General features: G+C 35.3%; 10 protein-coding genes, 2 long non-coding RNA genes, 1 other non-coding gene and 1 pseudogene across 19 annotated transcripts in view; 4 read left to right on the top strand and 10 right to left on the bottom strand.

Moving 5' to 3' along the window:
• The first annotated feature begins 13757 nt into the window (after positions 1-13757).
• On the top strand, positions 13758-16463 carry LOC132269093 (xyloglucan galactosyltransferase MUR3-like). The gene has a single exon (XM_059770120.1). The coding sequence runs from the start codon at positions 14319-14321 to the stop codon at positions 16104-16106; it is 1788 nt and encodes a 595-aa protein (XP_059626103.1). The 5' UTR covers positions 13758-14318; the 3' UTR covers positions 16107-16463.
• A 2369-nt stretch (positions 16464-18832) lies between these two features.
• Positions 18833-21419, bottom strand: LOC132269091 (photosystem II reaction center PSB28 protein, chloroplastic). The gene is made up of 2 exons (XM_059770119.1): positions 21255-21419; positions 18833-19545 (listed from the first exon to the last, which is right to left on the bottom strand). The coding sequence occupies exons 1-2, from the start codon at positions 21325-21327 to the stop codon at positions 19076-19078; spliced, it is 543 nt and encodes a 180-aa protein (XP_059626102.1). The 5' UTR covers positions 21328-21419; the 3' UTR covers positions 18833-19075.
• Positions 21420-26831: 5412 nt separating this feature from the next.
• On the bottom strand, positions 26832-27667 carry LOC132268360 (uncharacterized). Its single transcript, XR_009469286.1, has 2 exons — positions 27074-27667; positions 26832-27000 (listed from the first exon to the last, which is right to left on the bottom strand). It is a non-coding gene; the product is annotated as an uncharacterized LOC132268360 (long non-coding RNA).
• Positions 27668-30819: 3152 nt separating this feature from the next.
• LOC132272300 (U2 spliceosomal RNA) lies at positions 30820-31018 on the top strand. The gene has a single exon (XR_009470039.1). It is a non-coding gene; the product is annotated as a U2 spliceosomal RNA (small nuclear RNA).
• A 1723-nt stretch (positions 31019-32741) lies between these two features.
• Positions 32742-36384, top strand: LOC132268359 (MDIS1-interacting receptor like kinase 1-like). The gene is made up of 2 exons (XM_059769216.1): positions 32742-35541; positions 35778-36384. The coding sequence occupies exons 1-2, from the start codon at positions 32874-32876 to the stop codon at positions 36182-36184; spliced, it is 3075 nt and encodes a 1024-aa protein (XP_059625199.1). The 5' UTR covers positions 32742-32873; the 3' UTR covers positions 36185-36384.
• A 1515-nt stretch (positions 36385-37899) lies between these two features.
• Positions 37900-41785, bottom strand: LOC132269090 (auxin-responsive protein IAA13-like). 2 transcript variants are annotated; one of them, XM_059770117.1, is made up of 5 exons: positions 41309-41785; positions 39966-40297; positions 39263-39392; positions 38437-38498; positions 37900-38329 (listed from the first exon to the last, which is right to left on the bottom strand). In XM_059770117.1, exons 1-5 carry the CDS (start codon positions 41755-41757, stop codon positions 38295-38297), a joined length of 1008 nt encoding a protein of 335 aa, XP_059626100.1. In that variant the 5' UTR covers positions 41758-41785; the 3' UTR covers positions 37900-38294. The 2 variants fall into 2 exon arrangements, with proteins under 2 accessions (XP_059626100.1, XP_059626101.1); XM_059770118.1 differs by having other exon boundaries at positions 39966-40294.
• Positions 41786-42878: 1093 nt separating this feature from the next.
• Positions 42879-48573, bottom strand: LOC132269089 (hypothetical protein At1g04090-like). 2 transcript variants are annotated; one of them, XM_059770116.1, is made up of 3 exons: positions 48283-48573; positions 44822-46428; positions 42879-42897 (listed from the first exon to the last, which is right to left on the bottom strand). In XM_059770116.1, exons 1-2 carry the CDS (start codon positions 48383-48385, stop codon positions 44822-44824), a joined length of 1710 nt encoding a protein of 569 aa, XP_059626099.1. In that variant the 5' UTR covers positions 48386-48573; the 3' UTR covers positions 42879-42897. The 2 variants fall into 2 exon arrangements, with proteins under 2 accessions (XP_059626099.1, XP_059626098.1); XM_059770115.1 differs by lacking the exon at positions 42879-42897 and having other exon boundaries at positions 44298-46428; positions 48283-48571.
• Positions 48574-52161: 3588 nt separating this feature from the next.
• Positions 52162-54304, top strand: LOC132269087 (uncharacterized). 2 transcript variants are annotated; one of them, XM_059770114.1, is made up of 4 exons: positions 52162-52307; positions 52429-53329; positions 53681-53853; positions 53964-54304. In XM_059770114.1, the coding sequence occupies exons 2-4, from the start codon at positions 52493-52495 to the stop codon at positions 54097-54099; spliced, it is 1146 nt and encodes a 381-aa protein (XP_059626097.1). In that variant the 5' UTR covers positions 52162-52307; positions 52429-52492; the 3' UTR covers positions 54100-54304. The 2 variants fall into 2 exon arrangements, with proteins under 2 accessions (XP_059626097.1, XP_059626096.1); XM_059770113.1 differs by having other exon boundaries at positions 52162-53329.
• Positions 54305-54618: 314 nt separating this feature from the next.
• LOC132269088 (uncharacterized) lies at positions 54619-55643 on the bottom strand. Its single transcript, XR_009469415.1, has 3 exons — positions 55421-55643; positions 55227-55317; positions 54619-54841 (listed from the first exon to the last, which is right to left on the bottom strand). It is a non-coding gene; the product is annotated as an uncharacterized LOC132269088 (long non-coding RNA).
• Positions 55644-56880: 1237 nt separating this feature from the next.
• On the bottom strand, positions 56881-76387 carry LOC132269086 (pre-mRNA-processing factor 39-1). 2 transcript variants are annotated; one of them, XM_059770109.1, is made up of 14 exons: positions 76138-76387; positions 72615-73181; positions 70729-70832; positions 68332-68561; positions 67565-67732; positions 65449-65812; positions 64802-64945; positions 63014-63166; positions 62808-62924; positions 61501-61581; positions 61257-61406; positions 60534-60836; positions 57756-57872; positions 56881-57505 (listed from the first exon to the last, which is right to left on the bottom strand). In XM_059770109.1, exons 2-14 carry the CDS (start codon positions 73144-73146, stop codon positions 57395-57397), a joined length of 2574 nt encoding a protein of 857 aa, XP_059626092.1. In that variant the 5' UTR covers positions 73147-73181; positions 76138-76387; the 3' UTR covers positions 56881-57394. The 2 variants fall into 2 exon arrangements, with proteins under 2 accessions (XP_059626092.1, XP_059626093.1); XM_059770110.1 differs by having other exon boundaries at positions 72615-73147.
• A 6234-nt stretch (positions 76388-82621) lies between these two features.
• LOC132268358 (uncharacterized) lies at positions 82622-84729 on the bottom strand. Its single transcript, XM_059769214.1, has 4 exons — positions 84504-84729; positions 83741-83839; positions 83539-83643; positions 82622-83112 (listed from the first exon to the last, which is right to left on the bottom strand). The coding sequence occupies exons 1-4, from the start codon at positions 84646-84648 to the stop codon at positions 82835-82837; spliced, it is 627 nt and encodes a 208-aa protein (XP_059625197.1). The 5' UTR covers positions 84649-84729; the 3' UTR covers positions 82622-82834.
• Positions 84730-113636: 28907 nt separating this feature from the next.
• Positions 113637-118489, bottom strand: LOC132269085 (plasmodesmata-located protein 2-like). 3 transcript variants are annotated; one of them, XR_009469413.1, is made up of 4 exons: positions 117522-118482; positions 116791-116949; positions 116591-116679; positions 113652-113872 (listed from the first exon to the last, which is right to left on the bottom strand). XR_009469413.1 is itself a non-coding variant. In XM_059770108.1 (3 exons), exons 1-2 carry the CDS (start codon positions 118261-118263, stop codon positions 116801-116803), a joined length of 891 nt encoding a protein of 296 aa, XP_059626091.1. In that variant the 5' UTR covers positions 118264-118482; the 3' UTR covers positions 116465-116679; positions 116791-116800. The 3 variants fall into 3 exon arrangements, 1 of the variants encoding a protein (XP_059626091.1); XR_009469414.1 differs by lacking the exon at positions 116791-116949 and having other exon boundaries at positions 113637-113872; positions 117522-118489; XM_059770108.1 differs by lacking the exon at positions 113652-113872 and having other exon boundaries at positions 116465-116679.
• Positions 118490-139079: 20590 nt separating this feature from the next.
• On the bottom strand, positions 139080-141236 carry LOC132269628 (probable serine/threonine-protein kinase At1g01540; annotated as a pseudogene).
• LOC132269083 (eukaryotic peptide chain release factor subunit 1-3-like) overlaps positions 141236-144179 on the bottom strand; it is a 27374-nt gene continuing 24430 nt past the window's right edge. The window contains exon 2 of the mRNA XM_059770107.1: positions 141236-142444. Within this exon, the coding sequence (XP_059626090.1) occupies positions 141239-142429 (1191 nt within the window). The 5' untranslated portion in view covers positions 142430-142444 and the 3' untranslated portion in view covers positions 141236-141238. The remainder of the gene's footprint in view (positions 142445-144179) is intronic.

Genomic DNA, 144179 nt, shown 5'->3' with positions numbered 1-144179 from the left:
AGGCGGCTCCAACTTGTTTGGAGCAGCCTCTCTTCAGTTCTTCAGTTTTCTGAGTTTTTGGGCAACTGTTTGGGCTATGGAACTCGGATTTTGGGATTTTCAGATTCTGTAGGAAGTTATACTTGGGTGTTTTGAGATGTTCTAAGTCTAGTTAACACTCGAGAGAGTGGATTAATGCTTAATAAACCAGTAGGAGTTTATATCTTGAACACTGGTAAGTTTCGACGGAAATTGTTTTACTTCAGTGCCGAGGAATTTTAAATTATTAAACCTTAATTTATTTATTCTCTGTGAGTAGAAGTTTTAATTAATATGATATTATTGATAGTGGACAAGCATGGTAATTAATATAATTAATATTATACTTGTCAGGGAATAAGGAACGGGGGAAACGGATTTTGTGTAATCTTAGGTGTTGGAGAATTCTGTATTGGTAATTAGATATAAGCATGACAGCTTATCTATTTGTTAGTTGTTCAATATGGAATTGATTGATATATCTCATGATAAGAGTTATCAGTTACTGGAGTAAGCATGTTAGTCTATATTTCTATTTATGCTTATTGTGGGTTACAGAATGGTTGTATTTATATCTCTGCGTTTTAAATTTGTAGAGAATTATATACTGGTAGTATTGAACAAGCATGTTGTTTATACATTCTTGTTATACTTATTTTGGATATGTTGGTATTAAAATGTTACTGTCGTTTTTATTATCAATACTGGATGGATGGTTTGTATGCACCAGTATGGGACGGTGACATACTAGGGGGATTAGCTCAAAAAGAACGCTAAATCCTACCTATTCTGGATTAAAGAATGGATTAACTAAAAGTTAAATCCTACGGATTTGTAGTGTCATGGCAACAACTAGTTGAACGGCACTACTATGGATTTTGATGGAATTTAAATATATTTTTATGGTGCCACGATATGAGCCTGAGTCTCAGAGTCGTTGGCTAGGGAGCGTATATGCATTAGGATACATAGCTGGCTATGATGGTTAGATGTGTACCCTGCTAGGTCTAGGTAGTCATGCCCACCTCAGGTGCATTTTGCATAGTGCCTACTAGTCAGGTTGAGACGGGCCTGTAGTCTAGTGAGAGTCCTGTAGTATGATTATATATATATATATATATATATATATATATATATATATCTACGGACTATTAGATATTGTTGAATTGGTTAGGATGTACATGCGTATCGAGTCTCTGTTTGGATTGTAGTAGGATAGAACTTGTTCATGGGCCTGACCCACTTTTATTTTTCAGGTGTTCGACTGTTCCAGTCGTAGACTTGATCGTGCTGAGCAGAGACTGTTACTCACTCTTCCGACTACATAGGATGTTCTTTCTTATTTTAGTTTTGGTTTTAATTCTATAAATTTATTTATCGTCTGGGATTATTAGGGGTTCACTAGATGAATTCCCGAGTTGTACGGATTTGAAGGATTTAAATGATATAAATTTATTATTTAAAGTTTAAGGATTTTTATTTTAGATTTCTTTCAGCATATTATTAATTTATTCTTAATTCAGTTTTTTTTTTTTTTATTCCTGCTTGTTTATATATTGATTATCTGATATCCCTCGGATCTGTGCTCGGACTTGATCACCCGTGGCTCTAGAATCGAGGGGTATCACACTGGGACATAGAACTCTGACCTGGACCAGAAAGAAGGATTGAAGGCCCATCCCAACTCTGGTACAAAGTGGTCGGCACGGGGGACAGAGCACAGTCAGTCAAATATGCGTGAGAAGCACCGGTGGTTGAAGTGGGCACAACCTGTCCTCGAGCGATGGGCCAAGACTTTTGAGGCTCAGTTGTCGGATTAAGGGGCGCAGGACTAGCATCCTGCAGGGGAGGACAACAAGGAGGAATACTTGCATCAAGACTGGCGCGGGTACCACTATGGACGTTGCTGGGGGATTGTACCGGCATCGGAGGATGGACGGCCTAATAAAGTGTATTGGTAGAATGAGAGGAACTCTTAGAAGACGAATGAGGCTTGTCATTGCGAAGACGACCAGCTTTACCCGTTGCCTTCAACCACGAACTAAACTGATGTTCGTCAATGAGGTCGTCCAACTTCCACGGACATGATTGAAGTTCATGACCCACTCGACCACAATTATAACAAAGGGACGGCAGACGTTCATAGTGAAATTTAGTCCACTAACAAATCCCACCATGAAGAATTTTTAAACCGCGGCGAAAGGATTGAGAGACATCGACACCCACGCGAATCCGAAGGTAGCGTCCACCACCGTTGAGACCCAAATCACGAACTTCCACATGATCATAGAATGGAAAGGAGGAGCCAATATCACGAGCAACTTCGTCAGTAGTTAATTAGACGGGAACATTGGTAATCCGAATCCAAAAAGGCACGATTAAAAAAGAGGAGATCTTAAAAGCGAACAACGGCGACTATGCTTGGATCGAAAGTAGATCCCCATCAAAACTCCACGGACGGTTGCGCATAATCCGCTCACTATCCTCTGCACTAGGAATTAGAAACTGAAACATCATATCACGAATATGATACATTTGAAGACCATCACAATCCCAGGCTTCACTTAGGGCTTTTCGCATCCCAAATAGCTTTACTGGTTTTGCAATAAAAATATTCCCAACCAAACTATTAGCACACCATATCCAGGCTTCCCAAACTCCATGAAACACTCCAAATCACTATAAAACCTTCATGACATGCAATCCCAAACATGGCACGCAACTCGAGGTAATGAAATAATCACTTATGCCAAAACGAGAAATGCCCGGAAAAAATTAAAAAAGAGTAAAAACTGAATCTTTGAATGAAAATACCTCAATAAAGGTACCTGTTATGTCACTAGACCTTTTTAATGTATAAAGTTTGAATCTTTGAAAGAAAATGAGAGTTTTTAATTACACCCATTTCTCTCATCAACCTCTCCGTTTGAAAGGTACCTAATTCTATTTGTATATATGATCTCTCTCACGCAATCACAGAGAGATTTTTTTATTTTATTTTATTATTATTTTAAATTTCTCTAGGGTGTTAAGTGATCATTAATTAAATTTTACATGCTTGTTATATGCTAAATTAATTATCTGTATGCGTTGAATTACACTGTTACAGTTCTTGCATCCTAATAGGCATATTATTCTCACCATAAAGAATTGCATCAGCCTGGCAAATGTGGTAGCTGATGCTTTAAGCCAGAAATCTCATGGGACTTTGGCTAGTTTAGCCATTTGGAAGTGGAAGATGCTTAAAGATTTGGCTGAAATGGGATTATATTGCTTTAATGATGATGATGACTATGATGCCATGGGACCATAATGCTTATAGCAATGGAAATACAAACAAAACAATTGCAGTGACGATTCTACCTTTCACTTTTAGCCGTTGAATTACACACAAAGCTCATATCATAAGGTGATTGAAATTTCCTAGGGAGTTTTTGAACATGAGGGGGTATACCGAAACGTCTTCATGGCCGGCCACAAGGAGATAAAAGACGCAGTGTGTCATGTGGGTGCTAAGTTTAACGTCTCTAGTAAGACGGAATGCTACTTTGAAATTTTTTTTTTTTTTTTTTAGCATTACTCTTCATTAAATCACGTAATTTCTTATGTGATCTAATTTCTAGCTTGGAGGGCCAAGCTGGAATGTCAAGCTCGAAAGAAGAGATGCTCAAACCCTTCCCAAGGTGGTTTTCAAGGAAAGTATGTTCTGCCACCAATGCAAAGCCAAGGTTCCCAAGGTTTTAGATCATTTCAATCCCATGGTAATCAATTCTATAATTCTCATTTTCCAAATCAATATATACTCAAGACCATTTTTTATATAGGAATAAGTTCCAAATAATAATAATAATAATAAAGCAATCAAAAAGCAATACTGATATGTAGTACATATCCATTCAAATACATGTTGCCACAAACTTGGTCCATTTAAATTATTTAATTAGCCCGGCACAGATGATTAAATGGAAAGATAATTATTCTTAATAAAATATATTTGGAATAATTATTCTTCGAACGCTTCTTTCCAAGGGCTATGAGGCGGGAGATAAGGATACAGTTCACAGGTCTTTATTAGGGCACTATGAGTGTCATAACTAGGGATGATCCGTTTAGGTATATGGTTGGAATTCTTTGCCGTTTAGAATACAATTTCAGGTTTGATGACTCTGCGCATTTCTTATTGAAAGAAATTACCTCAATCAAGGTTCCTATAATGTCACTAGACCTTTTTAATGTAAAAAAATTAAATCTTTGAACACACAGTACTTCACCCACTTCTGAAGAGTCCATGTAATATAGAATAGGACTAGTTGGAGATAATATGAGAGAAAATCGGTGAGGTGTCTTTGTCTTTGTTGCATTCTACTTCAAATTGAGCTTTAAATGCATGTTTAAGATTATAAATCCATGTTAGCTATGATTTTGATCTTTTGAGGACTATCTATAATCATCCTTTTCGCTGCTCTCTGCTGCTGCCTCCATATATGTATATATATACATGACCGTATGTATGTATATGAAAATTAGGGCTTGTGATTTATAAAAAAAAGAAACACCTAATGCCCTAAAGCCGTCCAGTTTGGGAGTCATTGACCTAACGCTCAACCTCATGGATCACTAGAAAGCTTAATAGATTAACACATTGCACTAGAGAACAAGCCTCTTAAATCAACAAGTCATGCCCCACCTACAGCTCAAACAGGTAGGACTAGATCACGAGCAACAGAGGTGGAACAGCGGTCGGGGATTTCGTCGAAAAATTCAGAGACGGACTCAACCTGAATAGAAGGCAACATGCAAAACGTACATATAGTGGGCATGAGTACCTCAACCTACCAGGGTTCTCAACACTCTTATAACTAACTAGACTTCCCAAGGTAGTATACGCTCCTTAACCACCGGCACTAGCAGGGCCATTAAGTGCTGTGGCCATAGCTGTATAAGGTGGCCGCCGAAGGACTGGATAATCAAAGCTAGAAGGGCAGACATGTGGGCACTGCGAAGTTGTCGCAACTAGACTTTTATCTCTTTCCCCTAAAATATCTCAGATCTGATGTGGAAACGTAACAATTTGTTTATTGTCTTTATAATATGGGTCTTTATCATATTTGGTTTTAGATGAATTTTAAATATATATTTATGGTACCGCGACATGAGCTTGAGTCAACGGGGAAGAAAAACTTATCAATCTTAATCAAGAATGGGAGAGTGCTTGGATATGGTTGAAAAATTGCATATTTGAGGTTGTTTTCTCCCAATGCTTGTTTGCAATATTGGTGCCTCTTTTGTGAGAATCCTAAGCCTTTCTTTTTCCTCCTGTCCTTTCTCAACTTGGTTATTAACCACTCTACACTCCTCAATGCAGTGATAGCCTGAACTTGATCATGATGAATACCTGCAACTTCAAAAAGATTTTTAACTTTTTTTTCTCCTACCACAGGTATCCTTCCCGAGCTAGTGGATGAGGCATGATGCATGAAATTCTGCTGATCATTGTTCCCTTCGAGCACCAAATGGGTCCGAAGAGTAAGAAATACTGACTCTGTGGGGATATTCATAATAAGTATCATTTGCCCAGGATTGATGACTTGTTTGATCAGTTAAAGGGAGCTACCTATTTTTCTAAGATTGATCTGCGGTTTGGATATCATCAACTTTGGGTTCAAACAGGATGTTTCGAGGACCGCGTTTCCTGTGTTGGCTATGATGCTTAGAATTTGGAGTTTTTAGATTCTGTTAGAAGCTGTATACAGCTAGACAACTTATTGAAAGGTTTGACGAAGTAGAGCTCCTGCAAGCATTCATCGCTGAGGCCAATGACGTCCCTTTGACTTGTGAATTACCAATTTACCCATTCTAAAATTTTAAATGTCCAAAATACCTTCCTAGCGCCTTATATAGTCTTCTTTCACTGTTATACTCATGTTCATAGCTTTGTATAATCAAACACAACATGAGTTTGTTACAAGTTCAATTAAAGTCCTTGGTTCAGCATACCTTTTTAATGTAGAAAGATTGAATCTTTGAAAGAAAATGAGAGTTTTAAGTTTAACTTATTCGAGTTACCTACGAAGTCAAGAGAGTGAGGTGAACTTGTTCTCGTATTCCGTCATCGACATATTGCCTAGGATAAAGCCAATAAACTGATCCTTTAACTCCCACCTTTTGGGAGTAGGAAAATACTTCTCATAGAATTGCTCTGGTTGCTAAGATTTCATTTGTTCGTGTTTTGATTTCTCTTGCTGCTAATCTTAATTCGTCTCTATTCAATAATAAAGATTAAATATTTGAAAGAAAATGAGAGTTTTGGGTTATGAATTGTTACATCATTTATTGGATTTTGTGAATTATATGCACTGGTATGGGACGGTGGCATATTAGGGATGAATTAGACAAAAAGTAATAAAAGTTTCTATATTTGAATACTCTACTTTGAGCGATAGTGATTCTCCTCATGATGATACTAATGATTTTTCTTATGTCGCTTTTCTTGATAGGGGTCCTCATGTTGTTCATTTATATGATTCTGACCTTCATTGGAGTTGATGGGGTCATTCTTCTTCAGCTGGTACAGGAAACTACTTACTATACCTAGGAGTTATGATATTTACAATACTCTCGACCTTTGATCTCGTCAGCTGAAGGTATTTTATGCATCCCAGTGACTTTGATAATTTTATCAGACAACAGGTGGTAAAAAAAAAGGGACACACGTGAGGGGGTGTATTGAAGGATTTAAATATTTAAGTTACACCATCTTTAAAAGCTTAAGCTTTTAGAGTAGATGGTGGTCAAAATAACCCACTTTGAAGCACCTTCAAGGCGGTCTTCTTTGCACTAAAATGCCTCATTTTGCCACGTCCAGTGGTAAAATTCGTGTGAGTACATGCACACGCCCATACTGGATCACTTTCTTGTTGACCAGACCACTTTTATGGTCCCAAGAGGATGCACTAACTGCATCACTTCATTTTATATCCATGAGGAATATTTGACTATAAGAATGTTTTCGTAAGTTCGTCATGAGTCAAAAAGGATCAATTTTGTGATATCTATTATGTCACTAGACCATTTTAATGTATAAAGATTAAATCTTTGAAAGAAAATAAGAGTTGGCTTTATTTATCTGATAACTAATTATGCATAGATGGGTCAAAGTGCAACATTGACTTAGAGTAATTTGGAACTGATTTTGGAAGATTTTGGAGTGATTTTTCTTCAGTTGAAAACCAGGAAGCTCGAGCCTTCAAAAGCTTTCATTTTTCCTTCATCAATCTGTTTCTTTAGATCTTCATTATATTCTTTTGCTTGGATAAGCTCCTTTGCTAGCTTACTGATTACCTGTTTGACTTCAAGAAAGATTACTTTCTACGATGGTCTTCACCCCTTGTTGAAAGGGTTTTTTAGGCATTATTAATTATGTTCTTACCAAGCACAAACTGAACTAGAGTAGGAGCTTTAATTACTTTAGGAAAAAAAATTCATCATCCTTGAATTTAAGCTCAAGATTAAAAAGCCAAGAATATTTGTGTGGTTTGTTTTAAAAAAATAAAAGATTATAGGAAAGAACTACAAATTCAAATGTCTTAAACTCTACTTTCGTAGGGTTCAAACATTTTGAGACTTAAATGATATATGTAGTTTATATACCATTTCGTTCTGGATTTCTGGACTTCTGAATTCTGACTTTGTGTCCCTGACTTCTGAGTCTCTAGATTTCTGGACTTCTACATTCTGAATTTGTGTCCCCCTCTTTCTTCCTTCAGACCTCTATTTATAGGCTTCTTGCTAAGCGCTCCCGAACTCCATCAACTTTTGTAGCTGTGGGATTAGACCAATGAAATGCCTATTTTCTGACTTGTTGCATTCTCAAAGAGGCTTGTATTTAAATAAAATTATAGTTCATTGCTAGGGACTAGCAATATTTAAGTTTAAGGGTGTGATGAGCGCTGAAAAATATACATTTAAACCCTCTAAGCGAGGGTATTTTAGGAGTAAACACACTTTATTCAAGACATTTAATTATGTCTACTTTTCTTTCCTACTACTGCACAATTAGTGGTAAGCACTCTAGTTTAGGAGAATATTCACAAAAGAAGGTGCAGAATCAATCTGTGCCCCTAGAAGGATGTCTGATCAATTTTCTTTCCTCATGCTTATGATTCAATTTTTTTGTAAAACAAACTAGAATGACATACTTTTTCTCATTGCATCACTTTCGTTGTATGCCTGTCATATAAAATGCTGATCAAAAGATTGGTTGGTGATTGAATTATACTAAGATACAATTTAGACTAAAGTAAACAATTAAATGCAATGGAGAGAAAATAAGAGAGAGAGAGATCTTGGAGTTTAGAGATCACCACTAAGCATAGCTTAGCAAGAAGCATAATTGGATATCTATATCACACTTTACCATTTAATTTTCTTCTTATTTTTATTTAAAAAAAAAAAAAAAAAAACTGATTTTGCATTTAGTTTGTCTCAAGACCCACTTTGGATACTTATGTCCCGCCCATTCATCGCCATAGCTACTCTTTCCTCTTTCTTTTGTTCTCAATTCACATTGAGGACATTGTGCCATTTAAGTTTAGGGGTAATGTGTGTTCTTTGCATTCAATTTAAGAAATCTTATTCCTATAATGATTTGGGTTGCGCATATTGAGTTGTGTTTGAGTTTAACTTTTGATCTTTGTTGGTTTATGACATCTTGAATGTATTAGGATACCATGTATTTCTTGTTAGGTTGTAATGGAATTGTTATATCGCCAGGGGATTATGGCTCAGGATTCTGATAGTTGGATTTGGGCTTCTAACAGCAAGGCTGCGCCACTGCAAACCTTGGCATATGGCGTCCGGACGCCCAAGCCCAGATCCTTAGATTATCCCAACCTTAATTCGTTAAAAATGACAAACACTTCACCTTCACAACAAATCAACAATCAACAAACTTCCTCCACATACATTGTTCCCATACTCTCATGCTTGAACAACATGCAAAGAAAAATAAAATTGCCTCCACGCGGGCTCACGATTTATCTAAGAATTGAAGTGAAGTCAACGTTCGGAGGCTTGTGCAATCTTCCAAATTAAGTTTTTTCAGACATTTGAGTTGAATGAAGCTTGTTGGTATGCTAGAGAAATTGCTTCCACTTAAATTTAAATAAGGTAAAGTGCTCAATTAGTTCATTCCTTTTTATCATTTTTGTATTGTGCTGGGGGTTGTATGACCTTGGTTGTCGGGATTGTGTGTGTGAGCTTGATCCGATGTCTTGATTCATGGGCTACTACTAAGCATAGCTTTTCTACACCTTTAATGAATGATTAATGAGGGGTGTTGACCTTAATGATTTCATCCAAGGACAATTTAGAGGTTTTGATGATAACAAACCATTAATAAAGATTAAATCTTTGAAAGAAAATAAGAGTTTTGAGTTAAACTTTTTCGAGTTCCCTTTGACGTCACAAAAAGTGTTAATGAGTAAAGATTGAATCTCTGAATGAAATTCTCTCAATCAAGGTACCTATTATGGCAGCATATGCCACATGTTAGAAAAAATTTGCATGAATGGTAATTCATTATAGTAGTGTAGAAATTAATTTTTAATGGATATCTTAGGTAAAATAAGTTTGTAACGACCTAAACCTGGGGGTCTGGAGGAGTCCTTACCCGAACTTGAGGTCATCTAAGGGCAATACGATCATTTCCAATGTTCTAATATAATTAATACATTATTCTAAGGTTTGTAGTACTCCATAGCTATCCCCAGCGCGTGCCAGCGCGTGGGGATGAGTTGCAGCTCCTCCAAGCGCGTGCCAGCGCATGCGGGGTCCTTCGGGCGCGTTCCAAGCGTCGTTTTGCTTCTCCTAACCCAAAATTCAGGGGGTGGATCCATATATATAGTCTCAAGTAAATCTCCATTAAGAAATGCATTATTAACATCTAACTAATGCAGATGCCAAGAATGGGCAGCAGCTAAGAGCTGATAGTGGACTGTGAGGCTATAACGCGGGCTATAGGCTGCCACCACAAATGCCCTGCTGCTCTTCAGGGGTAGTTTCCTCAGATTTCCCCATTAGCCCCTTCTTGAGCCGCAGCGTCCGTAATAACAATCTCTTTCTCTTCTTCAGCAGAGAGCTTACAGAAATCAAGAAGGGAGGCAAGATCGTCCTCCATAACACCAAAGAAAACCAGAGCTTGACGTAGCAAGAAATAGGAGCAAACCAGAGCCACTTGACTAAAAACTGTTTGGAAACTCCTCTCACTCACCCACCGGAGAATGAAGAAGAAAGCCCTCTAGTCGCAGCTAAGGGAGTTATGTTGTGTTTCATTCAAGTAGTTGAAATACAAAGGGAAGACTTAGATAATTTTTTTAAAAAAAAATGTATTTGTTGTGTAGTGGATCTTTTACATTATCAATTCAGATTGTCTTTGGTTTAAATTTTATTTTTTATTTTTTATTTAAAAAGAAAAAAAGAAAAAGAAAAAGAAAAGTAAACTCCAGTAACAGTTACAATACTACTTTTCACACGGCATGCTATTATACTAACTTGAACCGCTAGACACGGCTGAAGGGTTTTTCAGGTAGTCTTGCAGTTCATTAGTTCTGCAAGGACTATTTACTGTGGACCCTTTAACTTGGTGGCATATTTGACCAGAACCTAATTCATTGTTTAGTTAGGTGTTTGAGATGTTTTGATAATTGTGGTGGGTGGTCTGATTGCATAATAAAGATGATCCATGCAACAGTGTTAGTGAGAAGGAGTGTTGATTAAGTCATTCCCAGGGAACATGAACTTTCCTTGTAGTTAAAGGAAAGAATTCACTAGTTCTATAAGTAAAAAGCATCAAAGTATGAAATTGGGATAATCCACCATGAAGAACTTGTCACACAATAGACAAGAAGAAGAAACTACAAGTATCAGTCTGTCGGCATTAATTGATCATCTTATGTCAACACAAGTTAGTGATCATGGTTCTTTCGAATCCATGAACCTGGAAGGAAGGAATGTTGGGGCAGCAATGATTATGCGGCGTGGCACTTCCGGTGAGTCGCATGGCTGTTGTGGCATAAACTTTTACATAAACAACAATATTCAAGGTGTGAACAATTCGGTTTTGATTGGTAGTGAGGTGCATATGGGTGACCCTGGAGTTTGCTTGTCATCGAGGGATGTGAAGTTTGGTAATGGAGCTCTGGAAACAAACAAGAAAAAGAGAAGCAATTCAAATCTGGGGTTTTGTTGGATGTTAGTGTTTGTTTTCATTGTTCTTTTCTTGCTAATATCATTGTTCTAGCATTCATTATATATATCCAGATTCTAGATTCCCATCATTTGACTGTTTGTCTGTTGTGGTGTTTGGTACTCTTTATGAATGCTAATATCTCTTTTAGAAATTAGGTTCTTTGAAAACCATAGTAACACGCACACACACATATATATTCTTGGATCAATTCTAACAAGAGTACCTCATTAGGAATATAAATGTATATAATAATGGACATTGTGTATACTGAATTAGAATATGGAAGGCCTGATGTCTGGTTTGTATTAAAGAAACACCTTTCCCGGTTTAATCCAATGTTATAAATGAAAGAGAATTTGGGAACAAGATATGAGGACGATTTGAAGATAAACTTGGTCTGATGCAATAATGCAACTGTGTTGTCGGCATTCATTTTAATTCGAGCATTGTTAATTTTGGGGTCCAATGTCGTTTGGTCACCAACAAGTTAGTGGTTAACCACTCTTTTACGATATGATGCTGAATCCTTGGAAAGAAGATCCCGACATGGCCGGCCACAATCAATTGAGAAACACACAAGGTTGAAAATGTCCTGTTTATGTGTGTGTGTGTTTAATTTAATTTGGTGAAGTGTATATATATGAACTTATTTCTCTCACACTTTGTAATTGTTAAATAAAAGCAACTAATCCAAAATAATTGTTAAATGAGAACTCAATTTATATTTGAACTTGTAGTTGTCAAAGGAAAGGAGAGCATCTGGTGGTGTGTGTGTGTTTGTTGTGTATATATATGTGTGTGTAACTTTCAGTTTCTGTCCCACCTAATTGTAAAATAAAAGCATCCAGCGAAGTGTAGGACACAAACCTTCAATCTCTCTTTAACTTGTACTTGTTAAATGAGGACAGGAGAGCATCTAGGTTGGAACAGAACAGCCATGATAGAACAAAAGCATAACAAAGAAGAAGATATAAAAGAGAGATGAAAGTTGTAAGGTTTGTTAATACACTGGTAAATTATCCTCCTCTTGATTGCTCTGTTTTGTCCAATGTTGAAAAATGGTAATCCATCCATGCTACCCTTCTCTCCCACTCTCTCTTTCCCTTGTTCTAAACAATGGAAATGTGGTTTCTGTCCTGTTTCTTGTTCCTACCAAACAAACGCTTCTTTTTCATAACCCACATTATTGTATGAGGTTGAGTCCCACCTGAATAGTGAATACTCTCCACTCATCTCAAGGGCCCCTCACATGGGTTGTGTTTGAGGGCATTGGTTACCGCAGCCACACTTACAATTCTTAATGACAAAGCCTAAATTTCGCTGTCTTATTTACTGCTACCATCTCTTTTAGGAAGGAAAAAAAAGAAAAAAGGAAAGCTCCAATGTGACCACAGATACCCTCTAAGAATGCATCTTTTGTGATCTAACCAGTTGAAGATGCCAAGAACCATTCAACATGGAATATAAAAAGTTCTTCTATTCTATATAATAAATACAGTAGACTTGTTCTTTCTTGTCTGTACTGGAAATAAAGAATGAAAATGACAATTTCACAACCAAATTCACTGTCAATGTGTCATTAAATTTAATGTATTAAAAATATATTTAATTATGTTAGTAAATTTACAGTAAGATAGACAATCCACTACAGTTGATTCAGGCCATGGGCTGACCCATATGGCCCTAACAACCAAAAAAAACTTACCCACAAAAAATTCTCCCCCTTTTCTATAATAAAAGATATTTTCTTGGAAACCGTGACCTAATTATGGAACCGAAAGAGTAAAAAATAAAAACTTACCCAAAACAAAAAAAATAAAATCATTCACTGTATGAAAAATGCTTGGATCAATGTGTCATCATATATATATATTTCATGTTAACGTAAATTTAATGTATTAAAAGTAAATTTAATTGTGCTAGAAAATTTACAGTTAACAAGACAACCCACTACAGCTATTCAGGTCATGGGCTGACCAAATGGCCCTATTAAATCAACAACAACAACAACAACAAAAAAAAAAAAAAAAAAAACTTACCCAAAAAAAATGCTCCCTCGTTTTCTTAATAAGTATCATATTTTAAGACGGTAACTTATTATGGTACGGGAAGTAAAAAATAAAAACTTACTCAAAAAAGAAAAAGAAAAAGAAAAACATGCTAGTAATTGAAAATTCACTGTATCGACGGCTGTGATTCGGTCATCCAGATCTCGAAACGTAGGACCCAGAAACATCTCAACCAATATATGTGCTCCACGTTTACTGTTGTTTCTCTTTCATTGGACTATCATCACCGCAAACAAACCCTCATGGTCACATCCCTCTTTTTCTCTCTTCCCTAAAAAGCCCTTCTTTTAACTCTACGTGATTTAAGGTCCACGTGTCAACAATCCATCAGCTACCGACACGAAAGGACGCCATAGCGCACGTCTCTAACCTACGCCACCTCGTCTCCTCTCGCTTAAATACGCCTCCTTCCGCTGTATAAACTTTATACTACCCCCTCTTTCGCAGTTTCTCTCTCTTCCCACTCAAGTAATATAAGTTTCTGGACTTTCCTCGGTCGTCTCTCTACAACTATACGCGTGAGTAATCATTTATTCATTCAATCTCTCTCTGTTAACGAATCTATGTAAAAGTTTGATCTGTTAATTTTGAATTCTGAAAATCTATGACAGATCGAACCTAATTCAGTTGATTTCTCCTGATTCGTCATAGTCCTTTATCTCTTTTATATAGATTTCAGTTTCATTTTCGTTCTGTTTCACTTCCATTATTAAGCTCCAATCCATGCGTTCGTGATTTGATAATTATGATTTGAGCTTCTTTGTTCTATTTGAAACTATTTTTGTTGAATTTCAGAATCATTATTGCAATTAGTGTTGGTGTTTGTGAGATTTGTTCGATGGTTGATTTTCTGTCGGATTAGGGTTTTGGTGGTGGTGATATAAGTGTTGGGGGTGTTGAATTGAATTCATAATTTGGCTTTTATTTGTTATTTTGATGAGGGTAGTTGGTGTATTATCTGTTAATTTATTCTTCGGAGTGTTATGAGACGCCGTTCTCCATCGAGTCCTAAGTCTGAACTTATGGAAAAGGGGACTGGAAAGAGTCAACAGTCCCGGCTTTGTTTACTAGCGTCCTTATCTGCATTTTTCTGGTTCTTGTTATTGTACTTCCATTTCGTTGTCTTAGGAAGTAGTAATATTGTTGATGATTCGGCACAGTTGAAACCCATTTCTGTTTTTGTCGAATCTAACAATGCTCATCCAACCATTGACAAACCCAGCAATGTCCAACCTCTGCCTATTAGTCGTCCCATGACTTCTAGTCATCCAACATCCGAGAATCGCCCAATACCTACTGGTCCTCTGACATCTAATGTTGTGGGTAAATCAGATATTTACCCCTTTATGAGGGCCTTGAGAACCATAGAGAACAAGAGTGATCCATGTGGTGGGAGGTATATTTATGTTCATGACCTTCCTCCGAGGTTCAATGAGGATATGCTTAAGGAGTGTAAGAGTCTTAGCGTCTGGACCAACATGTGTAAGTTCACTACTAATGCCGGGCTTGGCCCCCCACTGGAGAATGTTGAAGGTGTGTTCTCGAATACTGGATGGTATGCTACAAATCAGTTTGCTGTTGATGTGATTTTTAGTAACCGAATGAAGCAATATGACTGTTTGACGCGTGATCCTTCTCTTGCTGCTGCCTTTTTCGTGCCTTTTTATGCGGGTTTTGATATTGCTCGTTATCTTTGGGGGCACAAAATATCGGTGAGGGATGCTGCATCTCTTGATTTGGTCAATTGGCTTATGAAGAGGCCAGAGTGGAGCATTATGGGTGGGAAAGATCATTTTCTTGTTGCTGGTAGGATAACATGGGATTTTAGACGACTTAGTGATGAAGAATCAGACTGGGGTAACAAGCTTCTTTTCTTGCCGGCTGCGAAAAATATGTCCATGCTTGTGGTTGAATCAAGTCCATGGAATGCAAATGATTTTGGTATTCCCTACCCCACCTACTTCCATCCGGCAAATGATGATGATGTGTTCACTTGGCAGGAGCGGATGAGGAAACTGGAGCGCAAATGGCTCTTCTCTTTTGCTGGTGCTCCACGTCCTGACAACCCCAAATCAATTAGAGGGCAGATCATTGATCAGTGCAAGAACTCCAAGGTAGGAAAGCTCTTGGAATGTGATTTTGGGGAGAGCAAGTGTCATTCCCCTAGCAGTATAATGCAGATGTTTCAGAGCTCTCTCTTTTGCCTGCAACCTCAAGGTGATTCGTACACACGAAGATCTGCCTTCGACTCGATGTTGGCTGGTTGCATACCCGTCTTCTTCCATCCAGGGTCGGCATACACACAATATACTTGGCATCTTCCGAAGAATTATTCGAAGTACTCAGTATTCATTCCAGAGGATGATATTCGGAAGAGGAATGTTAGCATAGAGCAAAGGCTGAGCCAAATTTCTCCTGAGGAGGTTAAAATAATGAGGGAAGAGGTTATTAGTCTCATCCCGAGGCTGATATATGCTGATCCTCGCTCTAAACTGGAAACCCTTAAAGATGCTTTTGATGTAGCTGTACAGGCAGTTGTTGATAAAGTTACCACGTTGAGGAGAGACATCATCAAAGGTCACACAGATGAGAATTTTATCGAAGAGAATAGTTGGAAATATGCATTATTAGAGGAAGGCCAACATGAGGTGGGAGCTCATGAATGGGATCCTTTCTTCTCGAAACCAAAGGATGGTACTGGGGATTCTGATAATGCAGCATCAGAAGCGGCTAAAAATTCTTGGAAGAATGAACAAAGACAGCATTCTTGACAAAGAGACGATAATGCTATCGACAGAGGTTGCAGTATTGCCTAATGCATAGACTGGGTATAGAACAAGGAATGCTGCGGTGACCTAAAGGTGGAATGCAGGTACCAACACTTGCCGGCCCTCGTTTGAAAGTCATTTCAGTAGTTTCCATCTAGTTTGTCAATCTCCATAACATAGAGAGAAATATTTCCTGTTTCTAATAGGTTTTTTCACGTAAATTTTTGTAATGTAATGGATATACACATGCTGCTGGATTGCCGATATTACATCTCTTCATATATTGAATGTTCTTTCTTTTCTTTTTTTTATAAAAAAAAAAATCAAGGAAATAATAATGAGTAATCTTCCAACTTTCAAGATTTTGGGTAGAAAGTTAGTGTAGAACATGATTTCGTTCACTTAATTTTTGGTTTATTTTTTATGATGGTAGATGTATGGAATTTGGGACAAGTCTGGATGAAGACTATTGAGAGTTGGAAGATGATGAATGAGTCCCTTGTGTAGAGCCAATTTTATTATTGTCTGTAATTATTGACTATGAAAAACATCGATAAAAAAAAGTGAGATCTTTCAAATTGTTGAACTTTGGATCAGTGTACACCCTTAGCAAGCCATTATAATTGTTTACAAGATCAAATTCCTTTGTATAAACTTGATCTCTACGCCTTTCTTTTTCTTTTTGCTTCCTTCTCATGCAAGTGGTGTCTTATAAGTTGCAAGTTTGGTTTGAGTAATTTTCCACATCAAACTCTCAAGTAGTACAAAAGCTAGTGGATAATGATTCGTGCTTTGTCAGCAATGGCTGTTGTGGATTCTATGATTCAATAGAAGTTAGGTGATTGACAGCAGTCGGTGCTAATGGGGACTCATATATACAGATATTATTGACAAAGGAAAAAAGAAAGAAAGAATAGGAATCAATCAGAACTCAAGCACACAGTTGGACTGCATATTGAGTGTTTAAATTACCACTTGATCCATTTACTACTTGAATTTAATCTCGGTTAGAGTACTAGGTTTGGTTCAATTTTTTGTTTTGAAATTTTTAGTGCCTTACTGTTACTGTATATTACCGGATTACATTAGGTTTTTTAGGAAATATAATGCACTATTTAACATTTTATACTTGATATGGAAGTGTCTGCTAAGAGCTGAGAAATGTCTTATCCATAGCAAAAAGATGAACATTAGGAACATACATATATTTGCATTTCTGGACTGTAAAAATCTTTGGATCCCTAACTGCTTCGTTCTGGCGTCTGAGAAATGTGTTTTCCATAGCAAAAAGCTGAGAAATGTATTACTTTTGCTATTCAGTATCTGGTGCTAATATAGATTAGCTTGAAAGTCGCAAGAGTCTGTGGGGACAACAGGTTGTGTGGTAGGCCTGGGATTGCGGTGAGAGAATATATATCAGCTGGACAGCCTGGGATTGCGGTGAGAGAATCTAGTTGGGGGCTCATGGAAATTCATTTTTGTCAACTGAGTGGTGCTACGTGCAACCGATATATGAGCTGGCCCTTGGATATATATATATATATATATATATATATCAGGATCAATCCAAGGGCCAAAATTCATTCTTGCCTCGCTCGGTGCACTAATCAAGTGATCTATGTCAAATTTTTTTGATTTATACACGAAATCTCTCAAATAGGTTGATAGCCAATGCACTTTGTAATAAACTGAGTTTTAAGCAAAGGAAAGGGTTTTAATAGAGTGTTTTTATTGGTTGGTTGTACTAATGTTGTAAGTTGTAACTAATAATTTTAGCATGTCTTGTAACTCTTGGGTACTACTGCTCTAGAAGCATAACAAGGCTAGAAGTATCAAATGGAGCAGACCCGGTGCGGATTCACATGAATTCAAATTCCGATTCATATTTGAATTTTAAGATCCGGATCCATATCCGGATTCGAGCCTGTGTAACTCATGTTGGTACTCACAAATCTATTGAAATGAATTTTAAATCATATTAGATATTAAACCCATTGAAATGAACTTTAAATCATATTAGATCTCGGGTCAAACATACTACATTTCAAAGCCCTTGTCACACGGGTATTTAAGATGAAAGAAAAATAATATCTATAGTAAGATTACATTTTCAGCTATAATCCCTTTCTGTACGAAGTTTGATGTTCGTGGAGATCAGATAATCAATATGTATTTTTGAGTTCTGAAAGAATAAACTTCCACACAAGTTGTCAAGTAAGAATTCATCATATGTCTCTTACAAAATTTGCAATTTCCTGTACAAGCCGATCACATAAATGATTTCGGGACATAAAATTTGCAATTTTTGGTATACAATTCATTTTTCTCTCTGGTAATTATTGTTCTTGATAATTAATTCCATGTATCCTTAGCATTGTTTTCACCAATTACCGCAACACATTAAAAGAAAGAACAAAGTATGAAAGCACAGCTGAAGCATCAATGAGCCAATGGTGTATATCGGCATGTGGATATTTAATTACTTTTAACAGCAAAGACGGCATGAAAAAAAAAAAAAAAAAAAAAAATTCAGAATACTTAAACTTTTTTCTGGAATAAAAGAAAAAAAAAATAGACAGATAAAAAGAAGAGCATTTGTCTGTACATAGACGGCCTCAGGTGAGTAGTTTAATGTGAATTATGTTGTACAAGTGATCTTCTTCTTCTTCTTTCTTTTCTTCTTCTTCTTCTTCTTCTTTTTTTTTTTTTTTAATATAGAGAAAAAAAAAGGAGGAAAAAACCATTAATATACTCAAGTGACAAGTACAAGAAGCAGAGGCCAATTCGTTATTGACACACAAAACTTTGGAGGAAATGAAATAAATATTACCAAAATTAACAAATTTTGTTAGATGAGATCATGAGAGGGAACATACAATGCAAGGTAAGGGCATCACCACAGTTTCCACTCAATCTAGTTACAAAAAGAAGGAAATGTGGAAGAGTGTAGAGATGAAAGGACAAACGTAGCCTTATTTTTTGATGAACTGCAAGCCATTCTCGTTCGAGTATCGCTCCATGAATCTCATGAACCTGTCCCACTCCCGTGGAGTCCGCATTATATACTTTGCTTCAATCCCTGCAGGCTTTCCATTGACAAACCTGGCATTTACATCAACTGACTGAAGAACCCCTTCCTCATCAATCATGTAGAAGCCAGTGATATCACCAACTTCACCGGAAGAGTCAAAAACAGAGGGCTGATCAAATCTGAATATAGCCATACCATTAGTACCGTCTCTTGATTTGGTAAGCCTTACGTCTGGTACCGTCTGTTCGTCAGTTCCTTGAATAAACTGAATTTTTGGTTTAACCATCATTACCGTAAGTTTAGGCATTTGGAAATTTTGTCTTTGAGGGGTACAACGAGAGTGAGGTAGGTGCAGAGGTTGCCCACTGAACGTGGAGCGTGCACTTTGATGAACTGCTCCAGATGCAATGCCTGCACAACAAAAAACAAACAAGCTTTACTTGTCTTGAATCCAACATCATTTATAACTTATATTCCATCCCTGCGAATCTTTTATTTATGTTTCAAATTCTATATATTATCAAGTTTTTCCTTTACCAGATCAAAAGGAACTGAAGGGCCTTTGTAGCCAACTACAACAAATGGGAGAAGGAAGTGTGTGAAAGACTCAAAGTGCACCTGAATTCAATTGTGATGCATTCTTAACTGGTAAAAATTGCTTGGTATCTTATTCTGTGTAGAATTATATTGATTTAGTAAACGAGTTTGACATTGGGTGTTATTGTTAGTGCTTTCGGTCTATATAGCAAAAAATTTTCTTATGATGGTTTTGCCCGTGGAGGCAGAGAGCAACATTGCAAACTAAATAAATTGTTATATCATTACCACTCCATATCTTGTACAGCTCCAGGAACATATATTTCCATATAATAATTAAAGTCAGGAGAATTTGATTACGAGGAATGGTTCTAAAATAATCCTTGAAGTTTCCAGATACATTTTATGACATTGGTATTCCAAAAAAATGAAATTATGTACCTTTATTAGCAATATGATGTTACATAGCCTACAATGTCTGAAATATGCTGGACAAACACATTTTTTTTTTTAATCTCAAATTATGAAATGATTTCAACAACAGCAACAAGTTGTGAGAAACATAAAAGTCTCACAAAAGAATCACGTTACTCTAATGATAAAACGTATGTCAAAGCAGCACCTGTTTCTTTATGCAAATGAAAACAAATTATCCCCAAAAATGAGTAACTTTATTCCGTTTGAAGATACGTCACAAAGACATGATAGCCCTATGAAATAAGGGAGAGTTAGAAGAGTCCTTTAAAATAATGCAGGTATTTCCACTGCAACTTTTTGGGAAAATGCAACAATTCACACCATAATTAAATTATCATCTATAACCCTTCACTAGTGAAAGACTCATAAACAAACAATCTCAGATTCTGAATATACTTGTGTAAGACAACCAAGGTAAAAATATATATATACATATATAGGACCAGAGGGGGCAAGTGCCCCCTTGGATTTTTTCCTTCCCTTATTATATATATATATATATATATATATATATTCTTATAATATGTATATATTTTTTGAAAATGTGTAAAAATGTCCCCCCTGAAATTTCTCCTACCCTTGTAGACTATATATGTTTGATGTTTCCCTAAATGTTTTTTCTTAAATTGCTTCATGATATTCTATATATGTAATTTATTAATTTACCTCATCCCAAAAAAATCAATCTCTATATATATTCACCTAATTTATATGTATTTAGTATACAAATGGCTCCGTCCCTGTACATATATATACACACACGTGTAAGCATGGTTGTGTGTGTAATGCGTATGACAACTGATATTCATCAAACATAGGCCATACTTCTCTAGCTGATTCTACTCAAAATTACAAGAAAATGTAAACAACTCATAACATTTTCTCATACTAATATATTTTCCATGAAATTCCCCTTTGTAGTAAACAAATAATTTTCCCCATATATATATTCTCATCAAGAATGTAAATAAATAATTCTTCCAGAATTTTAAGAAAATTCAAAAGCCCATTTCACCCTAGCTACGCACTCTTTCATGTATATTAATTAAAGTCTATATTCCCATCATTAATTGTTGAATAATTGAATTGCGAAATTAGAAGAGTACCTGAAAGAAATCGAGTCTGGCGTGAACAGTGAGAGACTGGAGAGGAAAATGCGAGAGAGTGCAGAGTTGCCATTCAAGTGAGAGAGAGAGAGAAAGCAGGAGGAAAGTTTTAGAGAGAGAAAGAGATAAATGAGGAGTTGAAGTGGTGTGGACTGGACAGTGTGGGTGTGTAATAACGACAGCCATTCGCTTGCAGGTTTTCAGGGATTGGCGGATGAGAGTAATCTGGTACCATGAAACGTGGCAAAGACAATTTGGGCCGACCACTAAATGGGCCTAAAGGTTGCCTGTTCTAATTTCCGATCGATGTGACTGGGCCTGTGTTCGATAGCCTCTGACAGAGAAGCTATTAGATCTTAGAAGGGCTTAAATATATGGGCCAGGCTTAAAGATACGTTTCTTCTGAGAGAGAAGCTATTCATCCTAAACTTTCAAGCATTCGTTTTAATAAGGATCAAAGTTTCTTTTGATTTTTCCGTTAACTGCAAACTGTGTCCTTAAAATGCATCAAAACTTTTATTTTATTTTTTTAGTTGAAAGAGGTTATTTGCAATACAGCAATGGATCAGTGGAGTGATTTTTTTTTTTTTTTAATCCTTATTTTAATAAAGTTTTAAAAACTTGAACCTTCATACTTTTCAATCCGAATTCCATAAATTTTTTACATCAAGGTTAGGATGAATATGTGTAGTAGATCATTCTAGTTGACAGAGACCATATCCTCTGTCATTGTAATGGGCAAATCAAAATCAAAATCCACCCCTAATTCTCCATCGAATCGCATCATTTGCTACCACCAAACTCTGCCATGCCTAGCTTGGATCATATGGAACTCTTGCCTTCAAAGATGTAGAGAGCAAATGATGGTAAATTCACAGTATGTTCAGTGTGTGTGTGTGTATATATATATATATATATATATATACAGTATATCTTTAATTTTGAAGGATTGAGAGTCAAAGAAAGTTGAGGTAACAGAGAGTCTGGGCAGTGCAGTTATGGTGGGTATAAGTAGATAGAACTGGAGAGGAATGGTTGTTTGTGTAGCAATGGTGTTCAATGAAGGATTCTACAGGTTGCAATTCAATTGGCGCAAGATCAATTATATATTTATGCAAATGTTTTGAAGGGGATGCAAAGAGATCGAGTTTATGGATACCCAAAAACAGAAGTCCAGACCTGGGAAAGTTTGGTGGCTGGAAGAACATCTGTGGCTTATTGGTCCCACATCGTCTATGAATTAAAAGGGAGAGTGAGAAGCTGGTTATAAAACGAAAGGCTCAGCTCTAACCAAACTGTATCTTTCTGGGTATGTCTGTTAAGAGTAAGGGTAGAATTTATTTTTATCAGTTTAATATTTGATGTGTGGATTAATGGCCCATTAAATCTTTAGTGTGGACTGTGTTTTGCACTGCTGCAACCAAATCTAGTTCTAAATTTGTCATGATTTTACTTTAATATCTCAGTTTGCGAGGCTTGTTTCTAATACACCAAGTTGAAGGCAAGGTTTAAATGGTGGGCCCAGTCTAGTTATTTTTGTAAATTAGAGTATTCTAGCAACAGGGGAACGGGCAAAACAACTATACCTATAATTTAAAGTACTCGAAAGGGCAAAACAACTATACCTATGATTTCAGCAAGGCTAGAAATGAGGAGTCGGAGAGTCTAAACTAAACAATTCATAACAACCTATGAACATATTCATGAAATATTCATTTCATGAATATACGAGTCCAAACTAAACAATTCAAAACTTCTTATGCACATATTTCATGAAATGAAATGTTTATGAACAAGTTCAATGATTGTTTGAATGTATAAATAATTCTTCTGTGACTGGGCCTGTGTTCCACAGCCTCTGGGAGAAAAGCTATTAGAACTTAGAAGGGCTTAAATATATGGACCAAGCTTAAAGATACGGGCCTACTTCGGTTATCGTTGATTATTTGTTGGCGGAACAAATATTTATACTCTTCTCATAAATTCATGTATAAATTATAATGGGTCTAAGTGCAAATACCCTATCTACTATCTATATATGTTACTCACTGTGTATATATATATATATATATGCGCGCACACTAAGCTCTCAAGAAGGATTCGAAGCTCACCGGAAATGGGTTTGTAGGCTGGGTGTATCTGAAACTCTTCAAAGTGACCTTGGAACAGAGCTCGCCGGTTCAATGAAACTCCAATTTTGTCGCTGATGGTAGTCTGACATAGCGAATTCCTAATTGGATTAAAGTGACATATGTTTCTAAGATATCTAAAATATTTATGTTTTATACAATTAGTGAATTCAATGTATTGTGTTTCGATTCATTGTGGAATTGATAGTGTTCACTTGATGTAACGACCCACTCCACCACATGGTATGATATTGTCCGCTTTGGGCCTGAGCCCGCACGGTTTTGCTCTTGGGCTTCACCCCAAAAGGCCTCATACCAATTGGAGGTAACACACTTACATATAAGCACTTCACCTTTCCTCTACCCAGGCGATGTGGGACTGTGCACCTATAGCTCACCAGTGTGGTAGCCTGACAGTGTCTCTCGCACCCGCCCACGGCACACCCGCCCATAAGGTCATCACAATCCACCCCCCTTGGAGGCCCGACGTCCTCGTCGGCACACTTCCGGCTGGGTCAGGCTCTGATACCATTTGTAACGACCCACTCCACCACATGGTATGATATTGTCCGCTTTGGGCCTGAGCCCGCACGGTTTTGCTCTTGGGCTTCACCCCAAAAGGCCTCATACCAATTGGAGGTGACACACTTACATATAAGCACTTCACCTTTCCTCTACCCAGGCGATGTGGGACTGTGCACCTATAGCTCACCAGTGTGGTAGCCTGACAGTGTCTCTCGCACCCGCCCACGGCACACCCGCCCATAAGGTCATCACAATTGATTACAAGAGAAATTTATATATGTATGTGATGACGATCAATACATGAATATAAATAGTAATCATAAATATTCATAGTCGGTAATTATGGATGGACTCATTATTAACTAAGACTTGAATTGAATCCGCGTAAGGTTGAGAAATATTACGAGAGCTGTCGTACGCAATTGCTCCTTATCATTGTCATGGCATTTAACTCTTAAGCATGAGAGAAGTATAAACTCTTTTATTAAGTAGTAATTACTTTGATTTGTTCGGTGAAATCTTCGGAATTCATAGCCGGCACTTTGGGTAATTATATAATTAATAGTTAGAGGGTTATATTTTCAATATTTGCATCATTGTTACTTGTATTTATTTTGTATTGATTATGATTGATCACAAAGTAAATTCGAAGGTCTTCATGTGATTTTAGACAAAATAATTTATTATATATTTATTTATTTAAATTATTATTTTTATCAAACAAATGTTTTATTGTGATCAAGCCAGAAATAATCAAATGTACCAAAATAAATATATTAATTCAATAGTCGGATTGATGACTTTATTTATCCGATAACTAATTATGCATAGAGAGGTCAAAAATGCAACATTGACTTAGAGGTTATTTATTATTTAATTAGAGTTCAATTAATTTCTTTTAGTGGAGTATAAATTAATTTATGAATTAATTGAATTGGGTTCATGGTATAATGGATCGGGCCAATTATTAATTCATTGTAGTCAAGAAAATAATAAGCCTAAAGGATTCTCACTCATAACCCAACTTGATATTGGAGGCCCATTAGATTTGAGTTATCAAGTGATTTTTAGAGATTGAGAAAAATATATATATATAATGTCTTTAATTATTATTTTTATTTTGCCTATATATACATGGGGTCTATATATATTTTAGGTTACGCCTTGTGCAATAAATTTTAAAAGACAAGAAAAGTTTTTTTCTCTCTAAAATTTTAGGGTTAGTGTTCTCATCTAATGGAGACTCCCACAAGTTTAGTTCTCCAAGGTCATTCATGGAGGCTTATGGGTGATTCCTAAAAGCAAAATCATCACCAACAAGATGAAGATCCAATGAGGAAGCATCTAGTAAATGGATCTACAATAAATGAGAACATTCAATTTAGAGGAGAGATTTAAGATTTACTCAAACCTTGATGTAAGTTTTCTATTCCTAAATTGAATGAATCACCATATTCTTCATGTATAAAACTTGTCTCTACACATGAATCAAAATCTTTATTTAAAAATCCCTCATCAAATTTTAAAAACTTCCGTTTCCCTAACAAGTGCATGCCAGACCATGACACCACTATTACTTTGGGTTGCAGTTTGTTGTTGCTTAGAGCTTCACCCGATTGAGACTTCTTGGTTTGGGTCTCGATTTGCTCTGTATAGTGTCAGAACTAGCTATAGCGGGTTGGCCATCTTTACTACTCGCCGGATTGGACTAGAACTCACCGGAGTTGGAACTGACATACTGGGTCTGTTTTCGCCGAACAGAAATTCCACGATTGGTTGTCAATGTTTGGTCTCTATATCCCAATAGTTTGGTTGCTGCCATTTTGGTCGTTGATGCTCACCGAAGGTCTGACTAAAGCTTGTCATTGAGTTACTCAGCCTTTGCCAGATATGGTAGTTGGTTGTCTTCACTATAGCCGAAGCATCTGGGTCACCTCAGTATTTATGTTTTTTGAGCTTCTAGGTACCAAAATGAGGTAGGTCCATTAATGGAGTTTGTTTTGCCCAACTCTTTATGTCTATACGTTTTGCCCAACTCTCATCACAATTTAATTGGTTCATCAATGAAGAATCTTAGTATGGTCTTCAATGGAAGACTATGATGAATGACGACGAGGAGACTGTCGGTTTTGTCACTGTGGCTTTCCGGTTTAAATGATGTCTATGGTTTGGAGTCATGTACATATATAATAAGGAATGGATTAAAAAATATCTAGTGGATGTGGGTGGTGGTGGAGGTGGCGGCAGTGGGGGCGACTGATTAAGGGTAGGTGATATTTTTTAGTATTATTTTTAGTTAGGGTAAATTAAATGAAAACCCTAATTCTATCACTTTTTTTTTTATCAAATACTCTAACCTACTTTAGAAAATCATTAACACTATGAAATTTGATCACATTGCACCAATTCTATGATAAAAAGACAAAACTACCCTTCTAAAATATCAATTTATTTAAAAAGCAAAAATCAATATTTTACAAATTACATAAATAACCTTAGTGAAATTTGCCCATATATATATATATATTCAAACTAACACATTTTATATTTTTTTTTTCTTTTTTTCATCTCCATTACATCCGGCTATGACAGCGCCGCCACCGGCGACCGCCGCGACACCACCGTCCCCATCTTCGTAACTGCACCACTATTCCCAACCCACACCACCTTAAGGTTCATAATTTGGTCACCAGAAGACAAAAGCACAAGCTGGAAAAGTGTTTGATTAGTCCAGATTCAAACTCTGAGGTAACTGCAAATACAAATTCCTGTTACGGACCACACAAGAGTTTTGGCATGGTGTGAATCATTTTAGATTAGCAGGCCCCTTTTTTCTCAACTTCTTAGGTTATCCCTAAAATGGCCTTTAATTTTTATTTCACTGCCTTTAAATTTTATGGATTCGTCGCAACAAACAAGCAAATACATCTCAAGAATTGATTTATTTAGGACCAAATCAGATGATCATTTGTCCCATTAAAAATGCAATCTTGAAAATTCAATTGTGTAAATCCAAATAAAAAAATGTTTCAAAAACTCATGATTTATTCTTGGCAGCACAAGCTTTAGGGTTGTCATTCCTGACCCCATACCTGCAATCAATTGGATCTGATTATAAACATGGAATCACAAAATTTTAAAGCGTCATTTGGTCTTAAAACTTACCCAACCAAGCTTCTTAAAACCTAGCTCTTCCCCATTTGGTCTTTAATTGAACGCTTGTATCACAAAATTTCAAAGCCGTCATCGTTGTTGCCGTACCCGGAGCAAGAAGTAGAATAGATTTTCAGGCGCAAAGACCAATCACAGTTCATGACTTGGACAAAATTCTCAATTTTAGATAAGCAATTCTCAATTAATCGTCGATCGGCGTCAGAATTAATTGTTCGTTTGGCTCCTTCGAAGCGGTCTTTAACATCCTCGGAGAGAAAAGAGGTTTCGCTGTTAGGCCGAAAATGGAAACGAGGTCGTTTGGGAGTAGGCCGGAGAGGGCGTTGAAGCGGAGGCTGAGTGTGTGAAGGTGGGTCAGATTTTTGATTATGTGTGGTGGGATTTGGCCGGAAAGCCCCATGCCAAGGAGGCAGATCTCGATGATGATGCCGGACTGGCATGTCACAACCTTCGTCAGCTGGAGCTCCGATTCCGTGCGCTCTTACTAATTTGGTTTGTAATTAACTGTGGTTTTCTGGTTGAAGGTGAGATGGAATAGAAGGGCGAAGGTGAGATGGAAGAGAATGGAGGTGAATAATATATATACATATTATATACACACAAAATGATCGCGTTTTGTGCTTTGGTGACTTAAATGTCACCAAGGATATTTTGTAATTGACAAAATACATATTTTGACTTTTTTAATTGATTTAGTATATTAGGATGGTACTTTCGTCATTTAATCACAGATATGGTGCAATGTGATCAAATTTCATAGTGTTGGGGTTTTTTAAAGTAGATTGGGGGTATTTGATAAAAAAAAAGTGATAGTATTGAGGGTTTCGTGAAATTTGCCCTTTTAGTTATAATATGAGAAGGAAAAAATGGGAAAGAAAAAGGGCAAAATTGGGTTTTTAATTTACTTTTTCAAAATTGGGGGTATTTTGTACCTTTCCTTAAAAAATAGGGATAGTTTTGTACCTTTTTAAAAAGGAGGGGGATATTGTGCACAAAACTTAATAGTGCGGAGATTTTTTATGCATTTAACCCAAATTAAAATCAATATGTTTGGGGTGTATTCGGCAGCATGAAATTTGAGTCTTGGAATTACAATAGGTGAAATTTAAGAAAATTGTGGTTTAATTTTTTTAATTATTATTATTTTTTTTTCAAATTCTACAAATTTCAATTTCAAAACTCCAATTCAATGGAACCGAACACACTCTTAAGACTAATTTGATAACAGATGTTGACAAATTGGTGCTACAATTCCAAATAATCTAGTAATTAATCCTACCTACAAGTTCCAAATAATAATTAATCCAACCTACAAGAAATCTTCATCTTTGAAAACTTTCAGATATTCGATTTAGTAAGGATAAAAGTTTCCGTTAACTGCAAGCTACGTCCTTAAATGCATCAAAGTAGGTAGAGTTGTAATGTAACTAATGAAAGATACAAGAATTGAAATTGCATAATTTAGAGCTGCATTAGAGAAAGCTAAGCCTAGTTGGAACCACAAATTTCCATAAACCAAAATAGTCAAATTTTAGGCTCCGTTTATTTTGACGTAAAATATTTTTTTATTTTCTGGTATTTGGTTGTCGTAAAATATTTACGAAGAAAAAAAAATTAAAATTTAACAAAAATAATTTATCCATAAATTTTGGACAAGTTATTTTACATGCCTCGCCCGATGGACTCGATCTTGACCTCGAACCGACTTCAACCTTTGCCAAACACCGACAAAGTAAAAAATATATATATATTTTACATCGAAACAAACAAAGTTTAAATAAAAAATATATAAACATGTGGTGATAACCAGCTTTTAAATAAGTTCCATAACATAAAAGACAAGGATTAATAACATTTTGTTTAATTTGACATAATTGAACTTCCCCAATAAAAAATATGAACAAATTAGGATTATCAAGAAATCACTAATAAAAATAAATAAAAAACGATGAAAACATCGAAGTAGAATAGTTACCGCGTAGTATTATTCATAAAGGTGTGGCAGGACTCGATTTGGATTCCACTAGACAAGATATAACTATTCTGTTCAGTAGGAAGGAAGAAAGAGGGGTGGAAAGAAAACAGGAGGGAATGAACAAAATTCCTTCGTTCGGTAGGAAGAAGACACGGAGGGAAAGGAAAATAGGAGGGATATCTTATCCCTCCCTCTTAACAAGTTTTCATCCGCCCAAATTTGGGCGGAAAACGGGAGAGAAAACAAGTGGAGTTATTATAATACTATTAAATTACAATATTATCCTTTTCAAATATTAAAAATTAAACCCTACACATCTCATCTCACGCAAAAAAAATAAAAAATAAAAAAAATAAAAAATAAAAAAAAACTATCAAGGTATGATTCATGTGTTTTATATATAGATATATATATCCTTATTTGGTCGAGATCTGGATCTTATATATATATATGTAAGATAAAAGGAGAAGGTTCAAGGCAAGATAAAGGAGAAAGTATATATATATGTATATATATATATATAAGTTGTTTGTTATATAATTTCCTTATTAGTAAAAAGCGAGGATGATGATGGCTATTTACTGGAAAAAAATAATAATGAAGGTATAATGATAAAAATAATTTTAAATTCTCCTTTCCCTTCTCTCGCAACGAACAAAGGAATTTGGTAAGTTCTTCTCTTCTCTTCCATCCAACCGACTAAAACGAGGGAAGTCCATAATCTCTTCCCTAAGAATGTTTCATCCTTCCCTTCTTCTCTCCCTTCCATCCAATTTATTTCCTTCATAACGAAAGGAGCCTACCAACAAGAGAGAGAGTTTGGGCAGTGCAGTTATGGTGGACTTTTATAAGTAGAGAGAACTGGAGAGGAATGGCTGTTTGTGTTGGAAAGGTGTTCAAATTTCACAAATAATTGTGTTTTTCTCAAATTTCACAAATTTTAGTTCTATGACTTCAATTTCATGAACCAAACACACCCTTGAGGCTAATTTGATGACCCGTTCTTGACAGGTTGGTGCTACAATTCCTAAAAAGCTGGTAATTAATCCTATCTACAAGAAATCTTGATCTTTGAAAACTTTCAAACATTCGTTTTAATAAGGATAAAAGTTTCTTTTGATTTTTCCGTTAACTGCAAACTGTGTCCTTAAAATGCATCAGAACTTTTATTTTTTTAGTTGAAAGAGGTTATTTGCAATACAGCAATAGATCAGTGGAGAGTGTTTTTTTTTTTTTTTAATAAAGTTTTGCACCTTCATAATTTTCAATCCAAATTCCATAAAATTTTGACATCAAGGTTAAGATGAATATGCGTAGTAGATCATACTAGTTGACAGAGACCATATCCTGTGTCATTGTAACGGGCAAAATCAAAATCCACCTGTATTTCTCCATCGAATCGCATCAATGCTTAGCTGGATCATATGGAACTCTTGCCTTCAAAGATGTAAGAGAGCAAATGATGGTAAATTCACAATATGTTCAGTGTATATATATCTATATATATATCATCTTAATTTTGAAGGATTGAGAGTCAAAGAAAGTTGAGTTTGGGCAAGTACAGTTACGGTGGGTAAACTGGAGAGGAATGGTTGTTTATGTAGGAAAGGTGTTTAATGAAGGATTCTGCAGGCTGCAATTCAATTGGCGCAGGATCATTTATATATTTATGCAAAGAGATCGAGACCTGGGAAAGTTTGTTTGCTGAAGAACGTGTGGCTCAGTTGTCCCACATCGCTTATGAATAAAAAGGGAGAGTGAGAAGGTGACTATAAAACGGAAGGCTAAGATCAAGCATATTATTTGTTCTTATTAGTTTAATATTAAACTTGATACGTGGACTAATGGCTCACATGATATTAAATTAATTTTTTAAGGGGCAGGGCTCAGTACAGTAGCTTGCTGCTGGGGCTCTCGCGTGTCGCCTAGGTTCTGCACTACTGCCTTGGCCTGGCGCACCCCTCCCAAATCAAGTTCTAAAGTTTCTCCAAGTTGCTATTGAAATTAAGTTTTGGAGCCCAGCTTCCCGACTAACTGAATCGTGCGCATTGCTAAATGGGCCTCCATTGGGACTAGAAAATGAGGAAAATATAAACCAACGCTTGAAAAAGTAATGAAGGAAAAGAACAAAAATAGATATTGAGCTCGAAGTTTCTAAACAAGAAGGGTAGTGTGAACTCGCTCGAACAATTCATAGCTTCCTATGCACATATTCATGAAATGTTTATGAACTAGTTCAATGATGGTTTGAATGTATCATTTTCTTAACAATATTGATCTCAAACTCGAATTTGAGTTAAGTTCAAGCCGGAACACTGCTCAAAACTGTAACTATCTAAAACTCAAGTCGACTGGGGCGCGCCTAGTTATGAGTTCTTTTAGCATATTATGTGGGTCCAAAGTAAATTGGACCAAACTCAAATCATGTGGCACATGTGCAATCACCAAGACCATGATGACTCCACCGTCTATTTTTACAATTATGCAAAGCTGGGTGTCTCTCTCTCTAAAGAACTTGTACATTCATAATAATATCACTCTCTCTCTATCTAATAATAGGAGAGAGGTACTTCGGAAGAAGGAAGCTGCGATTTCACATGGTGTCCATCCACTTTAGTTGCACATAGTGACATAGCACCCTAATTTTCAATTGGAACCAATCCACATGTTTGCATGTGAAATTCAGCAGTTATTCTGTTAAAGAAATGCACATTTTAAATTAAAATAATAATAATTATAAGAAAATGGCGGTTGGTGAGCTCACACCATGATTGGTAATGCCCATCACTCCCCCCATTTTTGCCTCCTTCCCATTTGTCATTAATTTATTCTATTATTAGTTTCTCTTTGTGCACAATATTACCTTCATCTACACTATTTTAGACTATTTAGTATAATTATTTGAAAACCAGTGTCGCTTTAATGTCTCAATTTAATTTCAAATGCATTTTGTGTTTGGAATATGGGAAAAAAAACCTTTTCAAATAGATTTGAAAATGAGTTTCAGAATGTTTTAGGAACAAATTTCAAAAGTAATACATCCAACCCTCCTGGTGAAAAGATTACACATGACTTTTCCCACCAAATTTTTATGCATTGAATTTGTTCTTTTTACTGAGCGATAATTTTCAAAAATAGCACTCAACTAATCCTCTTGTTGGAATGAGACCATCCATTTGAAATTAATTTCTGCATCAATTGTATTTTCATGTTAAAACTTACTAATGGTATGAGAATGCTAGTCTACTATAAATATCACGAGCTTGATGATGAAAATAATATTACTGGATGCAAGGGATGGCCTGCATTCATAATCATTACCTCATCACTCATCAGGTAGAAGCCTGAAAGACACTCGAGATTCCATTCACCAATAAATATGTATATATATATTTCTATCATGTATGTATCATTACATACATGATAGACCTTCATTAGTTTATCCAAGCATTTGATAATTATTACCCACTTATAATTAAGTTGACTATATATCAATAACACAATAACAAGAATCAGGAACAATGTATGTATGTATCAGCAATAAGAACACATTCTCTCCATGTTTGATGTTGGAATCATTTTCAATAAGTACAAAGTTCCAGTCATTACTTGCATATTAACAGCTGTTGCAGAACCCAAGACCACACGAACTCAAAAATCTAATCCAAATGTTATATAATACTCAAATATTTTTCAAACACAAACTAATCAACCAATCTTCTCGCCCTTACTTCTCATATAACCCACACTTTCTCTCTCCCAATATCACACAAGCAAAAATGATGGAAATCTAAGAGATAAACCATCCAGACAGCAATTATGAAGAACAACAATATGAAGTTTCAAACCCTGTTGTTGTTGTTTTTGTTCTACTGTTACATTGGTTATGCTAAGGTAACTGAGAAAGCTGTCTTGACTGATCAAGTATCGGTTCTACTATCGATAAAAGTAGGGCTCATCGACCCCTTTAATCAGCTTCAAGATTGGGAACTGCCAAAGAATGGGTTGGGGAACAATTCAATTCCCTGTAATTGGAAAGGGGTGTGGTGCAACTCCAATGGTGCTGTCTGGAAGCTCGATCTCTCCCACATGAATCTCAATGGCACCATATCGGATGACATCCAACAGTTGCAGAGTCTCACTTCTCTCAACTTATGCTGCAATGGGTTCTCGTCATCATTGCCACAATCTATAACCAATCTTGCTGCACTGAAGAGCCTTGATGTGAGCCAAAATTCCTTTGTCAATAGCTTTCCAATGGGTCTCGGAAGGGCAACTGGGCTAACGACATTAAATGCTTCGAGCAACAACTTCTCAGGTTATCTCCCTGAGGATCTTGGAAATGCAACTTTGCTTGAAAGCCTAGATGTCAGAGGGAACTTCTTCCAAGGTTCAATTCCGAAATTCTTCAAGAACTTGGGGAAGTTGAAGTATCTTGGCCTTGCTGGGAATAATTTCACAGGCCGAATACCCCCAGAGCTTGGTCAACTTTCATCACTTGAGACTATAATTCTCGGGTACAATGAATTCGAAGGTGGAATCCCAGCTGAACTTGGAAATCTCACCAATCTCAAGTATCTTGACTTGGCCGTCGGCAGTCTTGGCGGCTCAATTCCTGCTGAATTGGGGAGACTAAGACAACTAAATACTGTTTTCTTGTATAAGAACAATTTTGAAGGCAAGATACCAGCTGCGATCAGTAATATTACCTCGTTACAGTGGTTGGATCTTTCTGATAATTTGTTATCAGGAGAGATTCCACCTGAGATAGCTCAGTTGAAGAACTTGCAGCTCTTGAATCTGATGTGCAACAAGTTGTCAGGTCCAGTTCCTTCTGGACTAGGAGGGTTGACTCAACTGGAAGTGCTTGAGCTATGGAACAATTCCTTGTCAGGTCCTCTGCCGAGTGATCTTGGCCATAATTCACCATTGCGGTGGTTGGATATATCGTCAAATTCGTTCTCTGGTGAAATTCCTGCCAGCTTGTGCAATTCAGGTAACCTCACAAAGCTCATCCTTTTCAACAATGCTTTATCTGGTCCAATTCCTACGGGGTTGTCAAAATGTACGTCCCTAGTTCGTGTTCGTATACAGAATAATATTCTTTCCGGGACAATCCCAGTAGGGTTTGGCAAACTTGGGAAGCTTCAGAGGCTGGAACTAGCGAATAATAGCCTCACTGGCCAAATCCCAGATGACATTGCTTCTTCTACATCACTCTTATTCATTGATTTCTCTCGGAATCACCTCCAATCCTCTCTACCTTCCTCCATTCTGTCCATTCCAAATCTACAAAACTTCATGGCCTCAAATAATGAATTAGAAGGTGAAATCCCAGATCAGTTCCAGGACTATCCATCACTTTCAGTGCTGGATCTCTCATCAAATCATTTCACTGGAAGCATTCCGGAAAGTATTGCTTCCAGCGAAAAATTGGTAAATTTGAATCTTCGAAACAATCAGTTAACTGGGCTAATCCCAAGCACAATAGCAACGATGCCCACGTTATCTGTTCTCGATCTATCAAACAATTCTCTTACTGGTGGGATCCCTGAAAATTTTGGTAACTCTCCAGCCTTAGAAATGCTAAATGTCTCTCACAACAAGCTAGAGGGGCCTGTGCCTGATAATGGTGTACTTAGAACAATAAATCTAGATGATCTTGCTGGTAATGTCGGTCTCTGTGGTAGCGTGCTCCCTCCATGCTCTCAAAATTCAGCATACACATCAAGGCAGAAGAGCTTGCATGCAAAACACATTATTGCTGGTTGGGTCATTGGAATTTCATCACTTTTGGCTATTGTGATGGCAGTTTTTGGTGCTCAGTCTCTATACAAAAGGTGGTATTTAAATGGAACTTGTTTCGAACAAAGATTCAAATTGGGCAAAGGAGAGTGGCCTTGGAGATTAATGGCATTCCAGAGGCTTGGATTCACGAGTAATGACATTCTAGCCTGCATCAAAGAATCGAATGTGATCGGAATGGGAGCAACAGGGATCGTTTACAAGGCAGAGATGCAACGATTGAATACAATTGTGGCAGTTAAGAAGTTGTGGAGTTCAACGAATGATATTGAAATGGGAAGCAGTGATGATCTCGTGGGGGAGGTGAATCTCTTGGGGAGGTTAAGGCATCGAAATATAGTAAGGTTATTAGGATTTCTACATAATGATATCGATGCAATGATACTTTATGAGTATATGCAGAATGGAAGCCTAGGAGAAACTTTACATGGCAAACAAGCAGAGAGGTTGCTGGTAGACTGGGTCTCGCGATACAACATAGCAGTTGGAGTTGCGCAAGGGCTCGCTTACCTCCACCATGACTGTCATCCTCCAATCATCCACCGGGATGTCAAGTCAAACAACATACTGCTTGATGCGAACCTTGAGGCCAGGATTGCTGATTTTGGGTTGGCAAGGATGATGCTTAAGAGGGATGAGACAGTCTCAATGGTTGCTGGATCCTACGGATACATCGCTCCTGGTGAGTTAACTGTAGCTTTGAACTGTCTTAGTTTTGATCAATGCTCTGTTCTAAATGTAGAAAAGACTACTTCATCAACTTAACTAATTAGCTACCTTAGGCCGTTAAAAACCTGAAAAGTATCTAATACTTAAGAAAGCTGTAAATAGTCTGCAGCAGAAGCATAATAGTGAAAGAAATCTATTTCATGATTCATCTGCGACTAACAATCACGTATTTAAATGATTTCTTGGCAGAGTACGGATATATGCTGAAGGTTGATGAAAAAAGTGATATCTACAGCTATGGAGTTGTTCTGATGGAGCTTTTATCAGGAAAACGGCCATTAGATCCTGAGTTTGGAGAGTCAATTGACATTGTCGAATGGATTAGAAAAAAGATTAGAGATAACAGGTCTTTAGAAGAAGCACTAGACCCCACTATAGGAAATTGCAGATATGTCCAAGAAGAAATGCTCTTAGTCTTGCGGATAGCAATTCTCTGTACGGCCAAACTCCCCAAGGACAGACCCCACATGAGGGATGTTATAACAATGCTTGGAGAAGCAAAGCCTCGGAGGAAAAGCAGCAGCAGCAGTGGCGGAGATGTTGCTAACAAAGATAAGCCAATCTTTAGCACATCGCCTGTAAATGTTCTTCTGTAACAACAGAATCAAGTTCATCCAAGGCATCCTGTTTAATTCTTCCTTTGTATGTAAAAGTTTCTTTGTTGAATTTGTAATCACTTGTTCGACTTGGACCTATCTAGCCGTTTACCTGTAACCTTTCACTATTTTTTGTCATAAGCAACTAAGATTACACAATCTTGTTGTACCCAATATTAGAATAACAAATTTGTTATTTCTGCTAGCAAGTATAAATGCTCAGAAGCCATATACTCTCTTATTTTCTAACCTACACTTTGTCCGATATCTCATGGTTGCAGTGCTTTCTAATGACTGATAATATTGAATCTACATTCCAATCAGATCCTTGAATGGCATTTCTATGAGATCCAAGCTCCTTTCAGTTCCTTCTTGGAATTCTTCTTGAACTTTCTCACAGAATTGTTCAAACTCAGAAAAGACTTTATCGATCCGATCCAACTTTAAATTTTCAAGTTCACATCAAACTATTTTCCTTATTCAATTACAAAAAATTATTTCTTTACGAAGCCAGAACTTCTAAATCTCACTTACAGGGGGAAAAAAATAACTTCCAAATCTCATATTCATCCTTGCATGGACCAAAGCACTCACAACATCCTTCCGCAATTCAGTTCTAAGATAGACATTGTTCAACAATCTTTTAATGTCACCTCCAGGGTCGAAGAAGAGATTGTATTATGATTTTACAACAATGACAATGATCTGTTAGAAGCAGTATTATTTAAAGGTCATATTAGCACTATATTCATTAATAAGTTTAGTATTAGCGGATTAGAACTTTAAAATGTTAGGCTAAAGGTTATCACAGGATTTTTTTAAGGCCAACCATAAAAGATTTCATTCTATTGGTAAGAGTTAGTTTCTATATTAAAAGATAATTCTATTTGTATGGAACTTTAAAATATAAATTTTATCATTTACCCTGAACTCAAAGCTAGTTTTGCATCTAGTGGAAGATAAATAAACATTTCCCCCCACAACAGACTAGAGAATATCGAAAACCAGAGGAAGGAAATCATCGCAGATCAAGTTATATCATCAATCTTTGCACTCAAAGCTAGCTTTGCATCTAGTGGTAGACAGATAAACATTTCCTCCCACAACAGGCTAGAGAATAAGTAAAACCAGAGGACGCAGATCAAGCTATATCATCAATCTTTGCAACACCATGGACGTTTACTAGGTTCACAAACACACAAGTATTCTCCCTCATCAAATTCAAATATAATCAGATTATTTCAGCTTCATCACTTTTTCATGATGTCAAAGTTCAATAGGAACTAATTTCACAACTCCAGAAGCATGGTAAATCTGATTGAATGACCGTCCCAATCTATTGATGTTATATAAAGGGCCCACACTGTCAGCTTTCCTTGGTTTCCAACACACCAAACTCGTACCAACTCCAAACTTCCAACAACGTTGTTAAAGATGGTTGTTGACTCAAAATACAGTGTTAGCCTAAAAGTTCCTGCAACTCTGCCTTTTATGCTCTTCACATTTTAAACGAAAATCTTTTTGTAATTTCAGATTACAAAATCAGCAGCCGCAATTAACTCAATACGATAGTCAATTGAAAAAAAAAAAAGAACCACGAACTTCCATCAAGATATAGGTACCAGATATTCTCAAGACAACAATTGAAACAAAAAAAAAAAAAAAAAAGAAAAAAAAAAAAGAAAAAGGAATAGCATCATAATGGACACTTCAAATACAAAAACCATGTAAACTCTCTTTCCATTAACAAGGATTGAACAAATCCATTTTAAGGTGTAGCAAAACTCAAAAATCATATCAATTAAGCACTCCCTTTACAGTATCAAAGAACAACTTCCAGTGTAAGTATGCATGTGTATATAACACAAAAATAAAGACGCTACTAACTTCACAAAAAGGCTCGCCTCAAAAACAGATAATTAACGTATGAAAAAAACATAAAAGCAAATAGTGTGGTGACCAAAAACAACAGATGAACCAGAGGATCGGCCACTAGTATAACAAAATGCTTTCACCATTCAGTAGGCGTCTTTTCCTTTCCATGTTTCACTCTTCAAGAGACGATCTGTTTTCATCTTACTGAAAATAAGCAGGAAAAATCTATATGGGCTTACTTTCTTTGTCTCGCGTTCCTTTCTTGAAATCCTGGAGCCGCAAAGCAAGAGACAAAAAAAATGTATTGAGTATGAAAATATATACAGCGCATATGCAGTATCACACCAAATTACATAGTTAATTACACATCTACATACCAAGTCCATTAGCTTCAGCTGTCCTCATGATTCTAAGCCTCTTCACAGAGCTAATAAACATCCTGAATACAAAGTACAACAAAAATGCGACTGTCAAAACAAACAAACAAAAACAACTTGATTAAAGCATTCAGCAGCAGAGAACATAATCTTCTAAAAGAACATTAAAAGGTCAACTGGTCGAGGGAGAGCAAAAATTTTCAAAATAAATAAATAAATACTATATTCTTTACTTGTCCCATATTTGATGAATTTATTACAGTTCAACCTTTATTCTTTTCCATCGTGGTGAAGTTTTAATCCCATTATATGCAGGAATGAGAACCCCAAAATCCATCCATAAAACGTAGACAACATGAAAAATTTGCCTTAATCTGCAGCTAGAGACTCGCACTAAATAGATGGATATTTCAAGGGGAATACTCATAGCGATTTCATGGTCAAAAGGAGAAGTTCACACTCCTTAGTACGAGGTGTGTGCGCTAAATACCTTTTCACTGAAACATTTAGCTGAGTTCATGAAAAGCACAGAGAAGTTCCCCCACTATTAAAGAAAAAACAGAAATATCCCAAGAGTTTGTGAGTTAATTTTTCTTTTGAAATGAATATAACTAATTTGTATGATTTACCAAAGCAGTGATGGCCATTGGTGCTATCAAGTACGGTATTTCTAACAAATTTCAGTACAAGATTTCCCATTCAAAATAAAATGACCAGAAGCATTTCAGAAGAAATGAAGTAAACTGAAAACTAAATTTCAATTATTATATGTTCAAAAGAAACAATGGTATATGTCTATAAGTTGTACTGAGTGAAAGATATATACCCCCAAGGAACATCTCCAAGAAGCATCCAATCTCCCTCTTTGTCTTCATAGGTGAGCACAAATTTGGATGAACTGTATAAAAGTTTTGAGGATCCTGTGGCTTCATTCATTACACCTTGCTCCTCTATGCCTAAAATCACACATATGAAGTCAGTAGCATTCACCAAACAAACAAGCAATGTCTGCTTCACAACTAGTCAAATAGATTAAACTAACATGTTGTTTAAAATAGGGATTTGAATGTCAATGGAACATCAAAAACTATGATAATTTGTTTCAAAAATTCAATTCATATGGCAAATTTTATAGAATTATAAATATGAACAATTTTAACAAATAATATATAAAATCATCTACCTATTGAATTTTTGAACTTAAACCTTTGTCCTATGAAGCAAGCAAGAAAATAGGATACATATCATATCTGGGGGTTTAATGATTTAATCTTCAAACCACCCAATTTCAGAATTAGTAAAGTTTGTAGCATGGGAAGCATAAATAGATCAGAGTCACATTGGAAACCAGCAAATCAGAATTTATAGAACAGCTTATGCAGATTAGTCAGTATGTTGAAGCTTTTGAGCCACAAAATGAATGTTGAACAGATCATTAATGTTTTGTTTTAAGAAACGAAATGTATTAGAAAGAAGGAAAACCAACATCTGAATTTAAAATCTAAACATAAAAGAGAAGAACAACGCACATCTTGCATTGATGGATGTCGTGGGTTTACCGAACATGTCTTCCAGTGTCCGCACTAAGGTCTCATAACATCTATGAGCATTTAGATCCACCTTTCTTCCAATTAAAATTCCATCCATATTTACCTTTACGAACAGGGAAGTCTTGCGGTGCCCATTCTCCTTAGCATTAATGTCACCATTGCTGCCACTACTAGTCTTTTCTGCCGTACAATTATTTCTTTTACTTCTCCCAACTATCAAGTCAAATTCTTCAGTGGCTGGTGATTTTGCTCGGCTAACGAAGTTGTTCATCCGATCTCTTTTTAAAGGAGGCCAACCCACAACATGACTGCTTCAGGTTTCAAGTTACAAAGAAAAAGAATCAATCTCATTGGATAAGCAAATGGCAACTACATGTAAAAAGCCCAAAGCCAGTCACCTCAGTAAAATAATGTTCGTGGCAAACAGGAAAAAACAACATCAGCAAAATACCAGTACAAGAAAATCTAAAAGGAACGAGACTTTTCAAATGAAAGAATTATAACACATGTAGCACACTAAGTCACCACAAAGAGAATGCATATGATTATTTGGTTACGAAACCAAGAAACAACAAAGATATCCAATGGCCAAAAAAAAACCTAGACCCTGGAAGAAGCCAAATTGCCAATACTATCCATAGTTTAGCAATCACCAAAAAGAAAGGAAAAAATAAATAAAAAGAACCAAATATTTACTTTACCGAATACCGACAATGATGACCAAGATGATTAATTCATTGTAATACATGAAGTTTTTGGCAAATACTTAATAGGACCTTGTATCAATTCTATTTTGACGTAGCTGATTCTCTCTTAGGGTTGCCCCATTAGTATTATTGTAAATCTTGGTCATTTGGATTGTTCAATTGATATGAATACTAATTTACCAACTCATATAAGATAATAGCTAGCCAAGCCGAGATGATTTGTGTGTATAGAAAGCACATTTTATTTCCAATATCAGATTCCTTAAAATTCAATAAAACTAGTGAATAATCAACAAGGAAGAAAAGATAATTAACCCAATTCAAATCAAAGGAAAGAAAACACAGAGTTGGGAAAAAACTTAGAAAGAGCCAAACAAAGGAAATAGAATGCTGGCCACAATCTTTAAATTAGAGTCACCGTAACGGCATCATCAATCATATCAGGAACATGAACACATATAAATAAAAGGCAGAAGGAATAATTAATGATAATAATAATAATAATAATAATTAATAAAAAGTCACAAACATAATACCAAAATAAAACATATGAAATAAAAAAATAAAAAATAAATAAAAAGGAAAAAGACAGAAAGAAAGAAAGAAGGTATATACTTGTGAGGAGGTGTCTTGGTAGCAGCAGAGACAACATCTTTGGTGACAGAGGAAGAAGAAGAAGAAGAAGAAGAGTTGGTGGTAAGCAAAGAATTAGGGAAATGTTGAGGGGCCAAGATCACAGCACGTTGATTCCATGGAGTTAGGGTTTGGGTTTGGGTTGGTAGGGACTTGAAAAGAGGACCACCAAGGCTCAACCCAAGACTCAACTCGAGCTCAGACTCGGACTCATGAGAGGGGTATGAAGAAACCTCGGTGGATGACAAGACCAGATTGAGATTGTCCTCCTCCTTTGACACTATCGTTGACATGTTTGACCCTCCTGTTTTTGAACTTGAACCACCACCACCTCCACAACAAGAAGACTCTACTGCTACTGCTATGTGATCTGTACCACCATAACCACCACCGCCGCCGCCTAAAAACCCCAAACAACTACCTTCTTTCATAATAACAGAGAATGAAGAAGAACAGAGATTTAAATATTTGTTTTTAAGGTTGTTCTTTGGTTGGTAGGGGAAATTAATATATTATTATGTTTTGGGACCCACCTGTCTGCTTTGTGCGCTGCATCGCTCCATCGATTTCTCCTTCCTTTGACTCTTTTCATTTGACCTTTCCATTTTCTCGCATTATAGTATTTCGGTTTTTGTAATGGTCTCCGAAGTCCGAACACCAAATACTTTGGACTTGGTACTCCTATTTTGATTTTGGATTAATAATAATCCTAATAATTACTGGAAAATTATTCTCTGGCCGCCAGCGGAACAGAGACAGGCATCTTCTTCTTATGTATTTGTTCGTCTCCGGCGGATTCGGCCAGAGAATCACGGTCTATAACAATTATTACTTGTATAAATAAATATAAAAATAAAATTAATCGGACCCATTTCTTTGGGTTAAATCAAAAGACATCTAAATTCTAAAACAAAATTTCATCGTCACTAATATTCTTGAGCTCACCAACCAATACGAGTTGCAGAAACTATCCTCACCGGTGACTCGGTGAGAGATAAATTGTTAATGCATATATAAAATTATTTTAAAATGTATATTTATAAACAAAAATATAATAGTGGTTTGATATTGTTTTTAAAAAATATAAAATAAAGCAAATAATTACTAATAATATAATATGTAACATTGTTAGATAATCTTGAACCAGGACCAATTAACATTCATGTCATGTTCAAATATAGTTCGTAATATTTTATTAACTCATTTTTTTTTTATGAAATTGGAGTCAACCATATAGTCCAAGTGGGAGAAGCGTCCGAGACAAAAAGAACATTCATAGTAGTTTTCTAAACTAAAGGGATCAAAAGCCTGCTTTTCTTAACTTTCTCTGGTTCCACGTAGCCCCAAGCCCAACGTGTTGAGCCTTGTAAACTTTTTGTCCTACCTTTGTCGGGTTGTCGTTTGGAGAAAAGCATTGTGGATCCCACTTTTCTTGTTTGACAAGGTTTTTTTTTCTTTCTTTCTTATTTCTCGCGATAAATCTGATATTCTAGGCCCACATTCTTTTGGGCTTCGTCGAATAAGATTCTTACTCCGGGTTGCACAAAGTCTGGTCGAAGCCCAGTAAAGGCCTGCACCAAAACATTTTATTGCTAGTTTATTGGTAGTATTATTTTCTTGTATTATGTAATAAATATATGTGTGTAATGAAAAATAGCTTTTAGAGAGAGAGATGAAAGAGAAAGAAATGAAAAATAGCTTTTATTCAAACATATACAAAGCAGTGATACATATGACTTTTAATAGGCTCAAGATAAAGCTTCCCAAACAAGCCATAATAAAACTTTCATGGTAAGCCAAAAAGTCGTCATCATGAATGACTTAAACTATTGTGAGCCCCACAAACTTATATATATATAACATAATAGCTTATATTGTTAACTTATGTATCTCCTATTCTCCTGTGTATCAAGAGAACTGGAGTGTTAAGACAGTTGTTTCATCCTATGTCTTTAAATCCTTATACAACGACTAAATTACATTGTTATTTTATGATGGTGTAACGCGACACAAAATGTCTCCCCACAAGAGGGAATCTGGGTTCCTCTACCAAATGCTTTGGCAGAGTTTTGTGAATATGTGGCAGGGAAATTCAAATTCTCATTTTATGAAAAACAAATTTAGAGGAGAAAATGCTTAGAACTCACTTTAAATAAACGACTATTTCATCACTTTCCCTTATTAGACTCTGATGTTGCTATCTGTACTGTAGCTTTTAAGCTAACACCACCCCCACCCTCCAAAAATAGAGGTAAATACATTGTATACTTGCTTGCACAACCTAAGAAGCAGTAGTGAGTGCGAGAGTGGGAGCACGAAAGATGGCAAAATTTGAGTATGAGTGGATTAAGAGTGACAGTGGAACGTAAGGGTGGCACCCTTGTGTGACTTGGTGCACAACCACATATGTGGCCAATGCCATCCTAGCAACATAGATCGGTACTATAATGTTCACACCAGCACCAGCAAACATCCTGTTTGGCAAGAAAATATACTTTTAAGAACAAGAGTATGCCTAAAATAGGGAATTTTGAATACATTATTCAACCAGAAATCCTTATCTGGGTACACCTCCTGGAAAGACAACACAAGCAAGTTCTAGAGAGTTGATTCTTTTTCAGTACAGAATGCACCAAGGAAAAGCCATTTAAAACCTATCAGTGTTTTAAATACATGCCTGGCAAATAGTTCTCCCACAACAGAGAAAATGGTCTTCAAACCCAGTTTTAGAGGAAGAATCATCCCTCAGAATAATCTGTGAATCTAACTCGCAATCAAAAAAAGTCACTACATGTGTTGGTTCCCCTTAATCGGGGGTGCTACGAAGCACGTAGTGGATACAGACCTAACCTTTTGCATCATTTGCATAAAATAATTGTCCTAGGATTCAAACTCACATTCTCTACTTTGCAATCTGAGCTTTGAGCAACGGACCAAGTAATGGCCATCATCAATCATGAAGACAAAATCGTACCAAATGCTCCATTTTACATAAATCCAAACACTAATAAAATTTAATATCACAATCATTTACATAGTTTCAAGATTTATAATCTTCTCAATAAATGTCTTCTCTTGTGGCTTAAGCTATCTAACAAATTTCCTCTACGGCCGAAGAATTTATTACTCAACCCACTATCAGTATAAGATCTCTTAACAATTCAATGTTTGATATATATTTGGACAATCCTCGACCGATCTTCAACATGCCTAGTATAAACAACCCAATCCTTTTACTTCACCGTTCCAATTTACTTCACTTGACAAGAGGCACTATACTGTCCGTCTCCAAATCATCATCATCATCCTTGCCTTCATCCCATATGAATGGGGTCCGTCTCCAAATGCTATCGGTCTTTAAAACACGTATGACAATTATACATATGGTCACAGCAAGACAAACTAAAATATTTACGTATTCTACCTGCGTAATATGAACATAATGGTAGATGGAGAGCGATTATCCAAAAAAGAAGTTGGGAGTCTTGGACAAACCTAGGATCTTTCGTCTCCCACCCAGTTGTTCTTCTCCTTTGGTCCAGTAGGGCCTTCCTCACCATACAGCTCCAACGGAAACTTATCAAAAATATTCTCCACTGAATATCTAAGCATCAGTGGCAAAAGTTTGATGATCTTATCCAGCTCAGTTCTTGAATCATACACAATGGTCGGACCCCACTCTCTCATATACTGCAACCAACATGGCTCACTAACAACTCCATCTCCAAGATATTCAGCTGCAATAATTTCATACTGGATGCTTGAATCCATGTAATAATCGCTACGTGCTGCATCATTCCTCACTCCAATCCCAAGCTTTTTGGACCCTTGAAGATAGCTCCCAGGATGAGGGAAGCTTGCATGGCCACTTTTCGATGAGTAAACAATAGTTTTATTTCCCTCTATGAACTCCAAATCAAAAGCATCCACCCACTGGCCCCCACTGTGCTGTGAGAAATAGATACTCCAAAGCTCTCCTGTGAAGTTACTTACACGAAGTGTGAAATGTTCCCAGTCACAGACATGCTGTCCAATCTTGCTAAGGGCAAGATTCATAATACCAATCTTCAGAGTAGCTGGACCATTAAAGGGACAAAAAACCCACATCACAATATCAGTAAAAGTTCCACCTAAAGCTGGCTTCACATGTATGTAAAGTTTTGCATTTTCTAAATTTCCTTGCATGACACTCTCTCTCCGATCATCACTTGGCATATCTATCCAATATTCCCCATCATTTGTCCCACCAACTGGCAAATTCGAGCCTTCAGGATCAATGGCCTCACCAACCAACTCATTCTTCTTGCATAAAATTGCACCATTTTTGAAAAACCATGAAACAGGTGATGGAAAATAAGCTTCATCGGGATGGAAGTAAACAGTGGGACCATAGTGTCTGATTAATGCATGAATCTGATCAAGATCTGGCATTGCATGCAGAATGGGGTCAGAGTTCTTCAAGCATGCAATATGTAGGTCTTCCGTAGAACTCCAATAGGTACTGCAAAAAAAAGTCCCAACAGATACACCTCTCCCAAGCATTCCCCGATGAGAGGGTCTGGTGCTCCATACTTGAAATGGTAATTTGGGAAATTTAGAACTTGTATCTAGTATCAAACAGTAAGTTTCACATTTATCTGTCAGGTCAGCTCGAATACATCTAACTTCCTCCAGCTCAGGCTTGTCTGGCTTGTTGGTGACCACGAAACCCATAGCTTTATAACCTTCAGGCGGCTGAGGCAACCAGAAATAACCACATCCCTCGAGATTTTCCTCACTCCCATCATCTGGACTCCAAACTAACGTATAATCGAGGGGGCTAAGAAGAGGCGGAGAGTTATCTGGGTTGCAAATGAAAGAATTTTGTGGTTCACGCAAACCCACTTCCCGCACCACCAGTACAAACCCTCGTAAAGGCTGGTCATTAGATTGGCAGTAGTGACCAAGACAGAAAAATCCATCTGGTATTCCAACTGGTTTATAAAATGAGACCCCTTTTTTCTTGTCCTGTAAAAGATTGCATTCCAAAATGAACTCAAACTTCGTGATTTTGAGAACTTCAATTTCTCCAAGATTTATTCTTTCGGTAGCAAATCCATGACCTGATAGTTCAAATAAAATAAAATAAAAATAAAACAATGAGAATCATTCCGCTCAAAAGAGAACAGAAAGTAAGAACAAAATGACAGTTTATATTCCATTTGAACAATCCACTTGAACATTTTGTTTTATCAGTCTCTAATTAGTAGTGAAAGCTCTAGGCATTCTAATGTAATCTTGAAGAATTTGATAAAACTTTCCACATAATGAAATGGAGATTATATCCAAAACCATTTGTGAAAATCCCTCCCATAAATAAATAAATAAAATCTACAATTGATGCTTGTAACAATAATATGAGCAAGGCAACCGATGCAAATAAAGTGACAACGATTGCCAATATCATGTCAAAAGAAATTGAAAAAATTGGAAAGGAAAAACACGCAGTCATATCCTATAAATAGGTTGTTATACTAGACCCAACTACCTAGCGATTCCGTAAAAGGCAAAAGAAAAGAAATGTAAGGATCACACCATCAAAACACAAGGGAAATTAGAGTTGTGGCACAACAAAAGTAGTAAAATCAACCCCACGAGGTTGGCCTAGTGGGTGAGAACTTGGACCCTGGTGCCTCATGAAGCATCAGATCTCAAGTTCGAGCCTCTGGGTAAACAATTTCCTTGGAGGGGGGTGTGTGAGTATCAACTAGGAAAAAAATAATAATAAATAGTAAAATCCATTTGTATCAGGAAAAAAAAAAATGCCCATAACGGTTCTTTGGACCAAAATAGAAGAAAAGGATAACAAAAATAGAACTAAAACAACATTTCATATAAGCAAAAGGGAAAATAATAGTACTAAACTCCACATTAAAGTGGCAAACAACTCCCATCTAATAAAAGAGGTAATCATGAAGTAATGGCAGAAAAACTTATGCTTCTGAATCAGACAAGATATGGAAAAGGATATACATAATAAGCCATCACTAAGAGTTTGTCCTACTATGCAGTGTGCAATAAGATACAGACTGGATGGTATAGACCCAACCTTTGGCATTATTTGCCAGACGTGGTTGATCTTAAAGTTGAATCCGCGTTCTCATACTCCCAAATTTAGGCTCAAGAAGAATTCAGACTCCTTAATTTTGATTGAAGAAAAGACTCCTAAAAATTTTATCAGAAGAAAATCACAAACCTTTGATAAATCTCTTAAATGAAAGCAAATTGTATTTAGTCTTCTGGTATTCCTGTAAGGAGTAAAAACTAAAAACCAAAATACCAAATTTTTCCATGATTAGAGTTATTACCAGAATAAGCATGTTTCTATGTTAAATGTAGAACTAAGCCACAAGAGCAGGCAATGTTAATTGGGGCAAAGCCACCAAAGAACTGCATTTTCTACTGGATAGTTTCATCAAAGAAGTGGCAAACTAGGTAAAAACCCTAGGGGCATAATCTATGGTTTTTAATGTATAGGAGAGAAACAAACTCAAAATTACCCAAAAATATTTATAGTACAAAAAAGAAAGCAAAGTACAACAAAATGAAGCCATTTCCGCACTAGAAGTCCAGAAAATCAAATGGAACGAAAACCATCAACCATTGTCTAGAGAAAAACCAAATCGAACGAAAAACCACCAAGAAAAAGGTAAAGATCTATCACTACATGCAAGCTACAAGCCTACAGCTAAACAAAAGAAAAAAAAATAGAAATACCCAACAATCATAATGTAAAATCACACAAACCCAACTGATCAAACTAGCATCTTGAAGGAACAAAATTTAAAATAAATCCCATTGGCAAAAATTCCGAAACATAAAAAATAAAAATAAAAATAAAAATAAAATGATTAAAACCCACAAAATGCATAGGGAAATCATCCAAAAATTCAAATTTGTAATAAAAATCCTGGTACCTTGGGGCCATTGTGGAATCGGAGCCGGCAGTGAGAAACTTTCAGGCTCCGGTGGCGAGAAATCGAGGACTCTGCTCCAGTGGAAACACTTGCACCCAAACATCTTAGGCGCAATCTCTCTCTTCCCACTCTCCTCTGTCAGATTCGATCAAACAAACTCAAATTCGTTTTTTAATCTTTTGATATTTTTCCAACTCTAATACGCAGTAATACCCAAATTTTAGCGGACATCAGCATATTCCCCCAAATTCTGTGAGATCGAATGGTGGCCAGTGGGACCCTTGATTAATGTGTGTGTTATTTTACTATGCTAAAACTCTCCCTCTTTCCCCCGCGAAAAGGTTTTTATTACTACAATGCTTTATATTAGAACAAAGGTAACGGACAGGAGATGTGATGCGTGTTGCCCTTCTTTGTTTGAAAAGAAAAGAAAATAAAATAAATTGCACCCAGTCACCGACTTCTTCTAAAATTTTAACACATTACACACACGTCACTGAATTTTCATAATAACGAATATTTATAATATAATATATATATTATATATTATTATAATATAAGAACTGTTTCACACCAAAAATCACCTTGCTGCCGCGATTGAGTTTAGGAGAACTCTAAGATTTTAAATATTATTAAACGATCTACCGTGTCTAATTTGCTTAAATTTTGTAAGACGTCAGTGTAATTTACTTAGAAGGGTCATTTTTTTCTTAATTTTAAATCAATAATTTTATTTTGCGAAAAAGTTTTTTATTTTTTATTTTTTTTTTAGTTTAACCATATTCAAACTTGATTGACAAACTTATTTTTTGAGAAAATCATGTAAAAAACATTGAAGGTTTGAATCTAAAGAATATTGAATGTTTGAATATAATAATATTTGTAAGTGTCTTGTTATTTAAATAGTTGAGTTTTTTTTCATGTTTAGAATTTGTATCCTAGTCTTGTACATTTTCCCACTCCTCTAACCCCCTAACTTCTAACATTCTTGTCATAAAAAAATATATATATATAATATATTATGCTTCTTCATAAATATATTTAGGATATTTTTAAATATGACTGATAATTTTTACAAAATTCTTAGCACTGCTGTTATAAACAATTGAAGAAGATAGAGAGAGAGAGAGCCAGTTTAATAATTTAAGACTATTTTTTTTGGTTTGCTTCCTCATATAATGACGTTTGCAGAAACCTGTCAGATACACCCGCTTTTTATGGGTAAATGGTCTTAAAAAACAATTCCCTTGTCAAAATCTACAAGATGGAGTTCAATTCCATTAATAATTCTAAAATCAATGTAGCCTGTCCATAACACAAATCTGTATAGAAAAGTAAAATATTCGTAAATATGTGACTAGAGCAGCAAATGGATTTGCCTGATGGGCCCAATTTAATCACAAGCTTAAAAAACTTCTCCAATAGGGTTGTTATTTATTTATTTTGTTAGGTTATTTTCTCCCACACATTCACAATGGGATTTGAGCCCACCAAAAACAAAAAATATATATTATTATTATAGCCAATTTTAGTTCAATTTTTTTTAAAAAAATATTTATTACTAATATTGTCATTGACAATTCATGCTTGGAGGGTCCTGTCCCTCTTTAAATTCTAATTGAAAATAGATTAAGTATCGGGATGATTTGCAGCACTATCCATTATTTTGTGTTTGATGTGCATGAATGAAATATAATGAAAGTGAAAATGGAATAAGATTTAGAATGGAATGATCATTCTCATTCTATTATTTGATTGTAAATATAAAATGTGTGAGAATGGATTGATAATAACTATTCTAGTATTTTGTTGCATTAATTTAAAATTTAGAATAGAATAAATTTTAAATTGAGATCTCCAGAATATCCTCTTAGTAACAAATAATGTAAATTAACAAAATGGCATTCTTCTATAATTTTTTAAAATAAATGGTGACAGTGGCAGTGGCGGTGGCGGTGGCGGTGGCGGTGACGATGGTGGTGGAGGTAAGAAGCGATAGTGGTGTAGGTGGTGGTGTTAGAAGGCGGCGGCGACAGTGGTGGTGGTTGTGGTAGAAGGCAATGATAGTAATGTAGTGGTGGTGTTAGAAGGCGGCGGCGACAGTGGTGGTGGTGGTGGTAGAAGGCAATGATAGTAATGTAGTGGTGGTGGTAAAAGGAGATAGTGGTGTAAGTGGCGATAATGTAAGCCAATAGAGGTGACTGTGGTGGAAGGCAATGGAGGTGGTAGTGGTGGAAGGCGATGACGATAGTGGAGGGTGGAAACGGTGGTGGAAAGCGATGGCGGCGGCGGCAGTGGTAAAAGACGGTGATGGAGGTGATGGCGGTGGTGGTGAAAGGCAGTGGCGGCAGCGGTGTAAAGTAGTGGTGGTGGAAGGCAATATAGGTGGCGGTGGTGGAAAATGGTGGTGGTAGAAGGTGGTAACGGTGGTGGAGGGTGGAGACAATGGCGGTGGTGGTAGTGAAAGGTGATGGCAACGGCGGTGAAAGGCAGTGACAGCAGCGGCTGCTCTGGTGGCGGTGGAAGGCAGTAATGGTGGAAGGCGGCGACAGTGGTGGTGAAAGGTGAAAGCGGTGGTGAAAGGTGGAGGCGGTGGGGGTGGTGAAAGGCGACTGCGGTGGTGATGGAAAGTGGTGAGCGGTGATGAAAATTAGTGGCGGTGACAGTGGTGAAAGGCAATGGCAGTGGTGGAAGTTGGTGGTGGTAGTGGTGAAAGGCGGGGTTGGTTGTGGTAAATAAAATAAAATAAAAAATTACTTGAGAATAGAATGACCATTTCATAAGTTTAGTAATGGAATGAATTTTTATCCTAATAAAATGATCATTTTCACTTTAAATTGTATACCAAACAAAAAAAAAAAATAGCTAAAATTAGCCACTACACCAAACCCAACATTATATTTTGTACGAGAGGGAAGGACCTCATCCTTTTGATGCTAAAGTGTCTTCGCAATGGCACGTTGATTTCTCCCATAGGAGGCTTTTTTATTATTATTATTATTGAAAGGGTAAGCTTTCTTCAATAAGAGTTGATCTTATAAAATATATCATTTTTTTTTTTATCATTTTTAAATCTTTATATTGGAGTATTAAATTTTATTTCCTTTTTTTTTTTTTCGTTTTTTATTTATCAAATTTTCAGAATTACTGAAGAAACCTATTAAACATGTGTTTACGCGTAAAATGACCTTTACGCACCATTCCTACGACGTCGCTCAAGCTTCGGGAAAAAAGAACAAAAAAACGAAATTCTTCCCACACAGCTGTGGGGCAAATGTTTAAATAATCTGCAATTTTAATAGTGAGACAATAAGCCACTCAAAGCAAGAATAAACAAAAAGACTTGACCATTGAAAATTATGGTTACCAATCATTTATACAGACCAATTGACATATTACAAATCATATCAAATAATGTCCATTGGATTAATTTGTGGAAAAATTATTTCGTGTTGCTGTGATGACAGAAAGGTGACCAAATCACAGAAAGGTTCAATTGACAACTAAGCTGCACCTGGACGGTTGTCAAGGAGAATAAAAAAGCAAAAATAAAACGTGTCCAAATACATGAATGTAGGTTGTTGTCTGGCCTCTATACTTTCCCTGAAACAAACACACACACCCACACACACAAATGTTGGACAAATTGGGGTCAAACTCATGCCTATTTAAAGTTTCTTAGCATCCAACGGTGCATATGCCTCCATGGGAAGGAGGGTGTGACCATTCCATCAAGAAGAAGAGAACAAACTGATATTTTTCTCAACAACCAGGTTGATCCACTCTCCACCATACAAATAAGATGTGTCACATATGTACATAAATTTAAGACAACAATTTATTTTTGAAAAAATTAATAAATTGATTTTCTCAATCATACACATTCCTCCTCCCACTCTCTCTCTCCTCTGTATATAAGGTGTCCCTGCATAATTGATTCAATAATACATTAATTTTATTAGTATTTCAGTCTTCTCCATTTGTCCACTATTCTGGGAAGGTTCTCTCTTGCATTTTCAAAAGAGGTAACTTCCTTTCATCTCTCTCTCATGTTCTGTCCATTGGTTTATTAGCTATAAATAAAGGGTACCTAGTTTGGCAAAATCAGTTTTCTCTAACAAACACTACCTTTTCTCTTCTCCACAGAAACTTTATATCCAACATAACACAATACGGCCATTAAAGGTAGACAAAAACAAAGAAGAGAGAAATGCTGCTTAGGAGTTCTTCAACACCGGTTCTTGGTTCTCTCCTCTCTTCCTTCTCGGAGAGTCCCATCCACCATTCTGACCCACACACCACCACCACCAAATCCCCATCAGCCACCAATCATCACAATCACAATCACATTCACAACAAACTCTCATTTCACCAAAATGGATCGCTAAATTTCACCACATATTCATGCAACACCTCTCCCATCTCTCCCGTCATTCCCGAATTATCCGAACCCAACCTGCATTCTCGCAATGGCTTTCCAAGAGCTCAGTCTGAAGGAAACTTGGAAGGCTTAGTGAATGCCTCATGCAACCATGATGAATCCCATAGTACAAACCCACACAAGAAATTTTCACGTCGCGCCGTGTTGCAGACAATCCCATCTTTTTCGTTCCACAATTCAGAAAGTAGGTACGAGGATGAAGACAGTGACGAGGAGGAAGAATTGAAAGAATTGGAGGGAAATTGCGAGTTATTTGAAAATTCCAATACGGGTGAAGAAAGCATCATGGCTATGAAAAATGGTGAGTCGCATCTGAGTGAGAAGAAAATTGTCATGAATCGGGAAATGGCACTTATGAATAAATACAGCCATGGTTTTGAAGCGGATATAGACGGGATTAATACAGAGATGTATCTTGCAACAGGGCTTGGAGTAAATGTTGCTAATAGTGGTTTTGGTGGTTCTGGTGGTGGGGATTTTATACCAGTAGCCTTTGGCAGGGATGGTGGCGATGGCACCGGCCTTGAGCAACATTACAAGAGGATGGTAGAAGAGAATCCCGGCAACTCTTTATGTTTGAGGAATTATGGTCATTTTCTGTATCAAGTGAGTAATCTTTTCCGCTTTAAGTTCTCTTCTTTTCAGCTGATCAATTTTTATAATGAATTTTTGCTCCTCCAAAATATGAAATATTGACAGCATAATGAAACGAATATTTACAAAATTTGGCATCATTATTAAACGAGACAATCTACATATATATTTCTTTTAGCTATTTGTAGAGCAAGACCGGTGTTCTGCTTTATTAAACAATTTAGAGTTCAAAATAGGTTCTCTCTTGTTATTCCCAAGTGACTGTCAATTATGCTTTTATTTTTATCAAACTTTATATAAATCCATGAATTCTGGATCTTCTTTAAGAGATTATCTACATCTCTATGTTTTTATTTTTGGTAGTTGAAGCGGGACCTTCGAAGAGCTGAGGAATACTACTCACGAGCAATACTGGCAGACCCTATAGACGGTGACGTTCTATCACAATATGCTAAACTAGTATGGGAGCTCCATCATGATCAAGATAGAGCGACAAGCTATTTTGAACGAGCAGTCCAAGCTGCTCCGGAAGACAGGTTTGTCTTGGAGTTCCAAGTCATTGTGGGTTGTATCGATCATTAATTGCCTGCACTACCTATAAGAATACTAGATAAACAACCTGACTTTTGATTTTTTGTTTTTACAGCCATGTTCAAGCAGCATATGCTAACTTCCTTTGGGAAACAGAAGAAGACGGGGATGAAGATGGTTCACAGAATGATCGCCGCCATGTTATATCACAACCTTTCCATGTGGAAGCCATGGCTTCTCAAACTGGTTAATTATGGGAGCTCTGCTAATTGGTAGAGGAAGAATCTGAAGATGCATAACATTCTTGGCACGTGTTTAAACTTAAACTAGGACCATTCTCATCTTTTTAGAGAGATGTTAATATTATGGTTGACAAGGAATAAAATGTAGGAGAAATGTGATTAGTAAATCAGGTATTTTTTGTAATAATGAAGAATTAAACTGTTCTTATGCCACTTTATATATATATATACCTTTTAAGGGACAAGTTGAGTGTTCTTCTGCCTATTGCATAGAGATAATGGTATCACAATACGGGGTAACAACAAAACAATGATGGCTGGTCATTCTGTCAATATCAAGAAGCTAAAAAAATCTGCAACCAAAAAACCAATCTGTCTTGACCATCCAAAGAGTTTCATCTGATAAAATTTATAATAGTGACTTCACTCGTTTATAATTGTCTGAACATAACAATCTGTAATAGGCACTTCTGTTTTCAAAATTGTAAAATTAACATTTTTCTCACTAACACCCAAAAGATAGAGAAATGAGAACAAAAGAAGTATACCATATTTCACATAAATTGTTACGCAACCATCAAAATATAAGAAGAAAATGTTCTTCATTGAAAACCGATAGCTTATTCAATAAAAGAAATTTATAGCTTTGTGAATAGTTAGTTATGCCTACTTGCTCGCCTATATCCTTCATCTCACTAACCACAGCCTCTCGATCCGTTGCGATCATTGCTTCCCCAAAAATCAAATCACCCTGAATTAAAGAAATCAATCCCAACTACTCAAAAAATTTTGGTTATCAAATTCACACAACAATGAAAAATAAAATAAAAAATAAAAAACACACAAGAATGAGAATATAGTAATATTTAACTGCCCCCAACATGATTAGAAACCAGTTTGCCAACTCATTAGTGGATATAATTAAGAACAATAGATTGATTCTTAATAAATGGACTAAGAAAAAACTGGAGGAAAGTGTTTTTCAACTCCATTGTAGTCTTCCATTCAAGAAACTTGGATGCAGAAACCTAATTGACAATATCTTTGACATATTTGATTCAAAAATCACTACAGACCAAATCAAAAGAAAAAACTTAAAATCGAATAAAGACACGTAAATATAAAGAATTACTGACCGTGACGAGGACGAATTGTTTGAATCCCAATCAACCGGAGAAGAAAATTGGGTTGCAGTTGAATTAGCAGATAGTACTTTCCACAACCAGCCTGAAAGAAGGACAAATATGGAAATGAAAAACTGAAGATTGCAACAGTAAACGCGAACACACAAGAAGGAGAAAATAAAAATAAAAATCATCGATTGAATCACCTGAAGAGCACTGACAGGACTAGAGTACGGATTCGCCATCCTAGGAAGAAGCATGAGGCGATAATCCACAAAACCCTATTCTTGTAGTATATCAGCACAGCTCAGGGTAGTTTAGGCATTTATCAGACAGTTTGAAATGTTCAGCAAATTTGTTCTTGTTAAAGTTGTTAGCCCGTGAAATGGTCCGAGTTTAGGAAGAGTGGTTTTATTTGAAGCTGAGTAATGTTAGCTTTCGTATATATACATACAATATCTTCTTCATTTTTGAAAAGGTGTGAGTTCGCTATATTTAATCTTGAAATAGAAAAAAAATTTCTTTTCTTTTTTGAAATATGTGAAACCCAACTGAATCATTAAATACATTTTTAATTCCCAGTTATTACTGTTAAGTATGTATAACCCAAATTCCTACTCATTCCAAGTTTCCTTTGCTGAGTTCAAAATAATTTAAATTAACAATAAATTATGACTAGGACATAAAAATCGTCCATGAAACTCAAACTTGAATTTATAATTCAATTGAAATGTTAAAATGTGAATTTTTAAGCCCGATGCTCAAATAAGGAATATTTTTAAGCTGCGAGAATTCCTTCTGCCAATAGGAGTATTCCTTGAATTGCTCACCATAAGAAATATTCTGACTGTATCAAGAGCACAAGCGTATAAAATAATTTACCAAAAATTAATAAATAAATTATTTTTGTAAAATTTTAATAATTTTTTCTTTATTATTATTTTAAAATAACCAAACACTACAAAATAAAAAAATATTTTCTATAAAATATTTTACATCCAAATAGACGGAAGACAACAAATTTGAAGAATGATGGTTCTCTACCAATTTTATACGTGGTGTTATTCAGGTTATCACTTGCCACCCTTGTTCCATATAGAAATGTTGGGCATAATAGCTTGTGATTGGACCTTACATTCCCAATAATGTTAAAACACAAGCATTCTCAAACGAGGTCGGATTGTGCCCCACAGGTAAAGAACCCCACAAATACTTATCTCATAAATTAGCACAAAGCCGACTTATTTGTATATTTCCAAACTCGCTTACTAGATTGGAAAACTAATTTATACGTATTAACACGATCATATAGCCCTAAACACAATTATCACAAAGCATACAACAGTTGGCATCCATTGTGACTAAACACAATCCCAAGTAGGTTGCTAAGGAGTAAACAAACAGAAAGAAACTGTGGGGGAGTGAGTACTTACCTGACCAAAAACAAAACCTGGTTTTCACTAGCTTAAAAGGGTAGAAAGAAAACTCAAAAGCACTTAAAAAACTGTGCATTCTTTTTACGCAATTCTAATTGAAATGAGCACCAGACAACTAGAGTAGTAATGCTAATATCTCCTTCGGAATGAAGAAAAAGCAACATTTCAATAATCACCACCACAAAAGGTCGCCACCATTGCTAGAGTCAACAACACACACACACACTAAATAAATTCTTAATACGTAAAGCTTCATATAAACTGAACCATTAAACATTCACATAAATCAAAACTGCTTAAAGATGCACATACTAAATAAGCTATCACTGATTTAATTAGTATTTATCTCATGCGCCTGCCACAAAACCATGTCCTGACTCGGTTTTTTCCTTCTATGAGGTGCCTACCTCTACACACACACACACACACACACACACGTAGTCCCGCACAGAAAGTATACACCGGCCAGGAATCTAATGAGGCTCCAGCATGTAGCAAGTGGCATATTCTCACTAGTGCGTAGACGAATGCGGTGCTGTCAAATTCTAAAAACTAAAATACACTTTCACTGCCAATTTGGTTAGACATAATTTGAACACAACTATGCTCGACTGTCCAAGCGTGTCATTTTCACAATACTCATGTCCAAAAAACCCATGGTATAGCTCGATTTCTGTAGAGGCCATCAAAGAAGCAAAGGATAAATTACAGGTGGCGAACTTGGGTTGGGTTGATCCTGACTACTCAGTAGTAATTGCCATAATAGGCTTGAGGGGTTGCTGCAGTAGGCTGCTGAGCTGGAGTCAAAGCTGCTGCTGGTGTGGCTGCTGGTGCATAACTTTGCTGGGGGAAGCTCTGTCATAATTATAACAAACCATTATTAAGAAGATATGATGCATGCAGCAACAAAGAATTATTAAGCTGAAATTCTTCTAGCTTTCCCTTTCCATAAACAACCCCCCAACAAACCCACCATCCCAAATACCCCAAAAAAAAACATATCAACATTATATGTAAATATAAGAAATTTTTTATAAGTGCAGTTAAATCATAAATTGAGTTTGTCAAATTATTATAGTAAATATATGTAACAAATTTGCATTACCTGGACAGGAGGATATGTAGGAGGATAAGCACCATAGGCAGCAGTTTGGGGTGCAGACGTTGGAATTTGTGGATGTGAATAGTTGTTTCCATAAGTACCATATGCACCGTATGCAGCCTACAGTTTGTGACAAAACAAAAGAAAATTTTCACATTGCCAAATCTAGATATCAAATCGATGTGAGACCTATTATCATAGCAATTTGAAGACAGACTTATGCAGAATTCCCCATATAAATCTAACCATGAAGTAAGACATAACTCATCAGTCATCACAATATCAGAGCAAGCAAAATAAATTCGAAATAGTCAAAAAGAATAATAAAAAAAAAATTACAGTCTTGCAATAATATGATCAACAAAACACACAACAAAGAAAAGCAAAAAGATTCATATTAAGTGAAGTACAAATAACAGCTCTCAGTATTTTATACAGTGCATATAACACCCCTATATAACGGAAATGGTATATGACTGCCTTTTACCTTTGGAAAATATTGCACATAAGTACCCTCGTTAGAACGACAATATTTTGGTTTGTCCTTTTTTGTCATTTTCCAGAGGTTTTTTTTTTGGTATAACATAGGGTAATTTGCGTAAATTTACTACAGAAGAGTAACAGCAAGCCCTCATTGGCACCCTTTTCTTACTAGAGTGGTGTTCAGTAAGCTTTAGGGAGTTATAAGCAATACATGTATAACCAACGGGTTTTTTAAGCTTTACCCAAATATGTTTAACAGATCCTATCTGCTGCAATTCTCATCTTTCAAGTCCACCACTCGGAGAACCATATTACTTTCAAAACCAAGAACGAATTCTATGCACACATCCTTGTCCGTCATTCCACATGTTAAGTGAAGCTTTTGTATTTAGTTACGGTTGCAAAAGAACTAGCAGTCCATGAATACAATGGATTAGACTCATGAACCAACCCGTCATTACTTGTTCAGCCAATAGACAAACGAAGCAAAAGCAAAAGTCAAAGCCAGCCAGAACGTCAACAGCCCTGTGTGCTCTTGAAAGCTCATAAGCAGAAGAATTAATGTGTAATCTTATTACAAGCCCTCCAAACATCACAATACACAAAAACCCAGATGCAAGAATTGGGTTATTAATTGATACATTTTCCCTATCTGGCCAATCTCCTCCAAATCCTTCTTCACTTTTATCTATCATATACTTCAGCTTGCATGTAATAAATCTGGAGGAAAAGAGGCCATAAGCATCTGAATAGTGTATAATGATCAAAATCTCAAAATTTAATTTAAAAATAAAATTTAGAAAATACAATTTTTTCGATGATGGGAAACAAATTAGACGGGATCTGAACAGTTAAATAGAATAACTGGAATCTTTACCTTATGTTTCCCTCTTTTTCCATTCTTTTTCCTGTATTGGGGGGGAGGGCATGGAATGTTCTAGGAGAGAGAGAGAGAGAGAGAGATTGGGATAATAAATGTTTGATACTTGGATACGACAAATTGAAGAGTAGGAGTGTTGCTTATAGTATGAGGAAACCATATAGGCTTCAAATAGAAAGGGAAGAACAGTTTTATTAGAATGGTAAGCAAATATAGAAGGATACCGGAATAAGGTGACCTTACCTTCATCCCTTCCAACAACCCACTATAAACCTGACAAGCCTGTCATGTTAGTGTGGGGAGCGAGGCAAGTTACCAGATTTGCAGGTTAGATTTCCTTCCCAAATTAATAAAGTAATACAAATATTTAGTCAAGAAATTCATATCTTCACAATGACGAAATCATGAAACACTCAAACCTCATGTAAATAACTATCAAATTCTTGTATTAATATTAATACAACTAACAAATATAAATCAACCACCTCTGCTGTTCATGGAAGTTTATATAACTCAAATTTGGAGGCTTAAGAAATTTTTATCATCGTGTTCTACATTTTAAATAATTAACGGAGACCATGGTTGGAACCGCCCACAACACAAGCATAGAAGCAAGAGGAAATTTTAAGAAAACTAGGGTTTTACATTATTATGCTTTTCTTATTTTTAAGCATGTTATTTTGGTAGTTTTTTAATAGATTTTTATTTTAATTCCCAGTATATGTAGGGTTTAATACAATGAGTCTGTTATTTTTTATTATTGATGGATATTATTGAGATATAGATTTTCTCCATTCTTCTTCTCTTATCTGTCTCCTCCTTTCTTCACTTCCAATTCTACATCACTACATTGGAGCTACTGCCTACTTTCACCAGATGGCAGATTCCGGTTCCTTCTCCGTCCACTAATAAATGAGCCAAGCTCCTCTTGACCTCCTTCAGAACCACACAACCGAAGTTGAACATGCATGTGGAGCTCTGTCCTAACTTGGGTTCAGTCCAAGTTTGGAAATGCAAGCAGTCCTGCACCATCCAACCTCATCAAACTGGGCGTGAAATTCTGACACTCAACTCACCTCAGTTCATTTACCCTAAAGTTTTCATGTCCAGCTCTAGGCATGACTAATCATCCTCTACTTCCAACTAAGAGCCTGATAAAAAAAATAATAATAATAATAGTAAAAAAAAAAAGTGAAAACAAAAAGGCCCGTATAAAAACAATACTAAAAAATTCACCTTACCCAAAAATACTACAAAATTCACTTTTTGCAAATGTCACAATGGAGTCAGGAAACTAACAAGGGCAACAATCTGATCCTCACATCCTATAATTTATGACTAATTGGGAGAACAATTGCCTTCCTGACAAATTTAAGAACTAACTAACCAAATCACATGATTGATGATGGGTAATGTACCTGTTGGGCATAGCCAGGATTCCACTGTTGACCTTGGGCCTGTGTGACCTGTGGCCAAGCTTGGGGCTGTAAAGCATAACCTGCTGCCCATTGGTTTTGTGCACTTGGATATGCGCCCATTACTGATGGGGCAGATGAAGGAACACCAGAATAAGACTTTGCTAGCTTTGTCTTATCTGAAACTAGAGTATCCTCTGCCTGGCGCTTTTTGGACTCCAATGTACTTTTATGATGTAAGAAGAGTTTCGCATGACGATCATCAGCCTTTTTGATGGATTGTGCATCCCCAAATAGATCCAGAAACTGCAACAACCAACGGCTAATAAAATACTTGAAAAAAATATTACAGTTAGCTTACTGGTTGTTTTCTTTAGAACTTCATTTTAAAAGAAAATTGTTCCAAAATGTTTACTTTATATATATATTATACAGTTCATGTATATTTATGCCACATTCTTATGTTTGATTACAAAAATTCAGAGTTATATGAAAAAAAAAAATAACTCAACTTTTTATACATGAATAAAAACATGCTATAGAAAGTGCAATATAAAATAATGACATATTAGCACATAATCAAATATTCAACAACTTTCAATATAAAACTAGAAAAAGGAAATGAATGAATTCTACAACCAGATAATCTAATCATGAACAACACAAATTGATGCAAACTACATACTTTTTTCACAAAACATTTAAAACAAAAGAACAAATCATCACCTCCAAAAAAATGCTAGATAGCTCCTCTTTTTCAGCGATACTTGCAGCATTTGGGTTATCATTGTTAAGAACAATGAACTTGTCTACCAATGACTCTAAATAATCAATTCGTTTCGGAAGTGACTGTATTGATTCAAAGTGGATTATAGCCTGCATACATCAAGAACAAGTGAAACATGTAGGTAAGAAAATAGTAAACTGAAATAATATCAAGAATTGAGAGAGAGAGAGAAAAAAAAAGAACCTCCAAAAGTGGTTTTGACAGTTCAACATTCTCAAGTGCTTGATCAAGAATTTCCCTAGCTTTTTCCACATTACCAGAAACCTACCAACAAATATCACAGAATGAGAAGAGACCATGCAATAAAAAGGTTATTACCTTAATGACTCTTGGAAAACCATAAAATATGTACTGCGAGTTCAACCAATAAAATTTGGTTAAATTTGTACGGGTAATTTATGACTACAAGGCTCTTCAATCTAACCAAACAAAAATCTATCTGCAAGATTGCAGGAGAGAAATGCTGTCAGAGTGCATCAGCCTCTCCAGCAAATCTAAAATGAATCGGACTAAGAGAGATCAATTAAGAAAATACAGACCGCCGTTATAGAGAGCACATTATGATGACAGCAATATCACGCACAAGATGGTGAGAGGACATTTCAGATATTTCAGCTTTGAATTTTGCAGGCGTTCAATCATAATCGTACAAAAAATAAGTATTATCATTGAAAGAATATTCCAACCAGAATTCCAACCTAGTCTAGACCATTTTCTAGTTGTTAACAAGCCTAGGAGAAATTAATTGTCCAACAAAACTGGAATTTTCCACTTCTTCCAAGGAAGTTACAATGCACAGATCCATCCCGAGGAAATAGCCACTTTGGAAAAAGCCAAACGTTCAGAAGGCCAAAAGCACCGACCATGGACAGTGATGGTGTTGGAAGCGGCGGACTAGGTAAACAGCACCTGATATTATTTGCACCTAACCGTCACCCTCTGACTCGAACGTGTATTGAAGTGAACGAAAAAATGGACATTTTATAAATATGAGGAAATAAATGCATGCCCTATGCTGCTATGCATCCACGACATGGAATCAATCTATATGATACGATAAAGATGACTGACATTTCAAATAACATCCAAAAACAGGATAGAATTATTCAACCCACTGGGGATAAAACTGAACAGGGATGTCTACTCTACTGAACCAGACCATGGTTTGGATCTCGGTAAGCAATCAGTCTTTAAATTTGACAGTATTTAAAGAAAATCAATGGGAGACGAGTCTCAACTAAAAAGTTAAAGGATCATGTTACTCCATAAAGACAACCCAGGTTGAGAACTAAGGCTTGCCAACTAGAAATTTTGGGTGAATTTTTTTAAACCAAAGTAATTAGAATTGCGGCTTGCCAACTGTCAGGTGAAAAACTCTCCTCTTAAATTAACTTAAAAGGAAGTAAATCCAAAAAATTAAATAAATAAATTAATAAATAAAAAGAACAATATTGAGCAAAAAAGCATATAATAACAACTGCATATCATACCAAGTGCAAAAAACGAGAATATTGAGCAAATAACAGCGGCAGAGACTGTGAATGCTCCTTTCCTTTTTCAATAGCAATTGCCTGTTCATATACTGAACAGGAATCTTCCAGATTCCCCTGCATTATATTGAAAGAAAAAACCAATTATAACTTGCAATTAGAGATCATAATCCAGAATATTCAACAGCTCACTTAAACAACATTACCAGCCGATGTTCCATGTTCGCATGCTTAGTGATTGCTTCTAGTAAACCAGGTGAAATTTCAGTGTGGACAAGCTGATAGGCAGCTCGAGCTCCTGGAATATCCCCACTCTGCTCTTTAAATCGAGCAGCAAAGAGGTGAATCTCTGGTTGTCTCTGTGTAAATTAGCAATGATTCAAGCTTAAGACAGAGGTAGAGGAAAACAGAAAAACTATAAATTTAACCAGTTAAACAACCAAAAATTGCAATCAGATTTTGACAAAATCAACATACCAAAAATTTCACTGAAATTTTCAAAACCAAACATTCCTAAACTTCCTTCTCTACTTATATTCATCAAACAGAGATCAATCCTCACTGACTTTTTCAAAAATAAAATAAAATTATAATAATAAAGAACGAAAATAATATCAGCATTTATTTCTTTTCTAATTTTTCTACAAAATTCCTAGTAGTTAGTCCAGTCCCTACATAAACAACTTATAACAACACAATCAACCATAGGGCCCCACAATTAACTGTGGAGTCAAAAAGCCACCAAGGGCAGAGAGAAGTTCTGTACAATGTAACATCAGGAAATAAAATAACTAAAACTAAAACTTGGATCTCCCATAAGGAACTTCTTGGACTTCTTTGGCAAAAAAACTCCAATAGCCAAAAGCACCACTAGGGTCACAAAAACACAATTGGTAATCAAAGCAGAAGTGAAACCACTTTGTCTATGCCCGTGAATCTATTAGGTCAAAAGAACAAAAATTTCGGCAGAACCCTCTTTCTAAAGAAAACTTCAATATATATATATATATATACATATATATATACACACAATCTAAAAAGGTCGACGACTTGTGAATGCATCAATAAATTTCAGGAAAATGTCCAATTGCACAGAAACCCAAATCCCATTTTTACTGAACATACACCTTTATGCCAAAATGTCCTCCAACTATATATACAAAAAACAGAAAGAAAGTCAACAAAAATACTTAATTTTTACTGACACATTTGCCATTACTACATTTAGAACACAAAAGAAAATTTCTAGGGGTCTTTTTGGTGGATAGTTATATCAATTAGCAACAAGGACATTGTATCATTCATCCTCAAGCAAACATGAAAGGAACATCGTGAAGAAAGTGGCTGTAAAGATTTGGAACTAGGACAGCACACAATGAAGAACTGTTACAACATGAATACTAAGCACGTTTAACAAGGTAGATATATCAAATAAAAAAATATACTCAATGAAGGTGTATTATACAAAGTCCCACACAGGTTTAGATGCGATATCAGTTTTAAGTGGGTAAAAGTGGAGGGAAACACCACCGTGCCTTTAGCTCAAATATTATTTGCAACTTCAAAATGGGAGTTGGAGGGTCTAAACCCCTAGGAGGCAACAGCTGGTGGGTGGGTGGGTGTACGTGTGTGTGGAGAAATTATTGGCAAAGCATGCCTCGGATAGCACAGGGTCCATACCTCCTTTTGTTTGGCTGAGTGGAAGGGAAGGGGATTATATTAACACACTTAATTGAGGGTAATAATGTATTTTCAATTTTATCAAACAAATATCAATTTTCCGTTCTCCACTTCCACCCAATTTTGGATGGCAGCAAGATGGGGGGGCCCGGAGGATGCCTCATCCATCCTCCAATCTCACCCCCCTCCCTCTCTCCCCTACCAAACATTGAATGTTGACTCCTTCCTTCTCTCCCTCCCTCCTTCCATCCCAACCAAACAAAGTCTAAGAACCAATGAACAATTTAAATAGAATACAAGACCACAATTTATACCTTCACAAAGACCTGGGTAGCACGTGCAAGTGCATTATTTGCAAGATCCACGCTTCCACTAGCCTCCATGCATAAGACATACCGTATCCAATACTCAGGATAATTTGCACAAGCAATTAGGCATCTTTCATATAACTTGACAACCTGATCCACAGAAAAGGAACATAATGGATCACAGAGTTCCAATTCAAAGCTACAGAACTAAATGAGTAATACAAACAAAGGGAACTTGGGAGAAATGCATAAGAAATACTCCGTTGGCGGAACAGGGAGGACCCTCAAATAGGAAAGGAGGGACCCTCCTTGCCTGACAGATAGATGGTTAGGAAGATAAGAACACACCTGCATAAATAACATTAGAACTTTAAAACAAACATTTTACCATACAACATATCATGAACCTAGAATGTCCACTCACAAATGAAGGTTTGAAGTACTTAGCCTTATAGAAACCAAATGGAAGGCCCATGCTTTAGTCCAAGTTCAATATCCCGTTTTAAAAGATGCTTCATCCAACGATTTTAGCCAATAAAGCATATGATGCGGCAGATATTACTTAACTGTAAGTCAGCGTATAACAAGTAGTACAAACTAAAAGTACAAGCCACGGGATTCAAAAGTCACCAAAACAATCAAACTCAAAATACCTTATTGAAGTCCTCTCCTCCTTCAATAAAATCTAGATAATTATGCCAATTTTCAAGCTCTGCAGTGTTGAGGGGCCGCACATGAAAGTAAGGCCGCCTGATAGCTGTTTCAAAACCAACGATCTTAGAATCGAGCTCCTTAGCTTTCTTGTGCATCTCTTCTCTAATGGCGATATACTTCTCCAACTCCTCAGCATCTCTTAAGACTGCACTTACAGGTTTAGAAGACTGTTCCACAGCATTAGGATGAACCTCTCCCTCATTTTCTTGAGCATCAGATTCTGAAGTAGCAGCTGCTGCAGCTGCAGCTTCCTCGGCGGTCCTTAACTCCGACAGATGCCGACTTGCAACTAACTCCTTAAAGCTGAAAATTGGCACAATCACAGGAATAAGAACGTCTGAGGTAACAAGAAACTCAACCATTTTTTATAATTACATACATCATGTATAAAAATATCCAAAATAGCAACCAAACTCTCAAAGATAAAATAAGCGGGAAAGAAAGGTGAAAGATGAAGGCGGCATTTGGGAACCGTGCAAACTTCAGAACATAGATTACATAAATGACACCCATAGCACACAAATAATAACAAAATGACTCAATATAAGAAAAAGAAGAAGCTTTAATAGCAGTAAAAGCACACAAACCATCTGAAAATGATTTTATACAAGGAAAAACTACATGCTAGCAGTGGACCTATGTAAAAAGTCTTGTTTGTTTTCCTTTAGATATAGTATTTCTTCAGCACTATAGAAATGGTTGAAACCACAAAAAAAAACCAGAAGCATTTTCTCCAGCTCCATAGATGCCAAGGAATAAGTATTCTCTAATGCCTAATAAATTTCTATTTTCAATCAGAGAAGCTTTAGGTTAAGAACAATCCGAAGAATGATAAACATATTCGTATCAAATTAGAGAGCAATCAGCAAAACTACGCCATGGCATCAGTTCAAGGAAAGATATATCAAACCTGTGATGCATTCAGCAGTCTTCCACAAAAACAAAACAATGGCTTAGCAAAATTGCCTCGGCTAAAAACACCAAAATCCACCTATTCCCCTTCGGACTAAGATAGCATGATTCTAATGAAACAACTGATAACGTGGGCAGTGTTTTACCAAACCCAACAAGGTACAACTCAAGTAAGCAAAATAATAATTCTTAACAACATGACAGAAGTCCCCAAAAGTTTAAAGTGCAAAGAAACTAAAATGTGCATATTTAATATAACTTTCGCACATGAACTTCGCAACAAAACAATTCCATGGCAGCACCTGTTGTATATAAAAACAAGTTGAATGAACTCTTGGAAGAAGTGAACCTGTTAAACCAATTATTCTTTCAAGTGACCAATTCTTTTCACAAGGGTTGCCCATAAAATAAATTGTACAAATTCGAATTCAAACTTTAATGTACCATCTAGTGTACCAAAAGCCCTTTATTAAATTATGATTCCTTATGAACAATCTCCCCTCACCCCGTTCTCTCCCCCCTCTTGCATCTTCTACTTCATTTCAGAAGCTAAAAGTTCAATTCATTACAATTCATAATTCCTTGTCAATGCAAAGCATACAAAGGCACGGCCACTGAAAATTTCTCCCTGATTTCTTCTATTTAATTTCAGAAGTTTAAAAACCCCAACTCTCACAATTCATGATTCCACAAAGTGCTCCAATACATAACAAACAAAGATCACGTTCACAAGAAACAATTCAAATTTTGATATTGGTCGGTTTGAGAATGTTCCTTTAATCCAACAAAGTACTGTTTTCCTGTCTCTCATTTCTTTCCTGACCATATCGAAAAACTATTGATTCAACTCATCCTCGCAGTGCAAACTTAGTCCTGGATACTACTTATCAGTGCTCATAAGGAATGCAATAGGGTGTAATCCATTTTATAACAAATTCCTCTATTCACATTATCACATATGTGGCACACTCACAGCTGCATAAGTTCAAATACAAACAGCAGTGGCATATAGAAACAGGGACAATGCACAAAAAAAAAAATCTAGTCGCAGTGAAAAGGAAGTCACCCTCGCTAATAATAAGAACAAATGCATAGATAGGGGGGAAAAAGGAAAGAAAAAGTAAAAAGACGAAGCAGAATCACCTGTTGAAATAGCGATCAAGTTGTTGATTAGGATTTTCTAGTATTCGTGTGTAGATCATGGCAAGATGTGACCACTCCTGCTGTGAGTACTCATACTCAATATATTTGTCCCACAGTGAGAAAGATAAGTAATCTGTTCCAACATAAGCTAATCCTCGCTCAAACAGCCTGAAACAACATGAAAATATCCATTAGAACATATATAAAAACATCAACTTAGCCATGGCAAGAACGTCCATAAATGCGAGATAGCAGCACAAGTGTTGAAGGAGAAGGAATAATTCACTCTAAGAGCACATGACACATCCAAAGTCAGGCACAAATGCACTGCAATTACCTTCCTGAAAATAATCATACTATGTCCCTGAAATGGAGCAGTGATAGAGGCCATCTTATCTTAGCCCTTAACTGGTCAAGATCTTCTCAGCAGCATTTTGTATATTGACGCACCTCAATTTGTCATAGTTAAAAACAGCAAAAGTTCATGGAGAACTACATGGACTATGAGAGTCCCAAGGAAGAGAAGTGAAAATAGAAGGGGAATAATGAAGGCATGAAATAAAATTAACCCCAAAAGAAATTAAGATAGCTATCAGATACAGTAGCCTCAAACTAGTCTGCACACCAGAAATACAAATTTGTATTTCTGAAGTACATCCCAAACAAACCTTTTCGCCATACATGTGAGGAGTTGCTGTAGTAGGCATACCAAAATCAGGTTAGAAAGCAGTGAAAAGTAATACAATGAACCAAAGAACAGAAATTACCTCCGAATGGTGTCTGGATCTCCATATGTACTTATGGCAAATATACAATAGTGCAACCAAATGTCCACAGAATAGGTCACTCCCTGAACTGCTCGTTCATAGACATCCACAACTTTGTCAATAGAGCCCAGGCGTGCTTCATGATCCGCATACTTCTTCCAATAACCATAACACAATGGAAATTCCGCTAAAAAGGCATCATAAACTTTCCGAATTTTCAATATATTGTCCTGTATATGAGAAAGGGGTATGTTAGCTCCACCAGAAAGAAAAAGGCCCTCAAAATGCCAAAAACACAAAAACAAACTAAAACAAGAACAACTTCTAAGTATGTAAGTGCAAGTGGGGAGAAAAAGCCCGACAAAATGCTAGTACATGATAAATGAAGCGAAATAATGACTCCCACCAAGTAAACCAGAGAGTAGATTCAAAAGCTAGCACCGAACAAAACTCTGTGATGGCAATTTCTAACAGAATATGATAAGGGAAAACCTCAAACCAGAAAAAGACATTAAACCATGTCAATTCTGAAGAAACCAGATGCTGATAATACACATTCTATAGACCATTAAGCAAATAAGCCATGCTTTGATCCATTCACATATCGTGACACGTTCAACCCAGCAACAATCATCAATATAATTTTTGGAAACTCAGTAAGAATCTCAAGGAAAAGCAAACTATAAGGAGGAAAAGGTATCATAAGTTGTTTCAAATCTAAGTCAGGGGCACCATGAGAGGTTGTATAATAAAGGTCCAAGTCACAACCCACTTGTTGTGTCTTAAGAGGTGAGAGTAGTTTGAGAATTTTACATTAGCTGGACATGTGCGATAATTGAGGTATATGGGTTGAACTTTAGGTTGTCATAATATTTGGATCTTCATTTGTTGTGGACTTCCATAGGTTTACCTGGTTTTTACTAGTCAAAACCTAAGTTCAAGGATATGGACTCCAAAACCTATTAAAATTAGGATGCCTGGAAGTCCATATATGTCAACACAATGTTCTCAATAAAATAAAGAGCAATTCTTGGAGAAATCTTAAGCAATTATGTTTCTTGATGATTGTGAATTGCGAAATTACGGCCAAGGAGCAATAGAACCCTTATGGTCTTCTCCAATTTATTTATTTCCCTACAAGTTCATGAACTTTTAACCTTTGACTGATGACCAGATCTTGCTAGACTCTATTTACCCTGAAAAACCTATTCTGACAAGCCTAATCACTTTTCTCCTAAAATGCTCAACCATAGTTGATAGAATCCTACAGTATAAACCAGGACTAGTTGTGTCCACAACCCAGATGTTCTGTTCACAAGCTGAAAACAGCACTGTAATTTTGACTTTTCCTCCCCTTCACAGCCTTTGCAGCCCCTAAAACTCAACATCTCCACAAACCTTAGCCCATTCCAAGAAAAAAGGGAAAAACAAAAATAATCAGCCCCCAAGGATCTTACATAATGCTGTCCTACAAAAGAACAAATGAAGGCAAAAAATAATTAAATTATCTACTTATTTTTGCTACTTACAGACCTTACCTCCTCCAATTCTTCACAGTAATTCATATCGTAGTAGTTGAGAAAAAAAAAAAAAAAAAAAAAAAAAAAAAAAAAAAAAAAAAAAAAAGAGAGAGAGAGAGAGAGATCTTCATATTAGAGTAACTAACTATACTTTGACCAAATGCAAATTCTTAACAAAACTCCAGATCCAAATGCTGATGGTCAACCCCATTAAATTTACACTCGAGGGCATCACAGAACAACCTGTTGGGGACCCCAATGAGATGTCATAAGAGACCAAATTCATACATGTGCAACTGAAGATAAAAGTGTGCAGCCCATTATGTTGGAAACTAAGTCTCAAATTTGAGGCGTTTTGATCATATCCTAATACATATGCCATAGTGTTAAATTACAAGCATTTGGTTATAGACTGAACTTTAATTTCAGCTCATGCATTCAGCCGGTCCCTTCCTTCTCATTTTTTTGACAAGGATACTCATCTGTATGGATTGGAGATCAAACCATCCACCTCGCATTTAGGGTGTGGAGGAGATGTTATTTATGTTAAATGAATTCATATAATACTTGGAAAATAAATTATGACACTTAATTATAGAGATCATATATGTTTTTCAAGATGTCATCTTGGACACACGCCTCATAAGCATGTCAGACACTTCAAGTTTGAATAATGGTAAAGAACTCTCTTATTATGTTCCTTTTGTCATGCAATTATATCAAAAGAGTCAAATGCCCATGTTGAATTTTCTATATTAAAAAAAAAAAAAACCAAACCAAGATTCTCCTCTAGCAGTTGACATGTAAAAAATGCCTGCCAATATGACAAATCAACAAGCCAAATTCTTAAGAACATCTGAAATTCACTTTAGCATACCTCTGCCATCTTCTCGGTCTCCTCAATGAGAGCAGTCCATGCATTAAAATCTAAAGAATTAGCTCTCACTATGCTCCACAATCGTTCTTCTTCAGAAGACAATGCTGCCAATAAAAATCAAACAAAAAGTACGAATGAATAGATAATGCCAATACGAACCTAGTTTGCAAACTGGAATTCGAACAGAGGGAAGCAAAAAATTTGGATAGTAAACAGTAAATTTAGTGGCAGAAGACACTAACACATTCAACACAACGGCAACAACGCCGATAATATTTGGAAGAATCACTGATTCAAGATAAAGGGACAAAGAAGGCTACATGGTATGAGAGGAAGAAAACTTGAAGTAAAAAAAATGTCATGCCCCACATAGCAACAGTAGCCTAAATTGTCCGTTCAAGTAGTAACAAATGGCTAATTCAAATAAATACGGAAGCAGGTATTAAAATCTTGGAGTGGCCAAACTCCCGAGTCCTGCAATATCAAAGCCAAGGTTCACAGTAGCGCTATCAGTCTTGGTGTAACGGACTCGGGCGAGCATCGGTGTTACGTAACGGTATCGATTATCGCAGTTGTGAATTTTTTTCAAACTCACACATCGTTACCAAAACGCACCGATACGAGATTTTTTACAACACAATTTGATAAAGATGCATTTTTAGTGAAATTTATTGAATTTTTAAAGATCATTTAGCAAAAGCAATGACTTATTAATAAATTTTAAGTTGCTGGTATTATTAAAAATTATTTGTATTATACTTTTTATGAAAATAATGAATTAAAATATACTTAAATTTAAAATAAATGAATACTCATATCATGGAACAAGTAATTAGTTTAAAATTAATGTCAAAAATTTTGAGAACAATAAGTAGTTCACCACCAAAATGAATTACGTTATGGATTGTTCAATTTTTTAGTTTTTTTTTTTTTTTGTAGGTCAATTTTTCTTTTCTTTTCTTTTTTTTTTTTTTTTTTTTGCTCAAATTTTCTTTTATTAGCAGCAAGTTGTACGATAACTAAGAAAAAAAAATAGAACAAGAAAATATTTAGTATTTTTAGTAAGCAACAATCAATAAAGTACATCAGGATGTTAAGCAAGAATTCCCAAAGGAGACAATGACATGACTAAAACATTCAACTCTCCAAAGATTATCTTTTTTTATTAAAAACAAACTTCTGGAACTGGACCGGTTCAGGCTCAGCCCGATACTAAAAAACGGGCGGTTCATCCAAGAACCGGCTGACAGTTAACCCGTGAATCCGTACACCCAGCGATATACCGGGCTGTAACGGAACCGGTAGCTTTGAAAACCGACCAGAACCGGCCGGTTCAGTGAACCATGATCAAAACTAAGAAAAAAATAGAACAAGAAATAAAAAGGATTGAAAGTTGATTCAGTAATGTAGTAGGCACCCAGATATCAACAACCCACAGTAAGTAAAGAAAATATTTAGTATTTTTTGTAAGCAACAATCAATAAAGTACATCAGGATGTTAAGCAAGAATTCCCAAAGGATACAATGACTAAAACATTCAACTTTTTATGATATTATTATATTTAATTAAATGGTTTGTTTTAAAAACATAATGTGAAGTGTACAGTTCAGGCACTTGACTCATTCTGAAACCAACAAATGAACATGACCAGAAAGTTCTAATGTATAACATAGTTACCTTGATTTACTGGATATGATAGTTAGGTACATATCTAACTATACATGTCGTAAACATATTTCCTAGCTAACTATGCTCTTGTGGTATAATGTCCGACTCACGTACCTTAGTCATTTAGAACAGTCCATGTAATAGGTGATAAAGCACAATAACATCATACCTTACATAAGCATTATAATAACGTGTCATGGAATGAAAAGAGACATACCAGAACCATCCATTAACTGATGCACAGAAGCAGATCCGTGAACACCATCTGAAGTAATCCCATTCTCACTAACGCCGATCAGCGAAGTATTTCTTGCTTCACTAACATTATTTCCATTTATAGAAGAATCGTGACTAACAACTTGAGATGAATCCACAGATGCATTTTCGAGAGACACGGGATTCTCACTAGTATCAGCTACTCCATAGGATATCTTGGAATCATATGTCATGGTAGTGGGAGCTTCCTGTACGGCAGAATTTAGATCTGTATGGTATGCATTTCCACCACCAAAATTAGAAGCATCGGGCACTATAGTTGCATCAGGCACTGTAGTTGCATCAGGCATAGCAACAGAAACAGCCATGTCCCCAGTAGTCTTTGCAGCAGGAGCATCCATTTCTCCAATAGTTGCACCAGCATCAGGAACATCATTTGAACTTGCATCACCGTAATCAGTGGAAGAGTAGCCGGCAGATGTATACTCCATAACAGCAGATGTTTGGGCAACCGCTGCTTCACTGTCTCCCATACTGGTAAAACAGATAGTGTGACTCAGCAAACAAGCTGCAAGGTTACAAGCATTATTTGCAAATCAATAATTTCAGAATAGTGTTCAAACTTGATGAGAGTGATAGATAATTTAACAAAATCGCAAACAATAATCCAATTACTCTATGTACCAATAATATTACTCTATGAACCGATAATAGTTTAACTCCAGTGCATTTGAAATCATGACAGAGCACCCTAACCCATAGTATTAAAATATCCCAGAGGTCGCAAGTCCAAGAACTTTAACTAGTGAAGAACACTAATTTCCATGTTTCAGATTTGTCAAAACAGACTTAAGTCCTTTAAAACATTTACCCTGTGCAAATTAGTAAGCATGCCTTCTTTTTTTGGTATTTATGGGACCAGATTTAATGCTGCCCGCAAAGAGTAATAAATTCCAGTAACCTAAGGAATCTAGGCACGTGTCAGAATTAGAAGACATCCAGTTTCATGCGTATAAAACCTAGTTTAGTCTCTAATTCAACAATCAATGTGGCAAAAATCCACTAGTTTGCATATGAAAAGATACAACACTCCTATCTGGAGCTTCTTGACAGGCCTATAGAGGAACACGGGATTGGGAAAAGGACGGTCTTGCATCTTAAAAGAAAAGCACAGGCTGCAAGTTCACCTGTTATCAACCACGAACATAACTCTGCTGTCAACTTACTGTAACAAGTAATTAACTCAAAACACAGCTACTTTACAATAGTGGTAAATGTCGTGAAGTCATAGCACTTCTTGGATGAGAAACTCTGCCTGGAACATGGAATACGAAAATTTTAATGCACTAAAAGCCATCTTCAGCGCATTTACCAATATCTCTGGAATACTACTTCCTAGATGAGTGATTAGGATATCACATTTGACATGGGATTAACTTCACCTCCAGTCCCCCAATGAAACCAACACAGTTGGAAACAGTGTTATTAAAGGCCCAAGGCGCTAGAGGTCCTATGGAGCTTAGGCGCGAGGCGCACGGCAAGGCGCGTGTCCGAGTGAAGTGGGCCGCACAATTGAAAATTTACCATAAAAAAATTCATATCTCATAAGTCATATCAATACTCTAAAAATTAATATCAAATATAAAAAAGAAAATCCATCAACTAAACAAACATCCAACAATCATAAAATAGAGCACAAATTTGTTTTCTTGAAAGGTAAAGCAGAATTTGTTTTTTTGAATAGCAAAACAAAGCACAAAAACAAATAAATCTGTTAACAAAAAAAAAATGTTAACAAGAAAAGAAAAAAAAAAAAAAAAAAAACAGAGCCAAAAAAAAAAAAAGATGCAGAAACAGAAGAAGTAGATGAAGAGAACTAGACGAAGAGAGAGATGTAAACAAAGATAAGAAGAGAGGAGTAAGGGAGAAGAGAGGAGTAGAGGAGTAGAGAGAGAAGAACAAGAAACAACTGGCTTCGTCTTCGTCATTCGTCATTCGTCTCACGGTCTCACTCTTTTTCTGTTCGGTTGACACTTTAACTCTTGGGCTTTCTTATTTATTTATTCTTTTTAACAAAAGTTTCTTATCTCATACGATTTGGCTTTCTTATTTGTTTATTAAGTTGCCAAAAGTATCTTTTTGGCTTAAGAAATAGAATAATCATAGTTTTTAAAAAAAAAAAATCAGTCAGGCGCGCCTGACAAACAAGACGAGACGTGCCTTTAACAACTGAGCGTGTGCAGGTGGCACCAGTAAGCTATCACACTGGGCGAGCTACAAGTGCACAATCCCACATCAGCTGGGTGTGGATGGGGCAAGTGCTATATATAGATTCAACACCCTTATATGACACAACGCGTTTTAAAACCGTGAACTTAATACCAGAATGGGTGACCCCCTGAAAAGTCTCTAGTCTGGAGCAGCCAAAAGCAGACAATATTGTGTCTGGCTCGGGTGAAGGTTGTTAAAAAATGGTATCAGAGCCTACCCCAGCCAGAAGTGTGGCCAACGAGGACGTTAGGTCCCAAAGGGGGTGATTGTGACGACCTTGTGGGCGGGTGTGTGTGAGCGTGGGTAGGTGGCACAAGTAGGCTACCACACTAGGCCACATCGCCTAGGTGTGGATAGAACAAGTGCTATATGTAGATTCAACAACCTTCTATGACACAACGCGTTTTAAAGCCAATAACGTATTCTTATACAACAATAAATTAAATAGTAGGAACACAGAAAACTAAATGATAGCCACTCAGAAAAACCATCTTTTATAGCAAGGAAGGAAAACTAAACTCACTGGAAAAATAATTTGGAGAGTTCTGTGAGTTGTTGACTGTTGCAAGAACTCTATTTCTAAAAACTTAAAGAAATCCCCAATTGTAATACAGCATAAAGATAAAACTCAGGACAACAAGTGCTAAACGATGTGTAGGCTGAAAATTTGGAGATTCAGTTGTGAAAGGACAACATGTATGAAAGACGTCTCTAGCATTCCAGAAAGTGTAAACAAGATTTCCACCAATGTCAATTATAATAGACAATAACTGTCTAAAAGACTGACCACAGAAGTTATCAAAAAAATTTGAAGTTCTAATATGAAATAAACCAATATAGTTTTATTACCCCAAAACCGAGAAGGAAAAAATGAAGAATATGGGAAATAGTCTTGTATTAACCGACTATCTAGGAATGAAACAATTTAATATGCCCAGTCAACATCAAATTAACTGAAGAATTTGCTTCCTGACGAACATAAACGTCACTATGATCAAAATAAATAAACAATCCTCTATCTTTGCAAATTGTGCAAGAAATATTGAAGCCCTAAAGCATTTAACTATGGTTTCATGAACTAAACCCTAATTCTAACCATGTCATGAGTAATTGAAATAAAGAACCACATATTGAACAAATAACATTAAAACCTAATATTTACATGATATATATAAATACATATATATATATATATATAAACGACTGACAGATCGAAGAATGAGAGCGAGACATAGAGAGAAAAAAACGCATACCTCACCCACGGTCCGCGACGAGAGAGCGAACGAAGCTTCGAAAACTTGTGAATTGAACCTCTGGTATGTGTATATAGCGTATATACTATAAGATCTTTCAGTTTTCTACTTTTGGGGTTTCGATTTGGTGAGGATATATAAGCAGAGAGTAGGCGAAGTAGGGTACGAAGTGCGCAGTTTATAAGACCACTACTATGTGTTGGCGGTTGCAAGGTAAATGCAATTCTGTGAATCCGAGCCCTAGAAACCACTATAGATGTTTTATCTTTGCCGTATCACTTAGAGGATTTTGTGTTTGGAAACAAGACTAGTAATAAATCTTCTTTTTATATGGTCGCAATTGGGTTTTTTATCAACCTTTCAAAAAAAAATTAAAATTAGGTTTTTTATCCACATTATTAATTAACATGTGGGTTGGAGGCTATGATTATAATATACTAAGAACAGTACTTGTCTACTCACCGGTGAGTAGAAATTTCATACTTACTACTTATGTGGCAGGACAATAAAGTGACAAGTGTCCCTTCAATATAAAATAAAAAATAAAAGATTTGAAAAGTTATTTGAGTTAAACCCAATAAAATCTGAATCAAATCCTAACTTAATTCTTTCTCTTTCTCATAAAATCCGAATCAAACCCAAAAAAATTATGTAGAAGGAATTTAATTAAGCTTTTTGATGATGGTGAGACTTAAGAGTTCAATTGTAAACCTAGTCACTCCCTAATAGAGTATTTGCATTAAAATATGCTTATTAACATTATTCAAATAAATAAAAGAAATTATTTAGTCACGATTTGGTAAAAAAATAAAATTTGTTTTCTTAAGAATTCTTTCTGGTTGATTTATAAGACAATCATAGATTCATATTTATTAGTATCTACCTTTACACAAACAATTTGGTTTTTTTTTTTTTTTTTCCCTTGTCAACAAGAAGGCAATGAAGGGCTAAACAATACAAGTCACGCTTCAAAAGAACAAATATATATATATATATATATTAGTTAACACATGAAATCTTATCACTCACAATCGAAAATCCTAATCCAATTCCTTTCATGGATTTGATTTGAACAAGATACTTGTAGTTATAATTCCTTAAGACTTAGGAATTAAGACAATAGAGTAGCATTGGAAATAATTAATTAGATATGGGTTTTTGGATCTTACCCAACTTCTTAAATTTATTATTATTATTATTATTTTTTACATTGTAGAAACACTTGTCACTTTGTTGTTGCGCCACATCGATAGTAAGCATGAACTTTCTACTCACCGGTGAGTAGGCAAATATTGTCCATATTCTAATTGTGTTTTTCATGGGCAATTGGGCATATTATTTGAAAAATTAAATAAAATATTTTTTTGGGTATTTATTTTTAGGGTTTGCAACAGCTTAACAATATGTTTTACAGGGTAAAAAATAAAGGGAATAAAGCATGAGAGGAATAGGAAAAACTATGGAAATTTTCTTTTTTTGACATCGGTAAACATAGAGGATGGGAATGGGTGTGGGATTAAGGGAGCAATTTCCCTCTTGATCCACAAAAACTTCCCACCCACAAATGAACAAATGGAGGAAATAATTTTCTACATTCCTGTTTGGGTTTTTATGCTTTAAAAATATCTTCTTTTCCTCTAATTATTTAACATACAACAAATAAAATTGTCAAGACTACCTTTTTCCTTACTCAGTTCCATTCCATCAGAGAAAAGAAAAGAAAAGAAAAGTAGGGAATACTTCTTTTTTCCCTATCAATACTTATTTCAATCCTCCTATATTTACTTCCAACTTTTGACATTTATATGAAGCAAAATCCTCCTATAGTTGTATTTCTTTGTGCAACTGGAACAATCATTACAATAATTAAATTGATCAACAAATTATAAATGAGTAATGTTAACCAATCAATTAAAAAAAGCATTAAATGATTCAATTTAATTTTAACAAATTAAAAAAAATTATTTCAATATAGGGCTAATTGCAAAAAATCTTCCTTAACTATTATTACTCAGTTGCTAAAAAACACCCCTTATGAATATTTTTGACAAAAAATTCCAGAGGTGTGTTTTTAACCGATATCGTTTGAGTGATTATTTGACGGATTTTTCGGACGAAATCACCCCTTAACAGATTATTCTTAACATTTTTTTTTTGTTCCTCTCTTTTCTCTCTCTCTCTCTCCCCGTCAAGCAAGCTCTGTGAATCAACAAAGAAAAATTCCCCCCAAAAAAAAAAAAATGGAAAACTAATAAAATCATATTTAAGCTATGTATAATTAATAAAATAAAATTGAGTACAATAGCATAGGAGAGAGAAAATCCACCATGGCGTTGGAATAGAAGATGAAAAAATTAAGCAGCTCAATAACTCCTTCAGTGCACTTGATCTTTAGCAGGCATTATAACATTTAATTATTTTAAGGAAAATAATTAATAATTTGTCATGTTTTCTTATTCCAATTTATTAATTATTTTAAGGAAAATAATTAATAATTTGCCATGTTTTCTTATTCCAATTTATTCTTTTCCTTAATTGAATTATGCTACTGCAAGGTAAGTGGACTAAAATTGGCAATTAAAAAGCAACATAATTTCTTTTCATATATGAATTTTTTTAAAAAAAATTTACTTACTTCAAGAACACGAAATTCCCCAAAGTCACTTTTTAAGACTGAAATAATTGTAGCGGATGTACTCAAGTTAAAGACCTAAAAATATGACCACTTTTTAATGTGAAAGGACGTTGTTGTCCTCTATTCAATTCATAATAATCTAATTATAAAGGACATTTAAGTTATTTAGTTTGAGATAAATGCATTTATTATTTCATCACTACTACTTGAAAATTGTTTGATTCCACCACCTGCTACTCGAAAATTACATATCATGTGGACATGGGTACTTTTTGGGAAGTTTACTCACTCTTATTATTAATATGTTGATATTCACATTCCACTTTTCTCTATTGTACTACATTTACATTTTTTATTTTAAAGAAAATGAGAAGAAAGTCGTTGAATTCATTAATGTATTATCCCTTAATTTATAATGTTATAATTACCATTTATACAATTTTAACATTTTTTTTTACCTTATTTACTTTGTTTACTATTTTTTTTACCTTTTTATTTGTTTTTACAGAGGTCCTCTCAAAGAAAAGAATTTATTTCATACTAATGATTTAATTTTTTACCGTCAAAATAAATAATTTATTCCATAATGAATTTTTTTTTTTTTTATAACAATTGAAAGGGATATTATTCAACAAAGTTAACTTTTTTTCATTCAAAAGATGTTATTTTTTTTTTTTTTTGATAATTTTTTAAGGTCCTGTCAAAAAAAGTAATTTATTAGATCAAAATAACTTTTTTTTTTTTGGGTTTTATCAAAAGAGATAATTTATTCAATCTAGATAAAAATAATATATATAATCCTCTTTTTTTCATACTTTTTTTTTTCTTTTGCAGATGTTGACAAAAAAAATAATTTCTTCAATAAATATTTTTTTCTGGGTTTTTTTTTTTAACGTCAAAAGTGATAATTTTTTTAATAGTTACTTTTTATGTTTTTTGGTCCGGTCAAAAGAGTCAATTTATCAACATAAATTTTTATTTCTTGGTCCCGTAAAAAAAATAAAATTATTCAATTTATTTTTTGTCTTGTCAAAAAAAACCTAAAATAATAAAGATTAGATGTAAGGAGAAGAAATCTAAAATGACAGTTTTGTCATTTAAAAAGTAATAATTATTTACTTGTAAAGTTGGGGTTAGAATTGCCATATTATTTAAGATTGTAATGCAAAGGTTGAAAAGTGGAGTGCAGATATCGCCTCCTTTTTTTTTAAGAAAAACTCTTACTATTTAAATGGTAAGAAACCAAATGAAACATAACACTTTTTGCATGCAAATGATTTGTTCAATTACATGCAAATAATTTGTTCAATTACATGAATGAATCGTGACATTCAAAAAAAAAAAAAGATTAAGTGAATATAGCTGAGTATTCATGGGGCCTCAACTATTGTATACATGTGCTATATTATGTTGTCCAAGTAGTGTTGAAAGATAAATTTTCAACCATTGGGTTTTTCAATCTGCTGTTAGTTTTGTGTTTGAAGGAATGAGAAGACTTGCTTAACACGGAGAGAGGAGAGAGAAAAATAAATAAATTGTATGAAGAATAATCTGTTAAGTGGTAATTTCATTCAAAAAAATTATTAGACAACTACTTAAATGAATATTAGTTATAAACACCCCCTTAGGATAGTTAAGGGAGATTTTTTGCCAAAAAAATTCATAAGGAGATTTTTCACACCTGTGTAATAGTAAAGGGGATTTTTTTGCAATTAGTCCGATTAAATATAAAGAGTCTCATGAGTAGCTCTTTTGATAGCAATACTCGTTACAAATTATTTGTAACAAGAACATTTAAAAGCTAAGTGATACTAGTAAAATTTAGGGATGGCAACGAGGCAAAGTTGGGGCGGGCAGGTTTATCTAAACCCTATTACACCCCATAAAAAAATTCGTGATACCAATTCCATCCCTACTTCGGGACGAGTTTATAATTGGTACACCATCTTGCCCTTACTCCCACAAACAAAGTACCAACTCCACCCGCGTACATGGGCGGAGGGAAGGGGGCTGGCACCTAATTTTTTGGAATATTTCTTTTTTTTTTTAGTGTAGGTAAAAATAAAATAGTATAGCATATATGGTATAAAATCTATACTTGGCCCCCCCTAAGAATATTTTTTTTCATTATTTAATTAGCATATAACAAAAGATAGCTTATATATAATCTAAAAGGAAGTGATTTAATTGACTATTATAAAATCTGATAAAAATTTAATGTGACTATCTTAAAATTTCAACTCAAACATTGTTCTTTCCATAATGTGACTATCTTAAAATCCTTCCAAGCACGATTCTTTTCATAACATTATTATCCTAAAATTCCATCTCATACATTATTCTTTCCATCAATTTTTTTAATTTTTTTACTTTTTATTTATTTTTATTAGAATGCTTTTATAAAAATTCTATAACAAATTAATTTTTACAAAATCTAGAACAAAAATTTCATTTGAAGTTTTGAATATCAATAAAAATCGATAATTTAAGAATCTAAATTCTTATTTTATTAATTTGTTTGTGTTTTTTTTTTTTTTTTTTTTTTATCATTGTTATTGTTTTGTTAAATTTTCAATTTTTTACTTTTTAAATATATATATATATATATATATATATATATATTTGTGTTTTTTTTGTCTTTTCGGTAAATAAAGAAAATTATTTAATTGATTTTTTATTTATTTATAATTTTGGCATAAATCTTATTTGTGTTTGTTTAGAAAGTTTGATAAAAAAATTCTTCAAATAACTAGTTTTTTTATTTTTTTATTTTTTTTTACATAAATTGTCAAAAGTATAGATTGATATATTTTTGTATGAATATAATAAATAGTAGAATATTTTTGTCCACGTAATATTTTTTTTTCTTTGAAAGTTTTAACTAGGTAATGTGTTTATTATTTAATAAATAAAAAATTAGCCCATTGCGCTCAAATTGGGCTGATAAAAAAGTTGGCACAAATTTTAAATTACTAAGTATTGAACCAACATGTCAGTGACCTAGCGGTATCAAACTCCTACTTCTCAAAGAGTGGTCAAGGATTCGAGCCTCAGTGGAGGCATGTGTGTATGAGTACCAAATAGGAAAAAAATAATAATAAAAAATTACTAAGTAGTGAATATTATTACTTCCAGCAAAGTAATAAGGTCTTAAAAATATTATATATATATATATCTATAAATATATTTTAAAGATACATATATAATATGGAGCGGAGTATGATGAACCCACCCCCGCCCAAATCCGTTTTGGGATTTCAAGTATTTTATTGTACTTGTCCCAAATCCATTTAGTTTTTTTTTTAAAAAAATAAAAAATAAAAAAATTTAGGCAAGGTATCCTAGACTATAAAAATAACAACGAAAATAACTTATTCTAAATACAAAGAAAAAATCTAAACTATTCTACAAAATAAAAACTAAAATAAAAGTAAAAAATAAACTCACCAAAAACTATCATAATCTAGGCTACAAAAAGGAAAATAAAATAAAAATTAATCTACCATTCCTAAGATGGTGAAATGTGAAACTTAGAATCCAATATTATATAGACTTAAGTTGTTGAATAGTGCTGCATACCAACACATTTATATTCATTTTAATTTCCATTTGAATCCAATGTAAAACACCTCTAACATTCTCAACTGCCTAAACGCCACTTTTGTGAGTCAGTTACCACCAGACTGCCAACAATGAATGTCATGACTCTTTTACTACACATTTTTTTGAATTGTAAATTCAAGAGATGATTATTGTTTCTTCTCTCTTTAAAATAATAATAATAAAAAGAAAAGCAGTTAGTAGTTACCCAATAAAATCAGATAATGGTTTTTAAATCAATTACACCTACCACTTAATGCTATAAATAAAAAAGATATAGATTTTGTCTTCATTTTTCTGTATTAAATCACAAATCAAGATCTCATGCAACATTGACATCAGAGGCCATGACCCTTTTTTAGTTAAGATCAAAAGAAGCATATATCCGAGTAATAAAAGGGAATGAGAAATGTTTAAATATGCCAGATTTACATTAAGACGGTGAAGAAGAGCAATCCGGGATTAAACTTCATTGGAGCTTGATTTTTCTTTTTTAAGGCATCCCTTCTCCCTTGAAACTGCTAAATTAAGAGTGCTTATTTGGTTCTGGTCGGTCCGGCCACTCTTATCCTCAAAAACTTCCATTGAGCCTGTTTTCATGTTCAGAGGACTTCCTACTTTGAGCGGCCGAGGTTTAACCCGAGCTCCAGCAGGAGAAAACCGGTCCAAAGTTGTCCTTTTCAAGGCCGAAACTCTTCTGCTAATTAACTTGTTCTTGTTTCCAATCATCTCATCATTGTCTGTAAGTAAATGTACAATAGTGTCATCAACCTTACTGATTCAAAATGTAAGTAAAAATATGCATTGGTGAGAGGAAAACATTTTTTGGAGACAAAATGACATTAAAATTAGAACCCTATAGAATGTCTGTTACACATATGATCAGTGGACTCACAAAATTTGAAGTATTCATGTAGAGCTTTATACAAAGTCACAGTTTTATACCAAGCTTAGAGTGTTCGAGCCTCAGTTGAAGTATGTGTGTGTTTATTTAACCTTTCCAGAAATATAAATAAATAAATATAAAAAATGGGCTACCTTGCAAAAGCTCTTCATATAGTCAACTTGAGCTTTCTAGCTTAAAATAACAACATAACATGAACTGGCTCTTTCCGATGAAGAAAATGAATGAAAAATAATAATAATAAGTTAACAAGATTAATTACCTGGACTAGATAAGACAGCACGAGGACGTAGAACTGAACTATCTCTGACTTTCGGTTTGATATCCTCTTGGACCACCTTTGTATGTTTGCTAATTTTCCCTGGCCCTGGAAATTAGTATATGAAATATGTATATATAGCAGCAGCTTTCTCCACATCGAAAACCAGTAAGAGTTGTAAATCATGTTGGATTGAAGATTAAACCTTTAGATGGTGGCTTGAATGTCATTTTTGACTTTGGGACAGAAGTTTCCGGAATTTTGGCAACTGATGGCGGGGATTGATTTTGATTATCTTCTTCGACTGCAGAAAGTATTTGTGGTTAAGAACTACCTAAGCTGGTATCATAAATCAAAAGAAGTCTTCTAAGTTCAATTTAGTAAGCCACGATCAAATTATTATGAATAATGATAGGGTCTGACATTGGGACAAATTCAACTAAATTTATACGAGTAGAAGAAGTTGATGAGCCTATTCACATAAATCAGTGTTGTCCAACTCCAAATCATTATCCTATAATTTAGATTTTGGATGGCTATGTGATTCATGTAATGCACATAATTTTACACCTCTAGGCAAGGTTTCTATTCTAATATGTTATGTACCCCTAATAATCTCTTCATTAATTCACTGAGACTGTGTTCAGTTGTATGGAATTGGAGCTTTGGAATTAAAAGTTGTAAAATTGGAGAAAAGCAATTCTCAAAGTTGTGGCCAAAATTTTCTCCAATTTCACTAATTCTAATTCTAAATCTACAATTTCATTCAGCCGTCTAAATTTAATTAGAAATCACCTATATAGCCAATCAAACGAGTGCAGATATGGGCAGGAAAACTAAGAAAAAAGATATGGACAGGAAACAAAATCCCCAAGAACCCAATTCACAGTTCAGAGAATTAAAGAGAAACACAAAATGTTCAAAAATTCAACAGGTATATGAATAAAGTAATGAGAATCAGATTGTACCATGAGAACCAAGTGTACATGGAGGTGACTCGAAGATTTTCGATTCCGGCAGGGAGTTGGCACCATCATGCAGATTAAAAGGGTCATCTTCATCTTCTTCTTTCACTTTCACCTTTGGATACACTTCAACATTCAAAAACAACATATACCCACATAAGATATCACATGTCTATCAAAATAAAAAGGAGAAAACTGATATACATATATAACACACACACACACACACTGTATATAATAGAAAATCAAACAAAACTCGAGCAGATCGAATATATTACTCACTCTTTTTTCTGTTTCATTTTCAAATGGAATAGTTCTTCAGTATTTATAAGCAACGTGTATGGAAGGACAAAATTGGGGTATTTTTCAAAAGTAAAGGACAAAATTGGGGTAAGAAGAGGAATACGTGAAGTGACAGTGTAGGGTGGAACGGAAGAAAAGAAAGGGCCATTGAGGGAATTGAAAAGTGACAGTGTAGAGTGGAACGGAAGAAAACAAAGGGCCATTGAGGGAATTGAAAAGTGACAGTGGTTTCTTGACTTGAAAACCAAGAACAAGTTGATTCTTCTGCAGGCACGAGGCTGTAGAGGGTCCACTTTACACATTACACATTAACATATCACACACACACACGCATATATAAACATTCGCATACATGCACATGTTTTTTGGTTAACTGGTAAGCTTATATACATGCACATGTTAATGTGTCTTCTGTTTTAGAAAATGTAGTGAAAGATAATTAAATAAATCATATAATTGTTCACAAGTTTTAGCTTTGGTTTTGATATTCACACTTCACTGGTTGCTTAGGCAATAGCAGCAAGCCAGCAATAAATAAAATGGAGTGCTGATATCAATTCTCTAATTTAAATGTGTCACCGTTGCATTGTAAGTCTTTCCTGTTTCATCTAAAATTATTATATAGAGATTCGGGCTAAGTATTTATCTTGGTGCAATCATATTTTTATAAAATAATAACTAGTTGCTGTTAACACCCAAATTTGATCCACATTCATATACATACTAATTTTTGCATTTTTGGGCCAACAACAATGAAAGAGTGACCTTTTAGTTCTATTTTGGTAAAACTCCTTATTATATTGAAACACTCATATGTTACATAACTATCAAATGATGATACTACAAAAATTGGGTAAAGTTGAAAAATGAGCTTTTAGTTTGACCAATGTTAGTATGCAATGTAAGGAAAGTCCAAAATCTTGAACAACACACTTTCATAGTTTCCTTATCTAAAGGTGAATAATGAGCAAGGTGATGACGTGGCACACATCAAGCAATGGTAACATGGTTGGTGCTTTGGAGAGAAATTCACTGTAAATATCCAACTAAGGCTATAAGCAAGAGGACCCCAAAAACCAACATTATGTTTCTCTTTCTTATCTCCTTTATGCCACTGGCCTTTTTTATTTTCTCCTAGCAATAGTTCATAGTGTAGTTTTATAACTCATCTTTTATTTAGTTTATCAGCTTTCATGTAAACTTATCATAGTCGTTGTCTTACTCTTTAGTATTGGTTGATTATCAATGTTTCCACTTTTATTTCCCATGCTCTAGCTTTTGTTACATTCTAGTTTGTACTTTGTATTTTCATTAGATACTAATGAAATATCACTTTATTTTAACAAGAAGATGTATTCATTCAATTTGCCACCATTATTTTCTCCTTCATTTTACTCTTCATATCATCTTCATCAACCATTTGAGAAAAATTTAAGTCCTTGTTATCGATCAAGGCAATGCTAACCCAGTAGGAGGTGTTTTCCCCCCCTCCTCACAGTCGCCTAACCAATTTTTGGGACTAATCCAACATGGGGAATATGGTTCGGCTCATACCCTGAGTTTGGGTCAAGGACTTTGGCACGCCCGCACTTCTCAAGAGCCGAAAATTGTGCAAACAATTTTTGGCACGCCCAGTGGGACTTCTATGTGGTTGAAAGATGATTTAGAAGCCGTTGTCACTGCTCTACAAAATGTTAGTGCCCTTCTTAGCAAACCAAGGAGCTGTTTTACAAGATTTAAAAGTTCATTTAGCAAAAAGTTTAAATGGTTTTGCAGAAAATCAGAAAAAGTATTTTTCAAGATTTGGGAGCGGATATTGAAAAATGCTTCAACTCTCTGATTCCCTAAAAGGTCACGATTATCACATAGTTGAGCATGGCCACAAATATGATCACTTTGTTGGCCAAAAAAGCTTAAATCAGATTCTCGAATGCAATAACCGAGAAGGTGATGTTCATAAGGATACGGGGGGCAAGAAGTGATCCGGGTGGTTACAGCCGAAGAAATGGCACCACTTCCATGCCCCAAAATTTTTAAAGTTAGACATTATGATAAACAACACCAGAGGAAAATCCATCGTAAAAGAGTATCAATTAATTTTACTAAAATAGCGGCAAGTAGAAAGTTTGACACAAACACTCGTAGGTCTATGGACGAGTGGGTGAGTTTTTCCTTCTTATATGTAAAATTTTATTTTCATATTTGACATCTTTACTGGATTGTTGGAGCTCACAAACTATTAAGTTTGTTAGTTTGGCTGGCATGTGAGCCAGGAGGATCTATCAGTTTCTATATTGGCTGAATATTTTATGGTTCTTCCTTGGCCATTAAGACAGCCACAATATTCTGATACTCTGGCACTCAGTATCTAAATGATGCCTATCATAACATCTTAGGGCCTATTCGATAGCTATTTTACTTTATGTGTTTTTGTTGCAGGGTTTCATTTCAAGCCCAAAACATGTTTGGTAACTATTGTTTTGTTTTAAACAGTACTAAAACATTGTTAAAATTTGGGCTCAAAAGTGAAACACCAAAATGGTGTTTTTTGTTGTTTCAATACTGTTAGCCCAATAAAAGCACTGTAGTGGAAGTAGGTTATGTCGAACACTGTAGCGGTGGAAGTAACTTTAACCAAACTTGCAACATGTATATAAACCATACTTAAAAACATTTCAGTCATTTTGTAGGGTTTTCTAGAGAGCTCAAGCGGAGGTGATTTTGTGGCAACTCTACAGTATGTGCTTGTTTGGCTGAAAACGACGACCGATCCTTGCTTTTAGTGGTGTTTTCGCTCAATCTGACCACCGATCTTTACCATTTTGTTGTCTTTGTCGAAGAACAAGGCAGGTTTGAGCAATTTTTGCCTATTTATTACACTATGTTGAACATATTTCATGTTTCTCAGTTCTTTCTTCAACTTTTGTGGTTAATAATCGTCAAATATTGTATGATTTTAGGGTTTTCTTAAACATTTAAGTTCATTGATTTGAAACCCTTTTTTTTTCATTTTTTCTGATAAACGACCACAAATGCCAGTTTTCTGAGGTTCGATTTGGTTCATTTTTCTTCAAAACCATGCTTATTATTGTTTATGAATGAATCAAGTTGCTTCCAAATGTCTCTCTTATCTTGGCCTGTTGGAGATTGGGTCCATCTCATTAATTGATTACTCTTAAAAGAAATACTTTGATTGTTACTTTAAACATGGTAGTTTTGGCTACTACATTATACACTTTGTGGAAGGAGAGGAACAATATATTATTGAAAAATGACTTCAAAGAGAAATTATTGAGGTTGTCAAACTCAAATTTTATTCTCTTAAGAGGTTAATAGGGAATGGAATTTACCCGAATCAGTTTTAAGTAAAAAGTTAAAGTAATGTGGTGGTTATGCTTAGTTCGACACCAGTGTCTAGGTTGGTATTTGTTTTAGTTCCTTGATACTTATCAGAACATAGTAGGTACTGCAGATTGTATAAGATTAGTTTGGCAGTCTTGCTCTGGACCATTTGATGGACTCCTGTGTGGTTTCATTATTAGTTGACCTGTTATAATTTTGTTGTTAGGTTGAGAGAAAGATTATTTACTTCAACGAAAGGGCCTGCAATAGTTGGTGTTGTGCTGACACAGAGTTTTAAGTTGGTTTTGTTTGAGGTTTAAAAGCTTTTTGATATTAGGTTTATTGTGAGAGCTTATTTTTGTTGGTGGTGATTTTTTTTTTTCTCTACCTTTTGAGTATTGTCTTTGTTAGCTATAAGTTTGATTGTTTTTGTGTTGTTTTGTTGGTGGAGAGAAGGTATGCCTCCTTGAATGTTGTATGTCTTTTGATTTGCTGGTCATATGTTTTTTCTTTTTCTTTTCTAAAATTTGGGAAAGTTTTAAATTCTCTTCTCATTATAGATTGGTGGCATTGGAGCTTTTTCTACACTGGGGAATGCCTCTTGAATACTTGTTTTACTTTGTTAATAAAAGTCTAATTACCTAAAAAAAAGTGGCTATAATTATTCCGTCTTTGTTTCTAAATTTTTGTGGGTATTGATGTTGATGATCACTGGAAAATGAGGAATTTAGGGTGGAAGATACTCTTAGGTGTTGGTGCTATATGGTTGCTAAGTATTAAAAAAATGGTGAACACGTCATTTTTCTGCTCAATTATTTTTAATAAATTTTCCTGTTGTTACTGCATTATGCTAATGTGCCTTTTTGTTTCTAATTTTTAAGGGAATTCATGTTGATGATGACTGGAATATTCAAATATTATTTGGATAATGTTGTGTGTGTTTGGTGCTATAATGGTTCATTGTTGCTGTTTGGAGTGGACTAGAATTGTGCTTTTATATAAAAGACTTCCAATTGTGACCATGTTGCTGTTAGCAAAATTTGGAACCTACTGGACTTTGCTTCATTTGGTAATGCTAGACTTAAAAGGGGCTACTCTACCATATTTGGTTGTTTTTCATGATGTCAATGCAGTTTCAGAAAGCACTTGAAGTGTTGTAAGAATTTTTTTTTTTTTTTTTTTTTTTCCAATTTTGCCTTTTGTAAATAATACAATTCAAGAGCTGTGTATAGACAGTTGAGACATCTTTATGTAAAATTGTTGGATTTATTATTATTATACACAACAAGTTGTATATTGTGTTATCAAATGTATTTCAATGGAATGGATGGTTTTGTTGAGTTGAATTGAATTAGCTATCTTTTTTTCTTTTTTTTCTTTTCTTTTTTTTCTTTATTTCAGAGAACTTATATAGGTTGAAAAATTTTCTTTAAAAAATTAGTCAAACCAGTAGGCAATGGCACATAGCCTACAGGTTCATAGAAAGATTATGTACTCCAAAGAAAGCAAAAGAAATGTTGGGATTTGCTAATCATAATAATATCAATACATTAGCAAAGAAAAAGAGTTCTATAAGAAGAACCAAGGATAGTGGAGAAAATAAAAGTTACTCATACCTAATCCTGTTTAATTGTGACCATTTTTATCTCTACCAATTTCAATTGGAGTGACCAAACATGTTTTGCTTTTGAAATTCTTGAAACACATTACTTACCAAACATGTTTTGCATGTTTCTGTTTCTGAGATTTCCACAGTAAAACATTGTTCCCAAACGTGCTTTCGATTTTTTTCCAAAACACTCTTATAGCAAAAACACTATTTCTGTTTTAGCCAAAAATAAAACGCCTAAAACAAGCGCATGCCAAACGGGCCCTTAGTTATCTAGACTCATTTTTAGTATCTATATTGATGTTACGTTGTGCTACTAAAGACCAAAATTTTGATTTGGTCAATGCTGCCATACAGATTGCAATATTCAAGCTAACATTTAGTGGCAACATTTTAGTATTGGAATTGTCAAAATTTTTGGCCGAAGACTAGAATTTGCTACCAGATTCTTTTACTCATTTCAACTTGTATTACCATCTCTTAGAAATTGAGGCCAAAATTGGCTATACAATGGCCTTGAACATGAGAATCAGCCTAAATAACTCTTCAAAAATTTGGTATGAACCCATTTTCAAAGAGTTGGGGGACAATTGTTAACACCTAAATTTGACCCACATTCGTATACATATTATTTTTTGCATTTTTGGGCCAACAACAATGAAAGGGTGACCTTTTAGTTCTATTTTGGTGAAACTCCCTATCATCTTGAAACACCCATATGTTACATAGCTATCAAATGATAATATTACAAGAATTGGGTAAAGTTAAAAAGTGAGCTTTTAGTTTGACCAATGTTAGTATGCAATGTAAGGAAAGTCCAAAATCTTGGACAACACACTTTCATAGTTTCCTTATCTAAGGGTGAAGAATAAGCAAGATGATGACGTGGCACACATTAAACAATGGTACCATGGTTGGTGCTTCGGAGAGAAATTCACTATAAATATCCAACCAAGGCTATAAGCAAGAGGACCCCAAAAACTAACATTATGCTTCTCTTTTTTATCTCCTTTATGCCACTGGCTTTTTTATTTTCTCTTAGCAATAGTTCATAGTGTAATTTTATAACTCGTTTTCTATTTAGTTTATTAGCTTTCATGTAAACTTATCATAGTCGTTGTCTTACTCTTTAGTATTAGTTGATTATCAATGTTTCCACTTTTATTTCCCATGCTCTAGTTTCTGTTACATTCTAGTTTGTACTTTGTATTTTCATTAGATACTAATGAAATATCGCTTTGTTTTAACAACAAGATGTATTCATTCAATTTGTCACCATTATTTTCTCCTTCATTTTACTCTTCGCATCATCTTTATCAACCATTTGAGAAAAATTTAAGTCATTGTTATCAAGGCAATGCTAACCTAGTAGGAGGTGTTTTCCCCGCCTTCTCACAGTCGCCTAACCAATTTTCAGGACTAAGCCAATATAGGGATGTTGAAATTTTATCTCTTATAGTACAAAAATTGAATTATTTACTCCTTTATTTAGGGCTAATTAGTAGGTAATTTGTTACCTATTTTAGCTAATCCTATTTTATAAATTTAATGTAATACTCATTAATGAATAAATTGAATTGAGTTTTTATTCTCATTTTCTTTCTCTGCATTTCAAGATGGTATCAGACCCAGGTTCGAACCGTATTTTTTGAATCGTTTTGAATTTATTTGTTAAATTCATTGAACCATACACATACCCATACATATACATTCATACAATAGACCCATACAACATAACCATACCCATACAATATAACCATACACATAAAAGATACATATACAGCCACTGCCATCACAAGTCTCAGCCGTCGCCGGAACCTCTACACCTCGACGTCGCATCGCCGGATCTTTGCCAAATCATCGCATCGCATCTCTAGATCTCATTGTACCATTCATAGCCGCCGCAGAACCGCTGCACTGTCCATAGCTATCGCCGAATCTGCTCTTGATCCAGCCTTCCCAGAACCGACTAGCCACTGCACCTTCACTGCCGCACCGAGGCACCGCTGCCAGCGCTCTACCGTCGCCAGATCTGAATATGCTGACAAACTGCTGCACCGTTGCCGGCGTTCTGGCGTCGCCGGATATGGCTCTACCGTCGCTGATCTCCAAAATCCCAAACCAGTCGCTGATCTGAATTGGATTTGGACTCGCGGTGCCGATCTGTGGCCGACCCGCCACTGCCGCACCATCGCCGGTCGCCTTTCTCGACCGGAGCTCAGGGCCGAGCACCACCGCCATACATTGTCTAATATATATATATATAATAATAATAACATACATATGATATATATTATATATCCAATCCCTCTGTTTAGCCACAAGTGTAATACTATTCCAGTTTTGGAATAGTTCAAAACTAAACCAGTTTTTTATAACCTTATTTGAAAACTAGTTCTGTGATAAACTAGTTCAAAAAAAGAAAAAAAAATGAGTGAAACAAATATTGAATCATATGGAACAAACAAGCCTACCTACAAATGCACTCATTGCAACCAGACTGGTCATACCAAAAGTCGTTATTTTAAACTTGTGGGATATCCGAAATGGTGGGATCATCGACGTTGGAAGAAGAATTCATCAAAGACCTCCACTGCAGCAGTTGTTAAGACAATAGATACTGGTGGTAAGAATTTTAATATTTCTACACATGTTGCTAATAGTGCATGGATAATTGATTCTGGTGCCACAGATCATATGACATTTGATTCTAGACAGGTTTCACCTCTTAATTCATCCTTACACAAAGTTGTCTCTACTGCCAATGGGACTTCGACCCTAGTTATTGGGCAAGGATCTTTAACACTCACTGATAATCTACATTTAGATTCTGTTTTAGTTGTTCCATCTTTAGAGTTTAATATTTTGTCAGTTTCCCAAATAACCACAGCTTTATCTTGTGTTGTCATTTTTTGGCCTTATTTTTGTGTGTTTAAGGACATCCAAACAAAGCAGACGATTGGTTGTGGTATTAGGCGAGGGAAACTGTATTTCTTGGACTTGATGTCCAAAAGTTCCGACAAGCTACGACAAGTATTGACAGTGGATGGTGTAATACCCCGATATTTTAAAAAGGATTTATTAATTAAATTAATTTATATTATATTATTATTATTATTATTTTTAAATGATTTGTTTTATTTAATTAGGTGCTTGATAGTTGTGATTTGTTTTATTTAATTAAGTGCGTTGGTAAATTGTATTGTTTTGATTAAATTATATTTTGTAATTTTATTTGTTAAATTTATACGGTGTTTGATTTGTGGAATGCTAGTTAGTGAATTGTTTATTTGATTTGCGTGATTTTATGTTGGTGTAACTTTATTTAATTTCATTATTTTAGGTATTTAAGTTATTTGGATTGGGATTAAAGGAAGTTGGACCAACGGATGTGGTATTGGGCTTGAAGGAAGCCTTGTTGGGTTAATTGGTAAAGGCCCGTGGTTGTGAGGATATTTAATAATTATCTTTGCATAATTATACCTATATAATTACATGTGTATATTAATTCATTATTAAATCTTGTGGAGGGGTATATATGTCAATATAATTATATATTGATATATATAGGTATATATAATTTATTTAACTAATGGTTATATATGGAAGGTAATATATATATATATTTACATTAAAATATATGTATGTATATATATTATTTAAAAGATAAATATTATTTATTTTATATGATAATAATCCTAATGGGAAAATGATTTAGGTTTTTGGATGTGTATAAATAGACACATAAGACTTTAGGGTTAGGAGTTTTTCCACGTTAGAAAAATAAGAGAATTAGAGAGAGAAGAAGAAGGGCTAACGAAGAGGAGGTCGGATCAAAGAACGTAAGAGGAGACCAAATTTGGAAAAGAAAAGGCGAGTTCTTCTCTACTTCTCCTCTTAGAACTCATAAACTTATCACCTTGAGTATCAAAATTATATTTTTATTTTGTTAATTAAAAATATTTTATTTTGTTAATTAAAAATAAATTATTAATCGGATTAGAAGAGCATGTTTATTCTTTACAAAATTTTAGATTTAAACATGTGAATATATGTATGCAATGTTCTGATAATTTAAAATCTTGTATGTGATGTTAGTTTAATTAAACTTTATTTTGAGAAATTTTTATAGATTGCTTTAGCCTGGTGTAGCATGATGAATTGAATTAAATAGATCTTAATTTAATTATATATGTTCAGTTAGGCTCAAAATAATTAAATCAAGCTTGGGGGATTTTTCTAGAATTTTCTGGGATTTTATGGAAATTTTCTGGAATTATTTTATGATTTTAGAAGTTATTTTATATATTCTGTATATATATATATTTATATATGTATTGTTTATATATATTTATATATGTACTGAAGGTGTGTGTAATCGGCGCATCATTTAAGGGGTGGTGATTCGGTGCCGCGATGTACACAGAGCTATGGTGCGCCTCAAATTAAGACAATTAGATGGTCATGATGAAATAGGAATGTTCCAGTGTGTGTGTATACATAGGTGAATGGTGCACTCACTTATCTGGGTTGTTGGTAGTGATGATGATGGTGGATGATGATCTGGTGTGGCGCGATCTATGGGGAGTTGGTGTGCCTTCAAGATCTGGCCATTGGATGTACATTAAATGCTGGGAGATGACACGGTGTGGGCGAGCTCACCAAGAAACGGAGGGACAGCCAATGGGAAGCTGCCAACACGCGCCGAGAGTGGCTCAGGCGCGTGAGGGCGCATGAGGGCGCGTGGACGCGCCTGCCGGTAAGGGGAAGCGCGTGCAGGCGTGTGTGAGTAGTCTAGGAGTATGTGGCGGCGCGTGGAGGCGTGTGGGGATGCGTGTGATGTCCTGGAAAGTTGCGTGGGAGTCCGGTGAATTTTCAGTATTTATCTTAAGCTTGTTAGGGTTAAAATTAATCAGTTAAGGGTGTGTTCTTGGTATTCTGAGAGCCTCAAAGTATTACTAAGATACTTAGTAGCAAGTAATTTGTATAAATACAATTAATTAAATATTTTTGCCGTGAAAGAAGGTGTACGCATGTATATATATGTAGATATGATTTTAAATAGTCAACGATTGGTATGGAATGTATGATACACACATATATATATATTATAAAATATATGTGTATATATATATTATTTAAGATTATTAAATATTATAAATCTTGTTTGGTATGACTTGATTCGTGTATGGTATGGTTGATTTAAAATCGTAATAAATACACGGTTATTAAATTAAGGACATGCTTATTATATGCATGTGAAGTCTATGTATAATTATACCTAGAGTTAAGTTTAAAGTTAGTACATGGTTGAATTGTAGGCATGGATGAGTTGCCAAAGGCTTTGATATACTGTCTTATTGGTTATGAATAAATTTCATATATGGGAAGCATGGTTGAATTGCTAATTAATTGTAAAAGTACATATATTGAAGGAAGCATGGTTGAATTGCTAGTATATAAATAAATATAATTATAAATGGCATGGTTTATTTGCCGGTGCATATTTAAATTGCTATATGTGTAGATGACTAAATTACTGTTTAGGATGGAGTTAAGGTGAGTGGTGTTTACTTTATGATAAAATTATAAAAGGGGGGGCTTGGTCTGGGTATGACTAATAATTAATTATTGGTTAGTGGTTTTGACAATTTAATGCCCTATTAACAGATAGGATTCTTGTACTATATATATAAGTATTTATATATATTGGTAGCATCGTATATTAAAGTTAAAGCTTAATTAGGGATGGTTTTGGTAAAGATGATCTGTTTATTGGTTTTCAGAGGCTTAGTAGAGAGAACTTGCTCGTAGGGTTTAACCCGCGATTTATTTTTCAGGTTGTTAGAAGGTCAAGTCTCAAGGTTGAGGATCCGCAGCTGGAGGACTTATCCATTCCTTCTATTTGCTTAAAAGTAAGATATTAGTTTTGTTTTAGTTGATATTAGTATTTATTTGGTTGAAATTCTAAATAGTAATTTTTGGTTAAGGGGTCCTTGAGTTACGGGATTCCCGAATTGTAACCATTTGGAAGTTATTAATGGATTTACTATTAATTGGATTTCTTCAGCGTTTTATTTTATTCTCTATTTCAGTTTGTAATCCGTGCTTGTTTAAATACTATAATTGGTTTGATATTCCCTAATTTTGTGCGCGGACTTGATCAACCCGTGTTCCGAAATTAGGGGGTATCACAGATGGTTCTGAGGGGGAGAGAAAAAAGTCTGAAATCTGGCTGTGGCATCGACGTCTGGGGCATGCTTCCTTTGGTTATCTGAAAAAATTATATCCTAGTTTATTTGCAAAATGTGATATTTCTAGTTTCCGCTGTGATGTTTGTGAACTAGCAAAGAGCCATCGTGTTTCATATCCATTATGTTTGCATAAAAGTCCACTTCTTTTATGATTATACATTCTGATGTCTGGGGTCCGTCCAAAGTCACTACTTTAGGTGGATCCCGTTGGTTTGTTACTTTTATTGATGACTGTACCAAGATGACCTGGTTGTGCTTGATGAAGTCCAAAGGTGAAGTGAACTTATTGTTTCAAAAGTTTCATAAAATGGTTGAAACGCAATACAATGCACATGTTCAGGTTCTCCGTAGTGACAATGGTGGAGAATATCAGAGTTTTGACCTTCAGCAGTATTTGGAAGCACATGGAACTATACATGTTGAAACAGTTTCTAGCATCATTAAGTTTAATCTGTTTATCAGTAGTTTACAAGTTCTGTTTGAAAACTGATTGTCGTTGCATTAGAAACTGATGTTTAATTAAATTCTTGTTTATATAACTCTGTCTTGTGATTACTCTGGGATGTGGATGGGATCTTAAAACCTAAAATAAAACTAAGTTCAATGACTGGAAACCACCGGAGTCGGAGAAGACAACAGAAGAAGAAAAGATGTATACTTGAAGTAGAGAAGGCTCTACTTAAAGTGGAGAAGGCTCTACTTGAGTGGAGAAGTGAGATACCCCTCGGATCCGAAACACGGGTTGATTAGGCCTAGGCCCAAACCCGAGGGAATATCAAACAATTAATATTTTATAATGAATACGGAATACAAAATAAATTAAGAAATGAAATTAAAGCTGGAAGGAATTAAAAATAGAATCCGCAAAATATTATAATTATTAAAATCCATCAAACCCAAACTCCAAAACTCCATCAGTTTACAACTTGGGAATCCATCTCTAGTGGACCCCTATTAAACATCCAAACGGAAGATAGAACAAATGTAATAAACGTCCAGAAATAAAACTATAGAGAGAGCCCTACATCGTCGGAAGAGTGAATAGAGACCTCTGCTCAGCACGAACACGTCTAAGCCTGGAACTGTCGTGTACCTGAAAAATAAAAGTGGGTCAGGCCCACGCGCAAGTTCTATACTACTACAATCCAAACAGAGGCCCGATACGCATGTACATCCTAAACAATTCAACAATAGCTAATAGTCCGTAAATATATATATAGTCACACTAAAGGACTCTCACTGGACTACAGGCCGGTCTCAACCTGAATATAGGTAACATGCTAAAACGCACACGAAGTGGGCATATGTACCTATACCTAAACAGGGTACATGTAATACCCCTAATTTCAAAAGGGATAAAAATGGAATTTAAATTTTATTTTTGTGCATTTTAAATTGATTTTGTATCTATATGCTTATGTGTCCAATTGTTTGTTTATTTTAATTCATTGTGTTATTTTTTTTTAATTGTTTGTTTATTTTAATTAAGGGTGTAATTCTTTATTTGTTTGTTTAATTTAATTAATTGTTTAATTTATTTTATGTGTTTTAAGTGATTCGTTGCTTACTTATTTGATTTAATTAATGGGTTTTATTAAATTAATTATTTATTAAGTATTTAATTTTTGAACAGGGTAATTATGTAATTCCCATTAACTGGGGTTTTAGATACGTTTTAGTTAGGGTTTTTGGAGCCGTCTCATAAGCATCTGATATGTAACTAAACTGGGTTACTTTGTGGGCCGACGAAGTTAGGGCTCTGTGGATTAGGGTTTTAATATAGCAATTATAAATACCTCAGTATATGTTAAACCTAGGGTTACATATTGTCGTAGCTTTTACACGGAAAAGTCTGCCAAATAGAGAGAGTTACAGAGGGAGTTTTGGTGAGAACAGAGCAGTTTGTGAGAATTTCGACTGGGGTTCCAAGGTTTAACCAAGGAGAAGGAATGAGCAGAGGTTCTAGGAGGTTAGACAAGTTTCAGTGGATGTTGAAAAAACTGAGACCAACGGCAACAAGGGTTTGTTTGCAAACCTATTCAGGCAAGTTCTATCTTCCTCTTTCCCTTTGGGCCGTGTTCTGTGCACCTAGATAATCTCTAGGGTTTAATCAAGCAGAAACTGGAATTGATATGTTTATTATGTGTTATATTGTTGGTCTGTATGTGTTGAAATCAATATCTGTTACAGTGTATGTAAGTGTTGTTTCAGTTTTCTGTACTTAAAGCATATGGTTTCTATCGTAGCCTTAGTTTCTGCATTTGATTGCAACTCTTGTAGACACAATATGGGAACTCTACTGGGGTTATACAAAACTCATAGGGATGTTATTATTCTGTTTTAAATACGTGTGCAATCTGTTCCGTTTCTATTTCTGCATATAGTTTCAGTTTTGATACTTAAAGCTTGGTAAGTTCAATAGCAACCTTAAGCTTTGTAATTGATTTAAATTACTGTAATCAAACCTTGGAGATGTTAATAGAGTGATAATAAACCCTTAAGATCAGTTTAAGAAATAAACAGAAGGGTAGGGACTGACCAGAGAACGAGCAGATAGGTAAAAACGGAGCAGAGATGAACTGGAGGCTCTCAAGAGGGAGAGAGCCGGCTCTAGAAAGTCAAGAGTCGGCTCCCCTTCAGTAAGAGCCGGCTCCTAGGGAATTGGAGCCGGCTCCAATAGGGGAAGAGCCGGCTCTTCCATTCCAAGAGCCGGCTCCAATTTGTTTTACGTCCAGAAAGTGTTTTCTAGGGCTCTGTTTGGTGTTTTGAGCACTGTTTGAGCTTCTGAGTGATTCTAATGAACTGTAGGGACTTAATTCTAAGTGTTATTAAACTTATTGTTGTATGGTTTAAGTCTCTAAGATAAAGGATGAAGCGGTGTAAAAATATACAACGGTGTATGCTACTAACAGAGAAAGGAACTAAATGGCTTGATTAAATTTTAGAAATTTAATGAGACTTCACGGAGGGATTAAATAATTAATTTTTGGGTGTTATTAAGACCCTAAATTGATTTAAGGTTAATTCTAAATTAACGGATCAAACTGTATAACACTTATGTACATTGTATACGGTTAGTGGATAGAAGAAGTTTTAAATACTTAAGCTTATTTTTAGGCATTCCAGTGGGATTTAATATATTTATAAAATGGTTTTAAATATATTATAGGGTCATTGATGTGTTAGATGTGATCTATGCAGGCTCTGGATGTTAGTTGTTGATTTATTAAATCATCTCCTAACGATATGGTTAATTGTTTGGATTTAAATTGCTGAAACACTTAAAAATCTTCTGTAATTATTTGGATATTGGTTTTGGATTTTAAATTATTGTACTATTATTTATAGCCTGTAATTTACATGGTTTTGGATTTAAGTTATTGGAATACTAAATACTATTCTGCAATGATATGGATGGTTGGCTTTGGACTATAAGTTACGTACTTATTATTTATGCCTTGTAATTTACCTGGAATTATGTATTGGAACATAATTGCTGAATTCTTATACTTAATTCGGTCAATTATTTGGAATCATATATTGGATTATAATTGCTGAATTCTTATATTAAATTTAACCAATTATTTGGAATTATGTATTGGATTTTAATTGCTGAATTCTCACATTAAAATTCTGTCAATTATCTGGGTTTGGTTTTGCATCGTAAATTACTTGCTTATCATTTGAATGTTGTAATTTACATGGATATGGAGGATGGTATGCACCGGTATGGGACGGTGTCATATTAGGTATGGTTTAGCTCAAAATGCTAATTCCTACCTTATGGATTTTAATTGGTGAACAGTTTTGCCTGTTCTATCAATTATATGGATTTTGTGGATTGTATGTACCGGTATGGGACGGTGACATACTAGGGACAGACTGATTCAAAATACTCAGTCCTACCTATTTTGGGAAGAAGGGTACGAATTATAAAAACATAATTCTCCTTATATTTAAGTTTGTGCAGTTGAATAAACTGAACGACTTACTGGATCTCTTATATAAGTCTGTATAGCTGAATAAGCTGAACGATTTATTAGAGTTCCTATGGATGGATTTGAATGGACTTTAAATATATGGTTATGGTACCACGAGATGAGCTTGAGTCTCAGACTCGTTGGTTAGGACGCGTATATGCAGTGGATGCGTAGCTAGCTATAGTAGGTTGAGGTATACCCTGTTAGGTCTAGGTACTCATGCCCACCTTTGGGTGCGTTTTCGCATCTTACCTTCTATTCAGGTTGAGACCCCTATTGTAATTCAGTGAATGTCCCATAGTGTGGATATATATATGTATGGACTAGGTAGATATTGTGAGGTATCTAAGGTGTATCTGCGTATCGGGTCACTGTATGGATTGCAGTTAGATTAGAACTTGCTCGTGGGCCTGACCCACTCTTCTATTATTCTTTACAGGTGTTCGTTAGTTCCAGGCTGCAGAGCTTGATCGTGCTGAGCAGATACAGTTGTTCACTCCACCGATGACATAGGAGTATATTTTGTGTGTAGACTTGGGTTTTGTTTTCCGTCTTTTGAGTTCAGTGGGTTATTTTAGGGGTCCACTAGATGGATTCCCGAGTTGTATTGGAGAACGATATGTGTTCGTGGTGAATCAGTTGTATCTGAAATATCTTATTTATCAATGGAGTTATTTTTCTGAGGTTTTCAAATATTGGATTACTCTTTTAGTTTTCATTTCAGCAAATTTTATTTATCTCTTTTGATATAATTATTCTGTGTTCGTTAATTGCTAATTTGTTTGATATCCTCGGGTAATCGGGCCTGGGCCTGGCCAACCCGCATCCGAAAATCCGAGGGTATCACAGTTGGTATCAGAGCACTCCAGGTTCTAGTGTCCTTAGGAGTGTTTTCATTATAGGACTTCCGCGTTGCGTCTCTTAAAACTTAGAGCCATATTAGGATTGGTTGTACTCTGAGTCATGAACCTATCCTCCAAATTTTAGCTCGATCGAACCACGGACGAAGCAGGATCGGATATTTGATTAAATCTGGGCAGAATGGAAAAAAAACCTGTGCGACCCCGTTACTGTTTATGAGTACAAATCACTATTCCTGAGGTCAAACTCTGATCTCCATCGTTCAGATTGTGCGTCACTGAGTCGTGAACCTCTCCTCCAAAATTCAGCTCGATCGGACCACGGACGAAGCGGGATCGGATGTTTGATGAAATCTGGGCAGAATGGAAAAAACCTGTGTGACCCAGTTACTGTTCATGAGTACGAATCACTGTTCCCAAAGTCAAACTCTGATCTGCACCGTTCAGATTGTGCGTCACTGAGTCGTGAACCTCTCCTCCAAAATTCAGCTCGATCGGACCACGGACGAAGCGGGATCGGAGCTTTGATCAAACCTTGGCAGAATGTGAAAAACTGCGTTTTTCCTTCTCCACTTCCACAAAATGTGTGCTTTGTTTAAAAAAAACCCTACACAGACGTCTACCTTATACTTATACAGTTTTCCTAAACCCTAGGTTCATTTAAGTCCAACTCACAATCCTAACCGGCCCATCCAATTAACGTAGAAACCTACGACGGCTATAATATAAAACCCTAATTTATACTGTAATTAAAACCCTAGTTAGATGTATTTACCTAATTACCCTATTCACCATTAAATACTTAACAAATAATCTAATTGAACAAAATAATAATTAGTAAACCCAATTAAACCAAATAAGACACACATAAAATAATTAAACCAATTACACTTAAACCATTAATGCCAATTAAATAATTAAAACACTAACAAGTAATTCCAATCAAATAACTAAAAATAAATATCATTTAAATAAATTAAATCACCACAAAAGAAAACAATTAAGCACTTAATAAAAAAAATAATGACACATAATCAAATAAAATGCACTTAAATAATAAATTAAATACCATTAAATACCAGGAATATCCTTTTTAAAATTAGGGGTATTACAAGAAGGCTCTACTTATTTGGAGAAGGCTCTACTTGAGTGGAGAAGGCTCTACTTAGTTGGAGATGGCTCTACTTGAGTGGAGAAGGCTCTACTTATTTGGAGAAAGCTCTTTGAAACACAGAGCCTTCTCTTTCTCTTAAATATCACGTATACTGAGTTTTAAATGGTCTGGTTGGTTAAATCTGAGTTTCTGAAACTATTTAAAGGCTATTTGTGACGGCTCTGGTTTTTCAAGCCAATGCGTCCTGTGATGAACCGTAGTTTGATCCGATAACGAATCCGAAATGCGGAAGCGAAAATAGAAAACAAGACTCTAAGAAGTCAAAGTGACCTTCCATGAGGTCGTGGAACTCAATGAGAACTGATGCGGAAGCAAAAGACCAAAAATATGACAAATAAGCCCCCAGGGGCAACATAGTCATTTCTGAAAACTGTGGACTCGGGTGCCACCGAACACACTGCTGGAAGGATAACGAAAAACTAATTAAGATAAACTCAAGAATCGCATGATTCGGAGTCCGGACGAAGGAGAAATGGCATGACGAAGAAAAACCAGCACTTAAGGCTAAAAGGGTAAACTGGTAATTATCTAGGAAGATCCAGGTGCAACCGAGCACACCATTGGAAAGATAGCAAAAAATTAATGAAGTTTAAAAAAAAGTTCACTCGATTTGGAGTCCGAACGAGGGAGAAACGAGTGTTTGAAGTTTTGACGTCAGTGCGGCCCGACGAAGGCCATGACATGCCCCATGCGCGCTCGGCGCCCATGCCGGCGCCCAATGGCATGCCCATGTTGACAGTAAGGGTCCAAAGCAGGTTTTCCTGAACTGAGACTTGAAATGGAGGTCAAGACGAGTTTTTCTGGAAAAACACGAAGAAGAAATCCCCCCTCAAATCGAGTTTTCTACGTGACTCGTTAGAGAATTCAAAAAAAACTCACTGTAAAATGCCCAAAATGCCCCTCCATGAAATCTAGTCATGAAGGCCAAAAAGCTGCTAAAATGCAAACTGGAAGCTGAAACTTCACGGGGGATTTCCGGCACCAAGACGATATTTTCTGGAAAAACACAAAGAAGAAACCCCCCCTAAAATCACATTTTCTATTCAACCATATTGAAAGAAGAAATTAAAACTAACGTGAAAGGTCTAGAATGCCCCTAGATTAGATTATGCAACAAAATTTCAAAATGAGTCCATAGGAGGCTCATTTCACCAAAGAAAAAGGTTTGCCAGGAAACGACCATGCACGCAAACGTAACTTATCTATTTGGACGCACTACAATGATCCATGGCTTAAAAATACCACCGATACAAAATCCGATCCCCCAACGGGCAAAAAAGCAAAAATGAAAAAGAAAAGGGAAATTTGAAAACCAAAATTATCAAATGATTTTAAATTACCGTTTGGCCCTTGGCCACACTTCAAACATGATTTATAAGACCCTATGAAAGAATAAGAATGTAATTCCGACACCCGATGCAAAAGTTATAAAGCAATGACGTAGCATTTTTCAATATTTTCATAATATTTCATAAAGTTAAAGTTGCATAGAATACAAGATACATGTCATTGGCCTCCGGCTTCATCTCATACATGTCAAATACATTACATAGAGTATACTTATGTACACATTACATAATTGGAATCAAATATACACATTTTGACATATAAGGCTACAAGTGGCATTTCAAGCCAACTTTTACAATAAATGAGAACTTCAAGTTTACAAATCATCCAAGCATGATGTGAATCCCGAATCTTGATCCCGGTACCTGAAAAATGTCCCCACTACGTGGGTGAGTAACATAAAGCTACTCGTAGGAGATGAGCATGTATCGACCTAGTATTTTACAATTATATCACCTTAAGTTGAAACATGTCAAAGGGGCTCATGCCACCTAACATCTATATCAAAATGAGACTCAGAGAGCATCCTAAGCTACTCATGCAATTTAAAGTGAATAACGGCATACAAGTATAAATGCTCAAGTATACTAAACAATGTTAAACATGTTATACAACATACAAGCATACATTTCCAAGTATACTAAACCACATTAAGACAAGTCATGCAATATCTAAGCATATTTACACAAGTATGCATATTATATGAAAATCTCGTAAATCAAGTATACCGACACAAGTATACTAAGTTAAGAGAGATACGCCTAAGACAAGTACACACGGCACAAGCATACTAAATGAAATCTAAACTCACAGAGCAAGCATACAAGTTCAAATACACTATATGAGATCTAAATGCACAAAACAAGTATACAGTTTCAAGTATACTAAATAAGATTCAAATATCCAAAGCAAGCATTAATTCTCAAGTTACAAGTAATCTATGATTAACAACTTGAAATTAAATGTGAAATCAAATAGTGGAAAGACTAGGACATGCGGTTACTAGACCAAGCAAGTGTTTCCGGGCAATTACGACCCACAAGGCACTACCTAGTGCGCACATGCATAAGTTATTCCGGGCAATTACGACCCACAAGGTACTACCTAGTGCGCATCCGTACTAGAGCCAACCCTAGCCATCACGTGAAATACGTCCTTACAAGCTTCCCAAAATTAATAAGTTCAAAACTTATACTAAAATCAATAAGTTAGACCAAACTTATATCAAAATCAATAATGCATAAAACCATCTTCCATGCACAAATAAGGTTGAATCCACACAAACCATGTCCTAGGATTCAAGTCTAAATAACATATGACATGTCAAGTCTCTAATATGCAATTATACACAAAGTAAAAATATTTTACAACGATTGAATCACATTACCATCCTAAGCCACAAGTACTAAATAAGCTTCAATTTATTAATAAGCTTTTAAGGTAAACAATTGTAATATTCTAACAAGTTATATACCTACACAAGATATATTTAAACAAGCTTTACAAGTCAATGATATTCTATATCATGCTAAGTCCAATTACCATTTTAAGAGGCCCCAAGTATTAATTCTACATCCAATTAGTAATATGCTCACAAGGTAATTAATTTTACTACATTAAAAGGGATTTTCAACCTAACATGAAAAGTCTCTAGATTTCATATTAATCCCAAATAAACTCAAATTAATATATGTTAAAGAACATAGCATAGTCTTCACATATATTATACCAAAAATCAATTTAAGTGCCTACAACACTTAAAAATAAAATTAATTAAGTTAATTAATTAATTTTCTCTACATTTTCAAACATATCTAAATGTCTTTAATTTAATATATGTTAAAGAACTCACCAGGCCTACTTTACTATCACATTACAAGTTGATTCTATGCATGATACAACTAGGTGAATTAAACTTTCACAAAAGATAAATATTAAATAAAATTTGCAATTCTTATTCAAATAATCCCAATTTAATATATATCAACCATCATACCAAGGCCTAAATTTCTAGCATGCCATAATTTAATTCTAAGTTGCCTAGCATCATGAGAATTAAATCTTAAACAAGGAAAATAATTAAATTAAATTCTATAACTTGAACAAGGCATGCTCACAAGTTGTATATGCTCAGATAACAATCAATACAATATTAATATAACCCTAAAACATCCCCTACCTCAATTTGAGATGAAAATCTCAAAAGCCCACCGAAAAAAAAGTACTCCGAATCCGACGATACCGCGAGGTTTTGTCGGGGACAACACGATCTACATGAACCTCTAAGAAGCCCAATCAAAATCACAATTTGACTTTAAACCCGAACTCAAAATTTAGCCAAAAATGGGTTCTAATAAGGGGGAAAGATGCGCGTGATCAAGACAAACACAAAACGCGAAGACACTTCGACTTTTTAACAAAGGGAAGAAGGTTCAAATGAAAGAAGAAGGGTGACAGCCCCCTTGGGCTGCCATATCAGGTTCTGGTCGTGCATGGAGAGGGGAGAAGATGACTTTTTAATTTTAATTCCCCTATTTATAGAAAATCTCAAAAAGTGCCCCGAACGGGTCCCGACGGATCCGGAAAAGTAAAATTTGAACAGACGCTCTCAAACGGAAAAATTCTGTGAATAAAAAAGATTTAAAATGAGAAAATATGAATAACGGAAGAAACGGCATCAAAAAACAAGTTCTGAGCAGAGGGATATATCCCGAACAAATTCGGCGGCAACCAGAGCCAGAAACCCTAAAACTGAAGAAAAACGACCAGAAGGAAATTTCAAGAATTTATGAGTCGACAAAAAGTGAAAATGAATCCTGTACGAGGATCCAGGCTCCAGATGAAGTATTTTACAATAACTTTCATTAATTGCAAAAATGGCCCCTCCAAAAAGGGTTAATTGCACTAATGCCCCAGAATGACAATATCTTCCAAAAAATATTTTCTTAAAAACCCCTGAAATAAAATATCTTCAAAAGATATTTATGAAAAACACTCCAAGAAAAGAAAATAATTCCAAAGAACTTTGCATCCATGCCCCTATGGACACCGGGAGCAATCAGAATACTTTCTTGCAAAAGTAAAGATACGTATTTCGTGAAAACCACTTAGAATGAAGACACGTGAAATTAAAAGCCAACTCCGAACACAAGGAGTGAGGTTACGCCAACAAAGTGACAAATGGGGAAAAGACAGAATAGGAAAAATGACAAAACAGGGAAAATGACGAAAATTAAATAGTGTCGAAAAACAAAAAATATGGAAATGACTCGGTTCTCAAAGGAAGTTGTCAATCTAAAGAAAAAAGTCTCAGAAACCATTTCCGAGCACTCTAGACGACACTAAGCGACGAGAAACTGAACTCAGACAAGAAATTTCAACGAAAAAAATTCATCCGTGAAATTCTGAGGAAAAAAAAAGAGGAAGGAAATGACCGGGTCATTATAACATTGAATGATGTAATATACTGCTTAGGCCTTATAAAATAATGAAGAAGCAAGCTTATATTCTGGAATAAAGGATAGAATTAACATAAGTTTAAACAAGGGCTGTATGTGAAAGATTAAACCACTGATTTGAAGTGCAGACTGTTTTAGAAATCTAATGCCTGTACACGACCCTAAGTTTTAAATTATGTTGTGTAGCTAAGGTTTAAGAATTCTGTTATTAAATTATAGGTATGCTTGGTTGGAATTAACGGACAATTAAATCTGTTGTATATCTCTATTAGGACACTGTTTAGAGGAGATTTGATGTTTTTACATGGTCTTAAGTTTTGGATTATGTTTTACAACTGTGTTTTAAGCATGTTTTTATTCAATAATGTGTATGCTTAGTTGGATTAAACTGATACTTAAATCTGTACATAAAGTGCACCAGTCAGGGTACTGTTTGGATAAGCAAAATTGCATAAACCTGTTTTATCAATTTAATAAACTGAAACTTGGATTCTGAATTTTCAGTGGAGACATGGTTTAGTGACACACATGTTAAACTATACTTATGATTGTTTAGGAATGCGCTGATAATTAATTCTACTATTTCTACCAACTAAGTTAACTGGAGGATAGTATGCACCGGTATGGGACGGTGACGTACTAGGTATGGATCGGTTCAGACACTAAGCCTACCTAATTTGGAATGAGGTTCGGATTAGCACTAAAAGTTAAGTTCGACTTCTGTTAGTGTCAAGTCAGTAAGTAACTGAATGACATAATTGGATTTCTGGGATGAATTGTTATACAGATATCGAGCCACTATATCAGATGGATGATATTCTGTACTAGGAGGACACGGACTTTATATATTTATGTTATGATGCCATGGTATGAGCTTGAGTCTCATGACCATGGTTAGGGTGCGTATATCGCCTAGGATGGATAGCTGGACAGTGGTGTTGTTCCCTGGTAGGTCTAGGTACACATGACCACGTAATGTGCGATTTGCATGGTATCTCTACTCAAGCTGAAACAGACCTATTGGACTAGTGAGCGTCCTATAGTGTGTAATATATACATATATGGACTACTCTAGATATTGTTGAGTCTATCTAAAATGTATCTGCGTATCGAATTCCTGTTTGGATCATAGTAGATCATGACTTGTATGTGGGCCTGACCCACTCTTTTATTTTTTAGGTGCTCGTCAGTTCCAGGGTTAGAGCTTGGTCGTGCAGAACAGATACAGACTTCTATTCCACCGACTACGTAGGATTGCTTACTTATCAGCTTTGGATTTTTATTTCAGTTGTTTCATTTACCGTGGGGATTTTTAGTAAGGGGTCCACTAGATGGATTCCCGAGTTGTAAACTTATGGAGTTTTGGATTATTGGATCTGATTAATTATGATATAAGGATTTTCTTTTAGTTTCTTTCAGCTTATTATATTATTTCGTATTTCACTTTGTATTCCGTGTTCGATTTAAAATACTTTAATTATTTGATATCCCTCGAGTTAAGGTTCGGACCTGATCAACCCGCGTCTCGGATCTGAGGGGTATTACCCCAAAGTAGTCTCAAATAAAGTGTTTTCAAAAATTTTAGACAAGTTGGGTATGCGTGACATCTATGCACCAACTTGAGGGGGAGTGTTATAATTTTATCTCTTATAGTACAGCTGTAGGATTGAATTATTTACTCATTTATTTAGGGCTAATTGATAGGTAATTTGTTACCTATTTTAGCTAATCCTATTTTATAAATTGAATGTAATACTCATCAATGAATAAATAGAATTGAGTTTTTATTCTCATATTCTTTCTCTGCATTTCAAGAAGGGACTATGGTTCGGCTTTTACCCTGAGTTCGGGTCAAGAACTTTGACACGCTCGCACTTTTCAAGAGCTAAAAATTGTGCAAACAGTTGCACCACATATATAATCTTTATCATTTATATAAGAATTTATTTTTATTTTTGTAAATCCCACTGATATATTTTTCCATATTCTTTATATAAATCAATGTCAACCATGCGTACATCACACTTTCCATGATTTATTACACTTTCTATAATTTCATTTTATCATTTTATGATTTATTAATTTAATTTCTTGATAATTGCTCTTTTATTTTTATAAAGTGGCAATGTTGTAATTTTATTTCAATTATTTTAGGGAGACGATATTTGCACTCCACTTTTCTCTAATTACACTCTATTTATCATTTTTTTTTTTAAATGACAAGAAAGACCTTGAATTCATTAATGCGCAATTCCTTAATTTATCATCACATAACTATCCTTTATACAATTTTAACAAAATTAACTTTTTTCAATATTCCTGTCAAAAGAGGTAATTTTTTTTTATAAGTCAAAATAAATAATTTATTACATAAAAATAAACTCTTTTTTTTTTTTTTTTTTTTTTTTTGTCTTATTAAAAGAGATAATTTATTCAATAGAGATATAAAAAAAAAAATTAATCAACTTCCTTTTGTAATTTTTTTTTTTTTGGATCTTGACAACAAAGATAATTTCTTCAATAAATATATTTTTTTGATGGTTATTTTTTTTTTTTTCATGTCAAAAGAGAGAATTTTTTTAATGGTTACTTTTTATTTTTTTGAACCAGTAAAAAGAGGCAATTTTTTCAACTTAAAAAAAAATAAAAAAATTTGGTCCCTTAAAAAAAAAATCAATTTTTATTTTATTTTATTGGGTAAATTACACTTACCTCTCCCTTGAGGTTTTGTCATTATACACTGATCTCCCCTCTTGTTTGTCAAATAACACTGATCTCCCAACGGAAAGAATAAAAGTACTAATTTAACCTTACTTATTAATTTATTATAAAAAATATAAAATATCATGGATGTAAAATACCAATGGTACCCTTTTTAAGAATTTTTTTTCCTTCTCCTTTCCCACGGCCTTGCCATTGTGGACGAGCCCACTCTTTCTCTCCTCTGTCCCCGACGGCTCCCCGACAACCATGCTTTATCTCCCAATGTTGTTTCTTATATGTTCCCACCTTGGTAGTGGGCCTGTGCTGGAGACGAGTGGTGTCAACGGAAAAGAACATGGACATTGATGTACTCGACGACGGAGTGTACCGTCAAACACACGGAACGACGGCGATGATAGGGGCTGTTCGTACCGATGGCGAAGGAAGATATCTTTACCGACGAGCATGGACTAACTAAACCCTGGTGAAGCTAGAAGGAACTGTCCCGGGGAACAAGCGACTGATTTGCAGATGTTGGGACTGTGCTTTATTTGTGATGACCCAAGCGGTCTGTACTGTCGACGGTAAGAGAACTTACCGGCTATCAAGGATTTTACGACAATGGAACTTTTCGGCTTGGTAGCGGCGAGCTTAGAATAACTAAATGGTCGGCAAGGATGACGAGACCGCCGATAATGGTAACCGTCAGTGTGCTTGGATGACGGCCGATGATGGTGACCAACGACGGCAAGCACAACAGTTGCGGCGACGGATAACGACAATGGGTCAGATTGTGAGTGTGAGTATGCAAAGCTCCACTAATCTAAGTGTGAGTATGCAAAGCTTCGAACAATATCTCCGGCGAACTCGTTGCATGAACCTTTGCCATCGAGGAGTGCACCCGAAAGACAACTTGCTGATGGATTCTTCATTCCTCGCTGGTGAGTTCTCCATGTCGCGGTTTGTCCTAGCTGGTAAACTCCTTTACCGCTGTTCATCATTGCTCGCCCCGTTCTTGTTTGATCTCCGGAATCGCGACTATTATTGTTGTAGCTTGCTCGGCGAAACCCAGTTCCAGCGAGATTCCGGCATCATCTTATGCATCAACCAACCTTCAAGACCCATCTCGACGAAGCTTCCCAGCACCATCACAGACTACCCATTACGAGTTTTACCTCCCCAGCAACCATTGTTGCCCTTATCAAAAGCTAAGCGCTCTCTCTGGGTGTGTATCTATATTTCTTTGTCTACAAAATTTTGGTTCCGATGTGGTTCAGTCTGAACTGGATTTTGCTGTCACCGAAACCAAGGAAGGTCTCAAAAGACAACGATTTTGTTGTCACCGGAGTTGTAGTTTGTTCGCCGAACTGGGTTTCATACTGTTCTTGTCTATTTGGTCGCTGACCCATCTTTCCTTGCTCTCGTTTCTCACCAGTAAAATAGTCGCCGTTGGTCTCTCTGGTAAATTTCGTGGCTGCAGTTTAGACCCATTGGGTGTCGTTGATACGAGGGCACCATTGTCCTTTTGAGTTTATAAGTCAAGGATAGTATTGTAAATTTGCAGTGATTATTGAAGTTAAAAATGTCATTTCATGTATTAGAAGGGTAAAATTGCCTTTGTACTAATTTTTTTTTTGATGGACATAAGCCTAAATAGTTAATTGTTGAACGGCAGGGAATGTCAGTGTTATCAATATATAAACTTCGACGGAGGTAAGTGTTATTTGGCAAACATGAGGGGAGGTCAATGTATATTAACGAAACTTCAAGGAAGGTCAGTATAATTATCCCTATTTTATTTATGTTGTCAAAAGATACTTTAAATATTAAAGAGTAGAGATCAGGAGAGAAAATCTGAAATGATAGTTCTGTCATTTAAAAACTAATAATTATTTATAAAGCTAAGGTTAGAATTGTCATTTCATTTAAGATTATAGTGCAAATGCTAAAAAGTGGGGTGCATATATAGCCTCCCTTATTTTATTTTATGAATGGTAAAGTAAACACACAAATACATATTTTTTGCCCAAGTCGAGACTCGATCGCCCCTCTCCTCTTTGAAAATGAAAAAATCCTTTGATTCCTTTCACTTATTTGGCATCATGTTGTTATCTGTTAGAACTGTGTAAAATAAATTTGTTAGCCATACGATTCTTACATTTTCAAACATGTCTATACAATTATGGTATCAAGACCAATTGCTATATTATTTTTTTAAAAGTGTATACTCCATTTAAACGAGAATTACTATAGTAAAAAAAATATAGTATAGACATATTATAATATGATATTATGAGAATTATAATTATACCTACAGAGGATGCGTAATGAGAATTTAAAAAATGGTCCCTTTGATTCTAATTATATGAGAATTACCTTATACCCGTGTTGCTTTCTTGCAATGCTATTGATTCTTAAATTTTGGTTGTTTATGATGTTGTTTCCTGCCATTTGTGTGCCATTCAGGTTTGCATTTTCTATATTCAAACATCAACGGATCAAATAGATAAATTTATAATGAAACATAAATAGATATACGAAGACATAAATACAAACATGTCAACATAAATGAATGTCAATACAGTCTCCAATTATTAAAGTATGAGTAATTTATACTGACATCCTTAAAGTTTCGGTCAACGTTACTTAACGGCTGGTCAACAACTCTATTTACATTGACAACCCCTAAGATTTTAAAGGTCATAAATGCCCCCAAATTTTTAATTTAATTTTATAAAAAAAAATATCAAGCATGTTAAATGACAAAAATAACTCCCCTATCACCTTTTGTTCGGCTTCTTTTGTGGACTTGACCCCAATGCGTGCAAGGTTTTTCTAAAAATCATAGCCTTGGCGGTTAGTTTGATTTTATGGGCAATAATAGCAACGGTGGCAATGAATTGTAGCTGATATTTCAACTTGCTCAAAACAAATTTTGATTGAAAAAGGAAGGTCAGGATTCTTCAAGAGAGTACTTGGCTAAATCAATAATAATAATAAATAAATAAGTACTTCTCCCTCCAACACCAGAGTAGATGATAAGGGAGAAAGAGAGCCGTCACGAACCATCATTGTCGCCGCCAACCACCTTGCTAATACATGTATATATATATGTGTGTGTGTACGGACCCAACATGGGACCAATGGGGGCATGAATTTTTTATATTTTTATTTTATATCTCAATTTTTTAAAAAAAAATTATGAAAATGGCCCCACTAAAATTACAATTCGCCCCCACTAAATAAATAAATATATATATATATATATATATATATATTTGCATTTTATATTTTAAATTTTTAAGAATTTATGAAAATGCCCCTACTAAAATTACAATTCGCCACCACTATTTTTTAATTTTATTTTTTACATTTTATACTTTAAATGTTTAAAAATTTATGCAAAAAAATTTCATTTAAATTACAAAAGCCCCCACAAATTAAAAGACTGTCACCCCTTACAAAAATTTCTAGGTCCGTGACTGTAAATACATATATATATTGTATATGGACATATATAATAGATAGTTGTATATAAGTATTTAGAAAGGGCATTTAGGTAATTTCATGATTTAAAAATAATTGTTAACTAGTCAAAGGATATTTAGGTCTTTTTCTATGCCAAGAAGGGGTGTGAATGTATAATTTTGAAATTTTAGGAGACGTCAATATAAACAGAGCCGTTGACCATTAGCTAAGTGTCATTGACCGAACCTCAATAATTGTCAGTGCAACTTTCCTTAAATTATTGTTACAATGTTACTCCGTAATATGTTCACGAAGCGATGTAAAAGTAGTAGGTCCTAACCGTTGGGTCCATTTGCTGGGCCTTGCAAGCTGTCTCGTGCTTTATATATTCAACAGCCCAAAGTTTGAAAAGAAAATAGACAATTGTTAAGAAATGAAACCGGAAAAGCTAAAACGGTATTAGATCCATACTTCTCCTCTGACATCTGACTCATACTACTCTCCAACGAGAAAAAGAAGAAGGAGAAAGATGTGTTCCTATTGTTAAAAAAATATTAATTATTGACTTTATAAAAATAAAAAAGATTATTGGCGAAGTAATGGACAGCCAGGACAGGTAAGAAAACAACCCTATAATTGTTGACAACAGCACTTTTGTATTGCCAAAAACAAAAAGAAAATTAATATTCAGAGCTCTTGCACTCTACACTCACATGTATTAAAAATATTAAAAGTATAAAAAATTGAAGTAACAGAGTCCTTAAAAAAAAACTCTCACGCTCCATAAAAAAGTACACACAATTGTTACTCAATTTATTAAAAAAATATTAACAAAAATGGAGTGCCATTATCACATTGCCCAATTGAAGTTGTTCTGCAAATAGCAAAAAGGAAAAAATTTCAATTGACAATTTGAAAGTAATCCAATGAGCCAAAAAAGCCTCATCATAACTTGTATGGATGCAACTGAACAACTACTAAATTGTTTGGAGAACATCATACTTGAGTTGATATTCACGCTTTCCATTCCTGTAAGTGCATTTTATTTTATTTTTTAACAAAGCACTAATGTCACTTTCTTTCAAAAGTGAGCAACTCCCAATTTTATTACAATATAGTGCCATTATTAGTAGAATCCATCATAATATAATACTCAATAGGGTCCCGAACTAGATGATTCATACCAATAATATACTGTTACACAAGTAAATGTATCTAAATATGTTAATATCGTTTTAATTGTGTGACAGTTTGGTATAGACCATGACCATATATATATATATATATAATATAATACTCAATAGGGTCCGGAACTAGATGATTCAAACCAATAATATACTGTTACACAAGTAAATGTATCTAAATATGTTAATATCGTTTTAATTGTGTGACAATTTGGTATAGACCATGACCATGTAATATATATATATATATATATATATATATATATATATATATATATCCGGAACTAGATGATTCAGACCAATAATATACTGTTACGCAAGTAAATGTATCTAAATATGTTAATATCGTTTTAATTCCGTGACAGTTTGGTATAGACCATGACCATATATATATATATATTAGAAATTTAGGGCCTGTTTGGTGTATATTCTACCATTTTATGTGTTGTTCCCTACAGTGCTACAGTACCCATTTTCAGAACACATGTTTGGTCCGCCTTGTTAATAATAAATTTTTTTTAGGGCAAATCATTTCAGCCTCCCAATCGCCTCCGTCTCTATTCTCTTTCTCAACTCTAGAACTTGCTCTATCTCTTTCTCTCTCCAACTGCAAACACAAAATCTACATGGATCAGAAGTTCAAAACCCGCCTCTATCTGTATTCTCGTCCCCCCCCCGCTCTCTTTCTCTTTCTCTTTACAATTGCAAACTACAAAATCTGTAAGAATTAAAATTTCAAAATCTACAAAATCTTCAGATATGTAAAGTTGAAAACCCATATCGGCATATCATTTCAGATTGTTCAAAAAATCAAAACTCATATCTTTTAGTTTCCATCGCCCGCTGTTCCAGGGTTCTTCGTTCGCAAGCTTTGTAATTCTTGTTTGTATGGGTTTTGATTGTGTGTATGGGTTTTGTTTTAGATTGTGTGTATGGGTTTTGTTTTAATTTTTTTTCAGATTGTGTGTATGGGTCTGCTGCTCCAGTTCTAGTTCGCCGTTTGTAAGCTTTGTAATTCTTGTTTGTATGGGTTTTGTTTGTGTTTATGGGTTTTGTTTTAATTTTTTTTAGGGCAAATCATTTCAGCCTCCCAGACGCCTCCATCTCTATTCTCGCTCTCTCTCTCTCTCTGCAACTGCAAACTTGTATGGGTTTTGTTTTAATTTTTTTTTGGGGAAATCATTTCAGCCTCCCAAACACCTCCATCTCTATTCTCGTTCTCAACTCTGCAAATCCATTTTTAGGGCAAATCATTTCAGCCTCCCAATTGCCCTAGTCTCTCTCTCTCTCCAACTGCAATTCTGTTTGTATGGGTTTTGTTTTAATTTTTTTTTTTCTCAAATCAACTAATCAAGCTCTGTAATTCTTGTTTTGCAAACTAATCAAGCTCTGTAATTAATTTATTTTAATCATCAAAATAATAATAATAATAATTTCTATTCCAAAATTTTCACTCTAAATTTTCATCCCAAACATGTTTTATTCTCATTTCAGAACACTACATCACAAAACACTTGTTCTGTTCTAGGCTAGAGCATTACACTACACCACACAACACTTCCCAAACAGGCCCTTATCAATTTATCTCTAAATCCGTGATAGACTCATTAAATAAGTTATGAAATGTCAAATTAGAAGCTTATCAAGTTACCTCTAAATCCGTGACAGACCCCTTAAATAAGTTATGAAATGTCAAATTTAACCTTACTATTTAATATTAAATTAAAAATTATAATTATTATTTTAAAATTATAAAAATAATACTAGGGGCGAGAAATAGGTCATCGTGAGATAATAACTCTACTAATATTAAATAATACTATTATTATAAAGAGAATTTTTATAATTTAATATTAAATAATAATTATAACTTTTAATTTAATATTATATACATATATGTGGTAGAGAGTGTAGTTATTTATACTAATTACGTACTACCAACGGGTGTTTAATTAACAATTCACCGTCCTATATTGGACAGTGATTATGTTGGGATTTGATTGAGAAAACAAATGAAATGTGTCGCCAAGAGAAAAAAACATAGGAAAAGAAATTGTAATTTAGAGTGTTAATTTATCCCACCAGCCAAATTACCAATGATTGGTTTTTGTTGTTGCTAATTGTTGCAACATTATTGTTCTTCATGGTGGTAAAGTGGAGAAACAAATATGCTTTTGATGTAAAGTAAAATCAGTATATATATATATATATATATATATATATATATATATATATATATATCAATTTTCAATTTGTGCATGTACATTCAAAACAAGGGCCCAACTGCCAAACTACGACTATTTTATATGCATGTGACAGGGAGTTGTTTGGTTTCAAAGAAAAAGAAACTTGAAAGGAGAAAAATCTGACAAGTTAAAAAGCAAAACTTCTCTCCACCACGTACGTACCCTCTTTTCTCTTTACACTCCCCCAATCAAATCCGTCTCTTTTTGAATCCCCGTTCAGACAAAGACTTTGCAATCTTCTTAGTGACCACCTACATCAAACCATTTATGTTCGAACATTAAGCTTTTACAAATCACTCATGCAGTAAAAAACAAGTGTTTCAAAGGAAAGTAATTACTAGAGTAAAATGTAAGAAACTAACCTCATCATCATCAATACGGACCATACTTGCCTTCTCGTCTCTTAAACACTGATTTAATAAACAACAAACATGCAATTCCAAACCCCAAACTTGCTACCCCTCCCACAACTATAGCCACTGTCTTCTTTGTATTTGTATTTGTATTTGACCCTCCTGTCCCTACACCAATCAAACACACACCACCCACTATAATTTGGACCATATATTTTTATTACCATATATCTAAATATATATAATTATAAAGCGGGCCACCTCTCTTTTTCACATCACAACTAACTACGGAAAAGATAATTTTGCAGATCATTTTGTTACCGACGGCTGTGACAATCAATCAAAGAGTGTTTAATAGTATATAATTTGAAGTATTAATTTAAACACACATTCATTATGGGATTTTTATCCTACGATTTGGCTGATAAACTCAACTGTGGGTTACATTCACAGCATAAACAGATTACACAACTTGCTTAAAAATGGGTATAAATAACATTATACAATCAAATAGTGGCCCACCAAAGAAAAATTCCTGTGGCCTACCCCTTCGGTTTCGAGAATGCAATAATGGCGAATTAGGTCCGAGACAAAAAATTTATGAAGTAGGTCCATTCTTACCAGAATAAGGCAAGGATTTGTACACATAAAAGGAAAACCACACACACACACATACGTGTGTGTGTATATATATATATATGTATGTATGCATGTATGTATGTATATAAGTAAAAAATTACCTGACAGTGATTTGGTAGGCACCCCATTTGGATAGTAGGTATAGCTAATATAGCAGTCCTGAAGATATACTTGAGCAGAAACTGAGGTACCACAGTCACTTTGAGCTGTCTCCACAGCACTCTTCACACAATCCACACAATCACCGCTGCTCAAATCCCCTTGACACTGACCCAACACATACACCGACTCATAGCTACCCGCGTAAAACCCATTACCATTCTCCACACCCGTCTCTATCTCCCCAAGTGCCGTGTCCAGCCTCTGATCAAACCCAGTCCCACTCGCCTGAGTCGACCCGCACACCTTGTACAGCAACTCAGTCCCGGGGACCTGCTTGAACCCAACAGTCTCATACCTCATGTAACACCCAATGAGTTGGACCCTAGCAGCGATTGTTTTTCCACACAGTTTTTGGGACATATCCGGAAGCTTTTTCACACAGTTGTTGCAATCATCATTTGAGAGGTCACCTCTGCATTGAAACAGCCCAAGAATGGCTGATTGGCCTTCACCGGTGGTGGTATTGAAGAATTTGGCGGTGGATGACTGGGAGACCAGTGTATCAAAAAGGGTTTTGAGGGTTTGTGAGTAAATTCCACTTGGGTCCTGAAATTTTTGGTCTGCACAGCCCCTGTACACCAATTTTGTGTAATCTGCGGAGGACACAAGGATGGTGAAGAAAGTTAGAGAGAGAAAGAGGAGAGAGAAGGATTTGGCAGCAGCAGCTGGAGTTGAGCCCATCTGGGGATTTGAATTCTGTTCAAACCATGACCGGCTTTCTGAAAGGAATTGAAAGGGGTTTTTTTTGGTCGCTTCTAGAGATGGATTTTTGATTTAGAACAGACGAAAATTGATAGTGTGTGTTTGTGCTCTATTGAAGGAGGGTTTGTTTCGACTTTTTTGTGGTTTGTGGGTGCTTTTCATACTAGTGAGTGTACTTTGCTCTGTCCAACTCAACAGTTGGCAAAAATCTGTAAGATCATAATAATGCATGATCGAGAAATATAAAGATTTATATTTTATTTAATTTTGAGCGATGCTTCTAAATGATACTGGTCATATATTATATTATAATATTATATGTAGGTATGTAAAAATTCATCAAATGAAAAATCCCGAGTTTGAGAAAGGTTTGTAACGAAGTGAAATGAAAAGTGGTCCGACTTGTTTGGGTGGAGATTTTGGTTTGACTAAACGTTTGAGTTAAGTTATATTTGACCAACATAAAACAATGGGAATAAATAGGTACATGCAGTACCAAAAAAATTCCTCTGCATGTTCGGTACAATCACCCACACATTTATTGGGGCTGGGGTTAACATGAATTTCATTAATAAATTAATTAATCAACTGATTTACAGGAATTTCAAGTATTAAAAAAATAAAAATAAAAAAACGACTTCACTTTACTTTAATAGGAATTTCATGTATTTTTTTTTTAATTTTATATTTATTTTTTCTTGGCAAAGTTTTAGAAGTCAGTACATAGTTTTTAAGGTAAAATTTTATGATTTCTTACTCTGCATTTTGCACATAATTTTCTTTATCAGTTTATTCATAAACAACTCCCACCTCCTTATCTATTGTAGATCTTTATTAGGCTTTAGATAATATCTCAAGAGTCACACTCTTTAATGTAATTCTCTATAAAAGTATATCATTTTTAACAACTTTCTTGAATGCATTGGTATGTTTTTAGTATGCCAATTTTTTTATTTTGTTGATTTAAAGTAAAAATATTAATATTGTATTTTGTTTTTATTTGAAGATAGAGATCTGATGTGCATTTTTATACAAATCAAATTAACAAAATTATATATGTTTTTTTTTTTTTTTTTTTTGAAAGGTTAAAATATGTTCTTCTCATAGGAGAAATTACGTACTTTGAAAATATTGAAAAAAATAAAAATTTCATGTAACTGAATAGTGTGTGTGATGATGATGATTAAATACTTTGGTTTCCTATTATTTACTTGAATTCATGTAGTAATGCTTTCATCTTTTTATTTAGAACATAAGATTACTAAAGGCAATGTAGATTTCACAGCCATAACAGTCTATCCAAAACTGCCACTTAAAATGTAATTCTTATTGTTGGTACTTGGTAAATGCAGAATTCAATATAAAAGATGATTGAATTGAAAAATATATTACAATAAGTCATATAATTTACAATTAAAAGACTACTAAGTTCGAACAAATTTTATTAAAAAATAGTAAAGTTCCACTTTCGATAAATATTAACAAAATATTTCTAAATGTACCAATTTTTAAGCTGTACCACCTTACAAAAATAAAATAGATACATAAAATTGTGACGATATAGGGAAATTAAATTACTAAGTCATAAAATGAAAAAAATGGGAAAGTGTTAAAGAACAAAAAACTAAGAAAGAGGGCCATAATATCCAATAACCAATTTGGAAAGGGAGATCAACAATGTAACAAAACTTACATATGATTTTTATGGACTTTGAAAAAGCGCATGATAGGGTTCCTAAAGAATTTGGTGGACTACAAAGAAAAAAAAAATGTCTTAACGAGTTCATCATAATGTTGAATTGGTGCTAAGTCTATACCTATCCATTTGCTAACAAAAGACGAGATTCTATGGTGTGATGTTTCCGATGATATCGTGCTCTTTGATACCTCTAAAGAGAACTTAATAATAAAAGATGGAGAGGTGAATAACGATATAATTGTTATTATACCAACTATTTTGTATAGGAAAGAGTGTTTGTCACTATAAAAGGAACAAGAATTCATGTAGAGGAAATGAAAATATTAATGTAAATGAATAGAGTAACTGGAATAGATAATGTCAAGAGTGTGAGAGAAATATTGAGTGTAACACCATAGTACAAAATTAAATATAGTAGGGGCGAAAGCCATGCAATAGAAAAGATTAAAGGGAAAAAATTCATGTGCCCCTATTTATATGAGATTAAAACAAAAAATAATGACAATGACCATTTTTTTAAGTTTTTTATTTTTAAGTTTTTTCTTGTCATTTTATTATGAGCATTGATAGGGGAACTGAAAGGTATCCCCCGAATTAATCACCGAATCTAACGTGACCTCACCTTAGAAAAAAAAAAAAGAAAAAAGAAAAAAAGAAAAGGTGGGTGGGAAGGTGATCGTGAAAAAAGAAAACCGGAAAACTCAGAAGTCTCCAAAATTAGAGAATCTTTATCGTGTTATGTAGTATCTTTTAGAATTTTTTTGATGTATTTTAGAATTTACATTGGCTAGATATATCAAATTAAATCACTGTACTGATTGAATTCCTGCGGGAGAATAAAACTTATTCAAAACCCTATATAGAGAGAAAGAGTCAATCCCGAATCAAATAGTGATGTTGTGAATACTTCAGAATTTTTGTGCGTGATTCGAATACAAGATGATCATGTAATTTTTAAAATCAGATCATTGAGTAATATCTAAATCTATTAAGAAATTTGTAGAAAAAAATCTTTGAATATTTATGATCTATTATTACTAACATATATGTAATTGCGTGTGTATATATATATTTCTATTTGTATATACCCACCTTCTTCCAGTCATCTTCACAGTGTTTATCGCTACATTACCTTCTCAAACAAATTTTTTTTTTTTTTTTTTCAATTTATTTTTAGGGGTGACCTAAACACATGATGACTCAAGAAATTTGAGAGAAGTTTTAGAAAATCTAACGTTAGATTAGTTTTTTCAAGGTTACCTTCGACCCCCTTATCATTTTATACTTTTCATCCAAATGAATAAATTTCTTTACCGAAATAAAACATTTTAAAAATTAAATTTTAATGTATAAAAAGTATATTTAAATTAATTTTCATATATAAAATTTGATAAATTTATGCTATAATTTCAGACTACAAACACGATTACTTGAGTACAAGCTTAACAAACGTAATTCCTGAAACCATTGTTCATGGATGACATTAAACTATGCAGAGAGAGGGGATTATATGTGAGAGTGTTGGCTGAGATGGAGGTCACGGAAGGTTTTCCAGACACTATAAACACAAAGTTGCATGACTGTCAATGTAAGCTACAAGTGGAGTATGATTGGAAGCCAGTTTATTGTAAGAATTGCAAGAGATTGATCACTATGAGAAGGTATGTCCAAAAAACAAAGTTACGAAACCAAAGACCATTAGACAATGGGTGGTAAAAAATAAGCCTGATACTGCAGCGATAATAGAACATGCTACAGAAAAGGACTTGGCTGTGGATGGTTCATTGAAAGAGGTAGATCTGTCATTGCAACAGGAAAGTGGTAAACAGTTCTGGTTGATGGGGATAGTTTCACTCAGGTCACGACTACTTCCAGATTAAAGGCAACAGAGTAAGAGGTGAGAGTTATGCCCACACAGTAACTACTAATGCATTCCAACTGCTTGATGAAGGTTATGAAAGAGGATCACCAGTGGAGACTGTAAAGGAAGTAAATATCTTGGCCAAAGATAATGAAAAACTGTCACAAGAGGAGCCCGCAAAGGAGATTGAAGGAAATATTGTGGCAGTTGAAAAAGAAGATCAAGAGGAAGAGAGTAATGTGATGCATTTAAGTGAAATAAGTGTCTCTTCTGATAATACCTTAGATGAGACATCGTCTGGGGGGACTTCTAAGAAACAAAGACGAAAAGCTAAGAAGAAAGAAGTGGAGGTTGATCATGTTGGGAAATGTGCTAGTTTTAAAAACTTTTCGAGGGATTTAAATTCATAGATTTTGATTCATCACATAGAAACAAGTTTTATGCAAAAATAAAAATATGATGTATCATTCAATTAACAGATTGAATACTTACATCAAAGGTCTGAGTAAACCTTTAAATCTTTCATCTAAAGTGAATGTTTTCATTTATTGTAGATCCCTTTTACTAGACACCTTTTGTAACGACCCAAATGGATACCAAAATAATAATAAAAATCTATAAAAATTTCGGCATGACTTTCGCAAAAAATGTCTCTAAACAACCTGTTGAAATACAAAAAAAATAAATACAATGGCCTCACTGGGCCTTAAATCTAACATATCATGTCCCAACGCAATATACATATATTATATCACATCTCCAAAGTGACTACATACATACAAAATCCCATTCCTCCATCTCATCCAACAAGGAACATACTTTGGTTACATCAAGTTACAGTCCAAAAAGCGTAGTTAGAATTTAAAAGTCCATGGCTTACAACATTATACTAATTAAACTAAAGTTTTATGAGTTAGTTAATAATACATTTACAAAATATTAAAGAGTTTTAATACAAAAGATAGCAAAAATAAAATAAAATAGGTCTCCGTACTCGTCTAAAATCGTGGTGGATCGTCGTCCACCACCTCTTTTCCATGTCCTGAAAAATGTTAGAAATAATGGGGTGAGCATAAGCTCAGTAGGAAGTGTCTAAGACACACTTCTTATATCCCCGTGAATCCATACAATGAATAGATAAAATAAAAAAAAATGAAAGGGATTATGCTATAAGGAAACACACACTCTCAAATATAATAACAAGTATGTAATAAATACCACCCAATCACAAGTTTACCACAATGTCATGAAGTGCAATATGCAAATGTTACTCCCCATTTTCCGAAACATTTCCGTTTCAACTTCCAAAACCGTTAGTATAATCCGACCCAAGGCACCTCCAAGGCGTTACGAATGGAGGGTTGACTAACTATCCACGACCACAAGGCACCTCCAAGGCGTCGCATCCGGCCTAGTTAGCTCAACCATGATCCCTTCTAGACTACACTAACACCACGGACCACTAGGCGCCTCCTAGGCGTCCGGTTTTCGCAAACTCCTTTAAAAAAAATATTTTCCCCAAAATAATTTCGTTTGTTCAAAATATATATATATATATATATATATATATTTTCTTTCTCTTTCCCAATGAATGCATGAATGTGCATGTTTCGATTTATCAATTCAACCATAGGCTCTCACACATTTCATTTACATCATTATCACAATTTAATAGAAATTTCTAAGCAATCATTTCTTTTATTTATTTATTGACCATAGCATCATTTTCTTTCAAAGCAATAAATAAATAATAAAAAAAATACATAATCTTAGGGCATACAATATGTCAACACCAAACATGCTCAATTACCGTAATAAATCTAGTCGTATATATGAATTCAATTAACACATGGAACACATTTAGCATTTTCATTAAACATACTTCAACCACAAATTAGATAATCAAAATTAGCATGCATATGATCAAATTTAAGGGGAAAAATTCACAAAAAAAACTAAGAAATTGTAGATTAGAACACCCCTACCTCAATGGAAGTAAAAACTCCCAAAATCCCCAAATCCAAGCCCAAGAACCCTAGAATTTTGAACTCCCTAGAGTGCACCAAATGATGATTGGCTCCTATCAAATTGAAGGCCTTGACGAGCTCTCCAACTTTGCTTCACAATGCTCTACCAAAATTTAAAAGTTTAAAGCTAGATCAAGCTTTGAGATTGCAAAAACAAAAAGAAGCAGTGAGATGCCGAGAGGGGAAAGATGCAGCACAGAAAGAGAGAGAAAACAGTTGGGTCGTGGGTCGTGTAATGCCTTATACACTTTTTGTGTGTCTTAAAACATGGGTGGGGCCCATTTGCTTTATTTCTTTTTCTTTTAGCATTAATTATATATATATATATATATATATATATATATATCATAACATTACATTCTTCCCAACTTTAAAAGATTTCGTCCCCGAAATCAGGCCATACCTGAGGGAGAAAATAACTCTGGATACTTGGACCGAACCTCCTGTTCGAGCTCCCAAGTAGCCTCCTCAACTCCGTGATGCCTCCAAAGAACCTTTACTAACGGTATCGTCTTTTTTCTCAACACCTTCTGTTGTGTGTCAAGGATCTGAACTGGTCCCTCCTTGTAGGAAACATCCTCATCAATGTCAACCTTAATCCAACTTAAAACGTGAGATGGATCCGGCTCGTACTTCCGTAACATTGATACATGGAAAACATTATGGACCCTGTTCATCTGCTGTGGCAAAGCAAGTCTGTAGGCAACCTTTCCTACACGGTCCAAGATCTCAAAAGGTCCAATGAATCGTGGCGACAACTTGCCACTCTTTCCGAACCTCATTAACCCCTTTCGTGGAGAAACCCGAAGAAAAACGTGGTCTCCCACCTCAAAGGATAACGGTCGCCTCCGCCTATCTGCATAGCTCTTCTGTCGGCTCTGAGCCGTGAGCAGCCTCTGTCTAATCAACTTAATTTTCTCAGTAGTCTCGAGTACAATGTCGGGTCCTAAGGCGGCTGTCTCGCCCACCCCAGTCCAACAGACAGGAGACCTACAAGGTCTACCATACAACGCCTCAAATGGAGCCATCTGAATACTTGCCTGATAACTGTTGTTGTAGGCAAACTCAATAAGTGGAAGATGATCCTCCCAACTACCACCCAAGTCAAGTACACAGGCCCAAAGCATATCCTCCAAGATCTGGATAGTATGTTCTGACTGGCCGTCCGTCTGTGGATGAAATGCCGTGCTAAGGTGCAACGCTGAGCCAAACGCTGCTTGAAGTCCTTCCCAGAACTTCGAGGTGAACTTGGCATCTCTATCTGACACAATAGTCATTGGAATCCCGTGCAATCTCACAATCTCCTTCACATAAAGTACACCAAGTGCCTCTGCATCATTTATTGCCTTAATGGGCAAAAAGTGAGCAGTCTTGGTCAACTTATCAATAATGACCCATACGGCTTCATTTCCCCTCCGTGACCTAGGAAGACCTGTCACAAAATCCATGGCAATCTCCTCCCATTTCCACTGCACTACCGGTAATGGTTGCAATAAACCAGCTGGTCTCTGGTGCTCGGCCTTCACCTGCTGACAGGTAAGGCACTTAGCCACAAACTGTGCAACATCCTTCTTCATTCCACTCTACCAATACTGACGTCTTAGATTGTGATACATTTTGGTACCACCTGGATGAACTGCAAAGCGGGAAGTGTGAAACTCCCGTAAGACGTCCTCACGACAAACTGTGGGAACAACCAACAAACCTCTGAACCGTAGACCTCCATCTGCATGTAAGGTCCAATCCTTCACGGTCTCGCCACTAGAGATCAGAGTGTAAATGGCTTCCAAATTTGAATCTTGTCTCTGTGACTCAATCACCCGTCTAACAAGAGTGGGTTGAGCCACGAAACTAAACAAAAATGCTGACTCACTGCCATCATCATCGTCAAAACAATACAATCCCATTTCAACCAAATTTTCAAGCATCTTCCACTTCCGAATGGCTAAACTAGCCAAAGTCCCACGAGATTTCCGGCTTAAAGCATCAGCTACTATATTTGCCTTACCCGGATGATACTGTAAATCAAAGTTGTAGTCTTCTAAGAACTCAACCCATCGCCTATGTCTATTGTTTAAGTCCTTTTGGGAGAAAAGGTACTTGAGACTCTTGTGATCCAAGAACACCTCAAATCTCTCACCATACAAATAATGTCTCCAACACTTCAAGGCAAAAACGACGGCCGCTAGCTCTAAGTCATGAGTAGGGTAATTATGCTCGTGAGTCTTCAACTGTCGAGACCCATAAGCCGCTACTCTACCATCCTGCATCAGTACACAACCCAAACCATCACGTGAGGCGTCACAATAGATCACATAACCCAAGCCACGCTCAGGTATCACTAACACCGGAGCCGTAGTCAACCTCATTTTCAACTCTTGAAAGGATGACTCACATGCCTCATTCCATGTAAACTTGATCCCTTTCCGGGTCAATCTAGTCATAGGAGCTGCCAAACGGGAAAAATCCTTCACAAATCTCCGATAATAACCCGCTAGGCCAAGGAAACTCCGGATCTCAAAGACATTCTTGGGTTGCTCCCAACTCAAAACTGCTTCTATTTTTGAAGGATCAACTGAAACCCCACCTTCCGAGACAACATGTCCCAAAAATTTCACCTCTTGTAGCCAAAACTCACACTTTTCATACTTGGCGTACAAACGGTGCTCCCGTAGAATCTGCAACACTATACCCAAATGGACCTCGTGCTCTTCCCAAGTCCGTGAATACACAAGAATATCATCCACAAAAACTACCACAAACTGATCCAAATAATCGTGGAAGACACGGTTCATTAAATCCATGAATGCCGTCGGCGCATTGGTTAAACCAAAAGGCATAACAAGAAATTCGTAATGTCCATACCGTGTACGAAACGCGGTCTTTAGAATATCCTCCTCTCTAACCCGTAACTGATAATAGCCTGACCTCAAGTCAATCTTCGAAAAACAACTGGCTCCCCTCAACTGATTAAATAAATCATCTATCCTTGGTAAAGGATACTTGTTCTTGATGGTGGCATGATTCAACTTTCGGTAATCAATGCACAATCTCAAAGAACCATCTTTCTTCTTAGCGAACAAGACCGGTGCACCCCACGGTGACACACTCGGTCGGATAAAGCCTTTCATCCTCAAATTATCAAGTTGCTTCTTCAATTCTTCTAATTCAATCGGTGCCATACGATACGGTGCCATAGAGATTGGTGCGGTACCAAGCATCAAATCAATAACAAATTCCACCTCTCGGTATGGAGGCAACTCAGTCAAGTCTTCCGGAAACACATCCAGAAAATCACTCACAACTGCTGGATAATCAACCTCATAAAACTCAACGTCATCATCGGCGAAAAGACTAGCCAAGAAGAATGTCTGCCGATCTCGACCCCTAACACCATAAAATGAATAAGTGAGAGGATCACACTGATCTCCCACAAAACAAAAACAATCCCCATCCGGGGTACACACTGAAACTCTGCCCCTGAAACAATCAATGACAGCTCTGAAGGATGACAACCAGTCCATCCCAATAATGACATCAAATCCCGTCATCTCGAGAAGGATGAGATCGAACTCAAGAACACGTCCGGCAATTGTGATGGAACAACTCCTATAAACTCTACTAAGAGCAACTGAACCCCCGATAGGCGTGTCAACACAAAGCGGTCTGTCTAACTGACTGACCTCTAAACCCAATGCCCGTGTAAATGATGAAGTAATGAATGAATAAGAAGCACCAGAATCAAATAATACACGAGCCCAAGAATGGGACACAAGGAACATACCCCTAACAACTGAAGGACTGGATGGTGACTCGACTGGAGTGAGTGCAAACACTCGACCCTGGGTCCTCTGCCCCTGGGAACTGCCTGCCTGATAGCCAGACTGCTGAGTAGGTGTACTTGAAGAAGCTCCCCTACCAGGTCGAGAACTCTAGGCTGACATAGCTGGCTGAGACGGCTGAGGTGGTGGTGGTGGTGGTCGAAACCCTGACTGAACTGTGGCAGACTGCATCTGCCTCTGCTGTGAACCTCCACCTCTGCCCAAACCACTGCCCCGCTGTGGACAATTTTTCACCCTATGGCCCTGCTGGCCACACCCGAAACATCCACCAGACGCCACCTGAATCTAAGTACACTAGGACTTGTGATGCCCTGCTGCCCACACTTGAAATAAATCATCCGAGCTACCTGTGTCTGAGTGCATTGGGACTTGTAATGTCCCAACTGCCCGCATCTGAAACAAGTAACATTCGGTCTAGAAGACCCCATGGACACTGAAGCTGTGGGTGCAGATCTAACTGGCTGCTGTCCCCTGAACCCTGACTGCTCATGCTTCTACTTTTTACTTGATTGACCTTCGGAGAAAGTACTCATACCCCTGTTGTGCTTGTAGGACTCCCTGATAGCCTTGTTGTCCTTACTCTCAGCCTCAACCACTAAAGCCTTTCGCACTGCTTTTGCATACTCTGTCGGTTCTGAAGCAGCTACAATTGGCCTAATGGTAAGATCAAGGCCATCAACAAATTTCTCTATCTTTCCTTCTTCATCATTAGCAATTCCCGGTGCAAACCTCAAAAGTGATGTAAACTTGTTTTCATACTCTGTAACTGTCATACTTTCTTGCTTTAACCCATCAAACTCCTTCTTTAGTTCCCTCCGCTTGGGCGCTGGAAAGTACTTCTCATAATACAACTTTTTGAATGTAGCATATATCATAGAATCCAGATTATGGGTGTGGAAACGGTTTTCCACCAAATCTCATCATCGCCCACAAAATTGTAAGTCGCCAATGGGATCTTCAACTTGTCCGTTGCCAAATTCATGGCATTAATATGCTTCTCCACCCTATCCAGGAAACTGTCCGCAACAAGCGGATCTGGACCACCCTCAAACAAGGTTGGCATCAACTTTACGAACCTGGCAATGTGAGAAAGAGTATCATCTAGCTCATTTGTCTTCGGAGGTGGTGGTGGTGGAGCCGGTGGTGGCACAAACTGTGACGATGACGCACCTGTGTGATACCCCTCGGATCCGAGACACGGGTTGATCAGGCCCAAGCTCAAACCCGAGGGAAATATCCAACAATTAATATGTAATACGAACACAGATGACAAAATGAATTTGATAAATAAAGTTTAAGCTGGAAGAAAACTAAATATAAAAACCTTTAATATTAAATATACTTAAATCCCAATAATCCAAAACCTCCATAAGTTAACAACTCGGGAATCCATCTCCAGTGGACCCCTAAAAACCAAACTGAATGAAAGTAAACTGAAGATAAAATCCAAATCAAATATCTGGAAAGAAGTCCTACATCGTCGGTAGAATGGAAGATCTTTTCTGCCCAGCACGAACAAGCTCAAGCCTGGAACTGACGTACACCTGGAAAAATAGGAGTGGGTCAGGCCCACGAACAAGTTCTAACCTACTACAATCCAAGCAGAGACTCGATACGCATATACACTCTAACCAACTCAACAATAACTATATAACTCGTGTGTATATATATATATATCCATACTAAGGGACATTCACTGGACTACAGTAGGGGTCTCAACCTGAATAGAAGGCAACATGCGAAAACGCACCCAAAGGTGGGCATAAGTACCTAGACCTAACAGGGTACACCTCAATCTACTATAGCCAGTTACGCATCCACTGCATATACGCACCCTAACCAACAAGTCTGAGACTCAAGCTCCTCTCGTGGTACCATAAACATATATTTAAAATCCGTTCATAACAATCCATAATAAATCTAGTAAGTCGTTCAGCTTATTCAACTGCACAGACTTAACATAGATAACCAGTACTCCAGCTAGTCATTCAGCTTGTGCAGCTTCTTTGACTTAGCCTAAATATAAGTAGGATTTATTTTTAATCCATTCCCTTATTCCGTATAGGTAGGATATAGCAATTTTGAGCCAAATCCAAACCTAGTATGTCACCGTCCCATACCGATGCATACAATCCAATCCATCCGGCAGTTAATAGAATAAATAAAAATATAACTATCAACCAATCCATACATTCCACAATTGACAATAAAACACTAAGTACAAATATCAATTGTTCCATATTAAGCATGATAAAATAATTGTCAATTAACAAGCTTAATCTATACTACTCTATAAGGTCCACTAATTGATATTACAGTTTATACATGTAAACCAATTAATTCTAATCAACCATAATAGAATATAAATGTTCACAGGTTTATTTTTAGTAATTCTGGAACATGACTAACTGCAAATCATCACTAAGAATTTTAATACCAAAGCTTAAACATCTTGCAGTTCCTCCCATCCAAACTGTAAACCAACTTAGGCCCAAATAAGCATACTAAACCATTTAAATCCACAAGCTTATTTTATAACATTGAGATAGGTTTAATTGAGAATTTTATTGCTAAGAATTGTTATTCTAAGTGTTAAGCAATTCTGCATCCTTTCTTAACAAAAACCCAGTAAACTGATTAATTAAGCATTGTCCACTGTCGCATTAAAACAAAGTTGTTTTATTTTGCATAAATCTTCTCTTAAGGATTTTAATCAAGCTTAGACCACCTCTAAACACCTCAGTATAGCTTCCAACAGAAACTGAAAATCTCAAAATCCAAGTTCTGTAGCCCACACAGTCGCAGAAAGATTAAAAAACGCACACCCGAGGGAAGAGCCTGCTCCACCAAAAAAAGAGCCTGCTCTTTCCATCTTGGAGCCAGCTCTACTTAAAAGTAGAGCCTACTCCAAGACCCCTAGAGCCGGCTCTACTTAAAAGTAGAGCCTGCTCTTCGTCCGGAAAAGCCTGCTCTTTAAAACAGTAAGCCGTCTCTCTCTCTGTTCTTCATCGTTTTGAATTCCGGTGAGTTTCTGATGAACTGACCTTCATACCTAGGGTTCCTAAGTGTTTAAATTAGGTTCCAACTTATACCAGAATCCACTAAATTCATTGTTCAGTTACTAAAATTAATTAAAACATGAATTTTGCATCAAAAGTTTAATACGAGCAGTTTAAGCATTCCGGAGCATCGACTGTTGTAGCAAATCAAACTTGCAACCTAAATTAATTCTAGTGATTCCCAACATGTTATAGAACTAATTAAAATCATTACTCATCAGTTTACACGAATTAAACAGAGGTTACACAAGGAAGAAATTAAAACAAACAATACACACGTTTCAATTACAAACAGTTTTAAAACAACAGAGGTACAAGAAATCCAGTTTAATTTTAATCCTTAACAGTTCCCTGAAGTTGTGTTAGACATGCAAAGAACACGAGGCAACGGGAAGGAGTGAAGATTAGAACTTGCCTTTAGGTCTCAGTTTGAAACCTTGCACCGTTGCTTCCTAAATTCTCCGGCGAACTCCGACTACTGTAAGCCTTCCTCTGTTCTCTCTCTCTGCCTCCACCGACGTGTTTAAGTTCTAAAACCCTAGGTAAACCTTAATGTATATATTTATAGGATTAAGGTTACCCTAATTCTAGTCCTAATACTAGACAGGCAACTAAGTCGGCTAAAGAAAAATAAAACAAAACCTTAAGTTCAATTAACGAAAAATAGAAAAAAATAAAATACAATTTAATAACTAATTAATTAATTCACAAACCACCACTAAATAAATAAAAACACAATTTAAATAATTAAATAAATTCCAGAAATATCCTTGTTAAATTAGGGGTATTACAACCTGTCGGTCGATATGCATCAAAAATAGCCTCTTGAATGGCTAACCTAATTTGTTCCCTATTCATCTGAAAAGGTGGATCAACAGTCCCCCTCGCTTGTCCCCCTCTTGGTGGGACCAAATCACGCAACAAGATATCTTCCTCAACTTGCTCCTGATCCCTTTCCACGGGATTGGAGCTAGAACTTTCCCCCGGATCCCTTCGTGTTGCCATGACGCTATAAGAACAAGGAAACAGATCAAAAATGATGACACTAAAATACGCACGAGAACGAAGTCCTCACACGAATGACTTGACAAGAATGGAAACACATAAGCACCTTTCATAGTCCCAGAATACCCAACTAATGATAAACATGATCATGCTAATCATATACAACAACATTAAGCACTTAGCACGTAGTCATATAAGCAGTTAAACAAATAAGCACGTCTTTCAAATAATTAAGCACCTTAACACATAAGCATATAAGCATGTCATCACGTAAATAATTAAGCAAGTAAGCAAATAACTCAACTCCCCATGCAATCTTAGGTAAGCCTCTACCCGTCGTCCTAATGGTATTCAAACCATTGTTCTGATACCAAATTTGTAACGACCCAAATGGATACCAAAATAATAATAAAAATCTATAAAAATTTCGGCATGACCTCCGTAGAAAATGTCTCTAAACAACCTGTTGAAATACAAAAAAAATAAATACAATGGCCTCACTGGGCCTTAAATCTAACATATCATGTCCCAACGCAATATACATATATTATATCATATCTCCAAAGTGACTACATACATACAAAATCCCATTCCTCAATCTCATCCAACAAGGAACATACTTTGGTTACATCAAGTTACAGTCCAAAAAGCGTAGTTAGAATTTAAAAGTCCATGACTTACAACATTATACTAATTAAACTAAAGTTTTACGAGTTAGTTAATAATACATTTACAAAATATTAGAGAGTTTTAATACAAAAGATAGCAAAAAAAAAAAATAAAATAGGTCTCCGTGCTCGTCTAAAATCGTGGTGGATCGTCGTCCGCCACCTCTTTTCCATATCCTGAAAAATGTTAGAAATAATGGGGTGAGCATAAGCTCAGTAGGAAGTGTCTAAGACACACTTTTTATATCCCCGTGAATCCATACAATGAATAGATAAAATAAAAAAAAAATGAAAGGGATCATGCTATAAGGAAACACACACTCTCAAATACAATAACAAGTATGTAACAAATACCACCCAATCACAAGTTTACCACAATGTCATGAAGTGCAATATGCAAATGTTACTCCCCATTTTCCGAAACATTTCCGTTTCAACTTCCAAAACCGTTAGTGTAATCCGACCCAAGGCACCTCCAAGGCGTCACGAATGGAGGGTTGACTAACTATCCACGACCACAAGGCACCTCCAAGGCGTCGCATCCGGCCTAGTTAGCTCCACCATGATCCCTTCTAGACTACACTAACACCACGGACCACTAGGCGCCTCCTAAGCGTCCGGATTTCGCAAACTCCTTTAAAAAAAATATTTTCCCCAAAATAATTTCGTTTGTTCAAAATATATATATATATATATATATATATATATATTTTTTTTTTTTTTTTCTTTCTCTTTCCCAATGAATGCATGAATGTGCATGTTTTAATTTATCAATTCAATCATAGGCTCTCACACATTTCATTTACATCATTATCACAATTTAATAGAAATTTCTAAGCAATCATTTCTTTTATTTATTTATTGACCATAGCATCATTTTCTTTCAAAGCAATAAATAAATAATAAAAAAAAAAATACATAATCTTAGGACATACAATATGTCAACACCAAACATGCTCAATCACCGTAATAAATCTAGTCGTATATATGAATTCAATTAACACATGGAACACATTTAGCATTTTAATTAAACATACTTCAATCACAAATTAGATAATCAAAATTAGCATGCATATGATCAAATTTAAGGGGAAAAATTCACAAAAAAACTAAGAAATTGTAGATTAGAACACCCCTACCTCAATGGAAGTGAAAACTCCCAAAATCCCCAAATCCAAGCCCAAGAACCCTAGAATTTTGAACTCCCTAGAGTGCACCAAATGATGATTGGCTCCTATCAAATTGAAGGCCTTGACGAGCTCTCCAACTTTGCTTCACAATGCTCTACCAAAATCCAAAAGTTTAAAGCTAGATCAAGCTTTGAGATTGCAAAAAGAAAAAAAAGCAGTGAGATACCGAGAGGGGAAAGATGCAGCACAGAAAGAGAGAGAAAACAGTTGGGTCGTGGGTCGTGTAATGCCTTATACACTTTTTGTGTGTCTTAAAACATGGGTGGGGCCCACTTGCTTTATTTCTTTTTCTTTTAGCATTATATATATATATATATGTATATATCATAACATTAATGGTCTTACCTTTAGGAATCACTCATAAGCCTCCATGAATGACCTTGGAAAACTAGGCTTGTAGGAGCCTCCATTAGATGAGAACACTAACCCTAATTTTCTAGAGAGAGAATATTTATTCCTTTTTCCTTCTCATAAAAATCACCACTAAAATATACATGGTCTCCATGTATATTTATAGGCAACATAAAAATAAAGAAAATGAAACAACAAATCATTCTCAATCTCTAATTCATATGTCTCAAATCTAATATGATTCCAATATCAAGTTGGGTTATGAGTGAGAATCCATTGGGCCTATTATTTTATTGGCTACAATGAATTAATAATTGGCCCGATCCATGGACCCAATTCAATTAATTCATAAATTAATTTCTACTCCACTAAAAGAAATTAATTGAATTCCAATTAAATAATAAATAACCTCTAAGTCAATATTGCACTTTGACCCCTCTATGCATAATTAGTTATCGGATAAATAAAGCCATCAATCCGACTACTTAATTAATATATTTATTTTGTACCATTGATTATTTCTGACTCGATCACAATAAAACATTTGTTTGACAAAAATAATAATTTAATAAATAAATATATAATAAATCATTTTGTCTAAAATCACACGAAGGCCTTCGAATTTACTTTGTGATCAACCATAATCAATACAAAATAAATACAAGTAGCAATGATGCAAATATTGAAAACATAACCCTCTAACTATTAATCACATAACTACCCAAAGTGTCGATCTAAGGATCCCGAAGAATCCGCCAAACAAATCAAAGTAATTATTAATTAATAAAAGAGTCTATAAGTTTCTCATGCTTAAGAGTCAAATGTCATGACGATGATAGGGAGCAATTGCATACGACGGCTCTCGCAATATATCTCAACCTAACGCGGATCCAGTTCAAGTCTTAATTAATTATGAGTCCATCCATAATTACCGACTATGAATAATTTATAATTACTATTTATATTCATGTATTGATTGTCATCACATACATATATAAATATCTCTCGTAATCAAATGGACACTATCAATTCCAAAATAAATTAAAACATAATACATTGAATCCACCAATTATATAAATCATAAATATTTCAGATATGTCAGGAACATATGTCACTTTAATCCAAATAGGAATTTGCTATGCCAGGGCATATAAAGCCCAACAGATCCACCTACTGTTAGAATCACAAGGGGGTATGGTGGCAGGTAGGCTATCCCACCATCTGTGATTTAATGAAAGGGATGTGGAATGTGAGAGGACTCAACAGGCAGAGTATGCAGGGGGAAGTTAGGGCCTGGTTGAGTAAGAATTCAATTTGTATTTGTAGTTTGGTTGAAACCAGAACTGGTAGTCATAATTTTTCAAGGATTGCTGCAAGAATTAGACCTAATTGGACTTAGGCAGGTAATTATAATGATGTGAATGGTGGGAGGATTTGGTGTGGATGGGATTCTTTGAGGTTGGATGTGATAATTTTAGAATCTAGACATCAAATAATGCACCTAAAGGTGGCAGTTAGAGGGACTTTAATTCAATTTTACATTACTTTTGTTTATGTAGAGAATACAAATCTTGAAAGAAGACTACTGTGGGCTGATATTGTTGAATGTGAGCACTTGATAAATGGTCCATGATTATTGATGGGCACTGGAATGTGGTTCGGTATAATGCAGAGAAGAAAGGAGGATGTAGTCTTACTCCAGCTGTTCTACATGACTTTAATCATCTTATTGATCAACTTTGTTTGGTGGAAAGGCCTGCTGTGAATGGAATTTTTACCTAGTGTAATAATAGATTTGTCCAGAGAAGGATATATGCTAAACTGGATAGAGGAATTATGAATGAGGAATGGTTTCACACTTTTCCCAACTCAAAAATTTTCTAACTCCTTATTTGATTTCAGATCACTGGGGTTTGGTTGTGAAGTTTCCGGGTCAAGTTGCAGATGGACCTAAGCCTTTTAGGTTTTTGCAATTGTGGAACAAACAGGCTGTGGTTATTAAAATTATCTCTGATAAATGGAAGATTCCAACTCATGGAAATGCCATTCAAGGTTTGCTGTATAGATTCAGAGTAGTTAAAATTGCTGTAAAACAGTGGAATATTTATAAATTGGGTTCAGTTTATGAGGAAGTTATTATTTGCCGAAGGAATTTGGAGGAAGCTCAAGCTGGTTTGGCTAATAATAATATGAAGGAGGGGCTTACAGAACAGGAGAAAGAATGCAGGCAGAAGTTGGAGAGTGCCATCACAAATGAGAATCTAGTTTTGCATCAGAAGGCTAGAGTGAGGTGGATAAAGGAGCAGGACAGGAGTTCAAATTTTTTTCATCAGAAAATTAAAGAGCACAAAGCTGGAAATAATATTACTGCTATTCAAGATGCTGATGGAATGATTAATCATGATACCAAAGTGATACTGGAGTTGTTTGTTCAACACTTTAAGAAGAGCTTTACAACTGATTACACAACAAATCTTATACCCAAAGAGGAGTATATCAGAAATAGAGTTGCAGTTGAGGATATGGAGGTTTTAGAAAGATTGGTTTCCAATGAGGAAGTGAAACAAACTTTATTTTCAATTAGTCCAGACAAGGCACCTGGGCCGATGGATTCACAATGAGATTTTTTCAGCAATACTGGGCTATTGTAGGGATGATTTCACTGAGGCAGTCAAGTTATTCTTCGTTAATCCAGTTATGGGAAAAGGAGTTAATAGTGCCTTTATCATCCTTATTCAGAAGAAGAAGGAGGCTATCAAGGTGGGACCTATCTCTCTTTGCAATGTGTTTTATAAGGTAACTGCAAAGATTTTGGCAAACAGACTATCAGGTCAGGGCGTTGGAGTATGCTTTTTTGAAGGGTAGAAAGATCAAGACAACGTCATTTTAACACATGAATTATTGAGAGGCTTTGGTACTGAACATGCCAAACCTACTTTGGCTTGGAAAGTGGACTTGAGGAAAGCATGTGACTCATTACAATGGAATTTTCTTTTCAAACTTTTACACCTATATGGCTTTGGAGGTAAATTAATAATTTAGGTGAAGGAATGTATATCTTCAGTGTGGTTTTATGTTCTTATTAAAGGCAGCCTATTTGGTCACTTTCAACCTGAGAAATGTCACTCTGATCTTTTTCATTTTCGTATCTAAATCCTAATATATCCTTAAATCACCTTAATATCTTTTTCATTTTCGTATCTAAATCCTAATATATGTTAAATCACCTTAAGGTTGTGTAGGGTTTGAGTGATTGATGAAAGCTTTGCATCACTAAGAGCAAGCTTAGAACTTTGGTTGCTTAGTGGTTGCTTTATATAAAAGGGTTATCTAATGCTAAGAAGATTGAAGAATACAGTAATAACAACTAAATATCATATTTATAAGCAACCAAAATTTATAAGAAAATTCTAAACAAATATATACAAACCTACACAACCTTTTATTGGTTTTCTAAATGGCTTGATGTATTGGACAAACTATAATAAAAGTCAACATTACATATACCTCTTCGGTTGAAAAAGTTGATAGTTTGTGTTTCGAGCATAAACATAAAATTTATTTACTTTGCAATTTTGCAATTTTTTAAATCCTAATTCCCCTAAGATTGGTTCCAAAAAGTGTTCCGGTTCTTGCTGTGTAACATTTTCTCCAAAACGAAGAAAGAGTTCCTTTGTTAGTCATTAGACACACACACAAAAAATAATAATAATAAATATAAATAAAAAAACCCCAAAAGGAATTCTGTACTTTCCATTCCACCAATGCTGATGAGCCTCATGGGCGAACTTATTCCTCTTTAGGCTGGCTTGTTAATTTAAAAAGCTTCAAAATGACAAAACTAAGCTCAAGCGAGGTTTAAAAAGCTTCAAAATGACAGAACTAAGCTCAAGCGTGGTTTTGAACAAATCAGCTGACAATTTTCTGTGGCAGGACTAGAGAAACATGCAACTAAGCAAGTATGCAACAACACTAGTAATTTTTTATTAACAAGCTACTGCATCTAGTGAGTAGGTTTTTAAGAAAAATAAGATCTGTGAAGGCAATACAGATTACAAGCAAGCGGATCATAACAATATAAAATTATGATCCTACGAGATCTATCCTTATTTTTGGAGTCTCAAAACCATGGGTGGATGAAGGTCCAACTTGCTGGGATAACCAGAACAAAATGGCCAAAGGGGAACACAATGTATTCCCCATCAGTTGCAAAAACAAAATCAGCTGGATCCCCGTCCATTTCACATAACCAACCAATTTTCGAATTGGCAGTGATGCTAATGAAACAATGCATCAATCCTACTAGCTGTTACTGGGCCTACGCCATCGCAGACAGATACGCATACAATTACCATACAGCGCGAAGAAGGCGAACAAAGGCGAACAAAAAATTGGCCAATAATTTTACACAATAACAAATCTCATACAGATGGAGATGGAGCTAGACAGAAGATTACAAAAGCCTAACAGCCAAAAATCAACGAAAAGGAGCACGGAATAATGCTGGAATTGGAATCATGACAGAATCTAATCGATATCAATCAATGATTTATAATTTCTATAAGAAAGATGAGTGGATTATTTGAATTATACAAATCCATTCCAACTGTGTAAACTAAGCATAAAACAAATGCAGAATATCATATACTAGGAATTGGCAGTACAGCTAAACACATTGGGGGACAAATAAGAAGAAACACATATATATAAGGGTAATTCAGCTTCAAAATTTTGGAGTAACTCAAGCCGTTAAGTCACAGTCTACCCATGGTGTTGTCTCCACCTAGTTTGTTGATCATGGTTCCTACCATTTTCACCTTCACTTATATCAGAAGTCCCTTCACCAAACTGTTTTGCCACCTAATTTTGTTGAGGCGTGTGATCCATTTCTTTACGACCACAATGACGACAAGAAGGTTCTCTACCAATTCTCCGTTCCTGAAAATTAAGAGAAACAATGGATAAATGGATAGAGATTTCAAGTAATAATGGAAAGATCGTCCTACTTTACTATTTCTATTATGCTGAACGAACGAACTTCATAATTTGAGAAAACAACAACAGAGAAAAACTAGAAAGAAACAGAGCATACATCATGGAATATCTGCCACAAGCAAGTGGATAACATGTCTCATTTTGGGCCTTTTTTGTGCATCAGGATCTACACATCTAAGAGCAACCAAAAGGACTCGTTTCAGCGCTTTTGAAGCTGGCATCTCCGGCAACTTAGGATCCACCACTTCCACGGATTTTCGATTTCCTACCATTGTTTTCAACCAATCCACAAAACTCCCCTGAAATTATTTAATCATTTTTCTTATTGTATGTCAGGAACTCGGTAAAAGTGGTGGCAAAATAACAGCTTCCAACAAATATTAAAAGACTAACCTCTCCCTGTGGTCGACTGTAATCAACAGGGTTTCTCCCAGAAATTATTTCCATTACAAGTATTCCAGAGCTATAAACGTCACTCTTCTCGTTTAACATACCAGTGCAAGCATATTCCGGTGCAACATAGCTAGATAAACCACAGGTATATTAGTTATTATCCTACTTGAATGAACAAATCAATGATTCTGTAACTGTATTCATTCATTAACATGAATAAACAAATTGCTATTTTATTACAAAGGAAAAGAACAAACAATTTACGACGGGAAGCTAACCCTAATGTTCCCATTACCCGAGTTGTCACATAACTCCTCTCAGAGCATAAGAGCTTAACAAGCCCAAAGTCAGACAGCTTAGGTTCAAGGCCTTCATGAAGATAGGCCAATCTGGAACAACAGAAGTTCATAAACACAGATTGAGCTATGTCTGCAAGCAATATTTGGAAATCACAAACACAAAACTAAATTTAAATGATCGAGATGGATACTTCCCCAACATCTCCATGAAGCCGTTGGTCCAAATTCCCATTGTCCACATACTCATACACAAGCATCCTACAACAAAGAAATTATACATAAAAAGATAGTTGAGCTTCTCGGCTTAAGCTTTTCGGCTCCAAAGAAAATCAGAGCTCAATTTCATATTTCAAGATTATAATTAGTACCTGTAAGCCCCTTCAACACAGTATCCTAGCAACCTGACAAGGTTTTTGTGTCTTACATGCCCAATTACTTCCACCTCGGCTTTAGACTCCTTATCAGCCTGACTCCTGATAGTTGATCAATCTCATGAGCTTATGAATATGAGAGAAATTGGAAATATCGGATGAAAAAAATAAATAAAAAAATTGAGGATTTTGTTCAACTAGAAAAACAGAATCCAAAAAAAAAAAAAAAAAAAGAAAAGAAACAAAGGTTAAAAGTGCACTAAAGTCAAAATGTAGGAACTAGGAAGCAAGGAACAGAAGGCATAAAGCAAAATCCGAAGAACAGTACAATACTACTCAACTGGATATTAAAGCTTTGACATTCCATCATCATTTCCTAATCTAATCTTCTCTGAAATTTGACTAAACACTGCATTTGAATCCTAAAGTAACCAATTTATGTCTGATTCCAGATAGAAATGGATTGAAAAAAAAAAAAAAGAAAGCTCTTTTTTTCAGAAATCAAGTCACTTTAGAGCACAAGTTATGCATAAAAGGGCAAAAATAACGAACGAAAGCAAAGAATCAAGCAATCCCAGTAAATCATTACAATAAATCATCTAATAGAAGAGCAGTTCATATTTTCAAGACAATAATTCACTAAATTTCTTTCTCAAATCCTATAGCTTGTATATATAGTATACCTATAAATTTACATCTACAATAGATACAGATATATGAAGAGTAGTTCAGAATTAAACATGCGAGTGAATTAAGCAAATCAAAACCTGTTATTCAGTAAATTCTTCACCGCCACTCGAGTATTATCTGCCAATACACCTGGTTACACAATAACATAACCACCTTCAGCAATCACATTTTCATCAGATTTGCCGTTGGTAGACGCCTCAAGCTCTCTCACCGTGTGCCACCTCCCCAACTCCAAACGCGACACCTCCAGCATTCCACCTCTACCGAATGACACCGTATCCGTGGCACTCGGCAACCTGCTCTCCCCACTCGACGGCCGATCAGAGAACACCACTCTGTGCTTGGCCTTACCTATGTCCATCTGGATCTCCAGCACCGCCAGAGGAACCAACGGGCGGTGATCCGGTGCGGTGTCATGCACGATCTCCTGGATTTCCTTCGATACCAACGGAGTGAACTCGCTGCCCCTCCTGACTCCGGCGTTGGGAGACAGTTGATTGATTGCTAGTTAGAATCTTCATAAGTTTCTCCATCATCAGAAAGCTCGTCAAATGATCGCATGTCAAGCTGGTATCGGAGGATTCCACCAATTCCACCAAAACCTCTGCAGAACTGAGATCCTTCCTGTGATTTGTTGGTAACGAACTCAAGTGTGCAACCAAAACGTTTGTACTCATTAGCAAACCACTCGAGCAGTGATGTTTTCTCCTGAACCTCCAATTCGGCAGATGTGGCTGAATCCCGGAAATTACTCTGTTTGCCCTCTTGCTCCTTGTTGAAGTGTTTGACGACAATTTCACCAGTAGAGCTATTTTTCAGCAGATACCTATTAATGTCTAGATTTTCCCAGACAATAAGGGTCTCAACAGCACCCATTTCCAAAGCTTTCAGCGTGTCATCCACACCAAAAACATATTTGCCAGTATCTTGGCTGATTTCCTCAAAGTACTTCCCTATCAAGCGCTTCTCCTGTACAAACTTCACATTGGAGAGGATCTCGGAGGACAGCTCAATTGCCTGGTTAAAACCATTTTCATATAGTTGTGGCAGGATTGATAAAAAAAACTGTGTGGCAAGCTCAGCTGTCTTCCTCACATAGTTGTGGCGCTTCTCCATTCCAAGACGATCGAATCTCGCAGCTGATTGCCCTCCTCTTCCATGTTTCTTTGGAAGATCAACAGTAAATTTGTGAAGCACCTCTCGGGTGTTTCCACTTAACGTCCCAAAGAGGGTCCCATTCCCATCCATAGCAATAAAGCCAAACTTGTCACCAGATTCTAGAAGTTCATTCAGAGCTTCTGTATGGAATTTGTTGTCACAGAGATAAAGAGAGGCATTTATGGGCCTGAAGGGCTCAAAGTCAATAGTAACCTTTTTTTCTTTCCCGTCTTCAGTTACAATTGTTCCTGTATAAAGCACTAGTCCTTTCGGCGGAACCTTATTGTAAAGCTTAAGCCTCTGCTGAGCAGACGTAATTGCTCCAAGGACGGACTGGCGATTCACCCTACTTTTGATATTTGAAGCAGTTCCGAACTCATCCCCCAGCATCTTTGTAGCCCGAGATATCCGATCGCGTGGAGGCATAATAAGAGAGATCATGCTGGTGCCATTGCCTCTAGCAGCTTCCAGTGCCTTGATCAGCTTCTTGATTTTCCATATCTCAATGTTCTTATCAGTTTCATCACCATCTGCCATTGCAAGATATACAAACTGCCGAAACAGTAACAAATTACCTGCATCAATAACAATAATAAACTTAACAATTAAGAAGTTTCCAGAAGGAAAAAGGCTTAAAGACTACGGTTACAGAAAAAAAGAACAATATATATATATATATATATATATATATATATATACTATTGTTAAATTTTTAGTATTTCAGTATTTATTTATTAATTGATATAAATTCTATAAAATTCAAAATTTTCTAATAAAATTAAAATTAATAAAATATAAAAAAAAGTTTAAAATTATAAAGTCCTACATTGATTTTAAATAAAAAGAATTACATGAAAGTTTCTTATAAAACTATAAAGCTAAATTCAAATTACAAAGTCCCACGTTGGTTTTAAATAAAAAAGATTACATGAAAGCCTCTTATAAAACTATAGAGCTAAAGAAATAATAATCATACATTCTCAGCCTTTAGGCTTAGATCAAGTGTAATACTAAATTTTTTTGGGTCGGCCTTTTGGCTAACATTTCTTGATCTTTTGGCTAAGATCAAGTGTAGTACTAATTTTTAGGCCTTTGTGCAAAGAGTTTCACTAAATGTGCAAAGTGTTTTAGTGTTTCAGTATTTATTTATTAATTGATATAAATTCTATAACACTCAAAATTACCTAATAAAATTAAAATTAATTCAAATTAACAAAATATAAAAAGAGTTTAATTCAAATTACAAAGTCCCACATTAGTTTTAAATAAAAATGATTACATGAAAGCCTCTTATAAAACTATAGAGCTAAATTCAAATTCAAAGTCCCACATTAGTTTTAAATAAAAAAGATTACATGAAAGTCTCTTATAAAACTATAGAGCTAAAAAAATAATAATCATACCTTCACGGCCTTTAGACTAAGATCAAGTGTAGTACTAAATTTTTTTGGGTCGGCCTTTTGGCTAACCTTTCTTAGTCTTTTGGCTAAGATAAAGTATAGTACTAATTTCTCGACTTTTGTGCAAAGAGTTTTAGTATTTATTTTTTAATTGATTGATATAAATTCCATAAAACTCAAAATTACCTAATAAAATTCAAATTAGAAAAATATAAAAAGAGTTTAATTTACAATAAAGAGCTCTCGTTAATTATTATATCCCACGATATAAATTATATAAAACTCAAAATTAACTAATAAAATTAAAATTCAATCTATAATCAATTGTGCTTAACCAAATGGTTTATAAATTAACTTATTTATCCATTTATTATTATGAATTTTTTTAATAAAAGAAATCTAATTAGACAAAAATTATTAATATAAAATATTTATTAATTGATATATAAGAAAAATTAATTTTTCTAAAACTCTATCATAAATTAGCTTTTATTATGAGTTTCTTAGTAAAATTAAATCTAATTAGACAAGGATATACATTTAAAGAAAATAAACTAATTTTTATAAAACCCTATCACAAATTACCTATTCTATTTTTAATAAAACTATATTACACAGAACAAAGATATATTTAAAGAGTTTCTATAAAACTCTAACCCAAATTACCTATTTATCTATCCATTATGAGTTTTTTAATAAAAAGAAATCTAATTAGACAAGTATTGTTAATATAAAAAATTATTTATTATTGATATAAAAAGAGGTTTTAAAAGAGTTTCTATAAAACTCTAACACAAATTACCTATTTATCTATTTATTATGAGTTTTTTAACAAAAATAAATCTAATTAAACAAAAAAATTTAAAATAAAAAATATTTATTAATTG

Source organism: Cornus florida, unplaced genomic scaffold, assembly GCF_030987335.1.
Source record: "Cornus florida cultivar Cherokee Brave unplaced genomic scaffold, ASM3098733v1 CherokeeBrave_3.0.0_Hap2_Chr08, whole genome shotgun sequence".
Taxonomy (NCBI): domain Eukaryota; kingdom Viridiplantae; phylum Streptophyta; class Magnoliopsida; order Cornales; family Cornaceae; genus Cornus; species Cornus florida.
The sequence above is the reverse complement of the archived record's forward strand: the minus strand, read 5'-3'. Positions and strand labels throughout refer to the sequence as shown.

Excerpts from the sequence above, each read along its gene's own strand:
- LOC132269093 (XM_059770120.1), top strand. The coding sequence starts at position 14,319 with ATGAGACGCCGTTCTCCATCGAGTCCTAAGTCTGAACTTATGGAAAAG.
- LOC132269091 (XM_059770119.1), bottom strand. The coding sequence starts at position 21,327 with ATGGCAACTCTGCACTCTCTCGCATTTTCCTCTCCAGTCTCTCACTGT. Across the intron at positions 19,546-21,254 it reads CCAGACTCGATTTCTTTCAG|GCATTGCATCTGGAGCAGTT; the intron begins GTACTCTTCTAA and ends TTTGTTGTGCAG.
- LOC132268359 (XM_059769216.1), top strand. The coding sequence starts at position 32,874 with ATGAAGAACAACAATATGAAGTTTCAAACCCTGTTGTTGTTGTTTTTG. Across the intron at positions 35,542-35,777 it reads CTACGGATACATCGCTCCTG|AGTACGGATATATGCTGAAG; the intron begins GTGAGTTAACTG and ends ATTTCTTGGCAG.
- LOC132269090 (XM_059770117.1), bottom strand. The coding sequence starts at position 41,757 with ATGAAAGAAGGTAGTTGTTTGGGGTTTTTAGGCGGCGGCGGTGGTGGT. Across the intron at positions 38,499-39,262 it reads CTTGGAGATGTTCCTTGGGG|GATGTTTATTAGCTCTGTGA; the intron begins GTATATATCTTT and ends CTTTGTATTCAG. Across the intron at positions 38,330-38,436 it reads AGCTGAAGCTAATGGACTTG|GATTTCAAGAAAGGAACGCG; the intron begins GTATGTAGATGT and ends TTGCGGCTCCAG.
- LOC132269089 (XM_059770116.1), bottom strand. The coding sequence starts at position 48,385 with ATGTTTGGGTGCAAGTGTTTCCACTGGAGCAGAGTCCTCGATTTCTCG. Across the intron at positions 46,429-48,282 it reads GATTCCACAATGGCCCCAAG|GTCATGGATTTGCTACCGAA; the intron begins GTACCAGGATTT and ends TTGAACTATCAG.
- LOC132269087 (XM_059770114.1), top strand. The coding sequence starts at position 52,493 with ATGCTGCTTAGGAGTTCTTCAACACCGGTTCTTGGTTCTCTCCTCTCT. Across the intron at positions 53,330-53,680 it reads ATGGTCATTTTCTGTATCAA|TTGAAGCGGGACCTTCGAAG; the intron begins GTGAGTAATCTT and ends TATTTTTGGTAG. Across the intron at positions 53,854-53,963 it reads CAAGCTGCTCCGGAAGACAG|CCATGTTCAAGCAGCATATG; the intron begins GTTTGTCTTGGA and ends TTGTTTTTACAG.
- LOC132269086 (XM_059770109.1), bottom strand. The coding sequence starts at position 73,146 with ATGGGAGACAGTGAAGCAGCGGTTGCCCAAACATCTGCTGTTATGGAG. Across the intron at positions 67,733-68,331 it reads GATCCAGACACCATTCGGAG|GCTGTTTGAGCGAGGATTAG; the intron begins GTAATTTCTGTT and ends ATGTTGTTTCAG. Across the intron at positions 65,813-67,564 it reads CTTGATCGCTATTTCAACAG|CTTTAAGGAGTTAGTTGCAA; the intron begins GTGATTCTGCTT and ends GCCAATTTTCAG.
- LOC132268358 (XM_059769214.1), bottom strand. The coding sequence starts at position 84,648 with ATGTTGTTTTTGAATGTTGAAGTGTATCCAAAGGTGAAAGTGAAAGAA. Across the intron at positions 83,840-84,503 it reads ATGTACACTTGGTTCTCATG|TCGAAGAAGATAATCAAAAT; the intron begins GTACAATCTGAT and ends TACTTTCTGCAG. Across the intron at positions 83,113-83,538 it reads TGCTGTCTTATCTAGTCCAG|ACAATGATGAGATGATTGGA; the intron begins GTAATTAATCTT and ends ATTTACTTACAG.
- LOC132269085 (XM_059770108.1), bottom strand. The coding sequence starts at position 118,263 with ATGGGCTCAACTCCAGCTGCTGCTGCCAAATCCTTCTCTCTCCTCTTT. Across the intron at positions 116,950-117,521 it reads GCCTACCAAATCACTGTCAG|GGACAGGAGGGTCAAATACA; the intron begins GTAATTTTTTAC and ends TGATTGGTGTAG.